The 144,179-nt window shown below is 44.7% G+C and overlaps 4 protein-coding genes across 5 annotated transcripts in view; all 4 read right to left on the bottom strand.

Moving 5' to 3' along the window:
• Positions 1-6,059, bottom strand: part of tent5ba (terminal nucleotidyltransferase 5ba) — a 9,091-nt gene extending 3,032 nt beyond the window's left edge. Inside the window, exon 1 of the mRNA XM_049026150.1 lies at positions 5,536-6,059. Within this exon, the coding sequence (XP_048882107.1) occupies positions 5,536-5,691 (156 nt within the window). The 5' untranslated portion in view covers positions 5,692-6,059. The remainder of the gene's footprint in view (positions 1-5,535) is intronic.
• Positions 6,060-58,697: 52,638 nt separating this feature from the next.
• zdhhc18a (zinc finger DHHC-type palmitoyltransferase 18a) lies at positions 58,698-67,284 on the bottom strand. 2 transcript variants are annotated; one of them, XM_049026152.1, is made up of 8 exons: positions 66,218-67,282; positions 65,830-65,990; positions 64,093-64,242; positions 62,294-62,431; positions 61,161-61,212; positions 60,683-60,785; positions 59,753-59,862; positions 58,698-59,647 (listed from the first exon to the last, which is right to left on the bottom strand). In XM_049026152.1, the coding sequence occupies exons 1-8, from the start codon at positions 66,541-66,543 to the stop codon at positions 59,617-59,619; spliced, it is 1,071 nt and encodes a 356-aa protein (XP_048882109.1). In that variant the 5' UTR covers positions 66,544-67,282; the 3' UTR covers positions 58,698-59,616. The 2 variants fall into 2 exon arrangements, with proteins under 2 accessions (XP_048882109.1, XP_048882110.1); XM_049026153.1 differs by lacking the exon at positions 62,294-62,431 and having other exon boundaries at positions 66,218-67,284.
• A 3,840-nt stretch (positions 67,285-71,124) lies between these two features.
• pigv (phosphatidylinositol glycan anchor biosynthesis, class V) lies at positions 71,125-74,444 on the bottom strand. Its single transcript, XM_049026146.1, has 3 exons — positions 74,025-74,444; positions 72,572-73,735; positions 71,125-72,093 (listed from the first exon to the last, which is right to left on the bottom strand). The coding sequence occupies exons 1-3, from the start codon at positions 74,085-74,087 to the stop codon at positions 71,788-71,790; spliced, it is 1,533 nt and encodes a 510-aa protein (XP_048882103.1). The 5' UTR covers positions 74,088-74,444; the 3' UTR covers positions 71,125-71,787.
• Positions 74,445-76,414: 1,970 nt separating this feature from the next.
• Positions 76,415-127,584, bottom strand: LOC125749164 (AT-rich interactive domain-containing protein 1A-like). The gene is made up of 20 exons (XM_049026126.1): positions 126,308-127,584; positions 103,793-104,023; positions 101,178-101,684; positions 99,470-99,589; positions 89,939-90,179; positions 89,706-89,795; positions 89,451-89,618; positions 88,966-89,344; positions 88,376-88,518; positions 87,983-88,086; positions 87,563-87,772; positions 84,148-84,352; positions 82,934-83,066; positions 82,673-82,848; positions 81,915-82,059; positions 81,581-81,703; positions 81,324-81,420; positions 80,234-81,065; positions 79,676-79,806; positions 76,415-79,163 (listed from the first exon to the last, which is right to left on the bottom strand). The coding sequence occupies exons 1-20, from the start codon at positions 127,199-127,201 to the stop codon at positions 77,397-77,399; spliced, it is 6,696 nt and encodes a 2,231-aa protein (XP_048882083.1). The 5' UTR covers positions 127,202-127,584; the 3' UTR covers positions 76,415-77,396.
• Positions 127,585-144,179: the final 16,595 nt, after the last annotated feature.

Raw genomic sequence — 144,179 nt, 5'->3', positions numbered from 1 at the left:
TCCTCAGGGGCCCTAGGCTGACATGGATAGGGACCCCCCTAAGGCGGCCATTTGAGCTTTTTGGAGTTGAACGAGGAATGAGAGGGAGCTAAAAATGAGGGAACATCAATAATATGCTAACCAGAGTGCTGGGTGCCAGAGGTAAAATAGGGTTGGGGGGGGCGTGACTGTTGTCGGTACCATTCGCCGATCAGGGTAGGGGGGTATCTTGCCAGCGGATTGATAGGGCAAATTTAAGAAGTTTAAATACTCTGTCCTTTGCCGTGGCCCTATGCTGTAGCCTAAGATAGCCTGCTGTACTCCATACTCTGCCTGTGAGGCTAAGGTTAGTCTTGAATGTCATTTAATTCTGTTCTCTCCATGTCTGCTCACAATCTCTCTGTTGCTCTAATGGGACAGTATGAAAGACATGGAGGATGTAATGTTAGTCTTTGCACCGTTCCCTTCTTGTCATGCTTAGCGATGAATCAGACGCTAGCCTACCACTGGACTCCAGTGTGAAAACAAAGCAGGGTAACCTGAAGTCTCAAAGTAGGAATCATCCATTACAGTGGGAGAAACTGTCGCAAAAGATGCAAATAACAGACATATTGCTTGCTATAATTTAAAATATCCTACTTATCTTATATTCATAAATGTAACTTCTGGGAATTCTGTCTCCATGGGGCCCCTTATTCCAAGTTTGCTTTTTTTTTTATCTAATTCTGGTTCCCCTTGAGCTTTTAGTATAAAGAAACCAATTCAATTAATGTCACTCTCAAACACCTTGGCATCTTTGAACACTTTTGGAGAAGAACTTTCTGCGAATATAAGTCTGATTTTACTGTTTTGATAATAATGCTTTGAAGATTAAATGATCATGGCATAGATATGTGAGCAATTAAGAATTCGACTGGGGAGAATATATTGAGCTGTTTTTTAATGACCACGCATGCCTGTGTACAACCAGAAAAATTAAAGCAGATGTCACTCTGAAGTGAACTCAGTGCTTAAGCAGCCAACCAAGGCAACAAACAACAACATGCACCATGCACATTATGTTCTGGGGGGGAGGGCAAGGAGCCTGATAAACTGATAATCGCCAAGCCTTTGTTACCAGCAGAGCGTAGCATTATAGCTATGCAGATGTAGATATAGATGAGGGTGAACGTTCACATCCTTGGGAAGGTTTGTCTGCTTACAAAGATCTCAAGAATTTGACATTTGTAAGTGTATATAGATTATCTGCGGAAGAGGCAAGCCAGTGCTCGCCTTTGCATGGATTCCAAGTGGAATCCCTTCAGGTTAAATCAGCATCAGCTTGTTACTCCTCAAAGAGTATGGCAATATACTATATCACCGGCTTCATTTTTCTACCCCCAGTGTCCCCCCCCCCCCCCCCCCCCCCCATTTTAAAAGGTCAGGTACAGCCAGAGGCACATTCATAAAAGATGAGCAAATCAAAGACCAAAATAAACTGTGCAAAAAGGCAGATGCTCCGGTATGTTCCACGAAGAACAGAAGATGGGCAGATGGCAGGTTCCGCCGCACATGAGGACACCTCCTCACCTGCACAGTTAGATTAATGCAGCCCAGCTACTCATTATTCTGATCCCAGGTCAGATGATCAAAGGCATCTATTTTTACTTACTGGGTCAGACTTTGCAGACAAGGGATAAGCACCGCTTTACAACCCTTTCATTCGTTTCAGCAGATTCGCAGCCGATTCTTTTATGATTTCTAATATCAACTTCTGGAATCAGCAGGCATCGCGCGGCGCATGCAGTGGTCTTAACTAAAACCAAGAGCCTAAAATCAAGTGCTGCACTGCCATGTGCACGTGTGTGTTCAGTGTTACCTGACTTCCAATCGAGATCTAGGCATGAGACACATGTTTAAAATATGACCATCGGCTTCTGTACACACGACAAGTTGCAGAAGACCCCAAATATTGCCAAACCTTAGCACGGAAAAAAAAAAAAACCCTAGCCAAATATGGTCTGCAGGGAAACAATTCCAGTGTGCAAATCAATATCAGTTCACCTTTCCAGTTTTCCCTTCTCTCTTAACTGCCCCCCCCCCTCCAATAAAAACCAAGCATCACGCCAGAAAGACCGCAGGCGGAAAGAGATGCGCTGCATGTAATCGATCGAGTCACTCCCTCCGCACTGGCAGAGCACTGCAGCCACAGAAACGTGTCACAGATGAGCTCACACTCCTACCGCTCTCACAGGGATTCCATATACAGACCAGCCACAGTTTATCATGTGACTGAGGCAAACTGCCTGGCATTTGTAATATCACACTTTCATCTGGCTTTGGCTATAGCCCATGAAATTGCAATAATAAATGGTTGTATTCATTTATCATTCCACACCCATGAAGCCTACCTAAATAAACCTTTCAAAATAAATTGCGCCTATGTTTAATGGGTTTCCTGTGAGTGTCCTTACAAAAAAATGAAAAGTATGGCCTCACTGGCTAGCCTCGAGGCTCTCAATACCTGGACAAACCCCAGCAGGTCTGCTTGGCGGACTCAGGAATACCCACTGGAGGGAAAACCATTCCAGCTATTCCATCCCAGCATTCTAGAACCACTGTAATAGCTGCTGCGTCTGAACATTCCGGAGAATACTCTACAGATTTAGACGGCCCAGCTGAGCGGTGCCATTCTAGCCGCAGATGCTGACATCCCTCAAGTGAATCGCTTCGCCGCTCTCACAGACACGTCTGCCATGTATAATCATTTACCATGATAGAGACTTTCACTCGGATAATTACAAAAATGGTCTTTTGTAAATCCGTAATAAGCAAGATCTTACTACAGAAGCCTAACACTGCTGCTATCAGAAAAAGCTTCTGGGATTCAAACCCAAGTCATTCCTTTGACGGTTTTAGCCAACAGCACGTTAACATAATAAAATGCTGCTGTGTCATTAAAACCAAGTTTGAAAGTGCTACTTTACAGGATCGTCGTAACAGGGAACGGATTTTCCATCCAAGGAAACTGGGCCACCTACGACTTCAGCTTCTGAGCTGTGACATAGAGAGTAGGTGGCTGATTCAACCACTGAGGGAGAATACATGCGTGGGGAAGCACGTATGGAAAAATGAAACATGAGCATTTCCAGTAAAAGCCGCGGTGGCACCAAAAACGATTCCACTGGACATGTGATCCTACTAAACACCTCCACTAGAGTTTACAGGGGCTCATTGGTGAAGGACAAAGGACAAATCTTCGCACCCTCAAATCTTTGCATCCTCTGGGACACAACCCACGCCATCAACTGTGCCAATGCAATACGCTGTTTGTATTGACTATTGTCCATTATTATTATTCCTACCAAATAGTGTTCAAAAGATGTTTTGTAATTTGAAACGGTTCACAGTATGATGTGCGTGTTAAACCAATGGAAACGATATTACACAAAGGAAAATATTAAAAACAGAAAAAAATAAAGTAAACCGTTGTGGTAATTTAACACTTCCAATATCAGTCTACTAGTAAACCCAAAGGCAAAAGACTTTGGGCCAAGTGTGACATCTCAGGACGATTACCTACTGGCACCTGCCTAGAAGCATACAGTTCCCAGCAGGATGGTCCAAGTGGCTGGTCGTTTATGAGAAGGAAGGCAGAGGCAGTAACCAGAAGCTACTCCCATCCACACACGGTTTATAGGAGCTTCTCCAGGAGAGGGTCTTGGTGTGAGTCTGGAGGCAATCACAGGAGCCCCAAAACAACAGAGCACCATGTGTAGCAGGTCAGTTCATCCCAGAGGCCACGCAATGGGTTCCAATCACAATTCTGCCTTCCAGTTACTGCAAATCCATTCACACTAAGAGTGGGGCAGAACTAAAGTGTGCCTACAGTCAGGAAAGCTCACCGGCGGTACCAGTGACCCCCTTCGTTACCGAGGTGAAGTTTTGTCAGTGCTTTGAAGCTTAGATCCACACGTCTAGTGTTACGGGGATGACTGGTACACACCCAACATTCTCTAAGAGAGGTCTAAACATGACACCCACCGGCCAGGAAACGAGGGTCCAGTTCCCAAAATCGCACAATGTTTCAAGGGGCCACACTGACTAACTTTGCAGGTGAACCTGCACACAGGCGAGAGTGAGGGTACACACTGCACATGCAGACACACACACACACACACATCCACAGAGCCCTTTCTCCTTTCCAAATTCAAGCCGGCAGCTTCAGTGTGTGTAATAACTACCTATAAAGCAACTTGTACTTTAACATCTATAATTAAACATAAACTGCCTAGCATGAAACTATGCACCCACCAAACTACCTCAGATTCTCTACACATACTTCCTCTTTAGTTTAATTTAGTTTAACACATCCGTTTATCTTGCTAAAACCAAAATATCCAACATCTACTAAGTTGATGCAGAGTTTAAGATTAATTAATACATTACTGTAAATCAACAATAAATTAGTTTTTTTTTCATTGGCATTTGACTAAAACCAGTGTTCGTTGTAAGAAAAGGATGAAATTCTCCCCGGTTTGAACTGGAACCTTATATGTCGGAGAATGAGTACCACTGCAATACACCTCTGCCAGAAATAAACCAGTGACTTAGCTATTGTTGTTATTTAAAATGCGTACGTCAATACATTCACGAGCAAATATATGCTAAAAAGTACGGAAATAGCTAATAATAATAATAATAATAATTAAAAAAAAAACAGCAATATAAATATCTATCAGACTAATCCTTTCATGGAGCGTCCCTTTCACGCGCGCGTCATATTGTGTATAAAGGGTTTCAGACAGATAAACATCCAAAGCACCAGAGACGGCAGGCAATATTATACAAAGGAAAGGATTATAAACAGAAAAAATTAAACGGCTGTAACCATTTAAAACTTTAAATTTAATTGCATTCATAAAGGCAGTGGCAACTCATAATGGAAATAAAAAGCAGCGACTATTTCACGCAAAACGTCTAGACCTTGGGAAAATAGGGGGATTGGGTTTCACTAAACCGTAACGGGGAACAAATCGGCGTGAGTGTGCGACGTTCATTCACAAAATACTACCAGCATTAACACTTTTCAAGTCGAATCTCGAGAAAACCGTCTGTGCCATTTCAGCACAGCAAAATTTGGGGATTTGGCTGTTTCAAGCGGAAATACCGAACCATTTAAAATATATTTGTAATAATATGGGCTTTAATTTTATTAACAGGCGAATGTTTAAATAATAAAAACTATTATCAATCTATCAGTCTTAAATATGAGAGTTTAGTTATACTGCATGGGAATACTCCTAACACGTTTCGTACTGCCAAGATATAGTTGTAGATATAGTTGCTGTTTATTGCGTAGTTTCTGTCCAAGTTATATTCCAACTGTGTGAATATAAGACCTTAGGGAAGCGATAAAACAATCCTAAAATCAGCAGGAGTCGTGAAAAATAATTTCAGCCGCAAAGCACAGATGATCCAGAGTAAGTAAGCGGAGCCTTAATCAGCTGCCGCCTCGGTTTCGCGTCGTGCGTCTCGGTGATTTAGCGAAATGTCACTCCGGCTCTGTCACCTTACCTGCACAATTTGCCTCGGTTGCACTGAGAGTGTGGGGAAGTTTCCGCGCCCATGTATGGGGACGGTTTCCCCAAGGATCGAGTCCAAGCGCTGCACCTGCTCCCAGGACAGTACACAGAATCGCCGACCCTGCTCCGACGCATCACCGGAGGACATGGCGATGTGACACCCAGCCAAAGCGCAGTAAAGCTTATTTACGCCGTTTATTCTCGTCGAGGAGTCACAATCTCAGAATTAACAAGCTACCGAAACACAGGAAAATGTTAGTTACAGATCTGACTCAGTGCTTTAAATAATAAATCGCTGGCGATTCTCTGTCCTAGCTAAGGTGTATTAACCTCCGCACGCTTGACTATTTCCAATACACAAGCTTCCCCTCCACTAAAACACGTTTCATACAGTATGCTAGCACATAGGGTACAAACGGCTTTAAAAGTGCGAGGATTAACATAGACGCGGTCTGATTGGCTGCGCACTGTGGTTATGAATTATTAAAGGACATCGCTAAGTAAGTATCGGCGTTACGCTAACTAGAGAACACCGCTTATTCACACCCACCACCCCGGGTCTGCGTAGATACAAAGACGGCGATGATTGGATGGCTGGCCACACACTCGTGACGTAATAAAATATGACTCCACCCTACAAAGTGGTATCCCCGGAGTCCCTTAAAATGACAGGACGTCTACATTGTACTGTATTGACTTGCTCCGTGTGGAAAACTGCCAAATTATAATGTAGGTCTAAACAAAGATGGCAATAGTAAACTAATATGCAGAAGATTTAACATCCATAACGCTTCTCCAGTTCAGGATTGCAGTGAGCCTGCAGCAGCCATCTAATAGGCAGCGGAAGGCATAAGGCAAGGGGGCGCCGTTAGCAGGTTGTCAGTCTATCAGTCCATCACAAATCAATGGGACGTTTATTTCATTAAGTGGATAGGTGAACAATTTAGCTAACGGATTACTTACAGCACACATTGTCTTTTTCTTCAAAGGAAACATGTTAATATCCATCCATCCATTTATACAACCGTTTATCCATATTCCAAAACCATTTATCCATTACAGAGTTGCAGTGTCAGTGTTAATTGATATTATGCTAATGTGTCGATGTTAATTTACATTATCAAAATATTCATTTATAGTATGAAAAATGAAGAAAAAATGGATGACACACTATACAGAAATCATTTTCTTTTTCATAGAACATTCATCTGATTTAGGTCATTTCTTTGAGCCAAAGCTTTCAGACAACAGACCTTATCTTATACCTTATATGTATCTTGAATTTATCCAAACAGACAATAATATTTAAAGTTTTAGATAAACACGATATCATATTGTACTGCATATATCTCTAGTGTGCCAATAATTTATATAGATAAACCTTTAAATGTCGTCCAACCACGGAGGTCAAAAAGGATGTTAATCAAATTAAATCAAATGAATTTCAGAAATAGCATGGATTCAAACACTGCATTCAGCCAGGCTTTATCACTGGACACAAATAGTGGTGAGATAAGCGCCGTTTAAAAGCTGATATTAAAGAAGGCCAATGAAAACACAGACAAGAACGTGTCACGCAGCTCCTATTTACAGACCTGGCGGCAGCTTGCATTTTGCATTCAGGTCATATTTTAGTTTGATTGGAGCTAAATGCCCGCAGATAGCCGAGACAGGAAAGTCTGATTTTTCCACAGCTTGTGTGTTTCCATGGCAGAAATGTTTCCACTCTTTGCAGTTTTCATTGTTAGATCAATTTTATCTGCATAGTTCCTATTGAAGCACAGGTCAGGTTGTTTAGCTAGAAGGAAAGACTACCCAGATTTCATATCTGTAAATAGATATGAAATTCAAATACTTCATTATATCTGTTCATTACTGCATGCAGTACTACTGACCAGCTGAAGAAGAAGAACAGGAACGAAAATTATCTCACCACAGAATTCACAGACAACAGAAGATTCACTCAAAACAAGACTCAAAAAAAATATTAGACGTATAACATGAAGACATACATTAATGGGTAGGACTGGCTTTTTCAAATTCTTCGCAAATTAAATAAAAAGCATTATTTATATTCTCTAGACATGTAAGATTACTTAGCTTACTTGAGTTTTTGCATAGCTGTGAAGAAGCATTTTGTGTAGCCTTTGGGGTTTACATTGCGAATGTGCAACATACTAGAGTAGCCAATGTTGACTAGAGAAGTAAACAGACTTCCCTCAAATATGCTTCACAGTTTCATGCACATGGTTGGACACATTCCACCATCTCTGTTTTGTCTTGAGGCACTAAAGCCACTTAATTCTCAGAGCGCTCCACTTGTAGAGTCGAAGCAGAGAGATGATCTGTAATGAGAGTGCTTGGGTTGTGCTGATTTGGAACAGTCAGTCGCAAAGCAGACCAAATTTTACATTCACAGCTGCGGCTCTGAGCAGCTGCAGTCAGTCTGTTACAACATCTGTGATATCTGATACTTAAGCTCTATTCACATTGTACATTGTACTTTTAAAAAAAAATTCAGTAATTGCTTTTCTATGGTGAAGCCTGGTGTTTCACTGAGAGGCCTTGGCCTGTGGTGATGTTGTTATGGACCCCAAGCACCACCACATGTCAGACAAGGAACTTGTATCTTACAATCCTATGGGTTGAAATTGAGTCCATTGTACCCCTTGTTTTGGAAAATGAAATATTATACAGGTTAATACTGTATGTTCAATGAGATTTTATCAATGACTGGAGAATAGCAGAGCTTATGCAATGAGGTAATATTGGTTTTCTTTCACAGTCCAAAGGCATGTTTTGTAGGTGGACTGGTGCTTTCAAATAGCCCGTAATGAGCATATGCTTTCTGGTACTCTAGCATTGTGTCCAGCCGCAACTCCAGGCACAAATCTAGCTGTTACTGAAAATCAATGTTTCAAACTATAAACAAGTGAATGTTATTCATTTGCTTGAGCAAAGCACTCAGAAAGTGGTTAAATACTGATAGAAATCTAAAGTGAAACAAATATGTTTTTTTTGTCTGTTTTCTACTCTGTTTTGGGGCAACGGTTTGGAAAAAAATCTTTTCAAATGGGCCCTTATTTGCAAAGGTGCAGACATTAATAAATAAATAAATAAATAAATAAGTAAATCATCAGAGGTATCATCCTGAAAGCATGGAGTGTCACAAACATTCCTGTTCCCTGGACAACAGTATCCCCAAGTCAGCCAGTATCAGGACTGGAAAAATTCTAGCGAGCAGACAAAACCAGTGCAACAGCTCCTGCATCACAAGGCTATAAATAATTAGGTACAGGACAGGAGGGTCTAGCTATCTTGTGGAAGGTAAACTTGTCACTTTAACTGGGAATATTAAATGTGAAAGAGGAAAAGAAATCCTTTCGACTGTGATATCTCCGTCTTCCAGTAACCTGTAGGTAAAAAAACAAAGATTAGGGAGTTGCTGGTATTGCTATGTGTGTCTGGGTTGAACAATAGCCATGTCAGGAGCAGAAGGCTGGAGTTAATGCACAAACAGCAGGCTAGTTTTTTTCAGTTTCTAAATGAAGCAATCAGCGGCCTGGGTGAACACAGTAAACAAATTAAACAATGCCTGGCACAGTCAGCCCTTTTAGCCCAGGCATCCACCTCTGCTGTAATTCCTGGGAATGTCCTGCAAACTGACAGCAGTCCCCTATGTGCATTACAGCTGATGCACAATGTCCCGGAAATGCATTGTTAAGCTATTCAGCAGCGGTACAATTAGCCAGCAAGGAGTTTTACTGCCATGACCCCCCCCCCCCCCCCCCCCCATCAGCAAATTTTCCTGTCACCCTCTATCCCGGTTGGTATCCGTTAGGCATTTGCAGTATCTACAGTATCTGTAATACCTTCCAGACATTATACCACGGCATACAGTATGGTGACAGACTTTAAAAAGCAATACCTTCATGTACAGTTTTCCAAGTGCAGTATGGTCCAAGCCTAGCCAAGTCAGTACCCCCCCCTCCCAAATGTCCCTCTGCCCCCCTGGCATCAGTATGCCTGAGGTGGGATATCTAATAGCCCTCAGTTTCACCTTCATTGTTGGTCTTTAAAAGCTCTTAGCTTGTAGCATTATGGCTGTCCATTTTAGAGCTTGACACCATAGACCCTGGTAGCCCCTATAGCCATTAATGCTAATACCACAGTTATGTACAGATAGCACTCATAAAGTTGCTAGCAGCCCCAGATTATACAGGTTAATATGGCTAGAAGAAAATATGTTTGCGTTAGGGGGACAAAAACAGCCCAGAGTTTTTTTAGTCACTATTTTTATATCGGCTGTAATTATTTCTAGCCGTCTCAAGTTTTTCTTTGCTGAAATTACATAATTTCTGACAAAACAATACTGGATGCATGTAGTACTTAGACACAGTATAGAAAAGTATTAATGAGCACAGTCTTTCCTAACGTACTGAGAAGCAAAACCTTATTCAGAGAAGGAAAAAAAAGACAATTTATACAGCCAGACAAGAAAATGAAACTCTTATGGTGTTTTTCCACTGACATACAGGAACCAAGCCATACTCAAGCCTTATTGCGAAGAGACACTAGTTACTACATGGTTCCAGCTCGCTCTGCTTTTCCACTGGAGAAGGGTCAGCTTGGTAAAGGCATTGCTGAGTTTGGAGAGCGGCAGTAAAATAAAACCGAAAGATGCTTATTTACTCTTCACACAGTGTGCATTATGGGTATTTCTCAATATGTATACTTAACCATACTTATGTTCTTGTGTACCTGTTTCACGTCATCTTCCTTTGCTGAAGACCAGTTCCAATACTCAAGAACAGAAATACCGAGGACAGTAAAGATCCCTGGATGACGTTCTTGCCTTGCCACAAATATCAAGCATACATATGCTGCATCTTCGCCAAACAAGACCAATCCCATGATTCATTGTGGCAAGGAAGCAAGACCGTTCTTGCAAGTACAATCACAAGTACAATCTTGACATTCTCGGTACTGAGAAACACCGCAAGATTTATTATGTACGATTATTTCTTTTGTGACGTGTGCTAATTTCCGCTAGCATGTCTGTGAGAATCGCCGTGTAATGCAAGTATCAAATGCTAATGGAATTAGCATTTGCTTGAGTAAATTTGCATTACAAATCCATTCCATTCAGCTCTGTACTTTTTTAAGTAGGAGGTTGGAAATTTTCACGTTCCAAGTTTTCGGGAATGCTTTGCCATGTGCGATACCACTAATAATGAATAATGTATATAATATATACTTTTTCCTTCTGATAAACCTATGCGTAGAACACTGGTATGTTCCAGAAATGCATTTCGACCAATCAGATGGCGGTGATGCTGCCAGCTTGGTTTGGTCGCGCTTTAGGCCCTGCTAGTAAGCCAGACCATGTTAGCCTGCTTACAGTCCAGATATGGCGTGGGTACGGCTCGCATACATTACAATGGAAAACCGCCAGTTTGCGGTATGGGTTGGTTCTTGGTGGCGGTGGAAAAGTGCTATAACAGAGCTAGCCTTCCCTGTCTCCCTGGATGAATAACAGGGGTTAAATAAGGTCAGTTACATTTTTTGTGTAAAGCAAATGCTCTCCTGGGCCTACTACTGTACAAGGGCCTGCAGGTTTGTACATCCACTGTGGAACTGTGAGCTTTGGAGGTGGAGCTGGGCTTACACTGTTTGATCACACCTTGGATAAATGCTGAACTGGAGAGGGTGAGTATCTCAACATCCATTCTCAAACAATGCATAGGTCATGTCTACAGCAAATATCCCATTTCACTTTAATAAACTGAATAAATACAGATCAGGCTGTTCCGATCAAGGAAAGGAAAAGTGTACATAATGTGTTTACTTACGCCATTCTTCACATCAGACTAATGAAAATTAACTTTATTTCAATTAATTTTATACATAAATAAGAACACAATGAAGACGTTAGCTGAGTCAACCTTTTTCCAGTGCAATTAAAGCACCATTAAACTGAAAGAACAATACGAGAATATTAATTTTGTATGATAACAAGACTAATTAATTTGATAGATTGAGAATGAAATTACTCTGTAAGGTGTCAAATGTACTTCTAAAACATGCAGGTTTATATAAAAGTGAATATCCATGCAATTATAACCTCATCTTTTACAGTGAAACTGCAGCCTGTCCCTGGAAGCCAAAGGCATCCTGAACAGGATGCCAGTCTACGACAGGGCACCAGCTTACGTACAGACGATGGGCAAATTACAATCACTAATTCATAATAACACTTTATTGATTCGTACTCCATCTTGCTGACTATGGCACACAGACACATATATTGCCTGACCAAAAAAAATGTTACCATTTGAATTTTCATCATGGTGCACATTTGTCTTGGCTTTGTTTCCACAAGTTTATGCAACATCTCACCCTTTATTTTTATCCAGATTTGCATTCATTTCTCACCGACATCCTGTATTGACAAGTGATTTGAACCTCTCCATAAAGCCTCCTTCATCACATCCCAAAGACCTTCAATGAGGTTAAGGTCACAGCTCTGTGGTGACCAAGTCATGCGTGAAAATGATTCCTCACGCTCCCTGAAGCACTCTCTGACAATTCGAACCCAACGAATCTTGGCATCCTTGTCCTGGAAGGTGTCCATGCCAACAGGGAAGAAAAAAATCCATTGATGATGGATGGAGGTGTAACCTGGCCATTCAGTAGATTCAGGTACTCAGCTAACTTTACTTTATTGCTGCATAATGTTGCTGGGCTATAATAATGATCCAGTCATTGGCTCTTAAGTATTTGCTGATATAAATTCAAATGGCGATGTTTTTTTTTGGCCAGGCAGTGTATATAGGTAAGAGCTTGACAGTGAAGGGCAGCCACCTGCAGCAGCACCTATGGAGCTGGGGGTTAAAGGTCCACAGATAAGTGGCTATTCTTCTGCTGGCTCGAACCAGTGACCTGTTTGCATTTGGCCTGCTGAGTTGCACACCAAAATGCACGTCTTTCCCCAATAATGGTATCCACTGCACTGCAGTGCCACCCTCTATTTAACACTTACATTGCTTACATTCACTTTTGTCCAAAGTACCATAATGAAGATCAGAGAGCAGGGTCAGCTGCTGAGATTAACGGTGACATCACTCTACCAGCGATGGAATCTGAACCAGCAGTGTTCCGATCGCAAGTCTTACGCGTTTGGCTTAAAAATAACAGAACTGTCCAGACGCGTATAGATTTAAAACAAATAAAAAGGCTGTGACGTCATATTTCTCTAACCAACGCACACAGCGTCAGTTCCCTCCTACGCGTTCATTAAACAAAACCGTGCATCTGCTGACTGTCAGGACCTTTAGCTGCCTCTTGAGCTTAGGCAATGTGCCATTTTGCATTGGCTAAACAAGAAACTGAAATTATAGAAAAAAAATACAATGGATAACAACATGAATCTGACCTATTCCATAAAATAAAATGCAAGCAGATAACATGTGTGCGTGTGTGTGTGTGTGTGTGTGTGTGTGTGGGGGGGGGGGGGGGGGGGGGGGGAGTCCCATTATATGCCTTCCATTTCGAATGAGCCTTACACAAGCACCCACCATCCTACATACATGGGTAAATTTGGGGCTGGTGTGAACTAGACATACTGGTGCATACAAAATCTGAACTCATAGCTTTGTTCTTTTGTTTGGCAAAATTCACGGGGCTTTGGCTCCGGGATCTCGTAAAGTTGCTAATTCAGAGTAAATAACAAGACATTTAACAAATGTGTAAATATCACCTAGCCGAATTAGAAGTATTTCATTTGGGATTTCTACTGTGATATATGATCATTGAAGCTCCAGTAAAGACCCAGAAGATATTTTAATTTCATTTCCAGATACTCACTTGGAAAAGAGCTTTTTAGGAATAAATTAATTATTTAACCCTACTGGTATTGCTTTGTTCATGTCATGCATGTATAGATCTGTTACTCAATAGAATGATACCAGTTTTCCTTTATACTGTAGGGCCTAAACCTGCAGTTATGTAACCAAGGCTCCACGTTCTGCTACTGCCATCTGCACAGAAACTCTCTTCTTTTGAGTCTCTGATAACCAAAGGAGGGATTATCAAGTAGGATATACCACGTGGAAACTAGCTGCTCAGGGTTTTATGATATTGCCCGTAGTGATAAGAGACATGCACTGGGGACTCAGCCTTGTCAGCCTGAACAGGGAGCATAGCCATGTGTGTTGGTTATCACCTCTCGCTGACAGCCAGCTGCTCCCACTCCCTGCAGTTTCTGCTCCCGTCGGCGCTGTGGAAGATCTCCCCCAGACCCCTCCCTCACACACCACCACTGTCTTGTTCCAGCCCTATCAAGGAGCTAAACATCCCATTCTGACCGGGTTTGTGGCATCCGAAGGTGCGTTCTGAAGAAAAGAGGAGCTCTTCATTTCTCGGAACCATCAGTAGCATGTCACTTGACCAGGGGAATGTGACACAGCTGACGTCGCAGTGCTGTACAGATCAGGCTGTAAATAGACGTGAATAAGCGACAAACGCAATAGCTGAGTCACAGGGCAAAAAGCAAGGAGTGGTTTCACAGGATTCCACCGTCAGCGGGAAGGCCAGGCAAAGGGAACAGCCGCGGCTCTACGCTTTTTCCTGTCGAAGAGTATTCCCTGTTTTAAACATCACCCTCTATCCCAGCAGCTAATGCAGGGCTCAGTTTTCAAATGGTTTTGGGGAAATCTTGTTCTTTCTTTGACAGCAATAAAGCTTTAACCTGAAACACTTCATTCACAATCAATTTTTTATGGTGTCTGCTGTCGAATAACTAGAAAAAGTAGGATCAACTTCAGCATCCACAAATATGTTTGAAGACAGGGTTCGAACACGTAAGAAAAAAAGCTATTGTTAACAGTCCAGAAAAAAGCTGGACACATACCGCCAGCGCCCAGCCACTCAGCCCAGTCGCATTCCTGCCTCCTCCCCTCCAGAAAAGGACCCACACTTCAAGCCTCAGGAACATCTTTGTTACAACAGGAATAAGAATGTGGATCCCCACTGTATTTTATGTACTAATCGCTGCCACTTTAAACCTCAGCACCGTGTTGTCCTACTTGTCTGTTAATGTACTTTGTGCATTGCATGTTATTGTACATTGTATGTATATTGCATGTATACTGTATATATGGTATTATGTTATCTGTCCTCATTCTTATTTGTTATGTTGTTTAAGTCTCCAGGGAGGTAGAGAAGGTATTTCATTGTACTTCTAGAAATGACAATAAATTAATCCTTGAGCAAAAAATTCACTGGATTCCTGAGTAAAGGCACTAAAATCAGTGTTGCATGGATTTTGTAATGGGTTGTAATTTAACTGTCAATGAACAAATTCACGGAATAATTTTGACGCAGAAGTCATAAAAATGCAAAGGACCAGCTGTAAAGCCGAAAAATATTATTTCTTGGAAAACTCAATTTAAATATGTCCTATTGATAAAACTACACTAAATGAACCATCCATCCATCCATTTTCCAAACCGCTTATCCTACTGGGTCGCGGGGGGTCCGGAAGCAATGGGCACGAGGCAGGGAACAACCCAGGATGGGGGGCCAGCCCATCACAGGGCACACTCACACACCAACTGAATGAACCAATAAAATAATAACTAAATAGCCCTGTAGTGTCAGTGTTTTAGGTGGAATTTTGTCAGACCTATATGCCAAGAATTAAACTGCATGAATGAACAAAGAAGATTTTGTCAATTAGAAATCAGTCTTGGTCTCGGAGGTCACCCAGATTGGAATATGAACTGGGCACATACTGGTATCCTGGAATCTTTTGTCTACTTTCTGCATGTAGATTACATATGTTCATTATTATTGAAAGTCAAATAAATATATAGAATTTATTACAATATGTATTAAGAAATATTGCTTGATTGCAGTACCATCCTCAAAACACAAGCTGGAATTCACTCAGCTCTTTTAGGCCATTACCTGTACTGGTTCGAGAGGAGGCTCCTCTGTGGGTTGAAGTCCTTGCACTGAGTCATTCATGATTATCTTCAATTGCAAAGAACCTTAATCCCTTGCTAATCATCTGAATATGCTGAGGGTAGCTGTAGAAAACAGGAGCTTCGCTATAGGCCAGACAGCAGCTTGACTAAATGTGATCAGTGTTCTTTCCCCTGTATAAATGTGCGTCAACGAGAAGTTATTAATATCAGAGTCATAAACCCATTCTGTTAGTTAACCAATTATTCATCATTAGGCAGCTGGGCCCAGACTCTCCATAGTTTACTAATGCGAGTTCTTAGGTAATATATTTACGTCATGAATCGATGTCACATGCAGCTGTTCCTAAGATTAACATTCATATTTACATTCCTGAGGTCTTGACTCTATTACACAACATGGTAAATGATAAAGTACCTTGTAACACACAAAAGTAATAACAAAAATATAAGACTTAAGTAAATTTATACTTTTACACTGAGAACCATCAGCTCTAATCTATGACCCGTATTGGTTCAAGTTTTGCATGTAGTATGTTCAATTTCTTACATATATTTGGCTATGGAGTGAGTTTAGTCTTTGAGCCAGTCTACGTCTTAACTAGAAAGACTTAATGCCAGCTACTTCAATGTCCACGTATCCCGTAAAAGTCACCTGGCGTCATTCTGAATTATGTGGGCCCCATGGTAACAGAGCATGACATCTCCATATTTAGCAAGGCGTCTTCCCTTTGCTCCTGACAGGAGGGGAGCTCAGGGCTCACTCCAAGGAATGCCGCATCATGGTTATAAAAAGCATGGCACTCCCACTCGAGGCCCGATCCACCAATGGGTCTGCAAACCCTTACAGAAGCTGCGGGAGATGTTATGCAACTGATCCGCCCCCCCTCCCCACCGCGGTCACCAGTCACACCCTCGGGCAGCAGATGAGTATCCATTTGAGTCGGGGATACTTCATCATATCTGTGTAGCTATATTGGTGTCCAGCTGAGCTATGCAAGAATGTAAAAATGCTTCTGACATGAGGTCATGCCTCTTAAACAGGAATGACTATTAGGATTCTAGCTCTGAATGTAGTGAAATATTCTTCTAAAGCAACAATTATACCCAAACACTTTGTCAGCATTACTATTATGATTATTATTATTGTTGTTGTTGATGATATTGTTGGCGTCATCATTGGTTGTCAATGTCGTTTTTGATGTCATAGGGACTCATTGTGGCTCAGTGGGTTGCGATGTTGTTTCACACTTGTTAGTGGTTTAAATCCCACCTCAACTCTGGGTCACTTTGTGTGTAACGTTGGTTTCCTTGCTATGCTGCAATTTCCTCCCATAGTCCAAAGGCATGTAGTTGCCGGTAAGCTAATATTTATGATGTTGTATGTGTGTGTGTGTGTGTGTGTGTGTCCGTGATGGAGAAGCTTGCTCCAGGCCCCCCTGTGACTGTAACCAGGATAACAAAGATGTGCAGATTACTATGTATTGACAACAAGGGTTTCAGTAAATACTTATGATCCACATTGCCAAGACATTACACAACAAGCAAGTGCACGCATGGGTAGTTACTCAATTACTCGGCAACTTGGGTGCAAATGCCACAAGACGTTGGAGAATGTAAGGGAATCTATGAAATGACCACAACTAGTTGTTAGAAATTAGATTGTTTGGCTGCTACCTCAGAATTCCAGTTGCAGTGTGGGAATTCATGTTGGATACTGCTTTTACTGCTTTTGTGGACATTCCTCATTCCATTTTTTGCCCAGGGAAATTGTATCTTTGTGAATTTCATTCTCCTACGAATCTCAACAGGTATTTCGCCACGTTCCACACCCCTCTTTTCCTTCTCATACCACTCAGTATTTATAAGGAAAGAGTGATTTGCATGCGTGGAGCATCAATAAAACTCAAATGAGACAGGCAGCGTGGGGCACAAAATATTGCATATGTGGTCTAGGTGAACAGAACGGAAAGTTGACATCATCATCAGCACCGCTGAGGGGAGCCCACAAGCATTCATAATTGAGGAATCCGGTATTCTGCGGAGCCTGGCCGCTGCTCTATTTAGACCAGGAAGTCTGGCTTTCATGCTCTCCAATCACGTTAAATTACCGAACTCAAGTTCTGTCGTCAGTGTCATCAGCATAAATGAGCTCAGTATGAGGCGACCAGCAATTGGACATCTCAGGCCTTTCCAAGGGGCCAATCACGCGGAAGATATGCGACTGTTCAGATTACTTCCTACTGTTTAAGCGTCGCGAAAATTTTTTATGTTTTTATATGGTACCCAGTATTTTGTGAAGTTATTAGGTGTCCTGCTGTAAATGGAAACTGAATTTGCTGTAAATGGAAACTGAATTTGAGTCTGCTTTCGAATGGCAGCTTTGAGAAGGAGAAAACCAGAACAGAAGTGCCGTTGCTGTGGAATGGTACAAGTCGGCCTGTAGAGAACCTCGGATGCACAGGCTAGTGTAATAGCCGCTGGAAAAAGCAAGACATCACAAGGGCACCATTGCAACCAAGTTCGGAATTATTTTTGCATCTAATTTAATTATATAAACTATGCCCATAAAGTAAGATATCATTAACTATATTTTATATCCCAACAAAAAAAAGTTTGCTTGCAAAACAACCTTAGGAAAATATCTTCTCTCCTTCATGGGGTCTTTTTCCATTTGTAATGTTAAAGCAAACCTAGGGAAATGTTTTACCGCTTTATATTGTCAAAGTTAATTATTCATATTTATGGGATACTAAAAAAGCAACAACCAAAACATAAGAAGGGAAACATTTTCACCAAAATGGTTTTGCTTGAAATCTTTTTATGTCTTTATCCAATTTAGCATTTACACTCAGCTATGGATGAGGTCCGAAATGTATAAATCAGTATTTCGTTCTTATAATTATAGGACCATTTTCAGTCATGGAAACCTTGACTCCAGATTCATTGCGGTCAATAGATGGTCATGACCCGAGAGGCAGAGAGAATACAAACCGCTTGCATTTAAATGGCTTTTAATTTGGCAGATGCAAATAAGCTGCCACATGAATATCATGCTCACTATATATCTAATACTCTGTGAATGCTGATCACGCTCTTTAATCCTGGTTATCTAAATGCACCTTCCGCTTTAGCCAGTAGCTGTGCAGAGTATTTGGTTCCCATTTCTACATGATGGTTACACTTAACCTGGTTTTACAGACTCCTGCTATTAAAGATATAGTAAAGTAACAATTAAGTTTGATATTTCATTATTTTACCTATATTTTAATCTGGCTGATATCTACTCTACAAGCCATTCTTCTTATTTCTTATTCATGACATATAGTATGACATTATGTATAGTATGTATATTATATATAGTATGACGCGATATGCACGTTATTCTCTGACTCTGTGACAGCAGCATGCTCATGAAAGGGAGCTTATCTGTTTTTACTTTAAATTCCATTTCAATTCCCTTTCACGTCAGTTTTATGCCATATCAACTTTTCCTTTCAGCTGCTCAAAAAATGCCAAAATTCTTCTCATCCTGCCAATCTGCCTCTTCAGATCTCCCTCCAGAGAGTTTCATTGCTTGATTTGTTCGTGCATTTTTCATTGCAGGGAGGTTTATGGGTATGTGTGTGTGTGTGTGTTGGGGCTTTAAAGGCACCCATGAGGAACTCTAGATGGTTCGTATTTGTTTATCCGGAACAAACAGAACTGTACCCTTTCCTATTGTTCCTGTGTTCCATGCCTCAATGATTCAAACGCTTTAATTAGAATGGTTTTATTTAATTCCACAGCTGTAACCCCTTGTGTAATTGATAAAATTAGATGGACTGTCTACTAAAAGGTAAATGGATGCTTGCCTAAAAATTATTTACTTCATTTATAATATATGTTGACCAGTACAGAAATCCAAGTAAATGTTGTTGCTGGGTAATCTTATTGGGCCACTATACTACACAATATAATTTCAGTGATTGGTGTTCATTTCATTAGGTGAGTGGTTTGAAAGAATACAGCTGCAGAATGCATAATAACAAGAGTAATGTCCTTTGAATATTCAACCCTAAGTAAACAAGTTTATGACTTGAGTTCAGTGCTGAATGCTTTATCATAGCTCATCCAGAGTGGAGCAGAGTTTAGCTACAGAATTGACACAGTGGTTCCCTGACATTCTCAGACCACTGCAGTAATATTATTGTAGAGTTTGCAACAGGTTCTCCATAACTTGCAGATGTTAGATAGGTGGCGGATCTCTTTATTTGTCCAAAAATCCTGTAAACCAATGTGATGGTAGTGAAATGAAGTGAACCCGTAATTCCCTCGAATACACTGTATCTTCCGGAAGACTCTGACCTTTGGTTCCATCCAGCTTGGCAAAGACACAAACAGATATGGAAGAGGCCTGCCAGTGACCCACTTTTTTATGTGAGATGACTACTGTACCTTTCCTTCCCTCTCAGCCATACAGTGTACATATCTAAACCTTCATTACGGGGCCCCAGAAATGACAGATAAAACATTTTAGGAATGCAAATGTAAAAATTAAGAAAACATTAAATATTGAAAAAAGTAAAAAAAAAAAAATAAATCATGTCTTTTCTTGGCATTTCTCTATTTTGTTTTTTTTTGCTTTTTATTATTTTTTGCATTTTCTTACAGTGTTGTGTTTAGCATGCGTTAACGATGGGTCATAGATAATGGTCCATGATGCAGTTTTCTTTAGAAAGGGGAACTTTAATACCTGAAAACAAAACACCAAGTATCTAAAACTAAATAGACCACGAGGGGTCAAAACTGGAACTAACTAGCACTGAAACTTAAGGGTAGAAAACAGAGAAGCCATCTAACAAACCATGAGCTGGACTTCAGAGGGAGATTAAGAAGGACTGCAGGCAGACACAATCCAACACGTTCAATGACCGACAAAAGAACAGGGTAAGAGCAGGCACATATATGCACAGATAACAAGGCTGAACAGGGGAGAGGTATGGGTCATGACAGATTACACACACTAGGGGACTCAGTGCTAAAGGGAACAGGTGAAGGTTATTGACAAGCACTATAGACTAAAAAACTACTGTAGGAGTTACTTATAACAGGGCTTATAGAACATTGCTGCAAGACTAAACACAAGCAGGAATAACTAATAAAGGCACTAAAATAACTATAAGACCACAAGAACATGGGGCCCCAATCAGAACTGATAAATAAAACAGCCCAGAGGAAACATTTGCTGCTCACAACAGACTTTTCTTTGTTTCATAAGAAAAGCATCAGCTTCTTAATTAGAGATTACTGGTGTCTGACTTGCTTCTCCTAACACCCCCCTTTGGAGAAATAAGGAGCAAAAGAAATGGTCAACTTAAGACCCCTTTCCCCCCTTCAAATTCGCATAGGTGTCTCATTCATTTTCTCTTAAGAAACCTTTCAGATCTCAAAACAGAGAGGAGACTTGAATTTGATCATTATGACAAATTTCAGATATTGTCCAGGTTCATTTATAAGACGACCAAGTTCTTGTTTAGACCTTATTGTGATCTCAAGATCTGATTATTTTAGATAAAAATAGAGCGAGCAGCGAGCGAAAAGAAAGAGCATCTTAAGATTGAGATTAGAGCCAAGTTAGTTCTTGGGAGCTGAATTTAAGAAGTACGAGAAATTCGTCAAAATCTTATACTGGTCTTAAATTGAGCTCGGTTTTGTCTAGGAGAAATAGACTGGATAAGCATAAGATCTTATTTTGGATTTTTCTTTCCTTTGGGAGCCTTGACGCCATGATGGTTAGAGATGCACTACTAGTCCCATTCAGCCATGAATGGAGCAGAGGAAAACATTAAGGACAGAGGAAGGTATTGAACCCATGGAAACATAGAGAAAGGAATGGAATGACCAGCGACTCCTGCTGACCAAATGGGGAATCAACAGACAGAATGGGACAAGGCAGGGACTGATCCTGATAGCATTTCATGGCTAATAGAACTTATTAGAACCAGAACTTATAACAGAATTAATTTATACCAGAATAAACTCCATGAAAAACCCTAAGCCTATTTCAGGCACAAACAGACAGGATAAGTACAACGTTGTCATTTCGTGTAATTAGATGCCCCCATGACCCTGAATAGGACAAGCGGTTACAGAAAATGGACAAATGGAATACAGATGCCTAAACCGCACCAGGGCCGACATTGCAAATGGGGCAGCAGAGAATCGAGCCATTAGAATAACCTTCTAATCCAGCACCTCTAGTCATGTCTCACAATGTCTCACTGCCAATAGGAACTGGTTAGTGCAATTATAAGCTTCGGCAACTTCCATATGAAGATATGGACCAAGGAATGGAAGTAATTCATACGATGGGATTGTGCATTTCAGTCAGTGTCCCTGTACTTTCCGGCATCTTCTCTTCTTTTGTCCCACATGCAGTTCAGGGGAGACAGTGACCGTCATTTTCCTTTATATGTGTATGTGCATGAATAATATGTACGTCTCATATATCTGCGTGCATGTCCTGGATGTGGAGTGTGAGCCTTCACTTCCGGGGATAGATTACTGGCAGCTGCCTTGAATAACAGGTTATCGATTTCATAAGATTACACTTACGCTCTGCAGGAAGCCAGTATGTGTGCAGTATTGGAGTGAGGTGGCAGATTCCTGCACGCAAACCTTCCATAGCATTTCGTTTTCCCTTGTGTTTTAGCTCCTTGTTGTTATATTTAAGGAGGGAAAGTCACCTCACGAAAAATCTGGTGCCAGCTTTAAAAAAACAATGTTGTGACCCTGAATTATCCATCTGTGAGAGCTTTTCGATGCCTGCAGGAGCCAGGCACTTTATTTCTGTTTCCTGGCTGTAACCTCTTGGCAGTTAATTAGAAGGCCTTTGTCAACATCAACCAATAAGCACACAAATTCAATCAGCTTATCAAAACTAAAAAAAAATAATCAGGGGGAAGTTACACATACAAAGAGATTTGCGCAAAAAAACAGTGTGAAAATCCATATTACATTAAAAATGCTGATAAGTTATGCCATTGATAAGGCCTTCTCTCTCACCTCTGTCTGAACTGCCAAACTTTTCCATGGCCTGAATTCAGGTTTCCATAACAACGGTTTCCACATTGCCATACAAATTCTCCCTCTGTTGTGAGCATAATTTCATAAATCGCTCTCAGTGACGCATTTAGATTATCAGCAGAGCCTTTTTTTATGTACATTATCACTGAACTGTGATAGTAAATAAATGGATATTTGAGTTGGCTTCAATGCTGGATGAGGGAGGCGTCACAAGATGGCAATACATCACAATTAATTTTGAAAAGATGTGGGATAATATAGTGAGAAGATCTTGTGTGTAGGATGCGGACTGTATATTACTCTGTGAGATGGATGATCTGCCCCTTTAAGAAACAAAATGGTGGACAGTGTTTTGTTAAATATACTATTAGCAGCAGACATGTGGCATGATTTCAGAAACATGGCTTCTACTAGGGTTAATGGATTAAAACTTAGAGATACTGTTCTCAAACAAGGGCTAACTGCATTCACCCTGGGGTGGCATTCTGTGCAACCCAGTTAGATCATTTTCAGCCTGGGAAGGCTCACTGTGCACCGGCTCCTTTGTGTGTAGCTCAGTGGCAAGTGGAGTCTTCGGGGGATGTCCTTGCACCCAACAGTCAGTAGGAAAAGAACCTCAGTAGATACTGGTACCCAAGATCCCCAGATGCAGATCCTACTTATGTATTTTTCTATTTAAGTTGAATCTCAAAAGCATCCAATGGGGGAAGGTTAAAGCCTCTTCTGCTACTTCTGTGTTATTTACAGCTTTCGTAATCAGCCATGATCCTCTTACACGCAAAGGCGACATTAGCAATGCCGCTGCAAAGTGCATCGCATGGGCCCATGGTGGGGATGTGCACCTTCCTCTCACTACCTTACTCAGGAAGAAGCGATTGCAGCACTTCACATGGCAGAGGCGGTAGCAAATTGTTGAATTCTAAGCATTTTGAAACTTACTGTCAAAGCTTTACTTGAGTTGGCACAAATAATGCAGTAGTGCACTCTTATGGCTTTACTCCCTCTAACCCAATTGTTGTCCGATCATGTGAATAACTTTTTAATGATGTGTTTTTATTGTTTGTCTTTTATGTGCTATGTAAGGTGGCCTTGGGTTTTGAAAGTCACCCACAAATAAAATGCATTATTTTTATTATTATTATTATTATTATTATTATTATTATTATTTAATGCATTCATTAACTAGAAACTGTTCATTCATCATTAATCACTCGTAATGGTTCATGAATTTCATGCAGCGACTGTATTTGTGCTTGAGCAGTAACTGAGTTACTAAGTTACTTGTGTCTACTCATGTTAAGCGTTAACATCTCTTCTCTCGAAGGGTCATACTGGAGTATTTTTTTTAAGAAGACTGTCATTAATTCTTCAGGCTATAACCGTTTCTCCTGTAGTCAGATTTTGCCCTTCTCTTGAGTGTTGCAGTTACCCAAAAATAGGATCAAGTTAGCATCAATTATAAGGAGGAAAAGCAACTAAAATGCTGTGGTGCAGTAACTGTTTTTGGTTGTTGGACTTGGGTGGTTCCTTCACGGTATAAAACCCAGATATTTCACTGCCACTGCACTGCATGATGTCTGAAGGTCTGCTCACTCCTCACTTTCAGAATGGGCCTCACCATAGGCAACACTATGGAGGAAAAAACCTATAAAATATCAGTTCTTGGAAGATTTCAACTTCAGTCTTGGAAGATTCCCACTTAGTGCAGCTCTTTGCCAAGATCTACAAATCAAAACAGCAGGAGTCTTGAAGAAATGATTGGATCCTTGCAGGTCTTGTATTAATGGCGCAATATATATATATTCCTGTTACTCCAAGGAACGCACAAGACAGCCACTAGGAATGAGATGGCACCAAAGATATGACTAACACTATTCAAAAACCAATAAACAAAAGAATAGCACATTAGAACATTACTGTAAGACTATTCATTCAAGGCCACTGAAAATCAAAGTCAAACACAGGTTCCCTTAAATTCCACTCCATTTTAATGATGGTCCCCATGGAGACTGACAGTGAAGGCCCAGTGGCTGCAAAACACACATGGCACTGGACCTCCTGCACCTTTAACTGTGTTATTGAGTTGCTGAGATCTTGACCATATGGAACAGCCACAAATCCACACCCTGAGCATCAAAGCCTGCAGCAATCAGACACACATGAGGCCAGTTTCCTATGAGGAGGCCATCGGTGGCTTTTCCTCACTAGGCCCAGGCTAAGCAGCGCCGGCCACCCGTTTATAACCCAAGGGTCCATCTGAGACAGGTTAGGGCCCCTGCTCCTGCCCTTCACGGCACTTGGGCATCTGCTTGCAATTGCTGGATGCCGCCTCTGATCCCTTACCTTCTCGCACCGCCCCCCCATCCTGCCTAGAATTTCAGCTCTGACATGGACAAAGGTTGAGAGCAGTACTTTCAAGTGCAGACTGGACTCTTTATGAGCTGAGGGGCTAACATTAGCTCCACCTTCCATCTAGGAAGGGTTACTTGATCTAGGGTCAAGCAGCTGCAAATGGAACTTCTTCTGCTCTCTTGAGCAGCTCCATAGTCATTACAGAAGTCATCATTAAGGAGTGTCATTATTAAGACATGTTTATAAGGTCACCCAGGCAGAGAAGATCCTTTTCACACTTTGCCTGTTTCTACAGAGTCTCACAGACACATTTCCCTCAGCTACGGGATTTTGGTCATCACAGGGAAGGTAGCTATAATGATTGCTCCTAATCTTCAGACCACTTGACCAGCATGTTGCTCAGAAGAACTGCAGTTATCAGGGCCTTAGGATTGGGGATGTGGCCTGTCACTCCTCTGCCTGTGATAATGAAAATGCTGGATGGCCAACTACAGAGGAGATGCAGTACAATGTGTGCAACAGGAACCAACCTACCTGCAAACATGCTTAAAGTGGGAAAGCAAAAGCAAGAGTTGGACCCCCTCCATGGCTTAATAAATTGACATTTTCAGGAGTGCTGATCCCAGAGTAGACTCACCAGGATTTGACTGCTGGGCCACATACAGGGAGAGCAGAGACACAGCTTAGTGTTGACTCCATTTCTCATTTTTACAATTTGGCTAGCAGAAGCCAACTGCTCTAGCAACTGATGCTGATCTTTCAGCATTTTTTTACTTCTCTCTCTGTGGTCTATAAAGTTTTTAGAACATTATAGAAGATCTCTATAGCTCTGCCTGATCTAGGTTTGTACTTGTTCAGTTCAGATGCCGGAATTGCTCTGCTGCTCACAGATCACATACCTTAGCAAAAGGGGATCCCAGGCTTATATGAAGATGGGGGAAGATATGATTGTTTTTATAGAGAGAAGCATGAGAGGAAAGGAGGCAAGAAGCCAACCAGCTACCCAGTTTTTGAACATATAGAAAAGCTGATAGCTCATGACAGGGTTTCAAAACAGAAACTGACATGAATCAGAAGAAGTGGAGAACGCCCATGAGAAAAGTAAGGTGATTATTATGGGTGGCCATGCCAAAGAGGATAAGATTTAGGTTGTTGCAATGGCCAAGGCCTGGAGCAAAGAACTGCAGTAGCCCGACAAGAGAGCAAGACAGGCTGGGCCCTTCATCTGTTCCTGAAGGCCATGACATTCTAAGTCACGGGGTTTTTCTCAAAACAAAGAACGCAAAGACAGTACTTCTGGTCTTGGCAAGACCGGTCTTGCCTTCCAAGAACAAACTTGGAGCACAATGAATCATGGGATTGGTCTCATTCTGAGAAGATGCAACCAATGTAGCCTTTATATTTGGGGCGAGGCAAGAACAACATCCAGGGATCTTTACTGTCCTCCGTACTCCTGTTCATGAGAATCAGAACTGGTCTTCTTCATTTGTGGTCAGGTTAATGAAAGAGGCTCTTCAGAAGGCCGTTGTCATCCAAAAAAGAGCTGTTGGTTAATGTTGCATTTAGTAACTCTAAAGAGTACATTTCCAAGTAAATTCCTATACACCTCTTCTAATCAGAATCTAGAAAACAATCCAAGAACCGCTGATATGGCCACAAATTATCAGCTCCTAAATCTCAGGGATTTTTTTCTTTTCTTGCCGTAGCGCCTCTACTAGGGAGATTCTAACATGGCACAGACTTGTACAGACACTTAATGTGGGCGGAGAAGCTGTGTGTCCACATTGCCACAGCAAGGGGAGATTCTGAAATTGCGAAGTAAAGCTGGACCAACCTATATTACATTAATCTCACTGCAGAAATAGGTATAATTGGGTAGTTTAGTTGATGGTAGATCTTCAGGAAGGTTTACCATCAGGGTAGCAGTGCTAAGTATCAGGAGGACGATGCTTTCTGAGGGTGCTTGCAATTTATCTCTTTGATGGCAACCGGAGACATGAGATTCTTCCATTGCTGTGGATGTACAACTGTCACTCCTAGAACAGCACTCCTCCTGTGGCGAAAGGTTGCAGTGTCGTTGGCTGGATTCAGAGCAAATCCACCCCGGAGGCAGATTTCCTCACACCATTCTAGCAGGCACCACGCTGGCGCATCTCGCATGCTGGGCAGGGCATGCTGGAACCTGCCACTTGAGCAAGGAACCATTTCACAAGCGACTAAGCAAACGCCAAGGCACAACCCCATGTTCTCACGTCGCCCCGCACAAACGCAGGGACAGGAAGTGGGAGCCAATCAAGACTGAGGTCTGATGATGTGGAGCGAGTTGGCATTTTTTAAGGTTCCTAATTAAACACCAGTATGCTAGCAGCAGGGAGATTAGAAACATGTGTCATGAGCCAAAGAAATCCAGCTGAGTCCAAATGAAATGCAGGAGTTTTTAGCGCCAGGAGCACATCTCACCAGGAAGCGGACTCAGCACTAAAGTCCCAGTAATGCCAGGGTGCAGTTCAGAGATGCTGGCTTTACTGGTCTCCAATTACCAACACCACTGAACCTGTAGTAAATCCTCGCGTGGGTGTTAGGGAACCAGAAATACAGGATCCGCAGAGGAACAGCAGGACACTTTCGGATTGACGTCCACAGAAGCAGTTCTTCAAACTTAGCAAACAGTTGCCCTAATTTCACATGAATAGCATGCATCAAAAGTCGTGGTCACCATACCCCTGTATGATAAACTGACCTCTCAGGCTTAATCCTGGTGTCATATAAATCAATTAACTATCACTGGTCGGAATGATACCTTATTCCCAGGGTTTTTACTGAAGTGCTATATTCAAATATCTCCTCGGGTGGAATGTTGCTGTTTAAAAAAATAGAGGTAGTTAGATATTCATTAGACATCAGCAGAGGTGGAGGTCTCAGGTCCAGTGAGTACAAACCAACCTACCAGTTCATTACTCTGTGACTGTGACTTTTTATACTGAATTGGTCAGTTGAAAAAAAAAATCTTGCTCTGGATTTCTATTCTCTGGACCTGAAACCTCTGGATATCATGAATTCAGATTCATGTTCTTGAAACTGATATTTCTGATTTTTTTAGATTTTTTTTTTGCAGTGAGGCAGATTTGACTCTGAACCCTTCATGTGTAAGTGCTGGTCCTGTGATAGACTGGCATTCCATCCAGGGTGTCCCCTGCCTTGTGCCCTGTGATGGACTGGCATCCCACCAGGGTGTCCCCTGCCTTGTGCCCTATGTTGTCTAGTATACACTTCAGACATCCTCACAACCCTGACGAGGACCCCAAGTAGTTAGAAGATGGGTGGATGGATGGAAAGATCATATTGAGGAATTCAGTGGAAGCTAGGTCCTAATTATTAGAGGAATGGCACTGTGATCACATGACTCTATGTGTGGGGAGTTAACACAGTATTAACTTGTCACATAGATTTCTGTCAGGTACTTTGATTTCATCCTGCCATCCAAAAACATGTAGTTTTCCCATTGTTTTCCAATTTGTTTATGTGTTAGTATGTGTATGTGTGTGTGTATGTGTGGGTTTGCATAGATCACATTTGAGGACCAAAATGTCCCCAAAGTGCGGTAAAACCTGAAGCTTCCTTACTTTTGGGGACACTTCTTCAGGTCCCCATTTCGATAATCTCAATTTTATAAAAAATCTGTGAATGCAAACAAAAAAGTAAAGTACCAAAAGTCTTGTATTTTGGTTGTTTTCACATTATTAAGGTTAGGGCTGGGTAGGGGTTAAGGGTGTCGTGACTGGGATTAGGGTTTATTCCATAGAAATGAATAGAAGGTCCCCATTTAGACAGGTAGACCAAAGTGTGTGTGTGTGTGTGTGTGTGTGTGTGTGTGTGTGTGTGTGTGTGTGTGTGTGTGTGCGAGCGGGTATACCTATCCTTATGGGGACACAATGTCCCCATAATGTGATAAATATCTTTTTTTTCCCTTATGGGGACCAGTTTTCTGGTCCCCATAAGGGAAAACTTTATTTTATAAACATCAGTGACTGCTATGAAAAAAAATTTAAAAAATCAAAAACTCTTGTATTTTCCTTTGTTACTTATGGTTTTGTTTGGGCAGGGTGGGGGTTAAGGTTGTCATAGTTAGCGTTAGCATTTTTCCCATAGAAGTGAATGAGGGGGCCCCATAAGGATAGGTATACCCTACATGTGTGTGTGCGTGTGTGTGTGTGTGTGTGTGTGTGTGTGTGTGTGTGTGTGTGTGTGCACCCTGCGATGGACTGACATCCTGTCCAGGTTATACCCCAGCTTTCAGCCCTATGCAGCCTCCAGGCCCTTCCACAACCCTGACCATATGAAGACGGATGCCAGCTTCCTCTCTGATCTCTGGGAGAGCATGGGGTCCAGGGACCCATGTAATGTAGTACAGTAAATATTGAACACAGATGTTAAAGTTCTTCTGCCCTTGAAGAATGTGTCTGGGAAGGTATATAAATTTATGACCTTGCGTTTGAAGTGAGCTTTAAAATAACGCGCATCATAATTATGTCATCTTGCAGTGATGGAGCCTTTGAAGTCAGCCGAGAAAAAGCAAAACTCCACACAGCACTGACATGGTATCAGGGTCCCATTCCTACTCCACAGGGGGCTGACACAGTGAAAGGGTTCCAGTCCTACTCCATGCGACGCTGACATGGTGAAAGGGTTTCAGTCCTACTCCACACAGCACTGACATGGTATAAGGGTTCTGGTCCTACTCCATGCGATGCTGACAAAGTGTAAGAGTTCCAGTCCTTCTCCATGCGATGCTGACACGGTGTATGAGATCCAGTCCTTCTCCATGCGATGCTGACACAGTGTAAGAGATCCAGTCCCACTCCACACAGATACCGATACAGTGTAAGGGTTCCAATCCGTCTTCTTTAGACTTTAAGCTTAGTGAGAGTGGAATACTCAGCCTGAAAGCAGGATGCAAAAAAAAAACAAACATTTTTTTTAGATTTTTCCTTGCCTTTTTTACATATTTTCTAAAGAGCTTTTCATTTGGGGTTATGTTTAATGCAGGACAAAAAAATCCCCCAGATTACAACAGATTCGGCCAATACTGCATGATGAGACAAGCTGCCAAAGGACAGACGTTCACACAAGTGTGAACTGACACCGTCAATTGGTACAGTAGAAACTATAAAATACTAAGATTACCATGTTTTTGTTGAAACCTAATTCCTACCCTTCTGTAGAGAAGGACCCTAGAGATGACCTATAGAGTAAACTTTTCTCTCTCTCTCTCTCTTTCTCTCTCTCAAAATATTTTGCCACAAACAGGTTCAATTCTTTTTGACACGCAAATAATACCTTTCTGTGTTTTTCTCTAAGCAATCAGCGACATGGATGCAGCTCCTACAGACCCAGTCCTCTCTGGGCTTTTTGCTCATCCCTACCCTACAAAAGCAAACATGTTACTTGTCAGCTCATCGTTCCTGCTTGTGTTAACAAAACTGTCTTGCCAACACCCTAAAAGTAACGCTTTTCAAAACCTGGCCTATTTTTGTATGTTCACAAGTAAGCACCATGACAATCTTCGCAAATGGTTTCACCCAGATTTTAATCTGCTCAAAGACTCACACACACACTCACATCCATTAAAGATTTGTCTTCTACATTTCAGTGTCACAGAACAGACCAAAGAAAACAAAAACTCATTCAGATGTTGTCTCAGATGGGTTTGAAGCTAAGTGTTAATGATCCCCTGACTTCAGTTCTTAATTTGGTGCCTTGTGGGAAGCACACTTCACGAGAAGTTGACATTATTTGAAGTGCAGCCCAAAGCAAGAAAAACATCAGAGCCACTGAACTTCTACATAAACCGTAGCGTGGTTACGTTGCAGTTTCAAGCTGTTTAAAACATTCCCAACAGGAGTGCTGGAGTATCACTTCATGAAAAACAATGGGTTCTTGTTCCCCATTACCACAATCCCTTTAACAATAAATGGAACTTGTGTAGATGTGAAGTGTGGTGTGTTTTCTTGAAGGCTTGTCAAACAAACAGAGGTCACAGAGGACACAAACCTTCATTCCAAATAGCAATTAAAGATCATTACATAGTATAAGGTAAGACAAGGAAACTACAAAAGGCAAACCACAGGCTTGGCTGTCGGCAAATACTGTATTGGTAGGTCCTGGGACCTGGGGAGCACCCTGTAAGGGTTCCCCAAACAAACAACCCCCACAGGCCTTGGAGCTAAGCCTTTCTGGTTGTGGGTCAAATGAACTAAAGGACAGTGCAGTCCTTGCTGGCTAATGGGAGTGTGCCCTGTTCATTCACGCTGGGCCCGCTGGCGTGTGAGTGAGCCATGGTAGAACAGTCACCCAACACAGGCTACAACCAATCAAAATGAGCAAATACTAAGTAAAGCTCCTTCCAAAATGATGCATGTCTAAGGGAGACTTTTGAGGAGGGCATGTTTAGTATCATACTCAGCCAGTGAATGAGAGGATTCAGTTGGGATACTGTCTCAATCTGGGATACTGGTCTGTGCCAATCATGTTCTTTCTATCTCAAGATAGAAAGATGCAGCTGGGATAATGTGTACGATATAAAGTCGAGGCCAGTGGTATATCTGTACTTATAAATGGAATTGGACTGGACACTACAGTAATAACAGCACTTTCTATGTGTCATCTGATGGCGATGCTGTTTGACCTTTGCTAGTGAATATCATGTTACATAATTAATATACATGGTCACAGTCTATCAAATATATTGAAACGTCCACAAGGAGAACTGTTGTAACTTCTTTAATTCTGTGCCACCATGCCGCTCCATGATGCAGCATGAGCGGCTTAATATCCTGAGCCAAAGGAAGTCTTTCCCAACATCTCCACAGCTCACCTCACCACACAGCATGATGGCTACACAGTTTGAGGTGGGGCAGCATGATCACTTAGTTGTTGGAGTTCCATACATTCTGTAGGCATGGGTTTCAAAACAGGTGCCAATCTGACTAATCAGCTTCAAGCTAACAACCAATCAAATGCTCTGCAACACCATCACAATGTGATGCACATATGCAGAGATTGCTATTGTGAGAAAATGAAGCAACACCACAATCTTGCAAAGGCTCCGTTTCAGCAATATGAGTGAGCAACGCATAGCAAACACCTGTGCCTCACCAGAACAATGCAGCAAGAGTAGCATGGCATTGCAACAACACTACAAATTCATGACATTAACAAACCATGTTTATGTCTCCCCCTCTTACTCACAGCTGGTTCGCTGGTATTAGTATAGTTCACCGTTCATTTGAGGCCCAGTTTCTATTACACAAAAACATTGTGAAAAGTACTCATTAGAAGTTTGCCAAGTGGGTAAATGAAGATTAAAGATGTTTTGTTCATCATGTGCAAAGTGCTTGTTGGAATGGTTACTCATCATTCAGTACAAAAAGCAGAATAGATAGATACATACACACATAACCAAATGATGCTTATGAGTCAGGTGTACAATACCAAGGAAAAGCAGTTTGTCACAAATAAAATGGAAGAAGGACCCAGGCACAGATGGAGGTGGGGTAACGGGGGGGTTATTCCAAACAGAGACTAACGAACCAAAACAATAGGGACTGCAAGCAACAAGCATAGAAAACACTCAGTACGTTTACACACAAAGCTAAGTCGACCTACAGTTATAGCTCAATTACGTCGTTTAATCGGTCTACTGCCCTTGTCGCAGTATGCAAGGGAATCGATTTATCGACCGAAGTATGTCTGACTCCGCTACTGTAGGTGGCCATGGGCGCCTTTCAGCTGGTTAGTGTTGGGCTTTTACCTGCTGACCTATTACGCCACAGACGTAAAACAAATCAATAATAATATTAATAATAATGGGTGCGTGGACAAATGAAGTGACACAAGACTTAATTGCGATCTGTTAAAAAAAACCAGAAAAAACAAGAAATAAAGTATTTTGTATAATTGTATTAATACACAATAATGGCATGGCATTGGAAATTTTTCAGATATTGCAATGTGATTTTGTTGTAATAAATATTGGGGTATTTCTCAAACAAAAAAGGAGTTCAGCATAAATTTCTCACGAACCCGTCTAGGAGTGATTTAAACCGCAAGGATGAAAATGAATATGATTGTCTTGGACAACACATAGAGGGCTCATGCAGAAGCAGAGGAGGTAAACTTTAAACTGATTTTTAAACATATACTAGATAATCTTGAAATGGAATAATTATTAAAATTGCAAAACTTGATAGGTTTATTTTCCTATGACAAAGTAAAAATGTTTTAGCAAGTCTCAAAGTCTTATAATATTCATACCACATTTAGGACAAGACAAAGCCTGATCTTAATCTAGCTGACTAATATGTAAGAATTGTATGTGCATGGCATGCAATGTTAGTCTTAATATTGCATGTAATCTAGTCCTACTACAGCTACTTTTTCAAATTTAGTGCAAAACACCCCGTCTGGCATTGTGATGTCATTTGGCCCCAGTACAAGTTTTTACGCCAGTGGAAAACCAACACCTTGAAGTACCGTACTTTTGATACCTTCTTGAAGTACGAAAAGTACGGTACCTGGTGCAGTGGAAAAGTGCCCTTTAATTGAGCAGTGAATTGGACAGCTTTGCAGCACTCCCAATTGTATTATCTGGGTGTCTTTGACGTTGAGAAATTCGATTTAGTACAATTTCATGTACTTTTGAAGTCCAGTTTTAGTCAGACTAACAGAATAATTCATACATGTAAACATACTAACTACAACACAAAGGATGACAATCACCAGACTGGGGAACAGAAGATAAGCGGCTACTATATACACAGACTAATGAGGACTTAACAAGTAACAGGTGTGGCTCGATTGATACATGCTGGGGAGGAGATGGGAGGGCCAGACAGGCACGTGACCGGCAGGACACAACACAGATTGTACATTATTGACCATTGTTACCAAAGATGACCGTCATAAATAGGCTGAATGTGCCAAAAGTACAACATGGGGTGCTGTCAAGTCTCGAGACTTGGAAAAACTTTATAAAACTAGTTGCAAAAAAAAAAACTCCAGAGAAATGAGAAGACCAGGACAGTTGCATGTCTTCAGGATGGTCCTCTGAGAAAGGCAAGCAATAGGACGTGATGGTCTTCATCATCCTAAATATCATACAGACAAGACAGACTGCAAGATAGCAGACCAACGGACAGTAATATTTGGAAAAAAAACCTGAATGAGTATTATATATCGACTGCTTACGGCCTAAATATAAGTGTACAGATGCTCCTCTACTTACGAATGAGATATGTTCCAAACGGCCATTCATAACTTGAAATGTCCTTAAGTCGTTATTCAACATCATTTTAAGGGTATACACAAGTACTAAGAAATACGATGCTGGGAGTACGCACGCTACACTGCTGCGTGGCGGGAATAGCGGCCAGAAGTCATACTAGGCGGAATTGGCATGCAGAAAAATGAAGTGATGTTGTGGACAGGAAACGGGAGCCCAATGAACAGAATTTCGACTTAAAGTCCTCTTTGTTCGTGTGTCAGAAAGTTCGTAAGTTAAAAGTTTGTAAGCAGAGGAGTGTCTGTATAAGCATAGTTCATCGGATGGGTTTTAGTAGAAGGGACAGACTATCACAATTCATACTGAAAACATCCTGCTATGATTTCCTGCTTGAAATGTGAACTTTGAAGTCAGAAAGTTAAGCTTTTTTCAAAATTTGCCAGAATCCACTCCCCCATTACTAAAACTGTATCCTATACTGCTTGAGGGGGGGCATCAGGACCCCCTTCCCACAAGCACTACTTAAGTTTGGATAATGGATAGTTCACTTAATGAACGGATTACTAAGCATATTCACATTCCCAGATTGCTTGCAACAAGGGGAAACATTCATTGTGCTGTGTTCACAATATTGGGCATCCACATGCTTTTATTTCCATTCAGCTGTTGACTGGCTTTCTAAATGACCCAAATGATTAGTTGCAATGGTATCCATGAGCAAAAGAACTTGTGGCTTGTTTGTTTCTGTTGACATCCTTCAAAAGCATTTAAACAAAACCAGCTTTGGAATCGATATCGATTTCAGCTTTCGAGAATGTATTTAGATTCTTTATTCAGCTCACCACACATGTACCACAAATACCCTGTGGATTTGTGCTAATATTGCAGAGTAACTTTTAATTTACAGCAGTTCTGATTATACAGTAAATTAGTGTCTTTCTGCACAATGAAATGATGTACAGTATCGAAAATATAGCAATAAAGATACTGAGGAAGTCACATTCATCACAAACCTACCTGAAGCCAGAGGATTTTAAAATCACAAACCCAACACAAAATTTAAAAGCAGCATGCATCTTATATTATCAAATCTGAGGTATTGCTGCCTAGCACTGAATTTTTGTAGGTACAGCAGAGAGAAAGCTCTCTAAACAACAGTTGCTAATTAAGTAAAGTAATAAATCACATTGTGCACATTGATTTCCAGCATCTACCTCATCGATATAGTTTTGCAATACTTTTTCAGTTTATTCCTCAGTAACCATGTTGAGAGGCGTTGCTTTGCACATGTAGTTACAATGACTTCTGATCCAGTCCTGAGAACTGATGATGTGTGCTCTTTACCACACCTCCTGTAGATACCCACAAACTGAAGTTTTATGGGCAGCACAGCTGGGGGGTTTGATTCCCACCCCTGACTCAGCATGTTTGGAGTTTGCTTGTTTTCCATATGTGCATTAGTGCTTACTCTGGGGACTCCGCAATATTCCTGTAGCCTAAAACGTGCTGGTAGGTGAATTGTTGTCTAACTTGTTTTCTTTCTTATGTTTGCATCCATTTATTTAGCTGACGCTTTTATCCAAAATGACACACGGTTGAGTAAGCAGGGTCGGACAGTCCCTGGCGCCATTGGGGTTAAAGTGTCTCGCTCAAGGCTCCAATGGTGAAATCACTCTGCCAAGCATGGGACTGAAACCGACAACCTTCCGATCACAGGTGCAGAGCCACACACTACTCTAGTGTGGCTAGTGTAGCATAGGCTCTAGAATCACTGTGACCCTGTATTTGATAAGGGGGTTATAAAACAAAGATGGATGGATGGATGGATGGATGGATGGATGGATGGATGGATGGATGGATAACATATTTACTTACAAGGCAAACATACTGAGTGTTATGTTAAATTGCCTGAAGTAAATTTTTTGACAGATATTAAATGCTAATTTAATATAACGTTGTCCTATTTTTATTATTTTTTTACAAAATTACATTACACAGTCCATCAGTCTTTTTCAAGTCTATTTTCATTTTGTCGAGCTCTGTAGATGTAACTTTCCCAGAATGAAACCCATCCATATCTTATTGCACATATTTTCCATAGTTTCATCTGCTCAGACCATTTCCAAGCCCAAACTGCAGCACGTGCTGCTGAGGAATTGGTGGGTGGCTGCACGCTATTCCCACCAGGCACAAAGCCAGGAGATTTGCCACACTTCTAACAATATGATTGCTTTCTTGTGAGTGTCTCCCCACAACGTGGAAAAAAATTGCCTGGCAGGAAAATATAAACAGGTGTTGGCAAGATGAGGCTACATAAGGCTTTAATATTAAACAATATTTACGTTAGTGATAATGCTGAAATAGTTTTCATATATATCCTTTAATGCATCGTAGGGCAAACTGCGGTCTGCAAATCAGCTTTACCCTACCTTGGTGCACTTGGTGATATTCTGTTTACTATTACATGGTCATCCACCCCACTAGATGGCGCACAATGCATTATATCGATGTTTGTTTGTTGATTTGATATTTATTGAGATTTTATCATTTTTCGCTGAAGAGCATTTCAGGGGCCTGAATCACAACTAGATAACTTGTCCGATTTAAGGTGTCCCAGATTACATGGATTTAGCCCACACTACCTTAAATCTGCCTCCTTATCTTGCTAACCCCAAAATTCAGCTTTGTGATACAAGCCAGAGGTCAACAGTTAAAGTAATGTGCTGTGAAATAAATGACTACATTTCCTGACACGGGCAAAATTCACAAGTAGATGTTAAACACAAAAAACATTATGCTAATTGTGGCTGTGAGTTACAGTTAGTGCAGTAGTGTTGCAAGACCCTCCCGTTTGGTTTGCCAATAAATTACACCAACACTGGAGAGAGAATAGTTCATAGGACCAAGACTGTCTGTTGGCTCTATTATACCAATATCAGATATGTGGCTGGAAACACATCCAACATGTTAACTCATCTGAGATGACATCATCCATGTCATTTAAATTAAGGCACTTTTGCCCGGAAATTCACACAGAGGTCTGTATCACAAAGCAAGATTTCTTGCTTGGCCAGATAGCTTGTCAGATTTAAGGTAGCCCAGTTTAAATGGACTTTATCTTTGTCGTCTTACATTTAGCCCAGACTATCACAGTAAGTTGATGTTCTGTTTTGTTCTGTTCTGTGTTGCACCATGGTCCTGGAGGAACGTTATCTCATTTCACTGTATACTGTGTGTATGGTTGAAATGACAATAAAACCTACTTGACTTGACTTGACTTAAGTTATCCAGCTAAGCAAGAAATCTGGCTTCAGCATATAGGCCCTAGGCTTTAAAAAGCACATGAAGTAACGCTATAAGGGGTGTTTATCAGTACAGATACACAACCATACTAGGAAGCAGATAAAACAGGTATTAATTCATAATTATTGTTTTATAATAATGCGCCTTATTTTTGAATTTTTATGCGTTTTATGTATTTGTTTTTAGCGTGCAATTGACGACCTCTTAGGTTTGTTATTCAGATGACAGACACATTGTCTTATGTTTGGTTTACAGTTGTTCCTAATTGTGCTTGTAGTTTTAATAATAAGCTGTTTAAAAACAAATTCTTTTTCTCACTTGTGTATACAGAAATTGCGCCAAACTGCAATCCCAAAACCGAGATGTGTACCGAACTATGAATTCTGTATACCAATACACCCTTGTGTACCAATACACTCCTGTGTACCAATACACCCCTTTTTATATTAAAGTGCAGACTTTGTTTATAAAGTTGTGTTGAGAGATGTTGCCTTGCACATGTAGTAGCAGGTTTGTGGTTGTCTGGCCTGGTGTGGGGAAAATTAGTGGTAACTCTCACGGAGAGCTAACAATCTCTACCACAAAGAATTGCTATTGGTAACTTAATTGATTTGCCCTAGTCCATCTGTAACAGAACTGTCCCACCTTACAATTAAAAAAATGAATGCGGCCAAAAGTGTCCCGTGTAGCATAATAGCACTCCAGACCTCGCTCTACTGGATAGTCATGAAGATACAGAAGACGGATGCATGGAATATTATTACAGTTGAACATCATTGTCACTTATTAAAGAAAATTATAGAGAAGTAACCAATGCTGGGTGGATTGAGTGAAGCTTCAAGGGGAAACCAAGGTGGTCCTGTCATGCTTTTGGCCAGCTGGATATCTTAGTGACAAAGCAATGTCCTTCTGAGAAGTTTCACAAGCCGGATCCCCTCTGAGGAAGAGTATATGGACACAGTATGACAGTCAATGCTGATGGGAAGGACGTAACCACCAAAGAACATGGCAAGCACATGTAGATCAGTCTCTGTGCAAATCGTCCTGTAGGTCGTTTACTGATTTCAGATGCCAGGCAGCTGGCCAATCTCTTACTCCTACACAAATGAGAAGTTTTTTCAAATGAAAATTTTTCTTTACATTTTTTTAATTTTATCTATAAGAATTAGCACGCTGACCAAATGGTGGGTAAGGAATACTCAAGCCCTCTCTAAGTCCTCTACACATATGTAAATAACTAATCAGGAATTGAACTTGGTACAGGAAATTGGTATACTTAGAATTGAACAACTGAACCACCAATTTGACTGGAAATATTGCAGAGCCAGGGGTGATATTTAAACATTGGACCGTTTGGTAGTCTTGCGTAAATAAATTAATAATGAACTTTTACTTTTTACACAGTTTTACTTGGGAAGGGTAACTAGCACCAGATACGTCACGCCAGGCGGAAAGCTACACACGGGTGCGACTACTTGACTTCAGAAGATGTTCATGCTAACGAGAGAGTCGTTTTGGCAGTGCCACTGGCTACGAAAAAGTTACAGTTGTCTGGGTCGACTTCTGATGTTCACACAAATGACAGCAAGCTGATGGCAACAAAGAGCTCAGTTCGATCCACTGGGGAATTGTGGGTAACAGAGCCAGCATATATGCCAGCTAACTTAGTAAGCTGTCAGGGAAGAAGATTACTTTAGGAATGGAGAAGGGAATATGAGTGACAGTCCGTAAGATGCCCAAGGCGGGACGGGAGGCAGGGTTGCTAACTTCCAACAGCTGGAAATTCGCTCTTCTCTTCACTCCTTGTAGTAACTCTATTTTGGAGTAATATTACGCTACTCTCGGCATGGTGGTGCAGTGGTTAGCACTGTTGCCTCACACCTCTGGGACCCGCGTTGGAGTCTCCGCCTGGGTCACATGTGTGTGGAGTTTGCATGTTCTCCCCATGTCGTCGTGGGGTTTCCTCCGGGTACTCTGGTTTCCCCCCACAGTCCAAAAACATGCTAAATCATTATTACCCAGTAGGCCGACTAGGCAACGAAGAAGAATTCGAAGAATGTTGCGTTGTTAGCCATCTCTGATGAAGGCTCACCTCTTTCATCCTTGGTAGCCCAAATACTCAGATTGATAAATCAAAGGATGTCGACTTCCTTACTGTCGCTCTGCAAACCACCACCTCATAAGACCGGAAATTAATTGGGGTCATCCTGACATGTAACTGTATCACAGAAAACATAATTACGACATGTCTCTGATCACTACTTCATTCAGTTCACCTCATCACTCCCTAAATGCCTCTCTATCTTCCCTCTTTGAGTTCCCCTCTGCCATAACCCTAACCCTCTCTCCTCTGCTTGCTTCTCTGTCTCCATCTTCTCTTTTCCTTCCCTCTCCTCAGAGGTTCTGTTTACTTTATTAAATAGATAAACAGATTAAATAGATACCTCTCTGTCCTGTACTCATACCTCAACACCCTCTGCCCTCTCTCTTCCAAACCACCATGCCAGGTACTCTCTTATAGCTTACATTACTTCTGTAGAATATGGACAAAGTTGTGGATAACTAGGAGGATATGGCATTAAACTAGAGACCCTAGGAATTGGGCTAATTGTCAGTCACTTTTGTCATTTACCATCTCTGATGCAGAAACTTGTTACTGTCATGATTAGATATAGTAAAATTATCCTTCACATCCTTCACCTTCATGGTGGTACAGTGCTTTGCACTGTAGCCTCATACCTCTGGGACCAGGGTTTGAGTTTCATGGCTCCATGTGTGTGGCATTTGCATGTTCTCCCCATGTTGTTGTGGAGTCTCCACTGGGTACTCTAGTTTCCCCCCACAGTCCAAAAACATGCTGAAGTTAATTGGAGTTATCAGACTACTGTGAGTGTGCCCAGCCGCGGGGTGGCACCCCATTCTGTGGGCCATTAGCACGGCCTTTAACCCCCAGCTCCCTGGGCACTGCAAGTTGATGGACTCTTCACTGTCACCCCCCAAGCTTACTCTAACAGGCATATATGTGCGCATCTCATGGGCTACGTTCATGCTGCCATGCTGAAGTGACTCAAATCGGATTTTTTTCCAGATCTGATTTTTTCAGGGCTGTGTGGACACGCAAATTTGATCTTTTCAAATCGGATTTGTGTCACTTTCATACGTGGTACTAAATCGGATACGTATTCGATTTGCAAGCATGCGACCTGAATGTGAACGCTCAGATCGAAATTCATGTGGCTTTTTGCTTATACGCATGCGCTGACATCATCAGCCTGCACCGGTAGGCCCGTACCCACACATCTCTTGGTGCAGCAGCTCCAGCAATAACTGGGAAAACAGAAAAAGCTGACCGCCTTTTCGACCTGCTCATGTACAGCTGATTCACTGTTTGTCGTCCTCCAGAGCAAAGTGCGATACATGCGTGAACCACTAACGCCTCCATTTGTAATCCCATGAGTCGTCCCACAGATATAACGTTTTTTGTTGTTGGTGACGCAGGTCACTTGTAGTTATGAATGTGAACCGTCAAGATAGAGAAACCCGATCTGAGCAAAAAATCTAAATTGAACGATGTGGCTGGCAGTGTGAATGTAGCCATGGAGACCAAGGTGGAGTAAAGCAATAAGAGAATTTCCCGACAGGGATTAAACTACTGTAGCTCTTTCCTGACAAGGCTTTCAGTTTGCGCTGTTAAACCACTGTTTATGATATTCGATCCACCGAAATAATCTCATGTTACACCCTTTGTCAGGTTAATTTGCCCACAATAGGTGAAGCAATTGGTGTTGACTTTCAGGGCTATTACTGGAGCAGTACCCATGTCCACTGAGTCCCTCACCTACAGCACACTTCACCCTCTTCAGTCAACAAGCCCACATCACCTGTCGTTCTTCCAACATGTGAAAACAAGCTCTAGATGTTAAGGTGGCTCCTCAATGGTGGAACAACCTGTTCATCTACGTCCGGTCATCATAGTCCCTCTCAACTTTCAAAAAATGGCCCTCTCTTCCAAAACACGGCAGTTAACTCATGCATCCACAGCGCCGCTCTGTCTTATTCCATTGATTTTGGTCTCCAGATGATTTAAATGATCTTGTTTTTTGCAGTTCGCGTGTAGCCCTTGAGGTGTGTTTGATTGTGACTGCTATTGTGTCACATATTAATTACGGGTCCAGGGACATAGTGCTGGCATCCTATTGTATTTGCTAGCATTTTTTTTTTCTTATTCTTCTTCTTCTGGACTAAAATGATATGTGGAGTAGAGATGGTAAGGTGTAGAGACAGCAAATTAGCTGGCATGTTGCAGAATTCCATCCAAGCAGAACCATACCCATCAGCCTGATGGTGGTGTTATAGTGCAAGGTTCTACATTATCTCCAGTACCATGAGTCATAGTAATGAAAGTCTTTTTCCCCAGACTTTACCGGGCTCATTCCAAGGAAAAATTGCAAGCGGCGCCATGAAACTCCGCCTACTTAGATTTTTTCGTTAATTTCCATAATGTGAAAAACTTCACCTTAGAGACGGTTCACCTGAATCACGCAAAACCTGAACTTCTCCGATGCTCGAGACCAATGAATTTCTTAGGCATGACCTTTTTACACTAAATGACCAATCTCTCATCAACAGAACATCTGATTCTCACCAAACTTGCTATGTGTAGTTGGTACGACATTCTGAAGCCACTCCCCAAATTTAGTAAAAATCACCCAATAGGAGTGCTATAACAAAAAAAGTTTGCTACTCAGAAACCAATGGACACAGAAAGATGACATTTTGTATACTTGTTCATGGTCGAATGTCCTAACCATTCAATAAAAGTTCATTTATTTATCAAACATTACTGACAACAGGCAATCAAATTTTAGTAGGCTGCGTTTACCCGTGTATATGACCAAGAATCATGAAATTTAGCGTCATGGTGCATCATTCGGTCTATTGTTCGGGACTGTAAAGAGACACTGGTCATCCTAAAGGTGGCAATATAGGTCCATCTTTTACGTTTGTGCTTACGCATATGTGCTAATAAATTTGCTAATATAATCATCCATCTATGCTCCCTCAGCTCTTTAGCTAGTTAGCAAAATGTGCAAATACTCATCCTAGACTGTTCATCCAATTCACACAAAATTTGAAATGCAACATCTTGAGACCATTTAGACAAAAGATTATCCATAGGATTTCGAACAGAGTAATATTTCTAATGCCTATTTCTCATCAACAGAACATCCAATTCTTACCAAAATTGCTATATACAGTTGATATGACATTCCAAGGCAGCGCTCCAAATTTCATAAAAAATTGTCTAATAACTCAAAATAGCTTATAACTTGGAAACCATTGCAAATAAAATGTGGGCAGATGTCCCAACTACTCACATAATGAATGTTTATGTACTCGTCAAACATGGCTGACAGCAGCCAATCAAATGTCAGCAGGCTATAATTGCCCTTGTTTAAGCTCCTGAGACCCCACCCATTCATTTATGTCCATTGTAGTGGACATTTTGTTTTTGCATCTATCTTTTCAACTGATGTAATAAACATATTTATTCCTGTTGTACACTAAAGAGGACATGCTGTGCAACAAAAAATAAATTTGAAAAAATCTAAATTGTAAGACGTCTTATTTCCTCCAAAGACACAGAAAATCACAAATAACGTAAAATTGAAGGACACTTTTTTTTTTTGGGTCTCAGGAGGACATGGCTGAGAATCATGAAATTTGGTGCCATCCATCCATCCATCCATTATCCTCCGCTTATCCGGGGTCGGGTCGCGGGGGCAGCAGTCTCAGCAGGGAAGCCCAGACTTCCCTCTCCCCGGCCACTTCTAGCTCCTCTGGGGGAATCCCGTGGCATTCCCAGGCCAGCCGAGAGACATAGTCTCTCCAGCGTGTCCTGGGTCTTCCCCGGGGCCTCCTCCCAGTGGGACATGCCCGGAATACCTCCCCAGGGAGGCGTCCCGGAGGCATCCGAATCAGATGCCCGAGCCACCTCATCTGGCTCCTCTCGATGCGGAGGAGCAGCGGCTCTACTCTGAGTCCCTCCCGAATGACTGAACTCCTCACCCTATCTCTAAGGGAGAGCCCAGCCACCCTGCGGAGGAAACTCATTTCGGCCGCTTGCAGCCGCGATCTCATTCTTTCGGTCACTACCCATAGCTCATGACCAGAGGTGAGGGTAGGAATGTAGATCGACTGGTAAATCGAGAGCTTTGCCTTTTGGCTCAGCTCTCTCTTCACCATGACAGACCGATGCAGCGCCCGCATGACTGCTGACGCCACACCGATCCGCCTGTCGACCTCCCGCTCCATCGTTCCCCCACTCGTGAACAAGATCCCGAGATACTTAAACTCCTCCACTTGGGGGAGGACCCCATCCCCATCCCGGAGAGAGCATTCTACCCTTTTCCGGCTGAGAACCATGGTCTCGGATTTGGAGGTGCTGATTCTCATCCCAGCCGCTTCACACTCGGCTGCGAACTGCCCCAGTGAGAGCTGAAGGTCACGGTCCGATGAGGCCAACAGAACCACATCATCCGCAAAAAGCAGAGACCTAATCCTGAGGTCACCAAACCGGACACCCTCAACGCCCCGGCTGCGCCTAGAAATTCCGTCCATTAAAGCTATGAACAGAATCGGTGACAAAGGGCAGCCCTGACGGAGTCCAACCCTCACTGGAAAGAAGTCCGACTTATTGCCGCCCATGCGGACCAGGCTCTGGCACCGGTCATACAGAAATTTGGTGCCATGGTGCAATATTCTTTCTGCTATACAGGCCACAGTCACATTTTGGACTTATGGTGGAGCTACAGTGTCCATAGGCCCTTATACAGTAATGTAGCTGTTATAAAGCCATACATGCACAAAGTGCTTCCATACTCAACACACATTCATCTACAGACATTCTTATGGAACATGTGATGTTAAATGTGGCCAAAGCTTCTATTCAGGTATCCATAATGTTTGGACACCATTAATCACCTCCTGCAGCTTTAGTTATTCATTTATTTATTTATTTATTCTCTTGCCAAAAGTGTGGCACTTTTCTCCTGCTATAGTTTTTCACCTAGAAGCTCTGTTCGACCTCTAAAACTTTCCGCCCATTAAGGAGAAGTGTGTTTGTATTTTTCTTTTTGATATTCCGCCCGCATCCTTCTTTTTCTTCCCTCTTTCCGTCAATTTTTTCCCCTAGACTAGTATCGGGAAATTTTTCAAACTGCTCCAATTCAGTCAATCTTCAACATAAAACTTCAAAGCTTGCTGAAAGACATCGAGTCTGCAGCTCAGAAGTATTCGACCAACTTTCATCCATTTAACCCTACTTTATCCCTTCTTTTTCATCCCTCTATTTTCCTCCTGTTGATTTTAATTCATTTTTCTAGTTTTTCAGCTGGAAACTCTGCTCCACCTCTCAGATGTTCCACTCCTGAAGAAGAGTATTTTTCTTTTCTATTTTTCTTTTTGACATTCTACCTGCATCCCTCTTTTTCTTCCCACTTTCTGTCAAATTTTTCCCAATTAAAAAAAAAATAAAAATCAGAAAATAGAGGGATGAAGGGAGTTAACCGGATGAAAGGTGAATTCTTTTAAGCTTTTATGCCACAGCAATCACACATTTTCTTCAGGAAACGTCCTTCCTAGTTTGAATTGCTCTTGCTGTGATTTGTAATGTATTATATAGCTTCTAGTTGCTCCACCATTAATATACTCTTCATTCATTGGAAACTCAGCCCAGCTGCAGTTATGTCTATTTGGCCCCTTGACAGCTTTATGCCTGTGGGGTTTTATCAACCCCACTTATGAAGTTCTGAAGAACAGCGTCTGCTAAACAAATGAATGTGAATGTAAATGTGTACAAAGGACAGGCATAAACCATGTGGATAAACATTCCTCCAGAGCATGGAAAAGAACAGTAAATATCATTAAAACAGTTTGTCACTTTGGGGTCTTTGGGGGATCCATTATTAAAATTATGCTTAATAGGTATTATTATGTATTATATAAGTGTGTTTTATCACTGATGATTTTAGTTACATTAAGAGCCAATTCCGTCTCACAAAGGGAAAAATGTAATAAGACATTTTAATTACAACTTTAATTACAACTTTAGAGTTACATGCAACATGTATAAATGTTCCATGTGCATGTGCTACATTTTCCAGCTCATGTATTAGTTTTTAAAATGATTTAATTAGATGTTTTTACTGCGATGTCACTTGCTCCTAGCATTCCTGCAGCTCTTACAGTTTAATCGGCAGCATGTTCTCCGTTTCCTCTTGCTGTGTGGTACTTTGCCAAAATGTTCATTTCTGCTTCCTGCTTGTGAGGAGAAGTGGAAACAACCTAAATGGAACAAAGCAAGGTATTGAAAGTGTTAACTCTAGCAGGTAGGAGTGGGCGCTCGGGAAACTGAACATCTATCTATACCTAGTCAAATACTATTTGCTTGGAAGCCTTTGAAAGGAAAACCACAGTTTAGCAGTTGCAGTGCAGACGTGCGGCCAGCGATCAAAAGGCTTTCGATGGGTCCCACGCTGCTTTAGCACAGACTCCGTAAAATCGCTGGCCGTGCAGCCAATACCGCGGAGAGGACGAGCAGGGTGTGGCCATGGCAACGGCAGCAAGACCACGGCGAAGTCAGGAAAGCACATGGGCTGCAGGTGGCCTGGTAGCTAAGGCCCACAGCTGGTGGTAGCGTGTTTTCGGTTCCTGCATTTATGCTGAAAAATAAAATTCGATTATGTTTCCCTGCTATATTTTTTGAACTAGAATATAAATCTTTGCAGATTGGCCAGAACTTCTCTTATTCATTGGCCCTGAATCTTGAATTGTTCTGCAAATACATAAATTGGTGAAAATTGTCTGAGCAAACAGGCTTTCAAAGCCATAGCGTGTGCGATCATTGCTTGTCATCATTCGCCAGCTGCTATTCTGCATATTATACCCTAAAGCCCTAGAGTTCTGGAGCTCTTAGAGTTGGTTGTGGAGAGAAGGATGTTGCAAAAGCTGCTCAACATTCTGCACAGCACTACACACCCCCTACTACAACCTACTGGCTGGACAATTGAGTATTTTCAGTCAGAGACTCCTTTTGTTCCAATGCAATAAGGATCGTTACAGGATCCTTAGCAGTAACCATCTATACCCTCTCCGTGCTGGAAGAAGCGTCTCCTCCACTGAGGCAATACACAATACACAATGTACGATCATTTACCTGTAATTAGCATACTAAAGGTATACCTCAGTTGTTTTACACCTAGTGTAAAAGTGTTTTACACCTAGTAAAGTAGCTTTTGCATATTTGTACATATACAATACTGTGCAAAAGTCTTTGGCAAACAAAAAAATAAAAGAAATATAAATGACCATGTCAGTGTAAAACTATGCTGTTATGCCTGTCAAAGTGTGTTAGCTTAGTCATTTCAAAACATCTGCTAAAATCACCCCCATATTTGTAGCAACTATCCAATACACCCACGTATTTTTTAACTCAACAACTAGCACACCTCATATAGTTAATCAATATCCCATTAACTTTTTTAACTAATTAAATTAAATAATTAAGTGAGCTGGTGGTGAAATTTAATAAATACATGGAATTGCTGCGGTGTCCCTGAGGAGAGGTTTGGGAACCGAAGTGTTCATCTAGCCGTCCAAGAAGATATCAGTGACTTTTTTGAAAACAGAAAAGAAATAATTACTTTTTTTTTTACTCTTAATTTTCATATGCTCTAATGCTAAATTGTGTTTTTTATTCTGAGCAAAAGTGCACTTGCTACCAAGATAAATAGTTTTAAACATTTCTTTTGACTACCTAAGACTTGCACAGTCCTGTATATTTTGTAATTTGTAATTCTGTGTTATGCATTTATGCCTACCTAGTGTCTGTGTGTTTCTGATATTTGGGTAAATTGTTTTTGCAACACAAAACTTTCCCATTGGGGATAAATAAATCTGAATCTGAAAACTCTAACCATAAGTACCACACATACCCTAACTGCATCTCCTATCCTAACCATAACTGCATCTCCTATCCTAACCGTAACTGCATCTCCTATCCTAACCGTAACTGCACGTACTACCTTACCCCAATCACTAACTGCACATGCGATACTAACTCTAACTGCACATACTATCCTAACCCTAACTGTACAATGTACCCTAACTGTATGTACTAACCTACACCTATCCCTAACTGCACGTACTACCCTAACCCCAACTGTATGTATTACCCAAACCCTAACTGCACGTACTACGTTAAGCCTAACTGCACATACTCTCCCTAACCCTAACTGCATGTACTGCCCTGAATCATCTTGCAAGCCAACCTGAAAATTGCGTGTTTGACTGTCCTCAAAGTGGCAGGCCACCCAAAGGGAGTAATGTTGACTTGTGTGATTTTTTATTTTATTTTTTTGTATGATGCGAGCTTTATAGGAAGCACAGATTCTCGCAGCAAGACTAGGATATGGATAAGAAGATCTTATCAGAGCATATTACACGAGAGGGGCGTAAGAGTGACCTCGCGACACACATCTGTAGTTCTCGGAAGAGCACAGCTGGACCTTCCCAACCACAGACGGCAGTTCTGTTCCAGTCCGTCCTGCCTGGAGCCTTCTTGGAAGTCAGAACCCATTTCCAGCCTATGATATGGGGCCAAAGCTGCAGGGGAGAGGAAAACAGTGGAAGATGAAGCAAGCAACGGCGTTGGGTGGAGGATTCTAGGCACCGGTATGTGACTGCTGTGTACCACCTGTGACCCAAAGTGTAAGACACGTGTGCAGAGTCTCCCAGTAGGTGTGGCTCCTCACCTGATATGATGGCAGGGATGAAGGACACACCTGGCTTTGCAGATGTTGCCAAGGCTGGAGGCAGAGCTGGGCATCTGTTGCATTAACCATAAAAACCATGCAAAATGTCTAGCACTTATGCATAGTATAGCTCTGCAGAGACATACCTAGAAATTTCAGGCCCCTGACACAATTACCAATTACCTTGGGGTCCATGTCCATTTTTACATCTCATTTTACATATTCAAGAGCCCCTGTCACACAACACAACACAACGCTGGACCCCTAATCCTGCCAGGGTATCCGTGCCCCTCCAGCCTTCCACCTGTACGGGCATAACGAGATACAGGCTCACCAGGATAGCGCCCTCTGGGCTGAAGAGCAGCAGCCTCCCACCAGTACGGGCATAACGAGATACAGGCTCACTGTGCCAAACCCGTGCCTCATGGGTCACTATTACAGAATTTATTTAATGCCATCACATATTTTTCAGGGTATAACCTAATTCATTTTCACAACATGAGTTAAAAGCACTGAAACACTGAAATTTTCACAGAAATTCAGATGTTAGTCATTAACTACAGACTTCCCAAGTCCTAAACCAAATCTTTCCATTTGAGTGTCGCTCAAATACTGAATCATAGACCCTTTACACATGATGGTTTAAATGGGGTTTTTTTAGCTGAAACTGGAAACTATGTGTCAGGCCATGGGATTGCATTGTACTGCCATCTTCCATGCATCCATCCATTTTCTGAAACCGCTGGTCATATTCAGAGTTGTGGGGGGTCCAGAGCCTATGGGCTATGGGCACAAGGCAGGTATTAATTTCTTATTTTTGCAAATTGTCTAAAGGTTGTTTAGTCTATGGCTTTGAGGTGTGTTCTGGGTTGATTTTTGACTACTATCATCTTTTGATGTGTTATTGCGGCAATAAGATCTACTCTAATTATTTAAAATAGATTACTTCTCTCATTCACTATATAGGCCAGTAAATAAATTGAGAAGATAGATACATTTACTAAATACTATTTTGTGCAAATTTTAGTCGTACAAATAAGTAAATTAATAAGTGTTTAAATATATAGCATATTATTTTGCAGTGCCAGTGACTGGTAATGATATGTAAATATACCTACAATAGCATTCTGCCGATTAATACCTTTGATTTAGATTTTGTCGGTACACTGCTCCCCCTTGTGGTTTGAATCATTCAAGCAATTTCAAACCGCACAATTTCTATGCCTCGTCGCAGGAAGTGAACAAGAAATATGCTTATTTCGCCATCCTGCTCACGACGCCTTGGATCTTTTCTCTTTTAACATTTGAAAGCGTCGGTCAGATGCAATGCTAAGCATATTATCATATCATATTAATGCAAAACTCTGCTGTTAAACTTTATTGATTATGAAATAATATAACACAAAAAACTTTACCGCTAATTCAGACACAAGAATAGAAAATTTACATGGAGATTTATTGCAGGATTTTTGAATTTAGCTATCAGCATTAAATTTCAAATGAAAACAACCACCTGCAATGTAAAAGCTTTTCCGCAGTAACATCTGTTTGGCATGTTTTAACAGCGATCACGGCGTTTGCGTGTGGCAGTGATGGGGGTGTCCTGTATCAGTTCACCCTGGGCTGGGTCGCGTGGCACCATCTGCTTTTCCTGACATTTTCATTACTTTTTCATACATTTACGTACATGTGATGGCAAAACTTGGAGAAAACTGGACGGCATGCAGTGGTGAAACCCATAATTTTTATAAAATGTCTTAGTTATTTTGAATGCCTGCCCCCCCAAATATATATATATATATATATATATATATATATATATATATATATATATATATATATATATATATATATATATATATATATATATATAGAACAGTATCTGCCAAGGGGACAGAAGCTCGTGCATACTATCTGAAATTTTTAAAGGTCAGTTTTAAAAATAGCATTTAAAAGTATTCTGCCAATAAAGAAAATAACTGACCACAATTAGACTGCAACAGTTTTTTTTCACCTGAAAATATCCTCCATCTCCTTACCCACGTCGGAGCTGTCAGATCCTTCAAAAGCCCTTGAATGTAACCCAGCCGGACTTCCTGAGTTTAATGCTGACAAAAGCATGCAGCTCTACCTCAGTTCTAACACCTTCTAACACATCATTTCCTAGTCCAGTCCTCTGGGACCCTCAGACAGTCCAAAATTTGACTCCCTCCCCGCTCCCAGTCAAGCAATCTGCATTTTTCTTCCGGTGGGGAGCTGGGAGGAAGCAAAAACGTGGACTGCTGGGAGCCCCCAAGGACTGGGTAGGGAAACTGCTGTAACACTTCTTAATTAAAGTCAGCTCTCCTTTACAGCTTATAAGTGGTTGTAAAGAGCAGCCGGGATTAGCACTTTGCTGTACAGATTCAAAGCGTTTATTGTCATATGTACAGCATAACAGTGCATTTCTCTGTTCAATGAAATTCTTACTTTGCTGTCCACACAAAAATGCTGAGGTACCATATAATAGAAAACACAGAAAAATAATTACACTTCCGAAAGGTGTATGGAGTCACTGTGCAGACTGAGGGTGACGTTGGTCTAAGGTGCGGCAGTGGGTGGACAGGAACACACTAAAAATAACTCACTGCACAAAGCTGAACAGAGGTCACTTCCACCCATAATACTGTTTGCTAAAGAGCAGGTTTCCTTAGGGAGAAGGTACTGGTTCCGGAGCTGCTGGCCAGCACAGGCCCACCCAAGCTGTGGGGCTTGCTGGCTTTCATTATTTTGCAAGTTTGAAAGTGGCCCGTCAGTGTTTTCCCATCAGTCAGATGTAACAATGAAGCCTATTCTGTGAAACCTTTAAGACTAATTCTTTGAAAACTGCAGACCTCTCTGCTCAACGAATATGCACTCACTGGCCACCTTATAAGGTACACCTGTTCAACTGCTTGTTGAAGGAAATACATAATCAGCCAATCATGTCAGTAGCACAGCATATAAAATCATGCAAATACAGGTCATAAGCTTCAGTTAATGTTCACATCAGATACCAGAATGGGGAGAAATGGCAGTTTAAGTGACTGAACGTGGCCTGGTTATTGGTGCATGATGGGCTAGTATTTCAGAAACTGCCGATTTACTGGGATTTTCACGCACCACAATCTCTAGGGTTTACAAAGAATGAAAAGAAAAAGGAAAAACATCCAGCGAGCAGCGGTTCTCTGGCTGAAAATGTGTTTTTAATGGCAGAGGTCAGAGAACAATGGCCAGACTAGTTCAACTGATGGAAAGGCAACATTAAGTCAAATAACCGCTAATTGTAACCAAGGTGTGCAGGACAGCATTTCTGAACACACAACACATCAACCTTGAAGCAGATGGCCTACAGCAGCAGGAGTTCACGCTGAGTGCCACTCCTGTAAGCGAAGAACAAGGAACTGAGGCTACAGTGGGCACGGGCTCACTAAAAGTAGACAATGGAATTTTGGAAAAACGTCAGAATTTGGCGCTAACAAGAAGCATGGATCCATCTTGCAGAAGATTTGCATCATGAAGGTGCAGGCAACAAATCTGCTATCATGTCAACATGGACGAAAGCCTTTGAGGAATGTTTAAAGCACCTTGTTCAATCTACACCATGAAGAATTGAGGCAGCTCTGAAGGCAAAAGAGGGTCCAACCCGGTACTAGTGAGGTGTACCTAATAAAGTGGCCAATGAGAGTAGTTTCAAGGAGATACTCTCCCTACAGTGTCTTGTATACAGTATCATGCTATTTCTTTCTCATCTCCGATACCTACATAAAAGTTACATAGCCTCCCATTCCCTTCCTTATCACTAGATTTACCGAGTTTTTATTCTCTGCTGAGAGTCCCAAGGTGTTTGTCACCCCTGCTGTGATTTTCGCAGGTCTTCAGCCCCATCCTCCTCCTGCTTTTGTTGTGCAAACACACCCATTACCTGTGAGGCCTGGCGCATTTGCATTTTTTACTCAGAGTAGCTCAAATCCAAGGCAGGCTAAACCTCTGTGTGTGACATGGAAACCTTCACAAAAGTCTGCCATATCTATACCAAATATCCCACACGCTGACTGACCTGCAAATATGAAAGACACACATTCACAAAATATATGGAAACACAAGTCTGTGTTATTTATAAAACAAATTGAGTGAAAATAGAATGAAAAGTTGCTAATAGAATGAAATGAATAAAATGAAAACATGCTAACACTTCAGTCTCCAATGCATGTTTGTATATAAATGTCATAAGCTGAGTGAAGTCATGGTCCATGGTTTTTGGCATGCTCATACACATACAGAATAAAATGTCATTTCATTTTCATTGGCCATCACTGAATTATAACACCAAAAGTGAATTTTGTTTTTGTGTGATCTCTCCAGCTTTGCATGTTTGGCTGTTCACGTTAAAATTGATGTATCCGTGCCTCAGTTCCAGGTTCATCTCTTCGTCATCTTTCTGCCTTTTGTCTCAGTGGTTACTGTCCCACACAGTCTGTCTATCTTTCAAAGTCTGTGTTTGCAGCGTTTGAAAACCCAGTGACCATCATCCCTGTATTTGGCAATGGAGTTCCTTGGCTAGAAGAATCGGAAACAATCTTCTTTTTCCTTTCCACCCTGTAGATGCTTTGTACAGAACGTAGGCATTCACGGCCACCAAGTCCAGCATGTTGTAAAACACAGCTACTGGCCACTTGCTTGTTGCTGCTCGTACTGAATACATGCGCGCCATTCTAAACACTGACGTGGAGAATTCCTCTCCCTGTGCAGTGTCCTTTGCCAATGGAGGAAGTTCACGGCAAACGTTATTCACCATGCCCAGTAAAGTGAAGCAGTCTGTGTGACAGTGACAGTGAGGTGAAGAAATTGTCCATTGTGACATTTCTCCCGTCATCCAGAAATGACTCCATCAGACTCATGACCACGTTCTCTGCCAGCCTTCACCAAGAACTGTGCTGAAAGTTTCACTCCAGGAGAACACATGAACATAGATGTACAGCTGTTCTCGACCAAGGTTCATTGTCCATGCAGTATATTTACATTTACATTTACATTTACAGGATTTGGCAGACGCCCTTAGCCAGAGCGACTTACATAAGTGCTTTGAGACTCTGCAATGAATTTCCGATGCTAGCTCAATAAGGACCCCAGCTACGAATACTATCTCTGAGAACGCCATTGAGTAGTGCAGAATTTTTATTTTATTTTATTTTTTTAAAACACACACCAGAAAAAGAGTCGAGTAAGAATATAGAAGTTCTACGTCAGGTATTTCTGAAAAAGAAAAGTTTTGAGTCGTCGCTTGAAGACATTCAAGGATTCAGCTGTTCGGACATCTAGGGGGAGTTCATTCCATCAATTAGGTGCCAGGACAGAGAAGAGCCGAGATGCGTGTCTTCCTTGTGCCTTGAGGGGAGGTGGGACCAGTCGAGCAGTGCTGGAGGATCGGAGAGATCGTGGTGCAGAGCGGGGTGTGATGAGGTCCTTTAGGTAGGATGGTGCCAGAGAATTTTTGGCTTTGTATGCGAGCATCAGTGTTTTGAATCTGATGCGTGCAGCTACAGGAAGCCAGTGGAGGGAGCGCAGCAAAGGAGTGGTGTGGGAGAACTTGGGAAGGATGAAAACAAGACGAGCAGCTGCATTCTGAATCAGTTGGAGGGGACGGATGGCGCTCAGTGGTAAACCCGCTAGAAGCGAGTTGCAGTAGTCAAGGCGTGAGATGACGAGGGACTGGACGAGTATCTGGGTAGCCTGGGTGGAAAGAAATGGACGTATCCTCCTGATGTTAAAGAGGAGAAACCGACAAGAGCGAGAAAGACTGGTGATATGTGAGGAAAATGACAACCGATCATCTATGGTAACTCCAAGGTTTCTAGCAGAAACCGAAGGACGGATCAGGGAGTTGTCAAAGGAGATCGCAAGGTCCTGGAGGGGGGATGAGTCAGCCGGGATGTAAAGCAACTCAGTTTTACTAGTTTTGAGTTTTAGCTGGTGAGTGGTCATCCAAGATGAGATGTCTGCCAAGCATGTAGAGATCTTAGTGGAGACATGAGTGTCTGAGGGAGGGAAGGAGAGGATGAGTTGAGTGTCATCGGCATAGCAGTGGTAGGAGAAGCCATGTGAGGATATAACTTCGCCAAGAGATTTAGTGTAGAGGGAGAATAGGAGAGGGCCAAGAACCGAGCCCTGAGGGACACCGGTGGAAAGACAACGTGGAGTAGATGTGGATCCATTCCATGTCACTTGGTATATCGCATCCAAGCCGGACAAATTTGGGATCAAGTTCTGGATGGCCACGGATTTGGAGACCAAATACGTCTGCAACGTGTCCCCTAACTTGGGAAAGGACCCCAGTCACCAGAAAAGGGAGAGGCTGGCAGAGAACATGGTCATGAGTCTGATGGAGCCATTTCTGGATGACGGGAGAAATGTCACAACGGACAATTTCTTCACCTCACTGGCACTGTCACACAGACTGCTTCAGCGCAAAACAACACTACTGAGCACAGGGAATAAAGTTTGGTATGAACTTCCTCCAATTTCAAAGGACACTGCACAGCAAGAGGAATTCTCCGCGTCAGTGCTTAGAAGTGGCAGTGTCTCCTTGACAATTTATGCACCTAAAAAAACAAGATTGTGTGTGTTCTGAGTTCCTTGGACCAAGATGTGGCGATCTGTGAAGGCAGAAAGAGGAAACCCAACACGATAACAGACTATAACCACATGAAGGTATGTGAATGTGTGTATAATTTTACATCAGTGCTACAATGTTTTCTGATATGTACTATACAGGCCTATATAGAAAGAAGGTAGAAAAAAGCAAATACACTCATGACTCTCTCTCTCTCTGCTGTTATAGTGTGGTGTAAATGTGTTGGACCAAATGGCGCGCATGTATTCCGTAAGAGCAGCAACATGCAGGTGGCCAGTAGCTGTATTTTACAACATGCTGGACCTGGTGGTGGCAAATTCCTACGTTCTGTACAAGGCATGTACAAGGTGGGAAGGCAAAAGAAGATTATTTTTGAGTCATCTAGCCAAGGAACTCCATTGCCAATTTATGCCACAAAAGGCTATGGGGACAGAGGAAGGCTGCTGCTGTGCCAGGACTTGTATGGACAACTCAGTGTCAGGTACAGGAGAACTGCAACAGAAACCGCAGCAGGTTTACCAGTGCAAAGTGTTACAAATTCACTTGCGCCAAATGCAGGGATGATGGTCACTGGGTCTGCAAACACTGCAAAGTTTGAAACACTCAATTTTTTTTATAAATAAAACAGACTTGTGCTTCCATATATTTTGTGAATGTGTGTCTTTCATATTTGCAGGTCAGTCAGCATGTGGGATATTTGGTATAGATATGGCAGACTTTTGTGAAGGTTTCCATGTCACACACAGAGGTTTAGCCTGCCTTGGATTTTAGCTGCTCTGAGTAAAAAAATGCAAATGTGCCAGGCCTCACAGGTAATGGGTGTGTTTGCACAACAAAAGCAGGAGGACAATGGCCCAAGAAACTCTCAGCAGGGATGCTAGTAGGTGTTAGGCCCAGGGAATTTACGCAAATTTGCGTAGATTTGGCAGTTCTAGTGTTATTCCATGACCCAGTGACAAAAACAAATATAGAACAAAGTACAAAACAGCTTCACTAATTCCACAAAAAAAACATGCTTTCGTAAAAGCAGCTGCTCCACTCTGTCTTTTGAAAATATTGAAAAGAAGCCTGAGAAATTTACGATTGGTACTAAAGTTGTAAATTCAGGTCTTCCGCTGTCACAGAAGTAAAACAGGAGTGCCACAGGTCTGCAATACATTCAGCAATTTGTAGTCCATTTAAGCCTTTCATTAAGTCTTAACTTAGTAATAAATTAGACATGTGAGCATTTTTCAGCTGCTCGTGGCTCCAAGGGCATTCTGATGACAGCAAGTCAGTGTGCTCCCTGCTGGTGCTGGAAAAAAAACCACGATCCCATTACATACAAGAGGCATAAAATATACTGCTCCTCTTCACCTTGCACAGAGGAGTCTTTGCAGCCCATGATGCCGTAAGCGAGCTGAGCTGGAGGCTGACAGCCCAGAGCTGCCTGCAAGCTGGATGGATGTAGGTACATTGTGACACTCCAACCCCAACTCAACAGGCAAACAGCATTCAGATGCAGTGGAGGCTTAAATTCTGCCTTCTTGTTGTGCATGTGTTTATAGTTACACTTAGTTCACCAGTGAATTTACAAAGCACTCCAGCTGCCCCCTACTGACCCTTTACAGAGGAGAACATTGAGCACCATGAGATTCCGCCCTTATTCCGTTGCTTTCAATTCAAAGAGAAAAGTTATGCAGCCCAATTGCTTTGACATTTTAGCACTGAATCAAGTCTGCAACCCAGCTCAGACCAATGGGGTCATTGCTTCAGTGTGTCCTGGGTTTAATGATTTAATGGTCCTGGGTGGCACTGGGACTGCAGAGTTATATAAAGCCATAGCAGTTATAGTTAAGGAAGAAATACGACCAAATAAAACCACCCAGGATGACCAACACTGCTTGGAGTTCACTGGAATGAATTACAGTGGTTATAGTGTGGCCAATGCAGGGGGACGAAGCCCACATTAGGGAGACTGTGGACTTTTAACGTGTCTACAATTCGGTTATTAGTCACAATGTATATGTTAGATATCCAAAATACAAAATGGCTAAAGATATCTGTAATGTGATTATCAATATAATTTCCAGCAGATATCAACAATTCATTTGTAGACATTACTAGTAAAAATACAATTGCAGATAATTCGAATTGTAAATATCGACAATTGAATTCTTACTAGTACAACTGGGAATTTGCTACTAAAACTTAAACTGAGTTCTTCCAAGTACTAATGTAGCTTTAGATATCTAAAATTACGTTACAGATAACCAAAATGCAAAATGGTTTAAGATCATCTAAAATAGACATTCTGACTAGTAAAAACTGAATTGTAGATACTTACACCCCAGAAGAGACTCCTGGTTATTGCGTTAGAAAACACTGTTGGGAAGAAGCATCCACCGCAGTGATGCAGTGATGCAGTGCTGTGCTAAGATTCCATGAACGAAAAGCTAAATCCTGGAAATCAGTTTCTAAAATACAGCCCTGTAACACCAACATAAGAACCCAAAGAGAACAACAGAAGCAACAGGATAACGTTACAGTGGCTGTCGAGACCTCATCCCCACCCCCACATCACTAAAATTAAGTATCCCGTACTCTTGTCCTACTCTTAAAGTATGCACTATGACCTACAGGCAAGGGAGGACATGCATTACTTAAGTAGTTAACACAGGCTGGGGTAACAAGAGAGAAAAACAAGACTGGTTTTCATTAACAAGACAGGATGTCACGCCGTGCAAAGGGAGCATGGCAGAGATACATACATATCACACTATAAACCACAGCCTCCCCAAAAGGCGGGAGGGACAGGCAGAGACCCAGGGTGGCACTGGAAAATATACAGGCCCTGTCATTGCCCTATGAACCTGAGAGACAAAGATGATGTTTCGCTAAGTGCAAGACAGTGTGTGGAGATGCTGGGCAGCTTCACGTGATCATAACACCACCGGTACAGATCCAGAGTTTTGGTTTGTACAAAAATCATCCACTGGTACCACTTTACAATAAGGCTCCCCTTTTGCCACTTGCAAATGGTAGTAACTCATTAATAAAAAGTGTTATAATTTGTTTAAAATTGTCTATTAATAATTTACAAATTGCTACAACCTCATTAATAACCACATAAATGGCACCCACCCACTAAAAAGAGCTGGAAGTCAGACGGCAAGACATGAAGAAGCCAAAAATCAACTTTTATTTAGATGAAAACAAACAAAAAGATTTAATAACATTTATTTTAAAAACATCCATTGATTTAAACAAAAAAATAAATCCAAAGAAACGCATTGTACAATAAAATAATTACATTTTTATTATATATTCTTTGAATAGGACATTCATGCACACACTCTGCAGTGAGCTAACCGGTACCAGGTTAAGTAAAGGGACACCGTTACAAATCACTGTGCAGTGCAGCTGAATTAGAGGCCTGTGGGATGGTGGCTTCATACACTGAATAGTTACAGCATGTTCTTATCAGCTAGTTTTCACATCCCTACTGCATAAAGTGCCAGAGGAATGAAGAGCTTTCAGGTACGATATACATTCTCTGACTGAGGGCGGGTATATGACTAACAGACAAAAACTGTGCAATAGGGAATGTGTGGAATCTCCATTTCAATGGAAAACCTCATTGCAAAATGTCCTTAATGGAGACCACTACCAGCTGACCTGAGAATTGCAGATTTTTTTTTTTTTTGGGGGGGTGGGTGGGGGGGGGGAATTACTGGATTCCATGAACTGGGTGCCAGTCCCAGACAAAATCCTTCATTCCAGTGTGGCAGCCAGAGTTTGACTGGACAAGCAGAGTCTTGCCCCAATAAACTGAGGTAATTACCACAATTATGAGCCCAGACATTAAAAGACGACTCCATCTCTCAAAGCTACACTGCCCAGACTTGAGAAGATCCTTTTAGGCTGCAAAGTCATGCCTCATCCAGCATCTTCACACCCAGGGAAACAGGATGGCTTCAAATCCACAACACAGAAATTCAGCGAGGGGAGAATGGCGAGTTCGGAAGGCCTCTCGTGTTTGAGCACTTTGAGAGGCTCAGATACAATTACTGTCCTAAGGGGGCTGGCAGCCACATCCTGCTGACGGATGTAAAAAAGCAATTATAAATGACGGGTATCCGGGCCAAAGACGTCATCGCGCACGAGAGCCATCGCTTCTGCTCCCGAGGCATTCAGCCAATGAGAGCACAGTTTGCTTTCATACATGACTCAGAGGACTGGATTTAATCCTCATTTTGAAGGCAACAGACAACCGTCTGGTCGCAATACATTAAAGAAGCTGCTTCTGCACACGTTGGGTCTCGCTTCGGCTTCCATCTCCATATTTCAATCACAAAAAGACAAGGTCAAATCGGTTCAGTAGGAAGTTACAAATCATTGTTATTTATAACATAACTAATATACCAACATACCCGACTGACACCAGGATCACCATTAGTCAGCCTAAATCAGCACCAGGCCAAAGCAGGTCTCCCAGGACACTTTATGGGTAGACCACGCCTTCTATGATGATGTGGCTGTGGAATCAAGGCATAAGGTGGCAGCTTCACGACAGAAAGTCTTCCCTGTTGAGGTCACTCTGAGCATGAAGGCGGTGTGGGGGGGGGAGGGCATCCCTCTATGGAATGAAGCCTCTACGGTCAATGAGGCTGAAGAAGTGAAAAGCTGTTCAGTTACGATGCATCCACAAAAACCCCTTAATGAGAAGCTCCCCCAACAGCCCGAAATGCCACCCGGAGACCAGGAGGCCCTACCTGGGGGGCAGGGGTCCACACAACACCGCACAGAAGTTGGTGCACATGTTGTTATAGCTGTAGGGATTTGCAGAGTCTGCCAACCTCTTCCCAGACCACAGGCCCTTAGCCTGTGCATGCAGACAGGATGGGAAATGAAAAAAAGCCACAGTATCACATCAGCTAGGAGAGTAACATCCATCATCGATACTAAGTTACTGTACTACTACTATACTTATGCCCTAGCAGTATAGACAGGAGTACGTTTTCAGTTTTTGAGAATGTTCTTTGTACATATAATTTAAGTTAATAAAAACCGAAGGATGGATTCTTTTAAAACAGCATTAACGCCCATTAAATAAACTGCAGGTCGGATGTTCAAATTAGTGGTTTATCGGGAAAAGCGCCAAAGCACGGTGCTCTAGGACAGAGAAAGATTTTCACTAGAACAAGGAACGGGAAGTCATGAATATATAAGTCTTCATACATCCAGCTTATGGTCACGGATGCAATTTATGTGTGAAGTGGTTTCGCGTATTTCAGACAGTTAAAATAAGCCTGCCATTTAATAAACATTCCTTAATGCTACTACCTAACTCCTTCCCACACTATTTATAGAGCCATTTAAGTGTCAGCCAAGTGAAATAGTCATTCTTAAAGCTACACTGACGGCAAACTCACCTTAAAAGGCAGTTATTCATATGCGACTGACTAATATTTTCATTTAATATGTTTGCACTTATACAAATATTTATAGAGAATTTTGTATATCTATGGCCCTTTCAAATTAAAATGAATTAAACGCAATGAAGCAAATGCATTTAATATGGATAAGGGCATGTGAAAATGGGTTTCATTGAAATAGATCAAACACACCTATCAGACCAAGAAAGCAATGCAAAAAACAAAAATTTTTTTAAATGAAAAAAAATTAAATAGAGCTGTACTCACATCCTCATTGGTGGTGAGGTTAGATGCCAGCAGGTAGGTATGGAAGCCTGTGAGGCCCAGAATAGACCAAATAGAGAAGCAGCACACGACCAACTCCAGGACAGTGCAAATGTCAAAGAAATAAACACACAGCAACACTAGCTAGATTAGGGCAGACAGCACAACAGTCATGTCTGCTTTCACATACAATCACCCGCAATTATTTTTTAAAGACAGCTATTATCCACAGTCACTAGTATCCCACAATGCAACACTGCATTCCCAAGCACATGGCTCCACACAGGGAACATTAATGGCTCAGAATGCCGAATGTGGCCCATCCTTGGTGTCCTGTGAGAAAACAGAGACTGCAAAATAACCCTACACGGCTTCTACAACTGATCCGATCAGGCGGTACACATGCAGGTCATAGGACAACCTCAGGCACCCAGGCCACAAACAGGCCACAGGAGGACATCTCCATGGAAACAAAGGATATCTGGCTGGACTTTTCTTCAGGGCGAAGAGGAGACCCCTGCCTCCCTGAGAACCTAAGGGAAAAAGTAAAGCCTGAGACCAGCACAGCATAAAGGCAGCCGAATCACACAGGGTTATGGGGGGAGCGTGTGCAGGGACACACACACACACACATACACACACACACTTTCCATTCAAGATACAGCTAAAGATCATCCCTACACTCCAGTATGAGGGATGCCATGTGCCAGATTCTATGGCTGAGGACAGCAAGAGAAACGGGCATCAAAACAAACTATGAAACTATGAAAAATGCTCTTTTAAAACAGTCTCTCAGTCACCTGACAACTGTCATGATTAAAAGGTTTCCTTTTAAAAACCTAAGCTTCTACATCTGATGTTTTCTCCCCAGTACTGCTGCATGCTGAATAGATCTTTGTCACATTATGCTAGAGGGCTGTGTGATATTCCGCTGCCTTGTGCAATAATCGCTTATTGTCATCCCTGCTTTGGGTCTGCTGACAACTCACAGTAACATCAACTAATCTGACACTACTGGTACGGTGGTAGATAAACTTTGGCTATAGTTTATTTCAGGTCATTTAATTTTTTGTTATAAATATCGCTGTTTCACTCAGATATTTCACATATCGTAATGTGATATTGCCATGTGATAGTTTGCAGATCCATTATACAATTAATAATTTTACTAAGTATATATTGCATTACCATTCTGCATTTATCCAATCTGCTCTCCAAACCACAGACTGAAATAGCCAAACAGAGCTTACATTTCACATTTTATGCAAATCAGCTTACCCTTAAACAACCTGCAAACTACACCACAGCGTGAGCTATCAGCTATGCCACTCGCTGCCGTTCAGCCAAATCGCCCCCCAGCTACTCCTGCAAGCGTTTGCCCCCCAGTGGGGCTGCGCCTTTAGGGTTTGGGTGCAGCGTCACAGCCCAGTAGGCTGTGGGGGCGTGGGGTACGGGGACAGGAACATGACAGGAAGCAGCAACTCAAAGCATCTTCCGGACGAGCGCATCGAAGCACAAGCCAGTTTAGCAGATATGCCAGAAACACGAAAACAGTAAAACGAAAAGGATCAGCTACCGTCAGCTTAAACACCCTGGGGGGGGGGGTATACATACGTAGCGTAAGGTGTGTAATTACACCGCCGAGGATGAAGGCAGTCAAGAAGGACAGAGACAGGATGAAGGTGTAGAAGAAGCGGTAGTTCCTCCTGCCCACGCAGTTGCCAACCCAGGGACAGTGATGATCAAACCTTTCTGCAGGACGGCAGGGCAGAGGGAACCAATGAATCTCTCAAGCAAAGACGCAAGTTCTCTGCTGAAGGAATTCAGCTTTATAGATTATTGCCCCAAAAATGTGCCTCAACAAAAACTATGGTATGCTGCAAGTGATACAAATCAGCCATTACAGAGCACTTAAAATTTTGTTAGCAGTGCTTATGACCACATACAGTGCACTGTTTCAGCAAACACCAAGGTGTAATTCCATTTCCTGTCAATTAAAATAATGACCAACAGCTGCTAACAATTTATATGGAGGAAGAAGTTCTTGAATCACTCAAGTGCAAATAGCAAGTTCAGTACTACAGGAATACTTACTTTTACTGGGTCTGTGTGGGGGGGGGGGATTCTTGCATTTATTTTTAAATTCCATTAAATGTTAATTAAGAAAAAGGCAGTACGAGTTTCCCTTAGACTTTCCAAAATTGGGGACTGCAATTAGTTCAATTTTATTAGTTTTTTTATACAAAGGAAAACAGAAGCCGGAATCACAGAACGCAAAGCTGTAATTGCAGCATTTCATGTGAAGATCTAATTTAGGAGATTCACATGACCCTGGACAATACTACTGCAAGCCAACAATCTGTCTGTTTTTATAGCACAAATGGTTTCAATGCAAATATCAGTGACTTTTCTAAAGCAATTGACAAGACTGTGGAGACAAATGGCAAGCATTGTGTGACAAATGCAGAATTAAATATAGCTGCAAAAATATTTCATTTTAATATTCTGCAGGTTTAGAGGGGAGAAAAAGAAATCTTGCATCGTTCTTTTGAATTTGGAAATAGCCAGTTAGGAAACCCCAGTAACTCCTGCAGTGACGTAAGAAGCATGATCATTCCTTGAAAATACATCACAGGCTGAGATTGGTGGCATTTCCTGGATCCTTTTATAACATCACAACTGGCTCTTGTAACAGACAAATGACATTTTAGTTAAATGGAGATTGTCTCCTATGACAATGAATATTTATCAATAAATTTTAGCCAGAACCTGAATTCCACTGACAATTCAGTTCTGATATTGTCAGAGAAGTTTAGACGAAAGCAGGGTATGAAAAGTCAGCCAGCGATATGTATACAGGCACCTGGGCAAATTAGATCTATATCCAAGCTATTTTTGTATTAAAGGGATTTTAAACCAGTCTGAGACCAAAAACAACCCCCCACTCATTACTAGGATTTATTTTTTTAAATTGGTAAATACAAAATTGTACTGAATGCTAGTATGTTTGGGTTTTCTGTTGTGCAGCAGTGAATGCAGCCGGATCTGCAAAGGTTAATGACAACCTCACACTGTCAGCTAAAAGTCCAGCTGTTTCCCTCTTCAGCAAGGGGCTTCAACTTCTATAAATGGGTTAAAAAAAAAAGTTATAACATAAAACAAGGCCTCTCCCACACACACACACACACACACACACACGTTTCAGTTTTTCCAAGCAGAAATGTTCCCGTTTGTCAAACAGCAAAAAAAATAAGAAAAATAAACTAGAAAAAAATAGAACTAGTGATTTTTACTATTGAAACTCCTGTTTTAGAATATTTAAGGTAGTAGGAGAGGGACTGCTTGTGACAGCTAAGCCTATCGAGGGAGTGGGGGCTTAGCAGGGAGGTGGGGGCTCTGAAGCTCATCCTTACCCACACAGTTGTCACACAGGCCACAGTGGGAGGTGCGTGGGGGCCGGAACATCTTGCAGGTGAAGCAGTACTTGAGCATGACCACCTGATCGTTGATGACGACCTCCCGGGTGCGTGGGGGAGGGTGATAAGCCGACGACCCGGAGTCATCTGGGCGAGAGGCAAACAGTATGTGCGGGTTAGTCTGTGCGGGTTAGTCTGTGCGGGTTAGTCTGTGCGGGTTAGTCTGTGCAAACTGCATCAGGGCGGCCAAGGCTACAGTCATTCCATCCCAAATTCCATGAAAATACATACAGCATCAACCCGTCCACCAATTATCCTAATCACAGATTTTTATATTTGTAATTTAACAAGGTGAGACTATATGTTTACATATCAGGGGCGTAAGCAATATGAATCTGATTTTCCTCATCATTAACATTAACAGGAATGTCTAACCTAGTGTTTTTATTGAACATTAAGGAACAGTTATAGTTTATGAGGACAGGGCCAAAGGGGTTAAGAACAGATTAACCAAGATATCATACAGGATAGAGCCACTTACACACTTTTGAGCAAAGCACAAATCTTACAACAACTCCATATAGCTTGAGTTACATAACTGAGCAGCTTAGCTGGAATGCAAACTACAAGCTAATAATTAACTGCAATAGTTGTGACAGATGACAGCACATGGAAATCATGAGCATCCCTTTTAGGCAAATCACTGCGTCTGCTTGCACGTTTCCTGTTACGTTACAGGAACACTGTACTGGATACCATGCTTGGGGATCTTTGCTGAGTTACCCATAACGGAATGTTAACATTCCCCATAAAATCAAGGATACACAGACTTTAAAATACATACAGAGAACAACATTGACCCCAAGCTGCACCTGAGCATGTGGCTGGATACCATGAGAAGCATAAAGAGCAGCTGTGCACCTGAACGCCGCCGCCTCCTCCACTGCCAGGCACCCGGCCCGCGCACCTGAACGCCGCCTCCTCCATTGCCGGGCGCCCGGCCCACGCACCTGAACGCCACCTCCTCCATTGCCGGGCGCCCAGCCCACGCACCTGAACGCCGCCACCTCCTCCACTGCCAGGCGCCCGGCCCGCGCACCTGAACGCCACCTCCTCCATTGCCAAGCGCCCGGCCCGCGCACCTGAACGCCACCTCCTCCGTTGCCGGGCACCCAGCCCGCGCACCTGAATGCCGCCACCTCCTCCACTGCCGGGCGCCCGGCCCGTGCACCTGAACGCCGCCGCCTCCTCCATTGCCGGGCGCCCGGCCCGTGCACCTGAACGCCGCCGCCTCCTCCATTGCCGGGCGCCCGGCCCGTGCACCTGAACGCCCCCACCTCCTCCATTGCCGGGCGCCCGGCCCGTGCACCTGAACGCCCCCACCTCCTCCATTGCCGGGCGCCCGGCCCGCGCACCTGAACGCCACCTCCTCCATTGCCAAGCGCCCGGCCCGCGCACCTGAACGCCACCTCCTCCGTTGCCGGGCACCCAGCCCGCGCACCTGAATGCCGCCACCTCCATTGTTCTGAATGCATGTACAGACACATATTAGGCCAGACGTGACCAACTGCGCTTCATGGCAGCCACAGGATTGCATTTCAGCTCCAAGAACTTTACCTGAAGCAGTTATATGGAAAGTGAGCCACCTGCTGTCAATCCAGCAGAATCCTTTAAAAGCCTTTGGATTGTGGCCATCAGGACCAGGCGCCTACCTCTGCAAACACATTCCCTTACCGATCTGCTTCTCGATGTCGGCTGCCTCATCTAGCGTCGCCCTGGGCAGGATGCCAGGGTCTGTGAGGCTGGTCTGCAGGAGGGAGACCACCACAAAGATGAAGAGGACCCCCCCAACCACCGGAATGAAGCTGGTCAGGTGCTCCACCAAGAAGGGACAGCTGGAATGAGGAAGGATGCAAACGTGTCATCAACAAGGGAGGGTACTTTCTATTACTGCAATGGTGTTCAAAGCCTATTAATAAACAGGTGACCCATTCAGATTTATATAACAGTCTCTAGAGGAGACAAATTTACATAGTTCATTAAAATGGCGTCGATGTAAGTGATATCGATGATAATTAAAGTTGTGATACAGGAGACTGCAAGCTGTGAGGGATGCGCTTACTCGAATATAAAGAAGAGGCCGCTAGTGAAGATTATCAGGCCAAGGGTGAAGGGCAGGACGCCGCTTTGTCTTGCGACAATTATCCGGCCATCGCAGAAGAAGCGGTTCTTTCCCGGGAAAACTTCCCACTTCCTACGCGGTCGGCGCTGCTCGGACTGCGGGGGCGTGTTCGTGGCCGTCCGGCTATCCATCTGCTTATATGAACAGCTTTTAATTTTTTTTCTTCGATAATAAAATTTGTCGCCCCAGGCAATTGACGCTTTTCTTTTTAATAGTCCCACAATTACAGAAAGATATACAGGGTATATTCCATCCAGGTCAGACATCCCCTGAAAGTGAATGCAAGCAGTTAATATCGCTTGAGCGGCTGGGTTACCTTCGGCGTATAGGCTGCTGTTTTTCTGAGCCTGTCAGACCCCCTTAAAGTACTTACTAGCGTAATCAAGGACGAACGACACAAATACAAACGAGCAACGTTACCGACGCACTTCCTTCCAATAACAAACCGCACACGGAAATGATGCTACTCAAGCCCACCTTATCCTGCGATGCATAGCTATTAATTCGCGATTTCGGAATATTAGCGACGTGCTGGAATATAATATGAAACCTGTGTTTGCGGCCACCAGTAGCACTGACCGCGTTTCCCGCGGTTAACTGGAAGATCAAGTTGGATGGGGTGCTAAGTATGAGAACTGGGATCTCATTCAATCACCCACCACAGGGAAAGTTACTTAGCCCAGCATTTCTCGTGATATTGTCGCTGATCACGGTCATCAGTTTGTCCGTACATCGGCCGACCGTCAGATGTCCCGAGACTCCTCCATGTGTCTTTGCGTTAGTTTTTCTGTGGGAGCTGCGCTTAGTTGATTGAGTTTCGCATGGCAGAGTTAGTCTGCCGTTTTTGCGATCACTGGGGTACAATGCTAGCGCCCACAACATTACTAAATATGAATTCTACGTAAATAGTTGTTTTTCCCATTTCGTTACATGAGCAGTGTCTTTCAGTACGCATGAAAGACCTGTCAGGCCGGATTTAATCGATATTAGATAATCGTGAACCGCCAGGATTAGTTAATTCAGGCCAATCAGAGTATAATCGAGTACTTAACTGAATATCTTAAATGCGCATTTCCTTGAGCGTAAAAATTATCCTTACTTAATACATTTTATAAGACCGTAGCATTTGCCAATTAAAAACAAACATGCACACTCAATATGCATTATTTTTCAAACGTGTATGTTATTAGACACAGGCGGCTATTCTTCACTTCCATCCATAATGCATTTCTTTTCCATTGAGTTATCTGAAAGTTCTCAATGCGAAACATGCTATAAAATGCTGTTCCTCATTCGATCCTGCTTCCTCTGAAAAGTTATAATTTTTGACAAGAGAAAAGATTGCGCGCTATGTTTCCTTGTGTCACTCAGGTTTAACAGGACAGGGGTATTCCACAAAGTGGCATTTCTTCATTAGCTAGATAATTTAAGACAAATGTAAGGATTGTCCAATAGGAACAATAAGAATATACCTTACTTGTCATCCTATTGGTCCGTTTTCATTCCAAGACTACTGAATGACTGGAGCCCTAAAAAATTATTGGATTGGTCTGGGTTGGGGCAAAATGATACGTTGTCATGGGACCAAGAATCTCTGGCAGCACCCTATGGTGGTTATTATCTGGAGAGTGTTATGAAATACGAACAAAGCTAACCTGCAGTAAATAAATCAGTAGCACTTTGCTTCAGGGGGTGATCTCCAGAAGAGGATAAAGCACAGGGTCAGACTGTGTCCCAGACGCAATTAGAGCCTATTTGAACTGCAATATGATTACTCTGCCAGCCATGGGGTTCAAACTCACAACCTTCCGGACACAGATCCCTAACTGACTGAGATACACTCCATAAAGGATAGATAAAAGGTTTAATCCTTCAGTTTTAGAAGTATTATAACCTACATGACTAACTTGCATTCTTGTCCTGGTACATAATTTAGCATTAAATAAGGCCATGCTTATTCATTTCATATGGAGAATGTAAGTAAAATGCTTGACGTTACCTCATGAGACACAAGCATTCCTTTTTATGTTAAACATAGGGACGATGAGAAAGCACATGTAATGTTGTTTCAGATAAATCTGCTACTTAAAGTCTTACCTAATGTGTTACTGGAAAATCGTTCTTCCTGAGCACAGCTGTCATCAGCACAAAATCCAATAATGACCGTGTGTCAAGTTCAGAGACTTTGGTAAGGAGTTCAATGTTTGTTTGACTTTTTGGTCCTCAGGCCATGTATGCAGAATCCTCAGGAATTCTGTCCTGGAAACCATACCCTGTCTGGATCATGTTCTCTGCACAGCCTCATCTGGTGGATGACATTCTGAGAAGGATAAGCAGTGATCCATCACCTTATCTACAAACTTTTCTGCAGTAGTTTCCAAGAGGTGCCAGAAAGAATGAGAAAGTTCAGCACACTGAGGTTGCCAATGAAAAATCGCAACAGGGCTGAACGGAGAACATCTTGAAGTCTTCCTCCCTGATATGACATTTGTGTCTGAGGAAATACACTCTCTCAAAAACCTGCTTCTTTGGAGGTGAAGATCATTTTAGGCCTGGGATTTCACACCTCCGCTTCAACCTGGGGGGAGACTTGTCATGATGCATCATAGCTGGTCCCTGATTTATGTGTGTCTGCATGAACATCCAGATCTTCAGTGGCATTTTAACGATTTTAGTTATGTGATCCTCCAAACATCTGCACTGCTGACAAGAAAGGTTCCCCAGCTTAATAGCAACAGTTTTGCATATATTTCTCAAGACCATTTTAATATCATATTTGTCTGTATCTAATTTAGAGAATTCTGGAGTTTTTAAAAAATAGCGTTGTTACAAAATGTATGATTTTCCTTTCACCTTCACCAATATCACCACCTGAAGCCACTCAAAGTTTGGCTAAGACACTAATTTCTGCAACTCGTGTCCAAGTTCTTGTGAGGAATTTTTTTTCAGTCTCCCTACAAGACCTCTGACTTGTTGCACTATTGTAATTTTTACATTCAGCTGGTAACTTTTGGTAACTCCTTTGCACTCCAAGTCACAATGGTGACAATTTTCCATCGTTGCACAAGGTGTGTGGCCAAGGCCAGTGTGTTGTGTGTAGCAGACAGTTTTTTCAGTTCCTCCAGGATAGCTTGTAAAATCTTACATGCCAGTAAACTCACTGTCCCCATGGTTGCAGCCTCTCTGAGCCATGCTGTCAAGCTGTTCCTTGAACTCACTGAATATGCCACGAACAATAACTATTTCTTGAGGAATGATTTTCACCCCAGGCATCATAGCAAGGTGAGGACTTGCTTCTGATATCTGACGCATGTAATTCTTTTTGCCATGTGAAGCCAACTCTACAAGATTCTGACACTGAATGGCAAGTTCCAGCTATGTTATTGTTCAGGATGGTCCATCCGTGGACAGAATTGTAGCCCTGTACTCCTCTATCTCCATCCAAAAGCCCTGCATGATCACAGAGATTATTTCAGTTTCACAGAGGCTCACTTCTCCCAGCCACAGTTCTTCTGTCAGATCAGAGAAGCAAGAGCGGCGAGTGAATGACGCGTCCACCTCAAAGCTTAAATTCTGAACTGGTGTCTTATTCAGCCCTTCGGTCAGTGTTCCTCTCCACTGGATACACAGCAGACTGTCTCATGTGAGGAACAGGAATCTAAGGAAAGTGGTTTAGTCTAGATGGTGCATTCGCCTGCTCAGCAGTAGAGCTTACTTCCTCCAGCATGTTTTCCAAGTGTTCATTCGATAATAGATTCGCTTTGGACAAGCTTATAAGCTGGGATAATTCTAGGATTTGACCCCCCCGCCCCCATAAAATTGCAGAGCGACACAAGCACAAGTATGGCCACAACGGGCGTAGACCACTTCCGTAGGTTCAACGCAGAAGTATAATTCAGGCTTAAGGAACTGAGCAGTGTCTGTGCTCGTATCTTGTTGCTGCTGAGGCAGTTGCTAAGCTCTACTAGTTAGCTTGTACTACAATGAGATTGATTACGAACTCAGTGGACTTCCACAAGTCCTGGATCTTGTGATGACCTTGGACGTGGTTCTTACAGAAGGTTTCGGGCGGTTACACAGCCAATGCATTATCAGTTATCTGTGCCAGATTGCAGCCTCTTCCAAATGCCTCCTGGCAGGTTGACTATCCATCATTTATCGATGATGACATGGAGACACAGGGCATCCCCAGCCTGGGGCCACCGCATTGTCACTCGCTCGTTCCATTATACCGCATTATATGGTATTTCAACAGTATTTTAAAAAGCCACACAATTTCAGTATTTCCTGCTACAATTTGCAGAGCAGGAGAGGGGCTCCTGTAATTCTGGCCAAGCCCAGCTAGCACCAGCCACCCTCCCGATTTTCCCTCATCTGCCGCCCTGAGATTAATATGCCAGGTCTCTGAATTAGGCATTAAATATAAGAGCTCATATGTTATAAGTACACGAGAACTTTCCATTCAATTTACAAGACCAATTTCTACTGTAACTTTAAAGTTACTACGTTAAATACCCTAATTTATCCTTTAATTTGATTCAATTCAAAATGAAGTAGAGCTGCAACTTCACTTAGTTAAACTCTTGCAAATCTGGCTACGCTGTAGCACTTTTGAAGAAGATTGTATAGCTTAATGAAACCGCAAAATGTCTGTAGATATATAAAACACAATTCCAGAGACACTTGCTGCAGAGATGACAGCCAAAAATGCTCATTTGTAACCATCCATTTTACTAGATCTTCCTAAATTAGGCTTGTTTTTAAGCAGCTAAACTGACTACTGCTTTTAGTTGTACCAATTAAAACAACCACTAGATGTCAGGAGAACCCAACAATGTACATCAGGCTTCATCAAAAAGGCATTAACACTCTTTATTGCAAAAATGTATCTTATTAGATTAAAAAAATTAAGAAAAATAAACATATTTATTCCAGACGATGTATCATAAAAAAACTCATGAGATCATGAGAAACGTCATGTATCATTAAAATACCTCTCAGCTGAGCTGGAAACGTCGCCCCAATAATCCGAATGAACAGACTGATACAGCAAATAGGAAGGTAGAGACTTTGCTATACTCATCTATATTCAGTTCACTTGCATCTTACCCATTTACACCACTGGATGCTGACTGTAGCAGTTCCCTGAAAACGGACATGCCTGCTTTCCCACTCTTCTACACCCAGGATGGTAAATTACACCATAAACAATTTTCCAAAAGGTAAGGCTGCAAAACTCCTGATTTGTAAGCCAGCAGAGTCTAGCCCTGAAAGTAAGTTCTTTACAGTTTCTAAAACACAGATGCAATTCAAATATTCCCTAACTACAGGATTTTCACACTAATACTCCATATTCTTCTAATGGGCAGGACGCTATTTCATTATTCCCATAATTCCATAGAGCTACCAATGTTTCTGAAACACTGTGCGGTGATGCATTTTTTGACATCTCTGAAAAAAACTGGTCATTTCACATGCTTGCTGTTCAAGAGGCACCTTCACTGCAAGCATCATGTCCACGGTAAAAAGTTGCAGTGCAACGCCAATCCTATCAGCCAATAGGAGATGAAGTAGCCAAGCACCCAACGGCTTATAGGCGAGTAAGTCCTCCAATGAAACAGCAGGCAAGTCAAAAGATTGTGGGGCAGGACTCTTGAGTCTGCTGTCAGGAGGCGTGGGTGGCGGTCCGTACGATCCTGTCTCCCGCCATCAGGAGAAGATCCATCTTCCTGCAACAAGGGCTCATAGCAAAGCAGAAGATGCGCACTGAACCAATAGATCACGGGAGATGAAGAGGCAAGGAATCGGGTCAGAACCTGGAAAAGATTTAGAAATGAGAATAACATACAACTTAAAGGCAGTTAACAATTCAAGCAAACCATTGAATGTGCCCTAACTTTATTAATTTCTCCAGTCCTTATCAGCTGGAATCAAGTAAATAAACCACACTAAGAACAGGACTGGTACACAAACAAGACTTAGATCTAAAACTCATGATCAAGAAACTCATGTGTACTTATGTTTGTATAATTACAAACACCATTACGGAGTAATGTTTTATTTCATGTTATCCCATATTGCCAAACTGTCTTATTTACGAAACATCCCACCTACGACATCCCATGCCTTGTGCATAAAACCACAGCAGCATATAACCTAAATCAAATCTACTCCTACATTGTGAGCTAAATCATAATGCATTTTTTTTCAGATTTAAGTGAGTGAAAAAGCCAGGGAAAAGACCAGATTATTACTAACTTTGAGAAGGAAAAACATCTTTTTAAGGATCCTTACCTGTACATGCATGCAAAACACGCCAAAGCCCAAGAGGACAGTGAGGTGCACCATGTACACAAAAACCTTTGGGTTGTGGTACCCAGATGGGATGTTTGTTTGCGGTTTTAGTTGATCACCCCAGAGTCCCAGCCTCAAGCACAGGTCCTGGTTGGCTGAAATAAAGCTCTTAATTGCAGCCACACCTAATGTGGCCATAGGTAGCGCTAGTAGAAAGTTGGGTACTTGCTTCAGCTGAAAATAGCGCAGGAATCCCACATCCCAGTACACATCCTGAATGTAAGAGTAGAGTAACGGTGGGCGTGAGGAACACCAGCCGGGAGAGAGTCCCTTTGTGTCTGGAATCCTGTAACCTTTAACCCGAGCCAAGTCAAGAAGGGCAGAAGATACAGTGTCTGGGAGGAGAGAGGGTGTGCAGAAGGTTTGGTATCCATAATACTGGAAGGCAGCAAAGGGAATCACGATGATGGCGGAGCCCAAGGTAGCAGTGAACAAGAAACGTAGGGAAATCGAGATATAGTGGTGACTCCTGCTCAGCCCCCCTGCCCCCTTGCTGACAGCGATGGCCTGGACAAGCCCCCGCTGCAGTGGCAGATACAGCAAAAACCCAACGTTGACCAGGCCGTTGGCCCGAGTAGCAGTAGCTAGACCAAGGAGCACGCTGGCAGTGAAAGGTCGCCCACCCTCCAGCATCCATAGACCACTGAAGGTGAGCACAGCAAACAGACTTTCAGAGTAGCCAGCAGCCAGGAAGACATTGGCTGGTGAGAGACAGAAGAGAAGGCTGGAGAGCAAGGCCAGGCGTCGCTCTCCTAGGACCAGGCAGCCCAGTCTATACAGGGCCACAGCAGCAATGACAGAGAACGCAAAGTTAGCCAGCACTACAGCCAGGAGGAGCCGGCCGCGTGCCGTCAGCATGCCAGCCAGGGGCCACAGGAGGACGCTGGCCAACGTCCTCAGGGTGACAGGAAACAGGGGGAAGAAGGCAAAATTGTGCTCATACAGGTAGCCACGTTCTGCAATGAAGAGGAAGTGCTCAGCATCCCACCGGGACAAGCCACCAAAGAGTGTCTCCACCAGACCGTCCAGGAGCAATGGGTCTTCCAGCCGAGGAGGACTAAAGGCATCCGCAGGATGATCAGGGATCACAGCATTAAAAACTGCCTACAAGAGAGAAAAGCATGCAGACTCAATCACACACAAAAAAGCTATGGCACAGGGAAAAAAATCTTTTGAGGACCTTCTGAAATGGCTTGGTGTCATTTGTTGCCTTTCCTTTTCAGATTAGCAGGTATGCAGGCAAAGTGTGGATACACACACACACACACACACACACACACTTAAATAAAAGCTCATGCACTCTTTTACCCATTACAGGAAATCGTTATTCTAGTAAAGGACTAACATTATAGTAAAGGACCTAACATTCGCCGAAGGCACCAGCAGATTCTACCTGTAAAAGAAGAGTAAGGACTCTTGTGAAGGCTGCAAACCGAACCACTATCTTAATTCCCATTTCGGTTTACTTATTTGGTCCAACGGATACACGAGTACAGAGCAGGATGTCCTCATCTCAACCACCGTAGCTCAACAAGCGGTAACAGAAGCTGCGCTGTCGTTCAAACATAATTCGATATCATATATGAGATCCATTATAAAGGATGCAACTAATAAGAAACTGCATTGCTAATCCGTTTCCAAATAGTACAAGGCTTAAGGAAATCGTGTTTGTGGGAACCGCTTCGTATTTTAATGAAAGTGGCGTAAATATCCATGAACAATAAGAAATGTACAAAATGAAGTCATATTAAAATTTTCAACGCAATACCGCTTCTTGTTAAGTTGGATAAGCGTCTTTTCACTTCCTGGAAGATTTGCGCATGCCTCTTACGCACACGTGGTTGCCTATGAATATACGTAATGTACACGTGCTTGCGCGCAGCAGGAAGTGCGCTTGCGCTTCATCAGCAGACCAATGAGTCTCCGGAAAGTAATCACAGTATATATGCATATTGTTATGACGGAGCTCCACCATCTGGCGGCGCTCTGAACTTAATACTTAATTTCTATGCTGCGGTTAGTCTTGTTTTCATAAAAGAGCACATTCTATACGTTATATTATGAACGTTTTAAAAACATTTGTTTTTTAAACTCATTCACCGCAGTGGAAACAGCAGCAGTGATCAAACGTTTTTCTTAAAAAGAACATTTTGTAATTCAACATAACTTAGTATACTAATTTAATTAGTATACATGTAGGAATTTCAACTGAATCACTTACGGCGGATGGGTGAGATCTAAAGTATCCCATTCCGTCTATCATACTGATGACAAATCCCAATTAATCTAGTTTTCTATGCTATACCATTCATTTGCGGGTTTACGTCGAAACAAATGCAAAACGGTTGAATGACTTTTGAGGACTGATATAACAGATGATGCCGTAAGCCGTATGTAAAATGTATGCTTGTGGCTGTGCGCACTGTGCTAGGGTATCCTAATGTGGTTCTGTACTTAACATTGAGAAGATTAAAATGAATACATAACCTGGATCGACATCCGAGACATTCGTCTGTATCCGTGGCAAAATGTTTTGAGGAGGGGGACACAAACATATAGGCTGCTTTAAATGTAAATTTCCCTTGTAAAAATCGAATTTTGAACAAAATGTCAGAATACTCCATGACGTTACCCCGATATGTAACAACACTCATATTTGTGCTGAAAATCCTTAAATAGCGAATATAAAAATTGTATAAATAAATTTTGTCGATCGCGCCAACTGCCTAGTACCAATATATCACTGATTTATCAGACCCTATAAACGTCTTTAAATAAAAAAGTAGTCATTCCTACGAGAAAGAGGGAGACTGGCCTTGGATTTGATTTATCGGCTGCTTCGGAGACGCCTAAGGACCCAGAGAAAGGGGCGATAAGCTCCCATGGTCAGCTGCATGTGAAGCAGGGGGCGGACACAGACACGCCGGCGGAGGAAATCATGGGCCCGTTTTACGATTCATCATCTGCCAGGAGAGCAGAGATGGAGACGTGTTGGAGTGAAAACGATGAAAATAAATATCCGCGATGACACTGGAAAGCGAAACTGACATCTCTTTTAAGAGTTACACAAACCTGCTCCCTCACCCGACGCAGGTCCGTAATATCGGCCTCCATTCGTTTACCAATGCGAGCGGCCGCCACTGCCCCGCAGGCTAATCGCAAAGCTCAATGAAAATGTCACTTTTCAGCTTAGATTAATCAACTACAGCAAGAGCGTGTGAGATTCAGCTCTGGAGCAGCTTTAACAGGCTGACCTTTTCACACAGCATCACAATTCCCGCTCCCTACCGACGAAGATAGCACTGCCACCGCAACCAAAGAACAATAACAAACGTCTTACGAAGATTTCATGTACATTTATTCTTAACACGTGGAACATATAGTATAAAGATTTCATACTGAATAAATGATTCATTAAGCCAAAAAAGGAGAAGGAGGAATTTACATCGAGTTTTTAGCTACATTGTCTGAAATACAAATATGCAGGGTCCATCTCACTGAAGGAAAAAAATCTAAAATTTGTGTTTCTCTCCATGAGGTTTTTCTTAGGTTCTACAAAGTGAAGCAACCTGGTATGTTTTTCTTTTTTTCCCTCTGATCTCCACATCTCAACTGGAAAAGTTATCTGCTGTGGTCACAGGAGAAGACAGCAGCTTTTTATTTTTATGTTTGTTTTCTGAGTATGGTTATGTTTAAGCTGTGCATATCCCTATGTAAAAGGGTGGTGTGAGAGCATTAAGGTTTAAATTAGCACACTGTGGGATTTGATGCAAGGAGTTCAACTTGTGTTTAATCTTTTATTCTTCTTAGATAAAAAGGATGAAGAGCATCAGAAGGTGAGAGAGGGAGAGAGAGGAGAAAGTGTAATTATTGTACAACGTCATATATACACAGCAGCCAAGGCTGCGTCTTAAGTTGAAAACGAGTCCTAAGAGGTGATTCTTTTTAAGGGTCAATCCATACAATCAAGGGTTAAAGAGAAGAGGTCAAGGTGTTGTAGGTTCACGAAACTTTGGGGGGAAAGCCTTTTTTCTCTTCAATGTTAACTAAAAACATTTCTTAAAAACTACAGTTCTGCGGCCAAGCCAGCGTTTCTCAGTGTGAAACAGTATTATTACAGTATGTTTACAGTTGTTTTTTTAACGTGTACAGTACAGAAAAAAGTCCTACAATCTACTGCACAGACGTCTGTTCACAGCCGATAACCTGGTTCATGTAGGGCAGAATATAGAGTCCAAGTTACAGCAATTATACCACAAGAAAGTCCAAAAGTCTGTTTTAAGCCTCCAAATATGAACCATAAAATTGTACTGGTCGTGCTCACCCCTGGGGAGAGCTAGGGCACAGTTATCCCCAAACTCACTGTAAACGATACAGCAACTTTGGTTACAGTCTTGTTTTTGTAATTTTTTTCTCCATCTTTTTCTTTCTTTAAAAAAAGGGCAGCACACTCCTGGCCCGGGGTTCCCATCCATTTCTGCGGCATTAAATTTCACGGTGCCATTCGCTGAACAGCTGAAACAACGTCCATTCCAGGTTCGTGATGTCCTTCCTTTGATAAGTGTGGGGGGGGAGGGGGGGGGCGGAGACAGGGCAAAGGTGGACTTCAGACAGTGGAATCCGAGGTGTTTTTGCATAAATAAAAATAAAACAAAAACAGTTTCACTCGACGTTTGCTCCACTCACGCTCAGACACACAAGAGAGAAAATAAATGGGGACAGGGACAGAGGCTGGGGGAGGCAGGGCCACCGCACCCCACGACTGTCATGATTGGCCAATCAGATAGAGTACGTCACAGATCACGTGGGACACCAACGAGTTCATGAGCGGGGACACCGAGAGGTCCAGCAGCCGTGACTCGTACAGCGTGAACTCCGAGTGGTTCTCCTCGACCCGCGCCATGGCGTGCAGCGCTCGCGCCGCCCGCCGCATCATGTCCGCACTGCTGGGCTCGAAGGGGGCGCCCTGCATGTGCATCAGGGCACTCTGGCTCTGTTGGAACTGTGCCGCTGCCAGGCTGTCCTCCAGGAAGCCCAGCAGGTTTCCCACGCTGCCCTTCTGCACGGCGATGGCGCGTGACGCTAGGCTGTCGCCCTGGGCCAGGTTGGCCAGCAGCACCACGGCCATCTCGCGGCACACAGGCACCTTGCGCTCGCCCACCAGCCGCACCAGCGAGCCATAGAGCTTCTCTAGCCGACTGAAGGGTGGCGTGGCCAGAATGAGGTCGACGTTGTTGTCCTGGATGCTGAGCTTGCTGAGGGTCTCGAGGACCAGTCTCTGTGGGGAGAGCGAGCCGTTCATGCCCAGAGAAGGGAAAGGGTCCTGGGCCTCAGCCGACGGGCACACGGCCCAGTGGAGCAGGCCGTCCAGCAGGGGTAAGCAGATGCTCTCCGGGTAGATGGAGAGGTCCAGCTGGCCTGAGATGTTGGCCAGTGTGACCAGGCAGTTCTCACGCAGCAGCTCCAGGCAGTCCCACCACCACTGGTCCAGCTTGCCTTGGGCCCTGTCCTCGCCGTCCTCGTCCTTCTCGTAGGTGAGCGGCGCCTGCCTGCGCTCGGGGTGCCGGTGGTGCAGCAGCAGCAGGCGGCCCAGCATAAGCAGCAGGCCTGGGTGCCGGGACATCTCCAGGTCGTTGCCGGGCACGAAGGACAGACTGCGCACGATGTTGGAGACGCAGATGCAGCGGCGGGCCAGCGAGTCCTGCCAGTCCGCCAGCGTGCTGAGTGGCGCCTCGTCCTTGCTGTGCGGCTCGTCCTCCAAGACGCCAACCCCACGGCGGTCCGGCCGAGGCCGCTCAGCACCTTGGAGCGGCTTGCCTTCTTCCTGGCAGCTTTCTGGTGCCCCCGGCGCGTCGTCCGCCTCCGGGCCTGGCTGGACAGGCGGTACATCTCCAGCTTCCACCGCAGGAAGCCCCTGCGGCTCAGCAGCTGGCGAAGGGGCCCTCTCCTTCTCAGCAGCTTCCTGCGGGGGCGCCGCCCACTTCTTGGATGGAAGCAGGTTCGTTCTGCTCTCGAAGTGGGTCTGGATGTGCTCGGTGGTGTCGCCACCGCCAATGCTCCAGTGCAGCAGGCCACTGTCAAAGGCCTGCGGCCGGCGCAGCTTACCGGAGCAGCCGAGCACGAAGGGGTCTTTCCTGCGCACCACCTTGATGGGCAGCTTATCAAACTTGCTTGCCTGCTTTGGTTTGTCCAGCGGTGGCGTGGGCTCCTGGCAAGACGAACAGCTCTGACCCTCCTCTGCCTCCAGCTCCATCTTGTCCCCCTCCGCCCGTTCACCCTCCTCCTTCACTGGTGCCAAAGGCACTGCTGTGGGCTGCTCTTCTTCCTCCTCCTCTTCGTCATCCTCATCCTCTTCAGGGTCCTCCACCTCGGGCTCCTCCGCGTCTGAGCCATCCCGGTCGTGGTCCAGGGCGTTGGGGTCCAGCAGAGTCCTCTGACCCAGATCGCCTACCTCGTACTCCTTTAGGATGCCGAAGATCTCTATGAGGCAACGTCGGAAATATTCCACCACCAGTTCCAAGAATCCAGGCAGCTGAAAGGAGTTTTGAAAGAGAATTAATTATCCACGCCGGCTGAGACGGTGACACACACAGAAGCAGGATGGGGAACACTGAGCTCCTGTATTCGCTGTGTCAAACTGATTACACCACTTATGGGAAAGAGATTCACTGTAAATTTGTACAGAGTCTCAGCAAGGCGTTAATATCATTCTTGGTTTCAATCAAGCTTCCATATAGCTACTTCAAAAATCGCTAGATAACGCCACTCTGATGTTATTAGTCATGATTATCGTTTTACAGCAACACTTTAAAAACAGCTTTAATTATTAAAATTAGTTGCTCAAAGTTCTAATTAAATCATCACTTGTTAATATGAAGTGGATACGTACTAAATTGACAGGGATCAAATTTCACAGGCAAACTAACAGAAAGCATGTTAACAGTCTTAGTCGTTCAAAGGGGATGCTTCTTGTGGTCTAATAAAACTTGCAGACACTGGAGCACTTTGCCAAGGTGCACCTGCCTGGAGGCTGGAGAGACTCACCTGGCAGAGGCTGAAGGTTGAGATGCTGCTGTCATCATAGAGCAGAATGTTAATGGTGTCCAAGGCCCAAGTGCTCTCCGCTAACAAGCCTGACTTCAGAGACATCATCACCCGCCAGGCCTCGGGAGTCCCTGTCGAGGAAAGACAGGGGAAGAGAGAAATAAGGATTAAAATGATTCGTTTTATGTCAGTTTTAACATTTTCATTCCTGTAAAATTAGGGTAAATCTCAATTACAGTATAAATGGGCAATTAGTTAAACTGACATCCATCTATCCATCTTCCATAACCACTTATCCTCTACATGGAAGCAGTGAACCGGGGGCCTGTGCCAGGAAGCACAGGGCACACAGACATGGCCACTTCACCCAAACGTGTGTTTTGGGACATCCAGACGCACAGAAGTCGCACTTCTGATTCTGTAAGAGACACTTGTCTCTAAGTCCTTGGATAAAGAGCTGCCTGCTCTCTCTCTCTCTCTCTCTCTCGCTCTCTCTCAAAGTGAAAGTAACTCTGCTGCTAAAAGCTACATATTGTCAGCCGCCCGGAGATGCCATACCGATGTCCTTCATGGTGAGCCTCCGGCGGGGCTTCATCACAGGCACTGTGGCCTCCACGGACCCTGGAGGGAAGCTGACGTCGCGCCGGATGAGCGGGGGCTGCATGGGGGGCTGGGGCACGTGTGAGGCTGGCACCGGGGGACCTGCCTTCTGCATCTTGATGCCGGCATGCATGTAGGGCGACTTGCTGGGCGAGGTGCGACTCTCTAGGGGACGGGGCCCTGGCGCAGGGCTGGACGCCGCAGGGATGTGGTTCTGCAAGGACTGTGGCGGCTGATAGTTGGGCTGCAGAGGCCGCGCCATGGGCGGGCCCACACCTGAGGGCACATAGGGGGGGTGGCGTGCACCCACGTGGCCGGGCCACTGGCCCTCGTGATTCATGCGCTGCTCGGCTGGCATCACGTCCTCAGATCGGTTCATGCCGTGGTAGCCAGGCCCCTGGGCGGCTGCTCCGGGGGCCACGCCTTGCCGGTTGGGGAAGGCAGGGTAGCCCATCTCCCCACGGCCCTGCCACATACCGCCTTGGGGACCGTCTGGGCCAGAGGCCATGGGGCTGCCCATCATCTGAGGGGGCATGGGAGCCTGGGGGTTCGGCCCTGCCGGCGCTGGACCCCGATCCCTCCCGAAGGGGAAGGGGAACTGGCCCTGGGGCCCAGACGGGCGCCGCTCCGTGCCAGGGTAGGTGCTGCCGTACTGGCTGTACATGTCCTGTTGGGAGGTGGGGCCAGATGAGGGTGGAGCCTGTGGGCCACTGAAGGGAACATTGTACATGTCGCCCTCATGGCGCTTGGCTGGGGGGCCGTAGGCGCCATCCACAGGCCTCTTGTAGTTCTGCAATTGTGGCAAATGCAGGTCAGCATTACTAGCCATCATCTGCGGCCATGACAATGAGCAGAACACTCTCTTAAACGTAACCTGACAATTAGTGCTGCTGAAAGTCACATACAGAGGCAACATCTTACTGCTACTTTGAGTTGGAAATATCCCAAGAGGCATTTAACGAAATATTACTCCTGTGCCAGAACTGTAATTTAAAAGCATTGTCATATGGACATAGTGAGAAAACACAAGGGATTGTAGGGTACTTACTGCCTGCTGCTGTGGGTACATTCCAGGCTGCTGATTGGGATACGGACCAGCAGGGGGAGCACCTTGGCCAGGGTACTGATTACCATAGGAATCATGCCTGCAGAAATAGACCAGCGTGTGTCAGCGTACGTGTATGTGTGTGTGTGTGCGTGCGTCAGTGCGCGTGTATGTGTGTGAGTGCCTGTATGTGTGTGTGTGTGTGTGTGTGTGTGTGTGTGTGTGTGTGTGCCAGCATGCAGTGTGGTGGGGTTACTGACCGCTGCTGCTGCGGGGGGTACCGGTTGGGAGAGTACATCCCAGCATCGGCGTTGGGGGGCATCAAGTTGGCCTGTGGTGCAGCAGGCCCCATGGCACCATCGGGGCCCATGCCAGGCTCCTGTCTGTGGGACGAGGATATGGCCACTGAGAAGCATTCTTCTCCAATCACATCCCAATACAGCACTGAATTTCCACAGGAGAATTTCAGTTTCCAGCATCCCAAAATATTAAGCAACTTGACGCAGCAAAAATACTCAATTCCACACTTGGTACAGGTCTTCACAAGGTCTTTCAGGGCTTCTCTCTTCTTCATTCAGGTCTGCCATTTCCTACCTCCTGTCATATCCGGGGCCGTAGGGGTACTGCTGCCTCTGCCCCATCGGCATGTTGCCCATGGACCCTGGGGGGGGTCCCCGGCTGTACTGCTCCCCCATGCCTCCCGCAGGACCCTGTCCCGGGGGCATAAACTGCTCTCCCACTGTCGGGACAAACATGCCGACAACATGACATTAGAATGCGTGCAATTCTGAACAGGTGACCAACATACAGAACAGACAGCTACCCAGCCCATGTGCATCTTCATTGTTCATTACTTACTAGACAGCTTAAGCTAGCGATTCTCAACCCATTGGTCACAAACCAAACTCTGAAGTTTTGAAAGGGTGACGAGGCAGAGTAGGAAATGTAAGTATTTTAGGACCTGCAAGCTCCTATACTGATCCACGATCAGTTTTCCCAGCCCCAATCCTAGAATTAATCTATATAAATGGGTCTAGGGTCTGCAAGTGCTTAGTGCAAAACTAGTGAACACTCAACCAATCGAAGAAGCCAAACCACAAGTGTTTAATTTAAAATTCCACATCCAATCAGATTTGTGCGATAAGCAATGATCAGCATAAATTCCAGAGTGCACTGTATGCTTGATCATAGTGTTAATTTCAACATATATTTTATACAGGGTTGTGTTAGCTGGCATGCTAAAAATTGAGTCGTGGTGCAGAAAAGGGTGAGAAGTCAAGGTGGCTATTTGGAATGTTAGCCAGAGGTTCTGATCAAACACGCTTTGATCATGGATTTCGGCTGGCTCTCACCTTTCCGCATGGCACCAAACGGGTCCTTGTTTGGCTCATATGGGCCCATGCGGCCCATCATGTCCGAAGTATTCATACCAGGCTGGTACCCTGGGTTAGGCGTCATGGGTGCCCGCCTAGGGAAGGCAGGGTCATTGCCATCGGCGAAGGGATCTTGCAAGCTTACCACATTGCTCCTGCGGAGAGAAGAAAGTTGAGGACATCAGCAGGATGGTAGGTATTGGAAGGTACGGCTGGGGTGGGGCAAGGGGTTGAACGTGCCTGACTCCGGGCATGGGGGGCATCTGGTTGAGCGGGGTGGAGGCCGGAGTTGGTGGCTTGAGGTCTCCTCCCTCTGCCATAGAGCTGCTGGTGGACTGGGGGGTCTGGGGGCCCTGCAGGGAGCCGGATCCCGCTGCAATACACATGGCATCACACTCATTGGAGAGTCTCTGCAGAACATTCAGGCAGCTGCCTGCTCTCAGCACGGCCACGACCGAGCCGTACGATGTAGAAATGCAAGGAGTTCACTGAAAGCCCAGATATCAAGCAGAGGTAGCTTCATTTACCATTCAACTGTACACTGCTTACACACGGAGAACGAGGTTATGATTCAGCTGCAACACCCTGAGGGCTCTCTGCACTCCACGTGAGCATGTGTGCGCACACACACGTGCATGTGTGTGTGTGCGTGTGCACATGCGCGTGTGTGTGTGTCCCCACCTGCCCTCACCACCAAGCGTGACTTCACTATTAGCAGGCAATGTCTGATGACTCATGCCTCCTATTCATTAACTGGCAGGGTCGTTGGCAGGGCACATTTATTTACATACTAGCGCCGGGTGCACATCAATGCCCCTCCGCCACCCCCGCTCTCCCCAGGCAGGGATCTCCCTCTGAGGAAGTGGGGGGGGGGGGGGGGGGGATGTTGAGAGGGAGCGACACACACACACACGCAAACATCCATTCATCATTTTCCGGCTCTACACAATTCTCTGGGGGGGCCCCTTAGGAAAGCCCCCACCCCCCCCCATGCCTCGACATGGCTTCTGGCAGGGACTCCCTCTTACAAACGACGCTTACATAACCAGAGGAATCCCATTACAATCCCAACCACGCAGCCGCTCCCATCCCCACAGCACATGCCCAGCACCCCACCAGCACCCCCCTCCCATCAGGAACAGCAGTGTAGAACCTGTTGTGGCCAGGACTGACGGGGAAAAGCCAGAGGCATTCCATCACAAGGATTTAACAGCACATGGGAACAAATTCTCACAGTGGGAGCCTGGGAGAATGCACACAGGAGAGGCGGGAGGGGGGCTGCGCAATTGCTGCACGTGAATCGCAGAATAACCTGGTCTAGCAAACAGAAATGCTTCCTTCAGGCCTCAATCAAGCTCCGACCGAGAAGACAGACACAGAGCACATGTGGCAAATGAAGCAGCTCAACAGCACGTTTCCAACTCCCAGAGAAGCAGGGTGACCACGGCGCCAACCTGGGGAAGGGGGCTGGATCTTAGCCTGGTTCTTCTTGGCGTCAGTGGTAAAGATGTCCGGGGGCGGGTCCTCGCCACGCTCCACCTTGCACTCGAAGGCATACAGACACTGGATGTACTGCTTCTTCAGCGAGCTGGCGGCGCTGCTGGACGTGCCCACACTCAGGTTGGTGGCCAGCTCTCGCCACTTCTTGTTTTTATTGACCTGGGACCAGAGACAGGATGTGATTCAGACTACAACTGGACGAGGCGACCTTGAAAACACAAAGCTGCGCGTGCCTTTACAAAGCGAACGTTTTAAGGGATGAAACCACAATATTCCAGTATTTAATTTAGGCTCCCAAAATCAGCCTCAGTACTCAGCAAAAGCAAATTTGATGCTGCCACAGACAAGAGGCAATACAGACCGAACTGGGCAATGCTGTAGCGACAGACCCTTTTCTACAGTAATTACCAGCCCATCTTATACTTTCCATGCTTAAACATAACACTGTCCCAAAAGAATTTCAGCGAGACTGTCAGAGATGCCACGAGAATCTCCATCAGTCCAGAAGCCTCTTTGAAGGGCAGAAGCACTTCTGGCAAATAAGCAACATTTCCTGTAGAATGACAGACAACTGTGTAAAAATGACCTTTTATTGAAGGAGTTCTACCTTTTTGCACCAGCCCTCCCCCCCCCAACAAATGAAACATCAGAGCTAGCCCGCAAGCTACTTTCATTCTGAAGTGGAGTCAGAGAGGCAACCCCACCAAAAGTGACATCAGCTGAAAGCCACCTACGCACGCACGCACGCACGCACGCAGCGAAATGCTTCCTTAGTTCGCTACAATAATCCAGTTTCTATCCCTCTACTAGACACACAATATATAAATGAGACCAGGGCAAAGCAGAGTCCTACAGCCAGCCAGCCAATAACCATAATACTGAGGCAATACGCCCGTTTGGAAGTTAGATTTTTTTCATTGTATTGATAATTAGTATCACGCAATCAAGTTGCAAATACAGCACAGCTCAATTTCATGTAATTTATTAAATGCCTGCCTAAATCACATGTCACACATTTTCCCTCTCTATACCTATCCACTACGTATGTGCTGCAAGCATCCATTGTTTAATTCCAGTTGTGCCGTCTTCCAAATGGCGGCTGTGCCTCTGCTACCTGACCCACTGTTTTTTTTCCCCCCATTTGGCTGGATTTTTTTTGAAGGATCTGTTAACTATATTTGAATTGTGTGTGAAAGTGTTTTGGGGGTGGCATGGTGGTGCAGCGGTTAGCACTGTTGCCTCACACCTCTGGGACCCGGGTTCGAGTCTCCGCCTGGGTCACGTGTGTGGAGTTTGCATGCTCTCCCCATGTCGTCGTGGGGTTTCCTCCAGGTACTCCGGTTTCCCCCCACAGTCCAAAAACACGCTGAGGCTAATTGGAGTTACTAAATTGCCCGTAGGAGTGCATGTGTGAGTGAATGGTGTGTGAATGTGCCCTGCGATGGGCTGGCCCCCCATCCTGGGTTGTTCCCTGCCTCCTGCCCATTGCTTCCTGGATAGGCTCCGGACCCCCCGCGACCCAGTAGGATAAGCGGTTTGGAAATTGGATGGATGGATGGAAGAAAGTGTTCCTGTATCGCAGAATACGTAAAGGCTTATAAACCACAAATTAGAAATGCAACATTAGCATGTGAAAAGTAAATTTATACAACTAGTTCCCAGAAATTCCACAATGTCCCAAAACATGAAAATTAATGCAACATATTACTCATGGTATGCAACATGAACTATTGGGACACCTTTGCAGAACTTAAGTTTAAAAGCATGCGATGCATTGCAAAAATGCTGCCACCAAGTAAACAAAAATCCAGACGCAAGAACACAGCTGCAGGGATACAGTAGAAGGGCCCCAAACAGATTGATCGCACACAGCTCTGTCCAATGATACAATTCGTAACGTTCTTGCCACCACATAACCTGCAAGATGTGACGTCTGTTCTTTCAAAAACACACAGCACGCTCACTAACACATAGGGGAATCTTTAAGCAGCTCTGCCTTGAAGAAAAATCTGCTTAGTACAGCAAAAAGTTGACTTCATTGTTAAAAAAAATTACATTTTCCACCCGTAGCAGTCTCTGCCTGAAGGAAGAATGAGGAAACACCCAGAAAAGGTGCTAAAAGGTCGGTGTACACCGCATACGAGCTGTAGAAGGCCTGGAACAATAACTACTTCTGTTGGATGATATACTGTAGTTGCAATAAACGATACTGTCATTTTGAGATCATCTCATGCCACTGATATGATAATGTAATAGCATAATTCGGTAAGTACACTCTTGCAAAAAGCAATAAACTTTCCAATTCTGTCTGAATGTTCTTACGAATTAAATGTCAAAAACGTGTTTAAGAATCCTAAATAGACAAAATGGACTCTCAGGCTCCATTAACAAAATGCATTATATATTAAACATTTGGCACAGAGGTATAGCATAATTCGTTTCTTTACAGGCAATATTTTGCCAAACCAGTTTTGCGGAGGCGTTGCTCAGTGACCCAAACAAACCTTGATAAGATCTTTTCTACCCTTTACATTCAGAACAAAAATCTTTTGAAGAATGACTGACGAAAAAAAGTTTGGAAATACCTGCATTCATATGATTCCTCACAACAATATAAGGACTCCCAGATAGCTACAAACTAAATACGTTTGTACTGCAGCGCTATATAGTGTTTGTTTTTGTATCAGTTATCGTCTTGTTTGTTTTCTTTTAATTTTTCTGTTTATACTGTTTAAGGCTGAAAGATGAATCATTACTTTATAGCTAAAGTATTTCAAAACCGTGACGAGAATCTGACAAGCATTTGACATTTATTTTCGCCCATTTGGTTTTGGAACCAGTATTTGTAGTCGTCATTTAGTTGTTAAATTTTCATCTTATTTCAGTTTATGGAAACATTTTCATTAACGATTATAACCCTGTATTGTATATTATAAGTATATAATGCATGGTTAGTTTTAGTAAAATTCTTATCTATTCTCTTATAGCATCCATACCACACTTAAATGGACTTTTGAGAGAAGATGTATGAACATTCAGGACCATGGCACTGAGTCTCATGTGCCGCAGCGCAATCGCTTTAACGTCAAGTATGAATCAGCCATGAGTCACGCTTGCAACAGAGAGCAGACAAGGGGGCAGAAACAGTGCGATTGGCTAATCGTTGGGGGCATTCATTCTGATGAACACAATTTGACAATGCAGAGTTCAGAAAACTTAATGGAGGTTATGTTCATATGCCATGTGAGAGATCAATAATGTAATGATAGTGACAGGCCTAAATCGCAAGTCATTTACATTAAAACTCAGGCAGGTATTAGGTCCTGTCGAGGTGCCACTGAGACTGCTGTGTCCACAGCTGGGACCTACCTGTGTGAGGCCACCGATCTCCTTGACCGACACGTAGAGACGGAAGAGGTCCAGCGGTTTGCGGCCCACGGCAGGCAGGTTGCTCATGCCCATGGCCTTCTCCTCGATGAAGGCCAGGTAACGGTCCACCCACACCTTCCGCTCAGGTTCCGGGCCCAACTCGTACAGCTTGGTGATCTTTTCATTGGTGGTAGTGGAGGAGCTGGACTTCTGTGTAGGAGGAGAATGGAGCAGAACAGCAGGATCAGGGGGAGAAGGGAAATTCCGGCACAACTGAGAGGTTGGATTTGCAGTCCCAAGCACCACCGCACACGACATTAAGCTCACGACCGGCTGGACTAAAGGCCCTTGGGAAGAAACTCACTCCACACACGGTGTCAACTAAGCGACCCGCTGAGTGGAAGGTATTACAGTAACTACCTTGGATTTCGTTTCCGGCTTTGAAGTCCCATCTGCTTTGTTGTTCATCTTCTGGGTCTGGTTTAATTTCACGTCAAGGCCAAACTCCGGGCTGGGAGCCATGCCTGTTGTGGTGTGAGGAACATTGCTCAGAGCCCATTAGAAAGAAAGTCCCTCGTGCCCCCAAATATATATCACAATAAAACTTTTAAACATATTGCAGGTGGGGCCACCTACAGCCAACCCTCAAAGACTCCAGGCCACCTTCCAAGAAAAATCTTCCTGTTCTTTAGAAGTGGTTTGTCTGAAGTTTCGGTAGATTAGCAAACTGTATGGCAGGTGTTCGGCGTAGCTGCCGGTTGACGGAGCAGCAGGTGAAGCAAAGGCGGCATCAGCTCCGCAGTCAGGACTCACCCACGGAGTTGTTGGGTATACTGCTGCCCATGGGGTAGGGGGCTCCCTGCGGGTTCATCATGCCCCCCATGTTGTTCATAGGAGGGGCGTAGGGGGATCCTGTACCCATCATTCCCGGTGACATGTTGGGGTAGCCAGGAGGCCTGTGGGAAGGAGGTGCTGTGCATTAGACCGGACCCAGGGACTTGTCATGAGTGCAAGGTGGGAAGGAGAGCAGCTTTCAGCTGGATTCCTGCTTTTTCTACGATAAAGCAGCCCTGCCCCGCAGCCCACTACCCAGACACAGCCAGACGCTTAAATGGGCCGATTTAGATGGAGGGTCCCAGAGCCCAGACCACAGAGATACTCCCCGAAACAGAATAGCCCATTTGACCCTCAGTGCACGACAATTCCTGAAATCCTCCCGTTAAGACTGGGGATTAGAGCACAAGGCTGGTCCACAGTCAGCAATCGTGCCCTTCTGCCTAGTAAGAGCCTGCAGGTACAGGGGATGGCTCCCTACCAGCCATCCCCAAGTTTCGTATTTTGACGTTAAAACGGCTGTAAACACACAGATGTTCTGTGTCACACATAGGAACAAAGGGGCTCACCTGTTGTGGATGGAGTTGCTGGATGGATGCTGCATGGCCACAGCAGCAGACTCTGGGGGCTTCCTGTTGAGGCCACCTGAGGGAGGGCACATCCCAGCGCCCACCTGAGGTGACATGGTGCCCATGCCAGGCCCCATGTTGGGGGCCATGTTAGGCCCCATGTTGGGCCCATAGGGACGTGCACCCATCTGTCCGGGCCCCATCTGCCCAGGACCCATCTGCCCCGGCCCCATCTGCGAGGGCCCCATGCGTCCCGGGGGCATGCCTGCATAGGGTGCCCCTCCTGCCTGACTAGACATGGGGTTCATGGAGCCGCCCATGCCAGGGCCGGGGTAGCTGGCGTTGGGCATGCCGCCATAGCCCGGCTGCCGGGGGTAACCTGTGGGGAGGAGGAGCCAAGTCAGCTGGCTGCCTGCAGAGTGCCACTGATAAGGGGCTCGCTCTATGCAGCCAGAGCCGGGCCATCAGCCTGCATGGGACATCACCTTGAGGCCCATACTGGCCGCCCTGAGGACCATAGCTGCCCATGGAGTTCTGCTGGTACGACCCGATCCCAGGATGCATCTGGCCTCCTGAAGACTGGCGAGGAGATAAGGCTGAGCCAGACTGGGGCGACCCGTAAGGAGGTATCTGGGGGTTCCTCTGCATAAAACCTGCATGGGGGGGAGGGAGCATTTAGCAGCACGTCACCCAAAGCTCCCCCAAACACAACCAAAGAGCCCAGCTGAGATGTTCCTCACCTCTGTCCTGGCCCATAGTCGATTGGCTCATGGAAGGGTGCAGGATTCCATCCGACTGAACGCTCGGCGGTCTCGGCGGCATCTGGTTCCCTAGGCGACAGAACCACTCAGAGTTAGGGGTAGCTGCAGGTCCATTCCCAGTCCCCAAGAGGTTGAGATGTTTCTGCTTGGTTTATTACTCCAGGTAGAGAGCATGCTGTCCAGTAGTGTTCAAGACGATCTTTCAGACCCACCTGGGACAGCAGCAGGGGACAGAGGCCCAGAGCGAGGCTGCGATACACTGGCAGGGGAGCCCACGGGGGACGGGGAGGGTCCGCGGATCCCGGGCAGGTGGGGGGACGTGTGGGGGGAGAAGGGTGACTGGGCCGGATTGCTCTGCTCGCCTTGACTGCTCGACACGCCCGAGGTACTGACACCAGGGCTGAGCGCACCCTCCGTGCCCGTGGGCAGGTCGTCGATGGAGCCCGACAGGTCCTGAAAAGAGAGGGGGCAGTCAGGCCTGATACAAGACTGTCTGACCTAAGTGCACGGAAAACACCTCCCGCTTCCTGATGACCAAAGCCTGCAGCCTCTCTAAATGTCCACGGCAGGACAGAGCAGCAAGTAAAACCAGTAAAGCTTCTCGCTCAGAATTACAAATTTTAATTTTAACAAAATTTTTAATTTTAAAATCCTGTGTTCTCTGCAATCATGTATGGCTGCATGTGTGTAGGGATAAACACCCCTTTAGCCTGGTTTGTCTGTTTGGTCTGAACTTCCAAGCAGAAGCACCGTGTTCCTCTGCTGCCTTGCTCCTGTCGTACACACGATCGGATGATGTCGTCTCGAATCAATAAGTTTCATGTGATTCCAGCAACGTATCCAAGTCTGGTATAACCGAGCTGACAGACAGTCTTGATCTTATGAACTACTCTCTCTCTCCCTTTGTTGCTGCAATTTATTGGGAAACCAGAACTGTAACCAGAATTTCCAATAACCATCTCACCACCACAATTACCATAACGTTCTCTGTGTTGAGCATCTACTTGTAAATTTAGGCTCTGCTTATATTCTATGTTCTCATTTGTTTCATTGTCCATACTGAACCGAGAACATACTGAACAGCACACAACGAACGAGTGCCATTATAGCTCTATAATAAAGTTACAATATTACAGCCAAATCTACCATTACTCCACAGACAAAACAGCAATAAAAGCAGTAATATATATAATACATACGGAATCAAACATTTAAAGTTCAGATGGGTTTTTCAGAAAGGGGTGTGAAGCTTAGCCGAGTAGCGTGCAGGAAGTGCTACATCCACAGGCCGGGCCCACGGCAGCTCACATGCTCTGCCAGCGGGGTTGGGCTTGGGGGGCGGGGGAGGGGGGGGGGAGGTAGTCTGAGACCATGTACGCCCTCCCTCCCCCAGTGAGCAGCTCATGTGCCAGTCAGAGCAGAGCATGACTAGGAGTGTTGGAGGGGAAAAAATACATTTAAAGGAGAAAAAATCTGGAAGGGGGCCAAGTGCTTCCCACAGAAAGCTGCAATGTGGCAGCTGGCCACGGCCCCAAAGCCACGCTCCCCCCCCACCCCCCCCCCCTTTTTCCCACGCTCCAAACAGAGCCTGTTGCTATTTTTGGGCTGTGACCTGACGCGGGAACCCCGGGAGGAAGGGCCAGGAAGAAGGGCCGCCAATCAGGGCAGGAGCACAGACAGGCCCCCTCCTGCTGCCAGCCTGACTCTGCCCCCGGGGATCCCCGCCGTCACAGCACATGCCCGCCCGCCTGGGCCAAAACAGGGGGGGGGGAGGGGGGGTCCTCGCCGACCTACAACAACGCCCAAGGGGCACTCAGGGGACAGGAGAGGGGTTTCCCCGGCACAGCAGGGAAACTCCAGCGTGGGGCTCCCCCTTGTGCTGTGCACACCCTCGAATATCCCGCAGCCTAAAACATCTAGCGGCAGGTCATGAGCAGGCCTCTCATCCAGCGAGCAGCCCTCATACCCCAGCCGTTTGCGAAGCCCCATCAGGCTGGAAGTCAGAGTCACGGCCCAGAAGCAGCTTCCAGGGAGGCAGAGCCAGCCGCACTCCCAGATCACTCACCCCCATTGTTGTTCCTTTCTAACATCACGCTGCCTTCGTCGCACTGCGGCACACATGATGGTCTAATTTCAGCACAGATCACATTACGGAGCAGCTACTCTTAACACTGGTGCGCGTGGTCCCATTTCTTGAATACATCGGCGTGCCTCTGCTATTCAATCATAAGGAACCAACTACAGGCTCTAACCAGGCAGCACCCAGCCACCCCAGGCCAGAGTCAAGACTTCCCAGGACCGTCGTGAGATGAAGGTGAACAGGGCTGCCAGAGCGGCGGAAACGGGCAGGACGCTTCACGAAGTGGCACATTTTTGTTTACATGGCTGACCCATTTAAACCTGCCGCCCATTATTAAGGACAGTATTTTGATGGAGGAGGGGACTCACAAATAAACCAACAAACAAACCAGAGTCTTAAAGGCTTAATCAATCTCACTAATAAGTCTGACTTTGACAGCAGGCATTTTAGGGACCACAGACATACTGGAGTAAAAGTGTGCCACGAGACGGACAAACAGATGGGCAAAGCAGTAACGGCAGTGTACCCGGAATGAGCATGAGTGCTGAACAAGGCGCCTTTACAGCCGACAATGGCGTGGAAGAACAGGCATGAATGGTTCATAGCACTTATACGCACACACATGCAGGCGCAGGTGTTATCAGACGGGATCGGCAGCAGGGTGTACAGAACAGCAGCTCCATCTCTACCTCATCAGGTGCCGTACAACTCGAGCTGGTGAGTTCCACCCCCCTGCAGGCTGAACCTGACACTGATAGTACGAGAGCAGACACGTTACACACCCTCCCCAGCTTGAGTGACAGTGTAGTTGGGGGGGGGCATGGCGTGGCGGCTCCTGTTGTCCATCTGTCACCCCCGCCATTAATGTTTGCTCTCGTCAGACCCTCGTTTGTGTTCACCCCCCCCAGCCCACCGCAGCTACTGGCCCAAACGCAGGGAGGGGCTCCCCAAACAGACTCTGCAAAACCAATAGCTGCAGTTCCTCCTTTTCCAGGACAAGGGGCGTGGCAGAAAATGTAACCAGCTCCTCTCACTGGGTAGAAGCTGCTGAGCGGGTAGGAAGAAGGCAGACGCGTGTGGACAAAAATACGCAGACACAGCTGCAGTCAGGCCTTGAGCAGCTCGGCCAGTGCCAGGCGCCGATTTCCAAACAGCTCAGGGTTGCTCTGGCTTCTGCTGACTGGCCTTGCCAAGCGCATCCCAGAAATTTAATTACAGCTTCACCAGCTGGGCCACTCCACAGAAACTGGCCACCTTCCACCTTGCTTTCAATCAGGGAGCCAATCAGATGTAGTGGATGAGCCAATCAGGTGACACAAAGTCATGCCACGCCCCTTTCTATCTCCACAGTCAGAGAGTGGCCCTCTGTTCCTCAGAGAGGCTCCTACATGAGTGCAGATCCACACAGGGTAAGCAGCTCAGTCCCTCACTGCACAGGCAGCAACCTGACTCCCAGCCACTCATTCTGGGAGCTCTCAGTTTGGCACAGGGACACAGCGCAACCTAAAAATAAATTACAGCGAGATGCATTTAGCTAATAGAGAGGAGGAGAAAAAAAAACAATGTCAGCCCCCCCACCACAGAATGCTGAATCACCACTTCACCGCGTCAATGTCGTATGAGAGGACTTCAACCTTGGGAAAGCAGAAGGGAACCAGCAGTGAAAGGGGATAGCGTTGGGTGGGGCAGATCCACAGCATCTCTGCGTGGGGGTGACCCCACTCATCTGCCCCCCCCCCCCCCCACTGCCACCACTGAACACCTTAGCTGGCCTAGCTGGACGCAGGCAGCCACACACACACAGAAACTCAGAGGCTACCGTGCATGCTCTGTGCAATGTAGGGGCAGGCCGTTAAGCAGAAGCACATGCCAGTTGAACAAGGCCCTGGGGGGGCCTCAACCTGCTTCACAACCCTCTGTCCGTGAAGGCGTCACAGAAAATGTAAGGAATACCAGGACCAGACATGCACATCCCCCCCCCACACACACCACAAAATGACAAAGTGCCTCTGTAGAGACCTACTGTCGTGAAGGAAATTGGTCCAATTTTACAAACAGCATTCAGACTCTACATGAGACATTATTTTGTGCAAAACTGCAGAAGCTTAAGAGCTTCCACAAAACATTCCAGCCGAGTCCCATCTGAGACTCCCCTAACCCCAAAATGACGAGACGAGGCCCACAGATAAGGAGAGGGCAGAGGTGCTTTTTAAAGGACTACATCATACACATACACATTAACGCCAACCCCCCCCAAACACCAACCCATGTCACGGCCCACCTGGCCTGCAGCAGCCACCACTCCTGCCACGGTGTGCCGAGGTACCCTGAGCAAGGTACCGCCCCCCAGCACTGCTCCCCAGGCGATGAATTAGCTGCCCCCTGCTATGTCACATTGTCATATATGGGTTAAATGCAGAGAAAATATTTCGTTTTTGTGCACTGTGGTGTGTCAACAATGACAATTAATCACTAACTTCTAAAAATTCTAAATTCTATCAGGGCCTCAGGAACTTGTAGTGCTGGCCCAGTGCCCGTTTATACCCTGGACGGCATGGTGGGGGGGCACAGGGCATCCTGGAGGCAGCTGTCTCTCAGAGTGCCCCAGGGAAGGGGGTCTCCCCGGAAGCAGGCGGCTGCCAGAGCAGCTGCCCCCCCCCCAACATGTCTCCACAGGCATCCTGAGCTACAGCGCTGGACTGTACAAGATGCCAAACATGGGTCCGGGTTGTGAGCATGACTCGCACCCCCTCAGGTCTACAACAACTGCCAAGGCATCCGTTGGTCCTGCAGGGCCCGTCCTGACCATCAGAGGGCGCTCCCGTTCCACAACAGGCTCCAGCGGAGGGGCAGGCCCATGTAGCAGAGCATTGGCACTGCAGCTAGTGGGGAGGAGCCCTTGCAGGCACACGCAGAGTGCAGTCGGTGCGTGTGCAAAGGGCCGCCTGGCAGGCCACAGGGTCCTCTGCTGCAGTCAGACGCAGTGTCATTCGAAGCCAATGTGCAAAGCCCCTAACAGAGTGCCAGCGGCCATCGTGTAGCATCTACTCTGTGTGGCAGCTACATGGTCCTTGTCAATCACCACCAATCCTATCACAGAGCGCCTCCAGAATGACTAGTGATTGGATGATGGGTGTGAAGGCAGGGATAAGACTGCCCCCAGTGGCTAAAGTGGGACTGACACAAGCCTGAGCTCCATAACTACTCACTGCTCCAGCTTAAATCAGCCAGACGGCCACAGAGACAGAGGCCCTGGGACAGGCTCGTTTGGGGGCGGAAGAGGAAACCAATCACAGCACATGCAGCTGTGAGATTAGGCGTACCATTAATGGCATCTTAAAATCGGAGAGAAAAATGTCAAAAAAAATTGTCAAAGAGCCAGGAGGAACCCCTCGTTAGGCCTAATTGGATGATTGATACGTCTACGGAGAGAATGGAAATCGACGGAGGCCCGGCGGGCAACAGCAAGTACAAACGGGCGTGCCAGAGTACCCCCTCAGATGGCAAGCGAGGGACAGACCAGGGGCTGCAGGGGGCCTATTGTCAGAGATAAGGGGTGGGGGAAGGGGCTGTCAGGTCTTTGTACAGTTTACAAAGGGCCGTCCGAGGGGGCGGGGGCTCCCCAAGATTGGCACAGATGCCCCAGTGCCTCACACAGCCTCCCCAGGGGTAGGCGTGTGCGTGCGTATGTCCGCTTCCGAGCCCCGGACAAGCAGCCATTTATGAGGGAGCCCGGAGAGCCTGGACATCTGCCATGGAGAGCCAGTAAACAGCAAGGGGGGCAACTAACACGTAACGAAAATGTTAATGAAGAACACAGAAGGGAAGCTATCGTGCAAATTAAAAAATCAATTGCAGACTTCACTTCAAATCTAGCAAGGAATGATGAAGTGAGGCAGGCGGGAAGGCGGGCAGGCGAGCAAGGAGGGCAGTTTCCACAGCCAGAGGCAGGCAGGCGGGCGTTGAGGACCATTTCCACAGCAAGAGGCAAGGAGACAGGCGTGGAGGGCCGTTTCCATGGCAAGAGGCTAGCTGGTGGGCGAGGAGGGCCATTTCCATGGCGAGAAGCAGGTGGTCAGACGGGCAACTAAGGGGGGGGGGGCTGTTTACACAGCAAGAGGTAGGTGGGTGAGTGAGGAAGGCCATTTCCACAGCAAGAGGCAGACAGGCAGGCGAGCTAGAGCCTCCTCATGCTGCAGTCAGCTGCTGCCTTTGTGCAGCGCAACCAGCTCGGCAGAGCAAAAAGGGAGGGGGGAGGGGGTGTGGAGAAATCTTTATGGAGCCCCAAATGGAAATGGGGCTTCAACTCAAAACATCCTCGCCCTCTAAAAAGCAGCCTCTGACGAAGCTCTCACTTTCCAAACAGGACTCGGTGCCATTTTTAGACTTAAAAAGCCCCATTCGGAGAGACGGGAGAGCAAGAGACACTGAAGGCTGGGATGGAAAGTGGCAGGCGGGCGGGCCCTGGAACCTGAATGAGACGTTCGCTCAGGAAGCAGTGGCTCATGAGCCTCGGGACCAGAATAGAAACAGGAAGCGTGCCCCGGACACTGAATGCTGCAATAGCGCAGCTCCGCAAAACAAGGTCGAGTAGAGGAGCGCCGTTAGGAGAAGCTGATTTACAGGGTAAGGCGCTGGCTGGCGGGGGAAATCGAGAGCGATGGCAGAGGCAGAAGACCCAAGCAGCCAAGGGAACATACAACCAAATAAGCTAACAAACACTAAGGGCGGGGCACCAGGACTGAACCTGGTTGCAAAGCTGGGTTTTCCGACTATCAAATCAGTACCCATCACACACACCAAAAAAAAATAAAAAAAAATCTTAAAATCCACTCCAGATATGACACTAAAAATCACAGCATCAACTTCATAGTATTTTTCATTGATACTTTTAATGATCTCCAAAGCCCAAGCTGACTGGTCTGTGAAATAAGGTCACTGCTGGCTTTTTATAAAGCATTTTTGCTTGCAGGAGCTGCACAGCACAACAGAAAAAAAAACATTCTACTTATAGGAACTGTGTTCAGCTTTCACTCAAGTCACAAGTCCCAGTCATGAGGAAGTCACCCAATCAATCAAAGGCAATTAAAGCATGAAGCCCTTTGAAGCCCTTGGGACAGGGAGTCAGACAAATAATGACCAAGCGGTAACCTTATCTGGACTTTGAGGCTGCTCTGCTCGAGTGTGTGTGTGGTCAAGACTGGGGAAAATCACAGCAGCAGAGCCAGAGGGGCATGGGGGGGGGGATCATTCCAAAACAGGCCCATCTTACTCCTCCAGAAGAAAGAACAAGCTTGCTACAACACTCAAACAGGGGAACAATACGTGTAGCAGCCAGGCACCCGCAGTTATACAATGTGAGAACAAAAGTTTGAAAAGTACAAGGACACAGAAGCGGGGTGGGGGTCAGCAGGTATTGTCCTGCAGCTTGGTCTGGTTACTTAACCACTAGGATGCCAGGGGGGCCCCATGAACTGAGTGGCCCATCTACAGCCCACCCGCCTCCCCACCCAGCTGAATGTCGTAGCTGATTGACACATGAAGGGACCCTCAGATGGTGCTTTCGCACTGATATTTCCTCACCTAGTTCCCCACTCGCTTCCTCTATGTTGGTTAAAGCTTAACCTGCCTCAAAATCCAGACACCCACCCCTTCACCACCCCCAACCATACAAATAACTTCCTGTGGCCAAAGTTCAGGCAGCAACAGAACGAAAGAGAGGGACGGGGTGGCCCTCAGTGTTCTTGCAAAACAGCATTCCTGTAGGGGATGCTGTCCCCAAGCTATATCTCCAATTAACAGACATACAAGAGCGCCACCTAGATGAAGAGTACTGGACCACATCGTACAGGGATTACTCCTCATCCAGACCGTCTGCATGCATTACAGCTATTCCAGAGCACATCTATGGCAAGCAGTAGTTCTGCTTAGGATCATGACACGCCAAGGCATAACGCAAGGCATATGGCTGGAGACACACAGCATCCTGGAGGTGCTGCAGTGTCCAGCGAGACACGCGGTCAGGAGACAGCATCTTGGGAGACACCACAGTGCCGAGAGATATGCAGTCAGAGACACCCAGGGCCAGGAGACGCACAGCATCCTGAGAGTCTACATGGTGTCCAGTGAGACACACAGCTGGACAACACAGCGAGTACTTCGCTATTACATCACCCATGGCTGAGCACGGGGGGTTGCCCATCATGCTACTGCTGAATACGAAGGAACCCTTTGGCCGAAGGAACCTCAGCCAAAAAAGGCAGTAATTTCAAGCCCCACTTTTGTACTATAGCCTCACTGTCATAAAATGGGAAGCACTCTGAACCATCCAAGGCCTTCTGGATAAAGGAACGCAGCCCAACAAAACAAATAGCCGCTACCCATGCGTGAGAGCAAAGCTGCTGAATGAGAACCGCCAGGCAGGTTTCACCATCAGAGCGGGGGCTGGCACGGGCTCCCGCAGGGGGGCCAGAGTGACCTCAGATCCCAGCCAACAGGCCGATTAATCCCCTCACAGCCAGCGCACACACCAGGAAGCTGGGGGATTCCCCGTACAGAGGTGACTTCCTGAACAATGACCAATTAAAAGGGATTTATTTCTCCTTAAAATTTTAAGTCATCATCAAGATGGATGGAGGCGCTGTGAGTGGGCCTGCAAAATAAAGGTCAAGTACGCAGCATTTGACCAAAAAGTTTGGGGGGGCCAGGATGATGGCGGGCTGAGAAACATCACCACTGCCCACCCCCCCCACCACGTCTTGATGCCAGCTTTCCCTCCAGGACCGGCCCAGCATTATTTACAGTGCGGGGGGCAGGGGCCCTGGATCACAGGGCTTGAATGTTTCAGTAGCACACATCTAGTCAACACCTCACACTTCTGGCACTTACTCAGACCAGAACAAAAAAAAAATAAAAGCAAGAATAGTTTGGGATACAAGGAATAAGTTATAGGCAGCGGCTGGGCCCACTGATGATGGGCTGTAACAGACAGTGCAAAGGTCCCAAGCAAGTGTGTATTGCAACGATCGCCAAACCAAAGCAGCGATTTCTATTCAGTCTTCGCGCTGCGGCCATAATTACACACGTGATTCAGAATGAGCTTGAGAAGCAGCACACGCCCCAGCTCTGGCTTTTTAATAAGGCAGTTCACAGACCAGCTGTGTTGTAGTCCATCCTGCTACACTCAAACCCTGTCCATTTCACGGCTCCCAGCTCCTAATGTCTCCTGCGATATATTAAGAGGAATCATTAGGGCAGACTTTAGCCCATTTGCAAACCATTAATAGTTCATCTCGTTACTTAAACTGCTCAGAAGACTGGAAATAAAAGCAAAATACCAGTAAAGCTCACTTTCAATGGCGATATTATATTGAAAGCGTTTCCTTACAGAAGTACAGCATACTTTCAGACAGAGGCATGTAAAAGAAATGGGTTCATTCTGATCTAGCAGAGAGGGACTGAGCAGAGCTTCAAATCGAGCGGATGCAGCGGCGAGATCAACCAGCAACAGCGGCAGGAAGCGGCCAGACGGAGGGCCGAGCTTCACCTGGGGGCCGCAGGCTGCACACAAATTACCCAGAGCCTCTTTTCAGTGCGGCGGCACTGAGGGCTGGAGGAGCCGAGTGAAGAGGTCATGGACGTGTGGGGGGGGGGGGACACTCACCGGGAGGCTGGAGGGTCGGCCCTGCATGGAAATTTCCTCTGTGCCACTCTTACTGGAAGCCATGGGTGGGTTGGAAGGAGGGGCGCTAGACTGGGAGCTGAAGGAGTCCTGGGACAGGTCCTGGGGGGCAGGATGGGGTATAGATGTGAGACGGTGCTTCAGAGGGTGTCACTGACCCTCAGGGCAAACACACAACTGGCATCCGCAGCAGGAAAGGAAACAAACACGCTCCAGATGAAGTCCATGAAGAAGAGATGAAGCCCCAATCTCTGTGTTTACTCTCCCTTTGCAGTTTTCTGAAAAGGAGAGGGATGTGAAGCCTGGCTTCACCATACAGCCGTGGCAACACAGTTAGAGATACCTCTGATGACATCATAGAATGCGCCTTGATTTGTGCAGCTAACTTTCAATTCGGCCACATTATTAGTGACTCCCAACGATGGCTGCAGCATCTGAAATGAAGGCAAGCTTGTTCATCTGTTACCTCGGCAGTCACGCTCACGTCGAGCCAAATGTGATCCACCACTGCCCAGAAAAGGCCTTCTTCAGTTAGCATCAAGCCAGCTACTCATTACTGGCATTTTTAAAGTAGCTCTGGGAGATTGGCTTCTGTAGCTGCATAAACTAGCCTGTTTGTTAACTGTATACAAAGCACAAACAGTTATCTACAAAACTGAAACATCAGTTCATCGCATTTGCACGTTCAGTGTTTTTACCACCAAGCAGGTCAATAGTAGAAGCAGTGAATTTGTGCGGTTAAAATTGCAACAGAATGCTATTTGAGTGTGTATGGTCCGGTCAGCACATAAAATGAACATTTCCTTAGGACAGATTCGTAAGAAAATCCGTGAAGATATAGAAGACAACTGGGGGGAAATTACGCAGACACATTCAAGACACTGTGTGGTCCTGTCTTGTGTGACGCCCACACTGATCAGAACTCTGTATAATCACACCCAGACCTCCTCCTTAGAGATCTACAGATATTTAGAGAAAACATCTGTCAGGGCCGAGCAGCTGCACCTCCAGGAGACCCTGGTCCTTGTTAGCAGCTGAATTCATGCTTGGTACTGGCAAACTCTACAGTGCCCGCATGGGAGTGGAACACGCCAAGCCTGAGCCCCTGTATGGATGACATGGCGTGGCCAGTGGGAGGCGGCGGAGAAACGGAGGGCTGTGCTGAAAATTACAACTTGATATGTTGCCTTGACAGCCCAAACTCAGCAGCCAGAACACCCAGTAAAGGATGAGTGCGTCCAACCAAAATGAGGGGGGCACACACTCCAGCGGGAAGGGGGGCGGAGGTAAGCGGCTCGCAGGGGCCGCTCCCAAACACTGCAGACTGCACACATAAAACTGTTGTGTTAAAGGCTGTGACATGCACAACGGTGTCAGGTGCAGGCAGCGTTTTAAGTGTCCAAGGGTCAAAGGTCAATCGCGCTCCAAGGCATGTCATCGTGCGCGCCAACTCATACACAGCACCTGCTGTCCTCATCACCAAGCTGCCCAGTTGCCCCACCCACACGCACCTCCTGGGTGGCTGCCCTTGGTTCTCTGTTTTTACTGCACTCACAGGCCACCCCCACCCTGATCACACCAACAGATGAGCTGTTCCCAGTCTCCTCCCTGGATGAACCCTTTCACAACACCCATTAGCATTACTCCAGATGAGCAGCAGGAGGCAGTAGAGAGCGCAGTGGGGTTTTACCTGAGCAGGTGGGGGGAAGCGCTGGTAGGGTGACTGCTGCTGCTGCTGCTGCTGCTGCTGCTGCTGAGGGGGGGTCTGTGAATACGGCATTGGTGGGCCCTGAGGCGACGGCCCGTGTCCTTGGTTCTGCTGGGACGAGGCCGCAGAGGTCTGAGGCGGTTGCTGCTGCTGCTGCGTGGCTTGCGTTTGCTGCTGCGGCGGCGTTTGCTGCTGCTGCTGAGGGGGGCCTCCCTGGCTCTGGGGATAGCCGGGCTGGCCCTGAGGGCCCTGTGGAGCCTGGGCAGCAGGTTGCGTTGGCGGCTGAGCCGGGGCCACCTGTGGCTGTGGGTAGGGCGGCTGGCCGGGCGGCGGGTAGCTGGGCTGCTGGGAGTAGGCAGCCTGAGGGCCAGGCTGACCCTGCGGTGGCGGCGGCTGAGAGTACGAGGACTGTGGCTGGGCCTGCTGGCTGTAGTAGGCTCCCTGGCTGGGCTGGCCGTAGTTACCAGGGCCCTGCTGCCCGTAACCCATCTGAGAGACAGATAGAGGGCAGTACAACATTAGCGGGACATTAGCGCGCACACGCACACACAGGGTATACCTATCTTTATGGGGCCCGCTCATTCACTTCTATAAGAAAAATGCTAACGCTAACTATGACAACCTTAACCCCCACCCTACTCTAACCATGACCATAAGTAACCAAGCAAAATACAAGTGTTTTGGCATTTTTAGTTTTTTCATAGCAGTCACTAATTTTTATAAAAGAGACCAGAAAACCAGTCCCCATAAGGGAAAAAAATTATATTTATCACATTATGGGGACATTGTGTCCCCATAAGGATAGGTATACCTGCTCTCTCTCACACACACGTAATCAGAGTTACATCCTGTGAAATCTGTGGTTTTTATGGTGCTTGAGAAATAAAAACCCAAAGAGAATTAAAAATTAAGAGAACAAAAGAAACCGATCAGAAGGTATAAACAAAAGCAGAAAAAGTTGCCTTTTCTTTCCTTTCTGGTGCCAGGGAGGACTCAGGGACTGCCAAATGGGGACATGGGGACACCAGACAGCACCCCCCCCCCCCACACACCCCCACCCTACAAGGGTGTCAGCGTCACCGGGAAGCCAGCCGGGATGCACTCAGCGCCACTCAGCAGGCTAAGCCGCCGAGAGACTTAACAGCTGCTTCTGTCAGTCACATACAGGCTCTTTAGACGGTGCTCACTGGACACTCTTCTGTGACACACAGCCTCCTAACTGAAAGGCATGTGCCAAGTCATAGAGAACCCTACAATTAATACCCAGCCAGCAACGGGAAGGAAACCACTCCAGCGGCCAGCGCAAGAATCACCAGGGCTGGGAGTGATGTCATTTCTCCACTTAATTTAGCCAGTGACAAATAGCTTACATGCTTTGATTTAGCTACATAGTGATAACACATTCAATATCAACCGCACCACGAAATGGACACACACCCATAAACTAAGCGATACTGTGGGAAGCAGTGATCAGTAACGTTTCCAAAGAGCAGCTGTATTAGGGCTGAACCAGGGACCAGCGAGCACGATTCACCAAGGAGGGTCCGGCAGCTGGACAGCATCTTTCTCCAAACATTCAGGCATCTACAAGTGTATTTTATAACACAGATCTGTGGCTTTTCTGTGAGAAGCACATGTGGTGGGTAAATACTTTGTTAGGTGTGTTCCCTAAGACGGGCTATGTAATGAGTGTGAACAGGCCACACAAAATTCTAATCCACAGTATTACATGCTGCTGACGGCATATATAACATTCACTACAGCAGCAAGCTTGAGCATTCTGTTCACACCCTTGAATGCAGGAGTCTGTCGCCTTCCTACCAGCACAGAGTGCCAGCTAACCAATATGGCTGGCACTGGACTTATTTCAATGCAACTCCGCCATCCTCAGACACACGTTGGGATAACGGGACTGCATCAAACCAGAGCCTGGAGCACTCAGAGCGAGTCCTGCTCACGGTCGCCGCACCAGCATCCAGAAATCGCATGCAGGTATGGAACATTTTAATCATAAAAAAAAAAAATTAAAAATTAAAATTCAGCGCCGAAAATAAACTTAAAATTCCATCGATTCTCTAGCCAAGAATACAGCCCCACAGGAGGCTACATTTTTAAATTCCGAATTCCTTCAGACAGACCATGGTCTGTCTCTCTCGCTTACTTCCCTGTAGATCTTTGAACGGATTGTTTTTCTTAGTTTTAAAGTGACAACATTGCTGACACCACTTATATAAGGAGCAGCACAGCCAAACAGCTGCTGCGATTTCGTCAGAACAGATTCTCACCTGTGTATTTCTCATCCGTAAGGGAAACGTACATGTGCGGGTTAGTCCGTGCAGGCAGGGAGAGATTAAGCTAGACATCTGCACGCCGGCTTTCATATTGTAATTGCATAGTGGATCTGGCACTAAAGCATTGCAGCCATGTGTCATTTTTGCATGGTGTGAGAAATGTCAAGCAGCCACACAAGCACCTCCAGGCTTTCCGCTTGACAACCTGAGACATTTGCACCCCAAAATGTGGGAAAACTGACCCCCTGGATGACCACATCCTTTGACACTGTCCCCAAAGAGTAGCAGGAAGACGGCGGGGCTCACCTGCTGGCCGTACTGCATGGCCCCCATGCTACCCTGGGCACGGCCTTGCATACCCATGGGATACCTCTGCGAGGGGGGAGGCCCATACCCTTGGTTCGGGTACGAGGCCCCCTGCTGGGCCCCAGGAGGAGGCCCCTGCTGCTGCTGCTGTTGCTGCTGATGTGAGTAAGGGTTGGCGCCACCGTAAGGCTGGGGCCTCATCTTCCCCATCTGGTCCATCGGGCTAGAGGGCTGGAGGTCAGAGAGAGAGGGCAGAGGGGACGTTAGCAGCATAGAGAACCTTCAGCACAGCCCCAGGTACACAGGCAGTAGAGACAAGAGCAACAATGAGCAGCAACCTCAAAGTGAGAGGAAAAGAAAATGCCCCCACAGTCTGGCCAGAATTATGCCAGTGCATCCCTGATTTCATCCATCCAGCCATCTATTTTCTGAAACCGCTTAATCCCAACTGGGGTCACGGGGATCCCGAATTTCATCACATTTAACATGTGAAAGTGCTTGTGTCAGTGGTCGGGGGGGGGAATGGCCCACGCGCTGCAAGCCCGCTAACTTGTCATGTCATCGCCAGGTTTGCGGAAGCTGCTGTATTTGACTCTGCCTTCAGTAAACAAGCAGCAGTTCTGTGCTGCGAGGGGGAGCCAATTAGATACCTCTGATGTCAAAGCTGGCATACACAGACAATGAGAAAGTTGCCTTATTAATGGTGATCAGGCAGGGGCTGTGACATGGCAGCTCAAACCGTGGCAGCTCTCTCGGCAATGCTGCGGGAGCGCAAGGCACCCTTGGGCCTGGCGGATCTACCCTGGAGCACGCTCTGGCGACGATGATCCCCAGATGGCTTGACGGACAATCGTCTATCACACACTCGTGCGTCAGGGGAAATGCGGGCAGTCAAAGGTGCTGAGCGACAGGCAGGGGACCCATGGCAGGAGTAGCCCGAGTGTTTGGGCAGGTGTTTGAGATTTAGGGTGCCCACTGTTCCCAGAATGCAATAAAAACCTGTTAGGTAAAAAAATTTATAATTGCCCTAAATGTAATAAAAAAAAACTAGAGATTAAATCTTGTATTTAGTTTGGTTACTTATGGTTAAGGTTAGGGCTGGGTAGGAGTTAAGGTTGTCATGGTTGGGATTCGGGTTTTGGCCATAGCAATGAACGGGGAATCCTGAAAGATATGACTACAAACATGTGCGTGTGTTTGAGCTGCCTTCTCCACACTCAGGGCTCCACCCAGGTTAATTCCCACGGGGAGGGGGGCAGAGATTCCCACGCTCGTTAAAATGAATTTCACCTCAGTCGGCCTTAGTTAAGGAAGTCGACAACAGAGCTATTTATAACTCATCTGGAATAGAGGGCAGTCTGCCGAAAATGTAACACGTCCCAGCTGTACTCCTGTTTGAACCGCGGCCAGGCCGGTCCTTTCTGGCACTGAATGAATGACACCGGCGGTTGGGGGGGGGGGGGGGGGGGGGGGGAGTCGACCCGAGGGCAGCTTCCTGTCTCGCAGGCCGAGCCACCACACGCGCGCTCGCTTCCGGAAGCCCCTTCGGGACTTGGCGCGCCACCTAGGCTGACGGCGAGCCAAGGGCCGTAAAGGAAGCCATGCGAGTGCCACACGCAGCACCGCCAAAGCCCCCCCACCCCCTCCACCACAGTGCCATGATGGGGCTCAGCTGCTAGACAGACAAGAATTTACTCAATATTAAATGCTCAGGATCAAGGGCGTAATAAGAAGGGCCTCGGGGTGTCACTGGCCGCCAGAGCAGTGACAGACACGTACAGTGAGACACCGAGGTCGACCACAGCTCAGGACATCCAGCCCTGTGGAAAAACAACACAAGCCATCCACCAGATCTGATGAAATCCCTTATTTTAATAAACTTGAAAGACATTATACACGATCTATTTACTTCCCTTACGTCATAAGCTTTGACACCAACACAAAAGGAGTGATTTCGATTACGTGACATTCACTGTACACCTGGCTATCACTGTTACTGCAGAAGTCTGACTTATACTGACCACATGCACAAGAGAGGCACCACTGGCATAAAATGCCAAGCTGTCGTCACAAAAGGGCAGAAATGGGTCTCTGAACAGTGTTAGCGGTGTCACTGTCCACCTTTCACGTACAACCCCAATGCCCGCCCACCCAAACCCCGATCACACTGTTCATTGGACGGCTCAGCAAATCGCTGGACCATAAAACTACAACTCAAAGACTACGGTGGCCAATGTCTCCTTTCAAACACTAGGGCATTTGTGGGGCTTGAGGGGGAAGAGCCTCTAGCATCTCATATTCCCACCAGAGGTCCTCAGATATTCAGTATCGTTGTACATCACTAGCACTGTAACTGGAGTCACGCTAAGGCGATGGAGATCTGGAGCAAGAAAATATTCCCAAATTACTCAAGTATACTGGGTCCGATTCAAATAGAACACAAAACATAGCATCACTCTGAAGACACAGAAATGACAGCTTTACCCCCTGCTAGGGTGATGTCATGCAAGGCGGGCAAATACAATAAAGTTACAATGGTCTATTTTTATTTATATATATATATATATATATATATATATATATATATATATATATATATATATATATATATATATATATATATATATATATATATATATATATATATATATATATATATAAAAGTGATTCACTGATATATTATACAGTGAGCAAGACATGAAGCGACCAGCTGTGAAATTCATGTAAATTCATATGAAGCCATTTGTCACATTGAAAATCGCAACCAAAACGGCAAACTAAAAACTATGCAACACTTACATATAGATCACAATAAATGATTAGTAAAATGCCAAAAAGCAGTACAGCCAACATCCCTTGGAGGATGCATGCGGCCATGTGCTTCCACGGAGAGATACCAGGCTGACTGACCCTGTACTGCATATGCCATCGCACAAGACGGATGGAACTTTAATATATCCTGAGTGCACAAGCCATCGGAAAGGGAACATGATGTTCACTTAAATACGGAATAAGGCCATATAAAGCACAGTGACTGTGTGCCAGAAAACGGCACGATATGAACGGTGACACAGCCACCAGGCTCCTAGCTCACCGCAATTCCGACATTAAAGTACAAAACACTTACTGCTCAATGAAGCCCAGAACCAAATGGCCAAATGAGGCTGTAAAAGAATAAAAGATAAAATCACGCAGCTTCCACATGTAAGAGCACAGAGGATCCCGTCGTGTGTGTTTAAATGGGGCACGTGAGGCCACAGCAGGGAGAGGCATCGTTACGCTGCTCACGGTTGTCCAGCGTCTGCACTTCCCTGGAGAAATGAGGATCACAGCAGCAGGAAGGACACACCAACAGAACCTTTTCAGGGCGTCATGCAGCCAAGCTGCAGTCACAAGGCCGGGACCTTCATCATTCAGCTGCAAACCAGTGTTTCGGTGCACAGAAAGCACTCAGGCTAATGCCGATATCCCTCCTTCACAGTTCCTGTGTTACATTAAGCATGTCTTGATGTACTGTTCTGCAGCCATAAATGCTAGTGCATCACAGCTCCTATATAGTGAGCACCAACCCTCACGTCACAGCCACTACGGTGAGGCTGCATATCAGCACTTCAAAGAGGATCAGAAACCAACTGAGCTATATGTGGGAGAATAAAGGGCTCCGAAAGAGAGCAGCACCCTAAATTCACAGGCAACAAAAAAAAGCTCTGCTGGGTGATTATGAGGTTGTTTCTCACACTGAATGTTACGGCTTATACCTTGACAGACATCCATCAAAGGACTTCTCCGAACAGCCTGCATCTTAATGCATCTGTGTGCGATAGAGAGAGCGAGAGAAAGAGAGAGAGGAGTGCAAGGAGAGAGAGCAAGAGAGACAGCAGAGAAAGAGCGAGAAGAGCAAGGAGAGAGAGCAAGGAGAGAGAGCGAGAGAGAGAGCGAGAGAGAGAGCGAGCATGAAAGAGAAAGAGATGCACACTCCCGCACAGGCACAGAATCACTCCCCGGAGGAAAAGCTTTCCTGTCCTTTTTCCCCTCCTCCCTCACCAAAATAAATAAATAAAAGTGGCACATGGCTAATCTGCATAAAAGAAAGCCAGAGCACTTGGCAGAGCGGCCAGGCCGGCTGGAATGTGTGACTGCGGCTGGTGGGTGGGGGCGGGCGGGCGGGGGGGACAGGCACAGATAGTGGGGTCAGAACAGACGGCCCCAGGAAAGGCGATAAAAAAGGTGGGCGCTTTTGATGCTTTGCCACTGTGTGTGTGTGTGTGTGTGTGTGTGTGTGTGTGTGTGTGTGTGTGTGTGTGTGTGTGTGTGTGTGTGTGTGTGTGTGTGTGTGTGTGTGTCACATCGCTGCCAAAGATCTGCAGTCACGCATGAGCACATGGGAGATTGCAAACAGCCAACGCTGTGCGCTAACACTATACTACAGCCACAGCATTAAAGGGGGCAGAGGTTTAGGATCAAATACAGGAAAAACCTCAGGCAGACACTCCTGTAACTAACGGGGGGGGGGGGGGGGGGAAATCACAGAAATCACACCCATATCACAAAAGCCAAACAAACATTTTCTGCAAGTGCCAGAACATGAGAAACACAGGGCAGGGGGCACACGTCACAGCAGGTGAAGATGTCTTAATACACAAGTTCACATCTAACCTGAAAGTGGCAACTCACTGAGGAGCAATTATATTTTTCTCTACCAAAAGGCAATGCCTTGGCTAAGGCAGAATACACGTGCATGCTACCATGTGAACTTACAGTATGATTAACAAATTTTCACCTATTGAGAATACCCACCCAAAATATACCCAAGTATGAACCACATGAGAGGTTGAGATACCCGCATGAGACGTACAAGCCCAGTCACTCGCAAGTCTCTCAGGGATTCATACCCCTGTGTGGAGCACACTGCCTACATTTTGGATACAGCACCACAAGCACTTAAATCAGAGAACAGCACACATTTATGCAACCTGACTGCAATATGGCACAACAGCAAGTTAGTGTCCAATAGCCATTATGCAAATGCACTGAATGTAAACAGACACTAAAACCCATCAATAGGACTCATACTCACGGTGCGTCCCCCACACAGCATGAAAGGCATGAGCTAGGCCAAGCTGCAGGTTCAGCAGGGGGCTCCCAGACTCGGCACGCAAACCCCAAAAGCAAAGCTCAACCACATTAGTGACTGAAAAAAATTTATATCAATAATGGGGGAGGAATCTCCTCAAGTTCATCTTTAAACTCAAAAGTACTGCACTCGTGTTGACAGGTTTCTCTGTCGATCTAGCCAATAAAGCCTGTCCCATTAAACTCCTTTGCTCTGCGCTCTCTCTCTCACTCACACACACACCTGGTAATCAATGAAGCAACATTTTCATTTGACAGCAAAAAAACAACAAACTTTACAAACCAAGCCCTGTCTGCTCCACAAAACAGAAAAATAAAACAGGCACATTCTTCTCTGCATCATAAAGGCAAAGAAAGCAACAACACTGCATTACTATCAAAACAGGATCACTGACACAGAACCAGGGACAGCTAATCTCCAGAAAAAAAACATGCAAGTATAACAGCTGGAACTGAAACCTTTCTGAAGTGCGCCCATTCCACATGCCCTTTCTGAAGTCCACACATTCCACAATTGCTGCATATTTACTAAATAATTGAAAAGAACTCTAAAATCCTCTGTTGATTCCTCAAGCCCACCTAACCCAGAAATGGTCAAGTTGCCCCACCACTTAAATTTCTTGTAAGAGTTTAACCCTTCAACTCTTCACAAAAAAACTCCAAGGGCATAAAACACTAGCTTACATACAGTGCAGCTGCATATTGAACGACATGAAGAAATGGCACAAAAAGTAACCAGCTAATTTATATGCAGTGAGCTCTGAAAAGAGCTTAGATTTAACAGTAGAATCAGACAGGAGAGAGAGAAAAAGTTACAGTATCTCACAAACTCATGCGAGTTACAAGAAAGCAAAAGGTACAGAGGAACAAAAAAAGATCACACACATGGGGGGGGGGCGCATCTGTGGCACTGCCAAAGTTCCCAGATTCCTTTCAAGTTGGATCTGCACGCCTAAGGTGTGAATTCATTTTAAATTACATTATCTCACACGCTTACTGTAACAATCGCAACTGAAGCGGCACAGAGCCTGAAATTTTACAGTAGGATGCCATACCAAAGTGATTCGGATAGAGCAGCACAAAACAGAGGCGGCTCCCCCACACCAGAGGGTGCACCCTCATCCACAACTGCAACCTCTTCTCAGCCTCCTGTGCAAGGTCAATGGGTCTCTTGGAGACCACAGAATTTTACAGGAGGGCGGCTATCAAAAATACAAGGAAGACTGTCTAGTTCGAGTCACTACTGTTGAACATTAAATGTCCGAGGTAGAAATACTCAAATATGAGCAGAGCCTAGAATTACAGTAAAGGCTTTAAATGAGGGTTAAAGAGAGTAAACGGCACATTTTAAGGGCTGCAATACACAGGTTCTCAGATTCATTCCCAGTATAATCCGCCCCCCCACCAAGCACCAAAGCTTAAATCCTTCAGACCCCTATGCTGCTACATGCACCAGTAAGTCCCAGGGACACAATTCTGGTGCTGGAGTGCAAGACATGGCCAGGCACAGACAGGACACACACACGCGGCGTTTTGGCCAGCCTATTGCAAGCACAGCAAGAATCCCTGCGTGCGGCTTTTGGATCGGCGCTCTAGCGCGCCCAGGGCCAGCACGAGTGGCGGGAGAAGCTGCCAGTCAGGAGAAGTGCCGCAGCACGGTGAGACAAAGCCGTCTCCTCCCAGGGCCGATTTCCCCTCGCCGTCCATGGACAGGCCTCGCTGTCATTTAATTATTTTTTTGCGCTAAATCCAAGGTATTCATTCTGCGGCGCAGGACTGGCGATGGCTGTCAGGAAAGGCAGTGCACCACCTCCGGCCCCGACTCCCACGCCCTTTAATGAAGGCTCGAGGGATATATGGCTGACGTGCGGCTATTTTGCAGACACAGACTTCCGAGGAGGTTCAGAACGACTTAGCTGGCGATACAGAACGGGAAAGGCTGACTGCTTAGGAGCCATTAAAATGTGGGCGTGACTCTACCCTAGACATGTGCTTCTGGAGAGGTTCAGGTAAGTCTACGCAAAAGCCTCCTCGGTGTAAATAAAGGATTCGGGTCCATTTCCAAAAGAAGCATGATGAGCGGCCTGCCCACTCATTCCGGGCACGACTCAACGGCTAGCAGCCACAGGTGGCCTGGGCTGAGCCTTCCATCAAGCTGCTCATCCTGTGATGAGGGCAAAGGTGGGAAAATAAATAAATAACCTGGTGCACGCCCTTCAGGACAACAAAGAACAGCGAAGTCGACGACAGGAGCCAAGCGGCAGCATTTAACCGCTGCATAAGAATCCCACTGGGCTTTAACTCGAGTCATAACATGCAGAGCCTGCTGCCAGATGAACTTCTTAATCATCATTACTAAATATTGACTATGAGCAGACAGAATAGTACACACCAAATAGGTCTGGATTTAGACGTTTTGTGTGATGTGCACAAACAGTGTTCAGTGCTGACACCAGCAACAAGACTTGGCCAGAATTCCCAATGGACCCAACCACGCAACTACATTCGCACCAAGCACACTTTCTGCCTGGGCACTGCGAGAAACCACTAACATGGCAATTCCCATTTAAATAGTTAACAAAATAAGATAATAAGAAATTTGAGTAACACTTGATACACAAATATGGCCAATATAAAAGTGCAAAGAACTGCTGAAAAGAAACGTTAATTCAGCTCGAGGTGGAGATACTCGGCAGGGCAAAAGGAATCAAAAAGCAGCACAGGCTGAAAAGGAAAGCGTACACACACACTCAGAAACTGCAATTCTGAAGGAAACGTGCTCTTAAGATGGAACAAGAGAGCTCCTCAACTACTGTAGGTCTTTTCAGGGCAAAACAATCCCATTTTCCCCAGCACTCCAGTGAGTGTCGACTGGCACATACAAAACAGATGGAGTCATAAAGGTTACAGAGCAGAGCAGCGCAGTCTGAGAAAATAAAACATCTCACTAGCCTTTAGCACTTAAGTATGGCAAGGTCAAGCGGAGCCAGGAATTGTGGAGGGAAATGAAAAGAGGACTCGTATAGCAGAGCTAAAGGCTTCTGCGTCCAGCACTGAGGGAGGCCCTAGCCTGAGGATGACGGCCATCACCCCAAATGTTATTTCAGCTAAAGCCCAAGGTGCCTCTCAACATCCGGCACAAAGGGAGGCCCAATCCCGAAGACAAAGTCATCACAGGGCTCCAGAATAAAAAAATAAAATATTTGAGCTAAATGCTTTTTCTAGGAGCCATAATCTGCATCAAATGCCAAAGGTGAAATAAAAAATACTTACATGGCACATTCTGTCTGCAGTCCTTTTTCTTTCTATCCGAGCTGTCTGATCCGCCTACTATTGCCTTCTGCATTATTATACATGATAACATAGCACAGAAATATGCAACATGTAAGCAAGACAGCTGGGCTATTGAATGTGAAGTTCACACACAAATGCTAAAATATTAAAATTCGCCCGTAAAGAAAGCTGAAAACCAAGGGGTGTTGTGTGCTTTTGTTGCAAGATATTACAGCAGGAAAACTGAATATAAAACTTTACCATGGTGCCATAGTTAAGGTTTAAACCCAAAACCACCTGCGGGGATACCTCCCAGGTATTCGCGCTTGATGTATGGGGGGAAATATGCGGATCTATACTGAAATATTCCAGAAAGTGGGTTCGAGTTTAAACCTCAACACCACAGTAAAGTTAGCTTTATTTATTTATATACCTGTAATGTCTTCCACTGCTTGTAATATTTTTCAAAGTTTGTGTGTTTACTTCACATTCAGTAATTCAGCTGTCTTGCTTAGTGAGAGCTGGTGAATGGACAATAATTAATGAATGGACACTAATTCATAAATACAAATAAAAACTCATATAAGCAAGTTACATAATGCAAATTGTCACCCATAGTTTAATGATTAAATCACACTTAACTGAACAATGTCAATATTGTTTAGGTTTATACTTATTAGTCCGCAATAGATCGACAGTGCTTTGATGTCTCAAATACCTGACTGCATAAATAAATTTTTGGAATCGCATATGCTATACCTCAGCTCCTGACAAGACAAACCACCGACCTCCAGGCTACAACTACAAGGGTCTAACGTCTATGCCCCGAACTGGCTTAATGCATTTGCGGTGCCGCCATGTGGTTAACAGGTTGCACTCCCACAATCCCCGGCTCAAATAGAAAAAGCTCAACACTATGCCTACAGAGTGGTTACCACTCACTCACTTTGGTCCTTATTATATGTCGCCCTTCTCGTAGCAGGCAGGTTAGGGCAGCTTGCCGAAACGCTTTTCATTCAAAGCTGTACTCTCATTTCACTCCTTTCAGTCAGATGGATATCGCCTGGAGCAGCTGTGGCACCTCGCTACAGAGACAAGGGTTCAAGTGAACAGTTCTGGACCACCATCTAACCTGCTGTTACAGGTCACAGACGAGACTTACCATGGCCAACGTGCCAGGAAAGCGGCAGAACGTTTCCTAATTAAAAGTCCAAAGCGCAGCATTTTTAACTCTCCAGTGATGTGGGCTTTGATGCCTTGTAATTGGCTTCCTCATGAGAATCAGTTTTCTGTCCGTTTCCAGCAGCACACATTTAAGCCTTTAGACGCATTTAAATGGATGACACCTCATTGCAGTGACCTTTAATACAGCAAAGCCTATTTGCACAATTACAGGACAGGGCAATGAAAGCTCAGATCAACCTAAACTACACAACTTCTGTATTACATCCTTCTGTAACACTTAACACTAACTCAAGGAAATACAGTTTCCATATGATAATAGATTTCACTGGCAGTACCTACATTTCATTCAGATTATTGTCTTTTATTTGAAAGAATTTTAAGCAATCTAGTGTGATGCCTAGGGAATGGAAAATATTCTAGGAAAATATCTCAAAGTCACAATGGCATTTCACAGATCAGGAATGAATGAGATTAAAAGCATTCATTTTTATGTTTTATGAAGCACGAACATTGTGAAAATTATACATACATGCATACATACATCCGTCCGTCCGTCCATCCATCCAATGTGTATATTTATACACAGACACATTTCATGTGTCTCAGCAGAGGGAACAATTCAGAAAGCGGCTGATAGTATATTGTCACAGTACAATGCATTTACATTTACTGCTGGAAAGACACCTCTGGTATGAATGACACTTTCATTCTATTTCTCTAAAATTTAAATGCAGATTCTCATACAACTGAAAAAACAGCGTATTCTTAGCAAAGTTCGTTTTAATTTTTTCAGCACTCTCAACCTGGGGAGGGGGGAAAAAAATTCAGCCACCATGCAGTCAAAGATCAAGCAAGCAGTGAGGCATCATTACATGTATGAAAGAGCCTCCATTACAGCAGAACGCAGAAGCCATTTATAATTACAGTGCAGATTCTCCATCCATCCATCAATAGGCACAGGCAGTGTAAATGATCAAAGCTGTGCAGCACAGCATCTCCCATGTACACTGACAAAGACCTTGCTGGCAGCAAGTGAACGAGCGAACTAGAGCTTCCTCTCCAAAACCACAAAAAAAAGACTTCAAACATCCAACTGGTGCTTCACAAACATGCTGAACAGTCAGGAATGACTTCTGACTTAATTAGGCAGGTGACAAATAAGATTACAACATTTAGGAAGTTTGAGCCTCTTTAGATAAATAACTATAACCTTAAAAACTTAAAAAGTAAAATGAAGATTACTAGAGGGTCTTCTGGAAGGATGAATGAAAGAAGCTCCTCTAAATGAAAAGGCTTCTGAAGTCTAACCACAGCAATAAGAGGACCGTGCGGTGCCCAGATGGCACCAAAAGCCATGGAACGCCTCTAGGTACCAATCCTAACTAGCTGAGGTCTTTGAACCTCTGGCTTTGGATCCTCAGGCAAATGACATACAAACAAGCCAATGTACTTCGTAGTCGATACAGACCGGCTGAACACCCAGAATTTGCTTCACAGAGCTCCAGAATTTGGCACACAGAATTCCTCATGAAGTTCTCTATATTACACATACTCAGAGACATTTTTAAGAACCAGGTTCTAAGTATGCAGGAAACTCACCAGATTAACTCTTCCGATCTTGGCGATTCATGAGGACCAACCATATACTTGTAGGCCACACCACACTACACCACAACAAAGCCTCCAAACGAGTTGGATAAATACCAACATTTTTAACTTCAATGCGATACCGGCATAGTGACTTGCATGCCTGTTGCGGTACACATATGATTGGTATTCAATGAATACATCATTTTCATTTCAGTATACATAATGAAATGAATGAACGCATTTACTGACACGGGCACAACGTAAATTCATCATTAGGCTAAATCATAGTTCAGAGTTGATTACAGCTAATGCTGGTTACAGTCAGTCATAAAAATCGGCAGTTTGAGAACATTTCGGTTTCCCAGTAAGTTATATCAACGCTGGAGTGCGCAGTTGGTAATGAGACTGGCTGTCGGCTTGCTCATACTGAACTCTGACAGGTTGCTGGGAACATATCTTGCCAACTCAGGAGACATCATCTGATTGCGTCTATGCCTGGAGCAAGACAAAAACAGCTTCTACAAGTTAGTCTCCTCATGGAATTTAAGGGAAATTCAGACCAAGCTAAAAAAAAAAAAACACAACTACAGCTATAGGGGTCTTTACTGCTGCAGGTATGTGACCATACTCTGTAGTAGAGAAGATGGGATTTAGTTCATTGTGATTGTCATTTTTGTTTATATTTTACAAATTAATTTTTACAAGGTGTAAAACATTTCTTACATTTTGTTAGTAACAACTATAAACCAAAAGCAAGGTGCTTGTTGATGTGTCTAACTGGTTTTTCATTTGACACTTTTAATAAAACAAATTTTCCCTGCTATACAGGAACTGCACCAAACCAAAAATGTGTACCGTTACACCTCTAGTACCTTGATACCAACACCAAAATCAATACTAAATCAATACCATAAAACGTTACATTTAAACATAATATAAAAAGTCTATTTGTGAAATAAACCAAAAGTATTAGCCTATAACGGCTTAAATATGATCAGTGAAATATGCAACAATTAAACTCTCTTCAATGCATAGATTCTGATGTGGCATCAGCTTGATAATACACTGACATCAGGTCTATATTCGTGTATGATCCTTCGTCATTTAGTCTAGCCTACTTTTCATCCCAAGGGAAAGGGATATGAATGAATTTGAATGTAGGTTAAACATGACTTGAAACAAACACAAAACGTAACAACTGCTAAATGACATCACTATCACGCGTTTCACATGTATTCTCGCACACACCAGACTATCTTTAAAGTCGTATACAAATCAGGGCAGGGAAGAGACAGATGCTTCACCAGTTTAGACATAAGCAGGGGATGACAACTAGAGGCGGTTTGTGGGCAGCGGTTTGCATCGTCCATCACTGTAGCCTCGACAATATTTAAATATAAATATAAGATATATTTAATCTTTCTTATCTTTCTTTAATCTAAGAGACAATTAAAATAACTATGCCACCAGGAACCTACATACTTCACTGCCACCAGGAACCAAGCCATACCCAACCTTTACCGCGAACCAATGGTTTTCCATTGTAAAATTACCCAACCCCTTACCCATGCTGCATGGCCCTGAACTGCTTTTGTCAGCACCATCTGATTGGTCAAAATGCATGGAGATACCAGTGATCTGCGCAAAAATGCATGGATTATCTAAAGGGAAAAGGGCATGTTCTACATATTATTCATTATTAGGAGTATCACACATCACAATGTACTGATGCATTACCAGTAACTCTGCACTTGCAACATTCTGCTAAATTTTGGTACCGTTTGCCTATCGTCTCATTCAAGCTATATTTTGCCTACTACATCAAATCAAATTTCATTTCACTTGGTCAATTTTTTTCCCTCAAAATGTCATCATTAAGCCACAAACTGTTTCATTACCTACAATCCATAAGTGAAAAGGGGGGCAGGAAGAAACTTGCATGTCCAGCCCCGATCTCAATGATTACAGAGTAAATTACATATGGCCATATACATAGACTAACATACAAAATATATTGCGAACAATATCAAATCTATTGCAAACAAGTACGTGATTTTGGATGCGTCCTGCATCTCCTCCCATAGCGTAGATTCGACGTGTCCACTACATGACAACTAAAGCGTTTTGATGTGTGCAATACAGATATACAGTACACAGTGAAATACTGAAATTCGCACAAGCACAGGATCTTAGAATTTCCATTTTTTTGGTATCGCTATACAATACCGATATATTGAGCAATGTTACTCCACATGCTTCCAAATGCATTTGGAACTGCCATACGAGATATTACCCACAGTCACTGCAGAGAAAATCGTGGCTAGCAAGCAAAGCAGACTGTGGTAATGGATACAACACGACGCAATAAACGGACAGGACCGCCTAAATCAAAGAACACTACGATGCCCACCTAAACATGCTTCGGCAATGCAGCCAGATACAGCCATTATAGGTGTATATTTCATAAGTTGCTACAAAGACAGTGAGACCTTCACCGTCTCTACATACTCCTGAAACACAGGTGTATTTTACAGCAAACACGTCAATCAAGACTCTGGGCGGCTGGTCCAGCTCTATGAAGGGATAACAGGCTTTTTAATTCCATACTGTGAACACCTTGACAAGTCAGCATGAAGCAGCCATTGGGAGGCAATGCTGCAAAGCTTCACCCTTCACCTTTTTACCAGAGAACAGCTGTACGGCACCTGAATCTCAGCACGGCCATCTAGGGTTAAGCACTTCCCTATAAGACGCGTGTGCACACGCCCGCCCGCCCGCGCACACACACGCGCACACACACACAATGTAAATTAGGGTTGCAAGCTTGCCACAGTATTCAGCAGGAAATGGCCATGCTAATCTGGAATGTTTAAAAAGTAAATGTCAAATGAAATGAGTTGCCTTCACATTTGGTTGAAGCCTGATGGAGTAAGCCAGAATTTGACATTTGTCTTGGAGGAGGGCATGTTTGAGAGTTTTAAATATGAATGACTGGGCACAGAAATGTTATTGGGGCTGCGTCGCGGCATGGAGTGCTGCAGACAGCAGGAGCGAGCAGCATGCTTGCGAGTGACCAGTCCAGTGCCGCGTACGGCAGAGAAAGCGTGAGCATGTGCCGTGCAAGGGAGGTCAGAGTGCTTCCTATGGCGAGATCGTCATCACGCCGTCAGACGGGGACACCCCCCGACCAAACATGCAAACATACGCAAAGACCGTCAGGTGGCTACTCCGCCACGTCAGCAGAAAACATTACTAAGCACTGCACTGAGCCAACAGGCATTTCTGGGGGCCACATTTGCATTGCCACATGATTCACAAAATCTACCTTTCCCACCCACACATGCAGGACCAAACCATTGCTCACCTGTAAGGACAACAGGCCCATTTCTAAATGGCCAACTGGAAATGCGTGCCCTTTGTCACTACGTGGACAGAGGAGCAGGTGGGACAAAAAAAATAAAATTAAATTAAAAAAAAAACAGGCTCAAACTAAACAAAGGTATAAGAAATGTTTCACAGAGGGGCAGGAATTCATATGCTTCATGTCTGCAGAAAAATAGGCCCTAAGCACTGCGCCAAGAACGCCAACATGAAATCGGAGCAACGAGGGAAATCTGATTAGTGTACAAACAAAGTTTATAATCAGAGATGAGTTGCATAGTTTCAGGGTCATTATGGATATTTAAAGACATTCTATTTATATGTGAACTTGCACGTTTTGGTGATATAGTGACTGCCCTGACAGAAACAAGCGAACGGCAGCTTGTCACTGATGCAACTGCTGTCCCTGCGTGGGGCTTGCGTGGCAGGCTAATGACTTCCCAGGCTGGCTGAACTTGATTTGGCCGAGCGCTGACCGCTGGTTTATGTCAGTGAACAGGGTCGTTGAGGGCCAGGTACAGCATGGGGAAGCTCTCGTTACACACAGGCAGTTACAGCGGTTGCTATATTAGAGGTCATTTCATTAGGCAACCTAATTACCACAAAATAAGCCACAATCTGTAGGTGAAACCATGAGCCCTAGCCAGCGCGCTTCAGCACACAGTGCAGGGCCACAAAGCAGTCAGCTCCTCCTCCTCCAGGCTCCTGGGGACAAACGCGGCGGTGATCCCTGGACTTCAGTCCCACAGCTGCCAGATAAACATTTTGCAAGCAGAGAGCCAAGCCCCATGGCAGCAGGAGGTGGAGTGGGAGGAGGTCCACCTGCAGGCCAACATTCTAACCTAAATACAGGATTCACTCCCCCCCCAATACGCTGCTTATTAGGAGGCTCCCCAAAGCTGGCACAACTGCAAACAAAAGGAACCAAATTAACAGGAGAGAGAACAACTTCAGTGAAGCTGGAGCCTCATTGTGCTTCAAGTTAGAAACCCAGCTTTAAAGCCCACATGACTACGAAACATCCAGCAAGCAAAGAAGAGCCACCCTTCGTTATGCAGCCTGGCAAAAACACAGCTGGAACTCACACGCCTGACCCGGAGAGGCATGCCGCCATATGCCAGATGATGCCTTTCTGTGTGAAATCGTGACTTCTGGCTGCAAAGCGCCAAGAGCCATCAAGGGCATTGATCGCAATTCTCTGTCGCATTTACTGAGTAGGCGAGTGCTTGTTCAGCACGGAGCAGCGAAAATTAATTTAGTTTCAGCTCAGGCACAGAGCCCTGGTTTCCATGTTATTCAAGTGCTGCTTGCCATCGAACCCACCGTGTCATAACGGCTTGCAGCTAGCACAGCCTACGGTCAAATCCTAGAGTTCAAAAGCTTAAAAGCTAAGGAGCTATGGAAGGTGCCAATACTTCAGGATTTGACCCGAGTCCTAGGATAATTAATTTTGATTAGATAGGCTGAATAAACCTGTTCTTTTCAATCTACAAATGTGATCTATCAAATCTGCAAAAGAAAAAAAACAGTAAGACAAGCCATTCAGTTCATTTATTGACAGCTGCTAGACATTTGCTGATCAGTACAGGCAGCACCCAAATTCAAAGAAAGACATTAAGTGTCAACCTCTTGGCCAAAAGTCTTCAACAACCATCCTGTTGCTCCCAGGGCACCAAACTAGCCACACTCAAGCCTGTCTGCGGTCCAATCACAAGAAAATGGCTGCCCTATAAAATAAAAAGCTGCAAGGCAATCAACTACCCCGGCGGCTGGCGGGACTGGGTCAATCTCACTCACGCACAGACATGAGGCTGATTCTCTCATGAGCGGAATACGCGACGGGCATATTCCAATGCCACTAAATTTCACCACCATGACACTTCCCTGTGAACCTAGCATTGCCGGTGCTGTAATGTGACAAACCCACACTATCCCCCCTGCACTGTGAATGCGGCTGAATGTTATTTATTCACACGTTCAAAGATAAGAGCGATGAAAGTGCAGCTTTAATATGCCAAGCAGCTCCACTGCCACCCGCCGCCTTCCCCCAACAGAGGACACCTCCAATTACACCCCCTGTTGGGTTATACGGCCATCCTCTGTTGGGCTCATTGGTTTAAACTTTTCATGACTCAAGGGAGAGGGAGAAATAAAGAAATCACAGTGTAAAATCGGCAAGCACTTGGTCAGTGTGGTTGTTACTTTAACTTTTTTTAAGTCAGCAAGCATATACATGTCATGTTAACAATTAAGAAGCAATGTTGAGACTTTAACAGGACTCTCCCATCTCAGGGGATTGATTTTTTATTTCATGAAAGCCACATGAATTCAATTGAGCTTTGCCAGAAAAAAAAACAGCACCTTGCTTGACATCATTTGACAAAATGAAGTACAAGCAACATTCAATAAATGTGTGCATTTCCCTGGATCAAAGACCCAAATGAGTAAATTTACATACAAGTGAACAACATTTAATTGTCAAACAGACAATTATTTTTAAACTTGAAACTTAACCTAGTGTTCAGAGGTTTGGAAAATTAACTCAATCAACATCAAAAATTTCTATAACAAATCACTGATGCACTTTACACTCAAATCAATTAAAGTTCAGCGATTTCATTTTTTAAATCATGATTTGTAAAAGAATGACCAGAAAAAACACTTTCTATCCATGCAAGTCATACTTTCTATATTTTTCTCCAGTTACATTTTTGCTGTTTACTGTGATATTTGTAAAAAGGTAATGTAAGTGATATGCAAGAACAAAAAACAAATTGATCAGATGAACAAATTAAATGTATGCAATGCATACGCACATGTTTGAACATACTTTAAAAAGGTATTAGAATGACTGTATATCCAAAATATCAAATTCCAAACTAACTGGCTGTTTTTATACAGTTAAAAAAATCTGTTTCACATTTTAACATTCAGCAATACACTAATCAAAAACAAGGACTTGAAGCACCAAAAACCTGGGACAGTCTTACAAATAGGCCCTCAGGTGAGACCGAAGATTACCAAAATGAAATTACTGCCTCATAGTACAAGGGGGGAAACAGCCTTACAAACACATAAACCAAAAGGTCATTACTTGGATTGACAAACATACTTGTTTTTCCTGGGGAGTCAAAAAGCACACATCCTTTTTGACTGATTGTTACATTCTCATGCAAAATACCAGTAACGTGCAAAATTTAGTAGACTAGTTAATAGACTTCAATCATTAACAAAAACCAGCTTGACACACTGAATACCACCAGTTTTTTCCTCCAGTTAAAGCTATACTTCCAATTGCCAACAGACGTGCTAGTAGGGTAGTAGCTCAGCTGCCTCCCACCTTCCAGGTCAAGGGTTCAAGCCCTACCTCTGGTTTGTTGGTCTACATACTCTCCCACTGTCAAGGGCATTTTCTCCAGGTACTCTTTGTCCAGCCCAACAAATGCAGTTAGGTTAACTGGCATGCCTAAATTGCCTGTTGCCTGCTCTGCGATGGCTTGGCATCCCATCCAGGGTGTATCCCTGCCATGTATACCTGCCTAGCATAGAAGCCTCGTGCCCAGAATAATCAGTTGGAACACTGATAGAGTATGGGTAAATGTGAAACAAATGGGTAAAATGCAATTTAAGTGCTCATCTGGGTAAAATGGCATGAACTTGCTTTGTCATGATTATGAGTCCTTGATGGCCAGCTTACATGGCATCAGGGGCCGGTTGCAAATAAGCGGTGTTCAATGAGAGTGAAAACAATGCAAAATCCCAATTCAGAAGCTATATCTATATCAGATGCCACATTACAAGACTGATTTGCATATGGTTCTCAAACCATTTTGCCACAGCTCTCAATTTTATATTTCCTAAACTTTTTAGTGCTAGACACACTGGAATTGTACCGCATTGTCGAAACAGCAAACAGAACTGCACTTACAACCTGTTACATATACAACCAAAACTGATGTGTGTGGTTTTTACAATTCCCAACAAACAAAACTGACAATCACGTGAAATCTCATCAACAACAAATTTGATCCCCAGCTTAATGCTGGTTTACACAAAATGCTTGGAGGAGATCTTACGCCAACAATGCAAACTGGGTAGGAGGGGCAATAAACAGAAGTGTGTAAAAAGTAAACCAACACATCATTTTATCGTTCAGAATATCTTCAACTGTGAGTTTGAGACAGCAAACCTCACACTCATTTAGAGAGCACAGACTCATAATGGCTTGGGGGGTGTGGCCTTTACATCATGACTCCAAGCCAAGTGGACATGCTACCTGTTCAGACACCCAGAACAAAACCGCCTGGATGGGGCTGACAGGCCTTACAGCAGGAATGGGGGGAGAGGAATTACACAGCGCCGATACATTGATATGATACATCAGGAAGGCTTCAAAATACAGCACAAAATCGATATGACAGTGTGATCAGATTCAAAAGGAAACTGAGGGAGTTTCTCTTACAAACGACATGACAATCAAAGTGCCTGTGATATAACAAAGCTGCCACAAATAAGCGACTCGCAGATAAGACCCCACTCACCCACTTCTCCACACTCAAAACACTGACAATATCGACTGGGTCCCTGTATTAGCAGAGAAGACCTATCAAGTGCCTCAATATATATATAAAAAAACTTTAGCCATATAATTGGCATTATAATATCCAACGTGGCGCTACTTGCTTACAGAAACCGACTCCTATGTCAGTTTGGCTTGCTATGAGCAGACGAGCTTTGAGGGAAGAGGCACAGCAGTAGAGAGATCACAAAGAGACCCTCATATACATGTTCCTGCCTGTTCTGGGGAAGGAGGCTGGCTCATGGAAGATGGATGGACATAGTCATCCATGAAGATGCTGGGGGGAATTGCAAGCTGTATCAGGACAATTTCATGCAAGGAGGAATAGAAAAAGGTGCAGGCATTTTGGCCATGATACACCATCCACTCAGCACAAGGCCTCGGCTGTGCTCCGACCAACAGCTGCAGCTCAAGGCATTTTCCTGGCTGACACAGAAGTAGGGATTAAGGGAAGCACAGAAACTGAATTTGAATGTATGGATTTGCCCTCAAGAGGCAAATTAATGCTTGTCATTTAAAGTTGCAAACAGTACTGTTAATGCCAATACATATGCACACATATCTAAACAAAATGTTTCACCCGCCTGAAAATCTAAAACCCTTGTGATTATTGCACGTGTGCCATACAATCGTGATGTCAAGATTTGATATCTTGCAGCCCTACACACAATCATAGAAAGTGGACAAAAGATGCAAAAGTAACATCCCAAGGAACCTCCAGGGGGCTCTACCCTAGTATCCTGACTATTTTACCCATTAAATAAGGGGAATAAGACTGAACAACAAGTACATGTGCTTTCAGCATAGGTGCCCTTTGTTATAGCCCGAGTAACAAAAACGATATGAAAATTCCTAGACACGCCCCCAAATCAATTCCTAAAAATACTGAACAAATATTCAAAATGGAATTTCTTGAGGAATTACTGCTCATAGAAAATGTTTAAAAGCAAGTCAGGGACACGGTGGACACATTCAGCAAGACACAAATGTACAAATTAAGGATGGACAGCAGCACTGAGCGACTAAAGTGCCTTATTAAATATCAAGAGCAAGAATTAAATCCCACAGCAGAAACACCGCACATAAGCCACACTACACCAGAACAGAAACATTACAAGGTGACCAATAAGATTCCAGCAGAAGGAAGAATGTGCAGGCAGTAGACAGATTATAACAAGCCATGGTCAAACCCCTGAAAGGTCAACCTCTGCTGAAGATGAAAGAAACTGGTCCAGGCACTGCCAGTTTTACCCCTGAATACAGAACTGTTGGCAGTTAGTGCTGCCAACCCACCGATTTCATCCTGGTCACAAAACCTTCGTACTGAGCTACCAGAAACTGCACAGACCTCTTTAAAATACACAGGTCATTCCATATACCTCCTGCCATTCCCTCCATCACCAATGAACTGATATACACTTCTGTTAAATGCATTAAGTTCATTACCACCATTGTTATTTTCTATAAACTTGTGCTTATGGCAATACTTCGATATAATGCCGCAATAAGGGCTCATACTGCCAAAAAACCACCAAACCAAACCAAAAAACTCATGCCCTGTCCCTGAATTATAATTTACAAGTCAACCTTCAATGTACTAATTACAAAGACAATCGTCACAAGTAAAAATACTTTGAATGATAACTGCGAAAATAAATCGAAGGTGCCAGGCCAATATTAGACGAACTGCACACCTAAAAGGGGGTCTGAACTACACTCTGCCTATGTGAAGCTTCCTGCAAGCACTCTGGCTTGCTCATACAAGCCAAAGACATGCAATTAGGTTAATCAGAATCTATGAATTGATGGTAATACTTGCATACATGTGCCCTGTAACAAACAGGAACCCCTTGCGGGGTACACCCCAGCCCTGTACCTTGCACTGCCTGGGATAGATTCTAGTTCCTACCATTACAGTGACCAGGAAAAATGCATGGAAGATGAATCGTTACACACCAGTAAATTCATCAGAACTAATCAATTTAGTGTTCATGTACAGCACTGTATGGGTATTCTATATTAGAGTGCATTTGTACTAAAGCAGCAACTTCAGAAAGACATACTTGCACTTATTACTCCAATCAAATGAAAGAACAGGAAAGCAACAAAATATCACATTCCCACATTTCAAATAAATATTGTTACTATTATGTACAAGAAAACAATATTTAAGGCCGAAGATTTAGCAAAAACACCAAAATCGAATGATAAGTGTGGTATTTCGAAAAAAAGTCACATTTTAAATATTAAATATTCATTATGATAGGCAAAGGGGCATGCAATTCTATCACTGTTAATATAGTGGCCATAGTGACCGTGGCTTTCTCTGGTTAATAAATGATACTGATTCCAGAATTACTCTGCCACGGAAGTATTTATTCACCCTGCGATTTAACTTCAATTAACGATTCGTCTGTTTATTTCTGTTATGTTCACAGAGTAAACGCACGCGAGCTAATCGCGGATCGTTGCGGCATTACATCAGATGCAGTTATAAATGGCCAGAAGCGGAGGATGGCGAGCCAATCAGCTTTCAGCTAGCATGTCAACCTAAGACCAACTGTCTCCTGCCTTTGACAGGAGCATTTTACCTCCATAATTCAAATCCCAAAGCAAAGCTATCTGCACATACTCAAATCGCTGGCCAGTGTTTACTGGCAGCGACGGTGAGGTTCCACGGGATCGGGGGACACAGGAATCAAATCACAGACCTCTGTTCCGACACACGCCGGTTGGGATTAAATAAAAAAAGGCATTTGTATGATAAAACTAGTTGCACGGACGCACTTGGAATTAAAGTGAGCACATCTGAAAGTCTACGGAGATCCTTCACACTTAAATAGGCCTCGCAAACCTCCCTGGAACTTTCCCCCCCCACAAATAATGCAAATGGGCAATTAAATTAAAAACAAACCTGTCAACGCGTAATCTCAGACTGAACGATCTTCTCGTGATTAAACTTAACTAGTGGTTAACTAGCGTGGTAGCCGGCGAAAAAAGAATCACTGTTTCGTCCAGATAAGACATTTTAATGCGTCCATGCCCGCAGATCTACGAAATACACCGCGGTATTATTTTACACCTTTTTTTTTTTTAGTACACGCGGCTGCACCCCTAACCACCCACCGCTCGCTCGGCTACAGCAGCCCTAGAAAACACACCTCACTGGAAAAGAAAAATAAGCTTATTTTACTCGATAAATGCGGTTAAAACGAAGAGGTACGGGTTAAAAAAAACACACACACGGGCAGCCATTTTAGAGAGTCTGGGATAGACAATGGCTGGTCTGCTGCAATGTTACACTTCGTTACAGGGACTCGCTGTGCAAAATGCACGGAAAGTTCAGCGGGACCGAGGTGTAGATAAAAGTTTACCTGGTTTCTGCTTAAGGGTTGCCCGGTGCTTCCCGGGCTTACCGGCGGCGGGTGATGGCTCCTTTGTTGCCAGCTCTGGTGGCCCCCGCCGAACTGGCCCCCGCTGCCCATGTCTCCCGGTCCCTTGCTCGCCCCTTCCTGGTTGCTGTAGTCACCGCTGGGGTAGTTCTGGTAGCCCCGGTTGGAGCTGGGAGAGGTCAGCAGCTGGTTGAGGGTCGGAGTGGCGTTGTATCGCTGAGTGTTGTACGAAGCGGCCATGGCTGTAGTTCCTCCCGCTGGCTGTTGCTTGGCTGGCTGCCCCCCAGCCGCCGGAGGCTGGCCGTGTCGCGGCGAGTTCATGGCGTAGCCCGGGCCCGGGTACGGAGTCCGGTTTGGGAACGGGCTGTAGTTGTTGAACTGGTGGTTGGTGAAGGCGTGTTCCTGTGAGTTGGGCTGATACGAGTCCATCATGCCGCCCGGCTGCACGGCCGACCCCGCTGCCGCTGCCATGCCAGGGCTTTGTTGTCCGCCATGTTGATGAAAAGGGAGCCGGCCGTAATGCTGACTGTAACCGTAGGAAGGTGGAGGAAACGCCGACGAGTGCTGATGTGCCATCCCCGGGTGGTTATTCCCGTCCGGTGCCCCTGAATCATTCTGATTATTGTTGTTATTCACCCTGGACGGATTCCCGTTGCCGTTCTTCATCTCAGGATCCCCTCCTCCCCCCGCATTTCCAGCATCGGCCCCGTCCTGCAGGTCCTTCTGACCCGGGGATCCACTCTCGGATCCCGGTTCCTTATTTTCCTGCTGCTTCTCCCCCGGTACCGGCTCCTCCTGCGGGTCCCGATCCGGTTTTTTCAGTTCGGAAGGCGGACTGGTGTTGAGAGTGGCGGCGCTGGCGACCTGAGCGGCCATGATATCCCCCTCTCTCTCTCTCTTTCACGGCGACTCAGTCACAATCACACACTGAATAGCATTGAATATAAATACAATTTTATAACAATTTACCCGCTTCTCGGCTCATTCCCCCAAGAACCGGACAGAATCCGGTTCCCACTCTCCTTTCCGCGTGAAATTGTTGGCTACGGAAAAATATAAATACAATCCCGGGGACGATTTCCACCGACACGGAATTTGAAGGGGGTTCTGTTACAGCGCGAGACTGAGAGCGAGGAACTGATCAAACCAGCACGAGGCTCCGTGAGATACAGCCATTTTACCGAGGCGCGCGGTGAGACGCAAAACACGGTGCGCGCGCCGGGAGGGCAGGGAGCTGGACTGCGGGAGCGCTCCAAAGGCACCAGTGACTTTTATCGCTTGTGAAAGCAGCGACGGTGCCTTTTTCAGACTGATCAGGAAGTCTTTAAATAAATGCACCTCGTGACTTCTATTAAATAAATATAATAAGACGAAAAACGACAATTGGGAAAGATTTTGTTTTCAAATAAAAAAATAATAAATTTATATATTGTATAATATATCCTAGCATTTATATTATTTAACTCATTTTTTCAACTATTTCTAAAGACTTCGTGCATTTGCAGAGGGATTTGTGAACCATTCATCAACACAAGTGGGAGGGAAACTGTCTCTGAGCAGCAGCGCATTTCCATGCCTGTGCTGTGAGGAAATGAAAGGCATGAGCTTGTCAGCAGAAGGCTAGAGGCTGTGGAGGGCAAAAAAGAATGGAAATACAGGCAGAGCGAGCGAGGAAAAGAGAGAAAAGGGAAGGGGGTGGACTTAACCAGTCAGCAAGCAGGAAGTGAGAACGAAAAAAGACAGAAGGAAGGAGACGGAAAAAACCAAACCGAATAAGCTATATAGACAGCTAGAATTAACAACGCATATTCTGCTGAGGATAGTCTCAAATGTTCTAATTGTGATTTGAATGCAAGGCCAGAACACTTTAAGTCATTTTATGAAACTGTAAAAGAAATAACTACACCAGAATAAACCACCTTCAGCGCTCCTCCCACCCTCGCTCCCTCCCATCTCGCGTTCCTCTCTCCCCATCCCCCTCTACCCATTCTCGCTGCTCGCCCGCCCCGCTCTAACAGCAGCTTCACCGGTTGCAGAAGCACCACAACTTCTGAGCGTGGGGGATGGGCGGCGCCAGAGCAGCCTGCTCACAATGCAGGGCGACGCTAGCCGGCCCGACCTTGCCTGGTGCGAGAAAGGGGATCCCCTCCAGCTTAACTGTACGCCGAGTACATGCTCGCAGGGGTACCGTGGAAAGACTCTGGAATAGGGACTGATTGTTCTTGTTCAAAAGGTTGTAGCTGCTGCTCTGTAATGCATGTGCAGTGTGCTATTTAAGCAGAATGAGGGAGTTGCTTTAGCTGTCATCGCAAGTGTTCCTGTTCTTTTTGTATTACCTCTATTAATAACGATAACAAATAATTTCTCAGATTTTGGCTACTTCGCTATCTGTGTCATTTTGCATTTTATACAATCTGTATATTTTAAGACTGATTAGGTGCAAATATTTTAGTGTATTTGACAAATGTGGCAGGAAAAATAACATACAGGAAATGAACATAAAACCAATTGGAAAATTATTGGGTAGAAATAGGAAATATTTTATTGACTCATTTTCATATTAAAAACATGAATTTTGTGGAGTACAACACCTCACGGCACTGCAATCTGCGACCTTCAGGGATGTAGGTTGGGCTCCTGTCTTTGCTTTGTATGTGTTTGGAGTTTACATGTTCTCACCATGTTTGTGTGGGTTTCATCTGGTGCCCTGTCTTCTTCCCACTGTCCAAAAACACACGGTTTAAGTGAACTGTAAGGTGACTCTAACATGCCTGGAGTATGCGGCTGGTAGCCCACACCTCTTGGGATAGCCTCAGCAATCCTGCACCAGATTAGTGGTTAGGCCTATGGAAAATCGATGGATGGCAAGGTTTATATTTTCACCTTACAAATTTAGCACTCAGCCACTTATTAAACTTTTCATTCAAGTGAGCTTAATTTGCGTCGATTTTATTTGGGTCGGGTGACTCTGTCAGTCTTGTGACGGCAATTACAGGGTGCTTAGCTCGTTCGCTACGGCCCGCCTCCTCATGCATCGGCGGTGATGCAGAACCTTGGCTTGAAAGTTGATTGCGCCACAGTTTCCATGGTGGCAGCCCTGAAACATTACCAAAAAATAAAACAATAGATACTTTCCGATACAAACACTAAACATTTTCTGAAAGCAACTCCAGCACTTCTGCGATGGCAAACATTAATAGAGTCATGAACACCCAACCAAAAGCTCAAACTCAAATTGTAAAATGGAAAAAATGCATATAAGCCATGTTCTTGAAAAATCTCGACTACAGAAATGATAAATAAATAACGCGTAGGGAGTTCCCAAGCCATTCCTAATACTTGATGCTTCTATGAAAAGTTCACAGATATGATTTTTTAAATCTTTTCCTTTAGGTCCTACTCTATTCTTTTTTTCCATTCACAGCCCTAATACAAGGGTACTTTGAGCACTGAATCACCTTCAAGGTACAGATCAGTTCTTCCCCCACAAATCATAGCTTTCATTGACAAAAACACTGTGCAGCAGAGAAATACAAAAAAGAGGTGAATTTATCTTCATTTATTTGATGTTTGGCCTATACTTGGTGGGAAATGCTTGAGATGCACCATCTAGCCTATTTATGTGGAAAGTGGGGGGGAGGCCCCAGTAATCTCTGAACATTGATAATAAGCAGGAGAACCATGTCAATGGAGAGGAAGTATAAACGATAGCAGGTTAGTATCCATAAAGTGATTGGGTGCTAGCTAATGTGGATTTAATCCTCCCTGTCAAGGGCGTAGGCTGGATTTCAACAGCCCCAAAGCCCCCGTCCTCAAACACAAACAGATCCATACCAAAATTTACACCCTTGCCTCCCGTTAGTGTTCACAGAGTGGTATGTTAAACTAGTCCCACTCTATATCTGATTTTGGCCTTAAATTAAGAACACCTTAATGGAAGCCTTCAGCATTCATTTTTGTTTACCTGGCTTGTCCAGTCAAAAAAGAAAAAAACGCTTTTGCTGAGCCCTGCTACAGTCCTCCAAAAATTATTGTAGCATTTGAATTTTATTTTATGTTTGATTTGTGTTTGATTTTTTTTATATATTATTGCAGAAAAAATAAGACCTCGGGAAATTATTTCCCCAGTAAAAAAAAAACATCCTACAATAATGTGTGCTTTATAAAAGCCAAGAGAACATAATGGAGTGTAAACGCAAAAGCACCGCAGAGTGCATGGATAGGCGAGGAAGCTTTTTCCTTAAGTCAAAACAACAGTTTAATGTGGGGCAACCTGAAGGATCAATCTTGGGGAAACTTCAAAACGTTTGAAAATTGGCTTCTGAAGTCAAGCTTTTGCGGCAATTGTGACAAGGATGCTGGTGATCCTTTGTTAACGGTGCCTTTTATTGGCATTCAGATGAAGGAAAGGACACAGAAGGTATGCTGTATTTTTTTTAACCCCTCTTTTTCCATTTTCAGTTCTAAGCGTCACAGGACATCAATGAATTGTAAAGGCACTTTCAGCTAGGCTGTATGTGAAATGTGATTTTTGTACACAGCATATAATATCACTTATACCTGAGACATTTTATTAGACACAAGCTTCACAAAAATAGTTGAAACACAACATAGGGAGCTGAACAGACTTGCTTTGAAATTAACCAGGACTGTAATTATAATTTCAAAGAAGTAACTAATGCATAGATAATCCATTCATGCTGGCAGCTTCAATCAACTGTTTGTTTTCATGCAGAGCCTGTGGATTCAGGGGGTGGGGGGGTGGGGGGACGCTGGGGTGTTTGAGGCTGATCAGCGGTCACACCAGGTGTCAATAGTAAAATCAGCACCACCTAGTCAGGACGTGTCTGAAAAACTTTGAAACACGATTCTCCCAAGTATAAGTGCCTTGGAATCTGTGTAAAAATAACTCAAAATGGCCTTGAGTGCTGGTCAATATATGACGAACAATGCTTGGTCAATCTGACATTTGGGGGCCAGGCTGGTCCCCCTCTGCTGTTATTTCCATTTCAGCCTAACCACACATTCTTCACCATGTTCACACAAAAACAAACTGAACAATCAGAATTTGGAGCAAAGTAGTCTCAATACCTCTGTAAAATTAATGCAGTACTATGGAGTTTTCTCCTGTGAAGAAAAGACAGATTTTTTTTAGAAATGTTAATTACAATGTTAATTATTTACATGTTAAAATTATGAGTAATTAAAAATATATAAAGAGAAAATGAACTCAAAATAAATCTCTCAGCCACCTTTAGAATAAGCCAACCTATTAAGAGAGGCAGAAAGTTAATTATCTATTGGAATTATTCATTATTAGGTCCAAGAAGGAACACATTTGATGCTAAAAGAGCCAGGGATGGGGATCTGCCCAAAGAGGCGAATCACTGCTTGATAGCCTTACTGATAGCCTTGTCTTCACGTACAAACAGAGACATACAACCAGAGGCACTGTAAAGGGGGGGAGGGGGAGTTAGGACGATTCAAAGGGCCCCTGAGTGCCAGGGGCCCTAGAAATTCATCCATCCATTTTCTGAAACTGCTTATCCTAGTCAGGGCTGTGAGGGTCTGGAGCCTATCCTGGCAAAAGACAGGGAACGATCCAGGACGGGGTGGCAATCTATCACAGTGCACTCTCACGCACCATTCACTCACAAAAGCACACCTATGGACAATTTGGTAAGTCCAATTACCCTCATTATGTTTTTGGGCTGTGAAGAGGGACAGGGTACCTGAGGAAAACCCTATGATGACATGGGGAGAACATGTAAACTCCAAAGATGGAACCATGGTGGAGACTGGAACCTTGGTACCAGAGATGTGAGACAACAGTGCTAGACGCTGCACCACCATGCCTCCCCCAGCCCAAAGAATTCAGAATATAATTTGATTGGTCTTTTTTTGGGGCCCAATATAATATGCTGTCATTGGACCAAAACTCTCTAGCAGCACCCTTGCACAAAACACGCAAATCCAAAGGGACACACAGGCTCGGATCAGTACTTCTATGTCCAGCAGCTTGACAGCCAGCTCTGGAGCGCGCGCACACACACACACGCACAAACACACACACACATACACACACATACACACACACATACACACACACACACGCACATACACACACACACGCACACACATACACACACGCACAAATACACATACACATGCAGAAACACACACACATACACACACACAGCATTTCTAGGGGCAAAACCCTAATCCCAACAATGAGAAACAAAGATTTTTATAAAGCTGAATTTCTCCTTGTGGGGACCGAAAAACGGTCCCCACAATGTCAGTGTTACAGGTTCTTATCACACTGTGGAGACATTGGTCCCGACAATGTAATGTATACCTGGACCACACCCTAATCCCAACAATGACAATCTTAACGCCTACTCAGCCCTAACCTTAACTATAAGTATCCTAACAAAATACAAGGTTTGTGGAATTTATAGGTTTTTTGATTTGACACACACACCCACACATACACACGCACACACACACACACACACACACACACACACACACACACACAGGAAGTAGTGCTCTGGGCACTCTGGTAAAAGTCCCACCAGTCAAAACCAATCATAAAACAATGCATCAAAAATATCAGCATCTGCAATATATTGGAAAATAATAGTTTGTGGCAATCACCCAGTGTTTCCAGAGACAAGGAATGCTTACGAAGAGGACCTTTCTGTGGCCTGGGTGTTGTGACCCTGAAGTGGCTGATAAGTATGGCCTGGCAACAGATACTAACAAAGGTTTTTAATGCCCAGCCTATGTTACTCTGACAAGCAGGCCCTTGAGGTATGAGTAGTTTGAGGTATAAAACACTGCAGAGGTAACATAGCCAGTGCAGCCCAAAGCTGGATCAACATTCGCTTGATATGTAAGCATATATTTCTTTCCACTAGCATACTGAGTCAGAGCCAGGCCATAGGTAGTTGGTTACTACCTTTGCGTGCATGCTGAGAAGAAGTATTCAGGTCTATGTGTGATTGGCAGAATTTGTCCTGGTGAAACTGACAGCTATGTCTGGATTTTGAATACTTTGTCTGAACTACACATCTGAATCAGAAGTGACCGCTTATTCACGGGTTAGACAAAGCCAGACATAACCGTGACCCCTTCCTTTATTTTCATTGGTTATGGAGACACAACGATAAATAGTTTGTGAACGCACTCTTTCAGCAAACAGCACGGCAAGCCTGAGCGTCACAGACAAGTCTTAGTTGGTCACACACTTTCAGGGACACAGCTCTGATGAGAGAGAGGGAGAGAGAGAGAGGGAGAGGGGAGAGAGAGGGAGAGAGAGAGGGGGAGAGAGAGAGAGAGGGACGGGGGAGAGAGGGAGACAGAGAGAGAGATACTTGCTACCTCGGAGAAGCTGCTTGCCGTTCCCATGAATAGTTCCTGTTGGCAGGTTACATGGGGTCACTGAGTACTTTGTTCCTCTGTTGACAGACATTTCAACCTGGAAAAAAGAGGGAAAAAAATGACAGGGGCTGCTGCTGTTGCCAGATTTCACAGTCTGGGGCAGGGCTGAGGTGGAAACGCCAGATCAACAGAGGAGGTCAAGGCCAAATCCACTTCCGTATTAAAACCACAATGAAACACACAGATTAGGCAGCTGGACCCAAACTCTTCACATTTACATATTTGTCCCCACCTATGACCAGCCAAAACCGAAATGGACATAAAGTCATAAAGGACGTGAAATGCTATTGTGGTTCATATTCTTACCAGATACATTTTATCCAAAAATACCAATTTGTAACATTTTTACCCAGTTATGCGGCTTTATACTTATTGAGGTGATTTGGCAACTGAGCCCTTCTCAGCAACTTCATAGCTAAAAACTGCAGCATAACTGCTGCCCTTTAAAGTACCTCTGAATTGCACTCCTGCGTGACTGACTCGCCTGCTGTGCACAGACATACTCTTAGCACCATCACACTCTCCATGGCTTACAGAAGCCAGGAAAACATTCCTCCTCGTTACAGTCTACTAGTGTGCTGCGGAATTAAAGATGCACTTTTTATTAATGACACTCCCGGCCAGGCTTGGGAGTACACCCTTCCCCTCTTTGTTATCACCTTGTAATCAACAGTTGTGGTCGGAGAGCTCAGCCTCTTGGTGGACTGGCTGGCGTGTGCCGGCGGTGAAGGAGAGGACCTGCCCTCATGCTTATGCTCATCCAGCCCTCGCGTATCGGCCTGCACCATATCGGCCCATCGGCACTGGGCAGATCCGGCCAGACAAGACAACAGTGATAGGTGGCTCCATCACGCTGCGATTGACCATTGGAGGAAAAACGGCGAGGTCGTGCGACGGCTCAGGGCAGCGTCGAAAAGCTAAGAGGATGTGATAACGCTTTCGTTTTTATTTAGCGTTTTAACTTTTAAAGAGCCAGTGGTTTTAAGTCTAATATAAGCCTCTGTGTAGGCTGAATGGCAGCTTTTTGCATCCTCTTCATTCTGGGTGTGCATGTTTGCACAGTTCAGCCGGTGACAAAGCCATGCGTGCCGTGAAAGAGCAGCCAGGCTGGTTGGGCTCTCTAGGAATGCTCCTTATTCAACCAATCAGTTATTCGCAGCTGCATTGGGACGCACGTAAGCCTGAGTGGATTCGGCAGAGGATGTGCACACTCTGGCCACGCAGATGAATGAGCCTGGGACGGTCCACTGCCACCGGCCTGTTCCCATAAAGAAGAACGGAGCCGATGCTTGAGCGCGTGACTGCGTGTGTGTGTGTGTGTGTGTGCGTGCATGAACCTGAGCAGGGGGATGCTGCAATTCAAGCCAGGCACACAAACTGATGGTTTAGTGGTGCCCAAAAGGCAGCTAGTTCATATCCCAAAGGGGAAACCGACTGAAACATTCATTAAATAGGTTTTGAAGACTGTGAAAAGGTTTTGACTTGGGAATAAACAGTAGTATAAGCTCCAAGACCCCATGGAACCCTGGGATCAATGTTTAGAAAAAGGATGGATGAATGGATGGGTAAAGGATAAACTGAATTATATGAAAAAGGGAAGAAGTGCAGATCAGTATATGTGTGTGACTGTCAGTTGCCTCTCGTCCTGCGCTGTGCCCGGCACCCTCGCCTGCCCCATGGAAAGACCGCACACTTTGGGTAGGAAACATCTACAAAGTCCCCCACCCCACGGCTCCTTCCCCCACCTCCCAGCAGCTAACTGCAAAAACAAACCTGGGGTTTACCATTGTGATACCTCTCTGGGGGGGTTGCAGGGGGGGGGGGAGTGTTGGGGGGCGTGTACGGAGCTCAGTGTTGTTCAGATCTGGGGCTATTGTCCCGCATTGCCTGAAGCAGATTACTGGACAAGAGGTTTACAAGGTCTGGGGGCCACTTTTGAAGACGGCTTTCAAATATGTTCCATTAAAGTAACAGAGAAAGAAATCGGCGCTGGTCTCTTGACAGTAAGTAGTGGTGCCACCCAGGACTTTGCAAAGCACCAGCTTTAGGCTGTGATATCGTCACTCTTTAGCCGCTGCCCTTTGTTAGCCATTCAAGGGGACTTCAGCCAAACACGAAGGACCTTCCCACTCTGTAAGCACTCCCACAGGGGCTAAGCTGCAGCTCATACTGCAGGTAAATAAAAGGGCCGTCGAAGTCAAACTTAAAGTGTAAATGTCCTGTTGGTATTTCTTTTTTGGATTTCGTTGTATTTATGGAAGCATCATCTATGCTTGATTGCTTGTGAATAGTTGCTTGCTTTGTCTTGTGACTCTTTATTGCGGTAAACACAACAATGACAACTTCCTCTCAGCTTCTAGATAAAATGGCATTAATGCCCAATGTTTAAGGTTCAGTATGTCGGTTTAGATGGCAAATAATTCCCGCCTTTGGTGTTTGCGAACAGTAAGACTGCTGCCAGCTGGGGAGTTTGTTTCTGGGATCTGCGGTTACCACTGCACAAATTTTTTGCTGTTCTACTGTAACATTTGCCATGTGACCCTGCTGTAAACCTCACTCGTGATGATCAGCCCCAAGCTGTTTCTATTTAGTGGAGCCCTACAGCAGGAAAACGTCTTCACATATTGAGGTGGAATGGCGCCCTTGCATGCCTGGCAACCCACCGGGTGTTTGCATCTTGTGCGGGTGACCCCCCGTGCTGGGGATGCTACTCTGCTTCATCACCCATGACGCCACCGCCGCCGCTGGCATAGCTCTGTCCGGGTGGGCACTCTTGCTTTTTCAGCAGGATGGCGTTCAGTCCCTGGCACTTGAGTGTGTGACGATTAATGCCACGAGCAGTCGGCACCAGCAGCGTAGCCAGACTGGTCCTGCCCTGGCACTGGGAAAAGAGAGCTTGGCACGGACCCCACAGCCTCAAACCGGGCGGGGGGCCACCAGCAGACAGCGTGTGGCCAGGGCTTCCCCATCCACTCGAGATTTCCCAGAATCCTTCCTGAAAGAGGCATGAGCATAAGCCTAGCTGGTTCGGGGGCCTCCATGTGCTCCTGGGTGTGGTGAGCACTGGGTGCGTTTTCATCCTCCGATGTCAGCGTGACACACAGAGAAGAGAAGCTCACATACTCCTTTGGAGAACACTTATGTCTTTGAATGTTCCCCAGTGAGTTATAATTAAAAACAAATTTCCTTTTTCTGAATTAATGTCTCATAAAACTTTGCTTTTTATAGCCTGATAATATTAAGAATATTAGGAATGACCTAAAAGGATTTGAGAACAAACCGGTAGGCTGTTACGGCATGGTGTGAACGTTAGAAGAAACATTATACACACCAACCCATAAGTCATTTTGAAGAAAAGCTTCTATCAAATAAACGAATAAATGATTATTAATAGAGCAATTAAACCAATTCAGGCAGGATCTTTGCTGCAGAGATGAGGAGTTTCTAGCCATTTCTAGTTCATGTTGTGTTCGGTAATGGGAACACAATCAAAAGCTCTCTAAGTGAAATTTCTTAATTTTATGAGGGGGGAAAAGAGAGAGAGAGACTCAGGATGCCTGTATAAGGTGCTTCCACCGACAGAGAGGGAGAAGGAGAGAGCGGGAGGGAGAACGACAGACAGGGAGAGAGAGCGAGAGAGGCCCAGCAGCCTAGAAAACACAGGAGGCCAGTTATGCAGAAACAGAATTAATGCAAGGCTTGGCTCCCTCTCCCAGCCTCCACACATTTTCCAGTGGAGTCAGAGAGAAAAGCTGGTGTGGATCAGGCAGAGAACGGAATGGAAAGTGGCTACTTGGCAGCCTCATCCCACACCAACATCCCTGAGCTGGGGAAGGGCGAATAGACACAGTTTGCTCTTACTTGTTATAGTCTCCGGGACCTATTTGTCCTTTGCAATCAAATTACTTTGCGTTGAATCACATGAAAAATGATTATCTTATATACTATGGAAATTTATGTATATATGTTTCTTTGTGTATATCTCTTTGGGCTAGACATTTAGAATATTAATCACATACTGTAAAGGCAAACAAGAAAAAAAATACACATACATATATAAATATATATATATACATATGTATATACATATATATTTATATATCTGTATAAATATATAAAAATCTACATATAGATAAACATGTTGTTGTCTGTAGTGGAACATGACTACATTTAAACTTAAATATGGACATAACCCAATAACATGAAGCATTCTGAAATTTTTTTGTCAAATCTGTTAAAAATTCAGTTCAAGTTAAAAATGATTTGTGGAGATTATTTGTACATCTCCATCATAATAAGTGGGTGTGTTAGATAGATACACATAGTGCAACTAGGCTCTGCGAAAAATATACAGATTTATAAGAAATTGAGAAGGGAGCAGATGCAATATTCATAGTCATAGAAAATTTACTAAAGCCCATTTGTGGGATTCTTCTGCTTGGAAGTCGGTTACATAAGAACGCGGCTGTTTGTCAAAGGCATCAGCGGCACTCTGAGCGGCCTGGCGGGGATCCCTGCTTGATAAAAGTGGGTGTTGTTCACATGCGTAGTGTGGTAACGAAGTCCCTTCTCATGCATGGGGCTTTTAAAGCACAGGGAAATCTTGGTCTACCGGCAAAAAATACCAGGCTACTCCAAATATCTCACTCAGGAGGAAAGGACACGTTGCACTCAACCCAGATCCAGCTGTGAAATAACAAAATAGGCCTCTTGCTCTGGGTAAAATTGTGGGCTAGGTATGTAAACAAAATAGTTCCATAAGGTCAGTCTGGTGAGAGGTAAGTGGGCATTAAGGACAGCAGAAATATGCGTGGAGCAGGCAGTAACTAGGGGGCCTTCACCTGTGTGAAAAGGCTTCTTATTCCACCAGCAACACAGCATCGTCATCTGGCCCCCGCGCCCACATTCGAGTTATATGTGGCTCGCATGAGCCAGCAAAAAGCATCACCCCATTGTGGGGTACTTAGTGTCCACAAAACTGGGTGCAGCATTAGCTGGCAAGAGCAGGGGAGCATAGTAGTTTGGGTAAGACAATGGAGATGAAGGGGATGAGAAGAGATGAAAGAGCGATCAAACAAAACTAAAGGATAGGGGGAAGTAAAAGCAGTGAACGAATAAGCTGCAGGGGAAGAGGCAGCCGATCACAGTATGAAATAAAGGTTTGTATACTTCTGTGAATGCTGTCATGTTGCTATACTATTATATATTATCCAACAATGTTATTGCTACAGATAACTTCAGCTGTGGTACGGTTGCACACCTGCCTCCTGGGTTGGGGGTTCGACACTTGCCTCTGTTATGGATGTGTATAGGCTCAATGTTCTCCCTGTGTCGTGTGGATTTTCATCAGATATTCTGGTTTCCTCCCTCAGTCCAAAGACATGCAGTTCGGCTGATTGGTGACTCTAAATAGCCTGTAGTACGTGTGCATATATGATGCAGCTAACCCTAACCAGGATAAGAGGTGAATATGTTTGAAAAACGCTGTAAAACACATTTAAGAACATGCAGATGTGTGTTACCAAAATATAAAGATACCTATAAAACTTTCTTTCTAGAATGTTCCACATTCACAAGGAGGTCTGTGGAACTGGAGAGAATCGAAAAATCCAGTTTGTGCCCTACTGACACAGACTACATAAACTGGGCAGTGAATGGGCCTGATCATTGCCAAGTGCGCTAAGGAGCAGCGAGGGAATTAAGTCGGGTTTGTGGCTTTGGGCTGTCTTTAATGTGGCTGGTTCCTCCCGCCTGCTTGTGAATGAAAACCTAGTGGTGAAGCCTTGACCAGACGCTCAATCTACACCACAATCAGTGACATGCCCATAAACCTGTCCTCCATTATATAACCACAAACAGCTGGGATCTTCCTGGGGCCATTGCACTGTGTCAGACTACAGGTGAATTAGTGATAAAGAAACTGGACTGGAGATCGATACTTACCTTAATTTTTTTTTAAATTAAAAACTCTGATGTGGCAACAAGATAGGCATCACTACAAGGTATTCTGTAAAATTAATAGTTGCGCAAATTGTTAATGTTGATGGCTGACTTTTGGAAATGATCTCGAAAACTGAGACGGTACTGTTTCGTCACCTTACCACTGCTGTCCCTGTGGTGTATCTAAACCTGCTTCATAAAAACTGTTGTAGCAGCATGATAGCGAGGAATGATCACAGGCTTGTTTGAGAACTGAAAGGTCAGACATGAAGGTCCCATGATTCCTACTCTTCATATCCCTCCACTGTGAAGGCGGGGCCATCTAGGGATAGCGCCCCCCCCCCCTCCTTCCCATTTCAAATTGCCCCACTGGAGCTGGGATGGGTACAACACAGTCCCACATATTTTTCACAGGAATCATTCTTATGTTACACGCAATCCATCGATCCATCATTCTGTTAGACAGTAAGGGTGATTATGCATATTCAATGTACAAAACAATGGGGTATTCATTAAGTAACTGATCATCTCTGTGCAGCCGACCCATATTCATACGATTACTTAAAATGACCTTATTTAAGCAATAATATGGTATATGAGGGCATGACAGGTAATAGTTACTGGAAAAACCCTATTACTGGAAGCGAATCATTAAGGGATAAACTTTTAAAACACCTTATCGATTTACAGAATTGAGATACTATACTCGGAATTTAACACAATATGCTACCTGTATACCATTTGCCCATGTGAATCATAATTTCCATTCTATATGTTGTTATATATTGTGCAAGACACCTGCATATTCAAATTCCTTGGCATGCATTAATTAGATTTTATAAGACTAATAACTGGCAGATCTTCCCATAATGTTTCTTCAGTTGTGAAATGTAAAGTATTAAGTTTATTTAATGTATATAAAGTATTATTTGTGATTTTCGCTCACATAAAGATAACTGGCTTCCTGGGACATGACTGGGCAACGTGGCATGATGCAGTGAGACAGTTACGCCATTAAAACCAATTTAAACCATCGAGTAACCCACAGACTTATTAGCATGCGAGCAGGAGGATTTTATGGCTAGTACATTTTAAGGGGATGACAGGACTGGCGGTATGTAGTCTATTTTTTGTTTCGGATTTGGACTTGCTGAGGAATAGACAGGATGCTCTGTGGGCTGCCAGATACGGTAGTATGGGATTACAGTAATCCAGCCTTGAAGAGACAAAAGCAGCATTGAAATTTTTTGGCACTCTTGCTGAAGAAAAAGCATTGTAATTCAGAAATATTTTGGAAGAGATGCCAGCTCAAGAGATATTTATTGTGCATTGGAAGACAACAGTGCCAAGAAACACACAAAGATCTGTAAGCCTGAATTTGATATTTACCCCGCTTGGTTTCTTCTGTGAAGTAATCTATATTAAGAAGAAATTATGTTCAACAAACTGTTTTGCAACTATAGTCTTTCATCCTGATGAACAGAAAACTGGCTGTCTTCCTACTCCAAAAATCTTGGCATAAGTGCATAATAATAAAAAGCAGAAACAGAAGTATGTAAATAGAAATGCTGTGAAAAAAAATACAATTCTACTGGCAGTAAGAATTTATATTACTTTACATTGTCAGGAGGACCTCAAAGCTGTCGTCTTTGATCCCCCCGTGCGATATGAGAATCTTGTAGTTTGACAGAGCTTTGCATATAGTGGCTCTTCACAGTTATGACAAAGCTTTTGAACCTCTCTACAGGTGGCTGAAAATCACTAAGGATGGACAGATCAATTGTATTTGGGGAAAAAAACTGGCGAAGCCTTGTGAGAGTGCAGAGAGAATACGAGTCAACTGCTTGTCCTGAACACATGTTCCAAATGAATTTCCAGAAAGAAAGTAAAAAAAAAGTAAAAAACCGATAAGGAAACATCTATGGAAGAATCTTACCTTGTGAAGAACCAAGATGATGACTCAGCTGATTATGTTTAGAGAACATCTCCTAGTTTTGCTCTACAGGTTAGTTTATACTTTTCAATGAAGTTCAAAAACTGGTTCCGGTTTCCAGTGTGGAATGCCGAGCAAAGCAGCCTTTTGCTGTACAGTCTCACCACTGGCTGCAAGCCTTGCAACATGATTTGAAACTGACATGCAAGGAGAGGTTAGGAAGAGAATTCCAAAGACAGACGGACAATAGTGTACGACAGACCAGTTGTCTGCAAAGCGCAAAACACATTTCAAAGACCATCCTTAATCACCCATTGATCCAAATCTCCACACCAGCTTCCTCACTGGTATCTCCCTTTCAGTGGGATAAGGGGCACTACATATTTTCCTCTGCAAACTCTAAGGGGTATTTCACATATGTCAAATCACATCTGAAATCTAAACATAAAACCCGCAAGACACCCCAGCGTTTCATTAACCCCCGGTCTTGCATTTCTTGTTAGCGACCATTCATATTCTTTCCTGCACCGCAGGCTAACAATGCCAGAACGACCTCCATGCATTTTCCCGGCAGCTAGTAGAAGTGGAATGGCCGAAGAAATTCCACAATTTGGGTTGCCAGAGAAGAGAATCCTAGGGGATTGTACTGGTAACGCAGCGCAAACCGCGCCGAGCTCGTGGGAAGGCGACCGTCTGCAAGCTATCAGGGCTATTCACCTCGAGGTGGTCCAAGATGTCAAGAGCTACCTGCTAACTGTAACAATGCAAAGGAAGATTAATTAACCTGGGAAGACACCAAAAACGCTGTTGGCTGCCTGTTCAAAAAGGATACATCTCATAGCTTCTGATCACCTTCTGCCACATATGTACTTAATAAATTATTGCTGAATTTTGAAAAGACAGAAAAGGCTTGTGGCAAAGCTTATATAACAAATGCCTGCCTTCAGATTATCTGTCTTTGGTGGTACGTCTTCAGGGAATACCACAGTGATTGTTGCAACCTGTCCTATTTTCTGTGTGCAATTTCCTACGATTAATCTACCTATCATGTACCACCTCTTCTGACAAGAGGTACAAGAGGGGGGAATTAAATGTCAAAACTTTTTTGAAAGGCAAGGTGTCATGGCTGATGTTAAATATGACTGCTCAATTGTCTCTAGTGTACTGAGCAGAGGCTTAGTTTTTCACACAGGAAGAGAGGAGATAAGGCAGGAGACGACATGGAGTGGTGATTCTCCATCAAAAACCCAGACTGGGTTAACAGGAAAAAAAACCTTCTAACCACAAGATGAGTTTGGTATTCTCATCTCCATCTACCAAACATTCTAAAGATAGTCTAGACCAAAAATACCCTGAAAAATCTCCTGTTCTTGTATTTCTACCTGACTATAGGTAGGAATTCATAAACTCTACAGAATTTCTATAAAATACGCAGAGTGTAGATCCAGACTAAATAACCTGCATGCCCCATCGCTGTAGTTCACCGCCCAAACATTGCAGTAAAACGTCGTATCTTATTATAAAACTTTACTTATACCGACTGGGCTGAAACGGTTTGCGGATTAAAACGCTACACGCTTTTAATAATACAGTTAAGTATAGCATGTCAGTAGTGGTATTTGAAACATTTTTATCATTATTATTTTACTCATAAGTATAAAACTCTGGTCCGGGTTTTGGTGGCGGCCGGCGCTCCAATATTCTCGCTGTGTTTTCACAGACGCAGCACAAATGCACAGCCTCACTTATTCATCCACAGTAGTGCGCGCGCGCGCGTGTGTGTGTGTGAATCCAAATTAAGTCCTTTCTGTATAAAACTGCGACCCAGCTTTACACTATTAACGGCGCCTCGAAAGGCCGAGAAGCCCATGGACGCCGGCGCGGCTCCCTCGCCCGGTTAGGTTAAAGGGCGCCTGCGCACTAGTTTGCCCGGCCGCGCAGCCTTTTCTCTCGGCGTACAATGCATTCCTGTGTCGCTCCGCGTGTGATGGGGCCGCTGCACTCGCTGTTCCTGGAAACTCCCGCCTGCCTGCGCCCGAACCAACTTAAAGGGAGAGAGAAAGGCGCATTAAAATCCAACTTCCACTTTAAATACCCACAGCCACTTTTCCAAAGAATGCCAAACCTTAACGGCGTATAAGAATATATGCGTCTGTCCGACCAGTTTTACATAATATGTATTTACTGTCTTGACCTTCAGTGTTAAAAAAACCTGCCCTTATGGAAATTACACTAGAATTTTGAAATTGTTTTTGGCCTGCTAGACTGAACTGCATAACCACTTTATCTACTGGTTTGGATTAGAAAAAGATTTACTACTGCTAAGAATAATAATATTTTTAAAATGCAATGGATAGAATATAAGTCAAATAATCACAAGTTTCATGAAATACATTTAAAAAGAAGCTGAATTTACTCATTTTGTCTTAAATGAAGGCCATTGATCTTATCTTCTAACCTTTAAAAGTCTTTCAGATGAATTTTCGGCACCTCTGTCACCTAGTCATATAGGACTCGAGATCATAGTATGAATGT

This window comes from Brienomyrus brachyistius, chromosome 9 (assembly GCF_023856365.1).
Source record: "Brienomyrus brachyistius isolate T26 chromosome 9, BBRACH_0.4, whole genome shotgun sequence".
Lineage (NCBI taxonomy): Eukaryota > Metazoa > Chordata > Actinopteri > Osteoglossiformes > Mormyridae > Brienomyrus > Brienomyrus brachyistius.
Note: the sequence above shows the minus strand (reverse complement) of the source record. Positions and strands in the feature narration are given on the sequence as shown.

Excerpts from the sequence above, each read along its gene's own strand:
- zdhhc18a (XM_049026152.1), bottom strand. The coding sequence starts at position 66,543 with ATGTCTGACCTGGATGGAATATACCCTGTATATCTTTCTGTAATTGTG. Across the intron at positions 65,991-66,217 it reads GGCCTCTTCTTTATATTCGA|CTGTCCCTTCTTGGTGGAGC; the intron begins GTAAGCGCATCC and ends TCCTCATTCCAG. Across the intron at positions 61,213-62,293 it reads AATTACACACCTTACGCTAC|GTTCTCAGGGAGGCAGGGGT; the intron begins GTATGTATACCC and ends TTTTTCCCTTAG.
- pigv (XM_049026146.1), bottom strand. The coding sequence starts at position 74,087 with ATGGGAATTAAGATAGTGGTTCGGTTTGCAGCCTTCACAAGAGTCCTT. Across the intron at positions 73,736-74,024 it reads TCCTTACTCTTCTTTTACAG|GCAGTTTTTAATGCTGTGAT; the intron begins GTAGAATCTGCT and ends TCTCTCTTGTAG. Across the intron at positions 72,094-72,571 it reads TGTTTTGCATGCATGTACAG|GTTCTGACCCGATTCCTTGC; the intron begins GTAAGGATCCTT and ends AATCTTTTCCAG.
- LOC125749164 (XM_049026126.1), bottom strand. The coding sequence starts at position 127,201 with ATGGCCGCTCAGGTCGCCAGCGCCGCCACTCTCAACACCAGTCCGCCT. Across the intron at positions 81,704-81,914 it reads GGCCCCGGATATGACAGGAG|ACAGGAGCCTGGCATGGGCC; the intron begins GTAGGAAATGGC and ends CTCGTCCCACAG. Across the intron at positions 81,066-81,323 it reads TGTACCCACAGCAGCAGGCA|AACTACAAGAGGCCTGTGGA; the intron begins GTAAGTACCCTA and ends CCACAATTGCAG.